The sequence below is a fragment of the Typha latifolia genome, chromosome 15, assembly GCF_019914945.1.
Source record: "Typha latifolia isolate L0001 chromosome 15, TyphaL0001v2, whole genome shotgun sequence".
NCBI lineage: Eukaryota > Viridiplantae > Streptophyta > Magnoliopsida > Poales > Typhaceae > Typha > Typha latifolia.
The window spans coordinates 6,499,776-6,601,585 of NC_133100.1; the positions used below are offsets into that span (position 1 = coordinate 6,499,776).

General features: G+C 35.1%; 7 protein-coding genes and 1 non-coding gene across 17 annotated transcripts; 2 read left to right on the forward strand and 6 right to left on the reverse strand.

Moving 5' to 3' along the window:
* Positions 1 to 2,494: 2,494 nt before the first annotated feature.
* On the reverse strand, positions 2,495 to 29,359 carry LOC140801677 (urease). Its single transcript, XM_073156903.1, has 19 exons — positions 29,268 to 29,359; positions 28,950 to 29,103; positions 27,315 to 27,388; positions 26,012 to 26,057; positions 24,212 to 24,317; positions 18,245 to 18,387; positions 12,341 to 12,451; positions 11,259 to 11,422; positions 10,776 to 11,154; positions 10,585 to 10,693; positions 9,661 to 9,800; positions 9,105 to 9,242; positions 8,945 to 9,036; positions 7,188 to 7,317; positions 6,952 to 7,110; positions 5,777 to 5,947; positions 3,573 to 3,707; positions 3,283 to 3,354; positions 2,495 to 3,018 (listed from the first exon to the last, which is right to left on the reverse strand). Exons 2-19 carry the CDS (start codon positions 29,073 to 29,075, stop codon positions 2,797 to 2,799), a joined length of 2,517 nt encoding a protein of 838 aa, XP_073013004.1. The 5' UTR covers positions 29,076 to 29,103; positions 29,268 to 29,359; the 3' UTR covers positions 2,495 to 2,796.
* Positions 29,360 to 32,362: 3,003 nt separating this feature from the next.
* LOC140802034 (probable aspartyl aminopeptidase) lies at positions 32,363 to 41,545 on the forward strand. Its single transcript, XM_073157443.1, has 11 exons — positions 32,363 to 32,524; positions 32,660 to 32,795; positions 32,927 to 33,005; positions 33,311 to 33,513; positions 33,783 to 33,852; positions 34,749 to 34,844; positions 35,008 to 35,163; positions 36,917 to 37,093; positions 37,581 to 37,655; positions 37,819 to 37,959; positions 41,217 to 41,545. The coding sequence occupies exons 1-11, from the start codon at positions 32,449 to 32,451 to the stop codon at positions 41,436 to 41,438; spliced, it is 1,431 nt and encodes a 476-aa protein (XP_073013544.1). The 5' UTR covers positions 32,363 to 32,448; the 3' UTR covers positions 41,439 to 41,545.
* Positions 41,546 to 42,567: 1,022 nt separating this feature from the next.
* Positions 42,568 to 48,532, reverse strand: LOC140802453 (sister chromatid cohesion 1 protein 2-like). 5 transcript variants are annotated; one of them, XM_073157997.1, is made up of 13 exons: positions 48,260 to 48,500; positions 46,800 to 47,145; positions 46,665 to 46,702; positions 46,393 to 46,436; positions 46,193 to 46,257; positions 45,741 to 46,114; positions 45,494 to 45,602; positions 44,854 to 44,990; positions 44,507 to 44,769; positions 44,350 to 44,386; positions 44,221 to 44,245; positions 44,005 to 44,137; positions 42,568 to 42,913 (listed from the first exon to the last, which is right to left on the reverse strand). In XM_073157997.1, the coding sequence occupies exons 1-13, from the start codon at positions 48,381 to 48,383 to the stop codon at positions 42,809 to 42,811; spliced, it is 1,800 nt and encodes a 599-aa protein (XP_073014098.1). In that variant the 5' UTR covers positions 48,384 to 48,500; the 3' UTR covers positions 42,568 to 42,808. The 5 variants fall into 5 exon arrangements, with proteins under 5 accessions (XP_073014098.1, XP_073014096.1, XP_073014094.1 ...); XM_073157995.1 differs by having other exon boundaries at positions 46,193 to 46,260; XM_073157993.1 differs by having other exon boundaries at positions 44,350 to 44,769; positions 46,193 to 46,260; positions 48,260 to 48,532.
* A 2,439-nt stretch (positions 48,533 to 50,971) lies between these two features.
* LOC140801699 (adenylate kinase 4-like) lies at positions 50,972 to 57,339 on the reverse strand. The gene is made up of 6 exons (XM_073156936.1): positions 57,202 to 57,339; positions 54,387 to 54,532; positions 54,157 to 54,276; positions 53,866 to 54,033; positions 52,269 to 52,358; positions 50,972 to 51,332 (listed from the first exon to the last, which is right to left on the reverse strand). The coding sequence occupies exons 1-6, from the start codon at positions 57,299 to 57,301 to the stop codon at positions 51,234 to 51,236; spliced, it is 723 nt and encodes a 240-aa protein (XP_073013037.1). The 5' UTR covers positions 57,302 to 57,339; the 3' UTR covers positions 50,972 to 51,233.
* On the reverse strand, positions 54,395 to 80,800 carry LOC140801698 (probable pre-mRNA-splicing factor ATP-dependent RNA helicase DEAH4). 5 transcript variants are annotated; one of them, XM_073156932.1, is made up of 17 exons: positions 80,454 to 80,800; positions 79,337 to 79,429; positions 79,125 to 79,229; positions 78,058 to 78,275; positions 77,394 to 77,446; positions 77,116 to 77,232; positions 74,762 to 74,853; positions 71,806 to 71,892; positions 63,885 to 64,099; positions 63,580 to 63,672; positions 63,129 to 63,252; positions 62,816 to 62,960; positions 62,394 to 62,463; positions 61,962 to 62,122; positions 60,998 to 61,173; positions 60,635 to 60,843; positions 54,395 to 54,532 (listed from the first exon to the last, which is right to left on the reverse strand). In XM_073156932.1, the coding sequence occupies exons 1-16, from the start codon at positions 80,651 to 80,653 to the stop codon at positions 60,690 to 60,692; spliced, it is 2,103 nt and encodes a 700-aa protein (XP_073013033.1). In that variant the 5' UTR covers positions 80,654 to 80,800; the 3' UTR covers positions 54,395 to 54,532; positions 60,635 to 60,689. The 5 variants fall into 5 exon arrangements, with proteins under 5 accessions (XP_073013033.1, XP_073013035.1, XP_073013034.1 ...); XM_073156934.1 differs by lacking the exon at positions 54,395 to 54,532 and adding an exon at positions 54,666 to 54,688; XM_073156933.1 differs by lacking the exon at positions 54,395 to 54,532 and adding an exon at positions 57,303 to 57,444.
* Positions 80,801 to 87,063: 6,263 nt separating this feature from the next.
* On the reverse strand, positions 87,064 to 90,489 carry LOC140801554 (transcription termination factor MTERF5, chloroplastic). Of its 2 annotated transcripts, none has more exons than XM_073156709.1 (4): positions 90,258 to 90,489; positions 88,937 to 88,989; positions 88,607 to 88,828; positions 87,064 to 88,510 (listed from the first exon to the last, which is right to left on the reverse strand). In XM_073156709.1, the coding sequence occupies exons 1-4, from the start codon at positions 90,359 to 90,361 to the stop codon at positions 87,441 to 87,443; spliced, it is 1,449 nt and encodes a 482-aa protein (XP_073012810.1). In that variant the 5' UTR covers positions 90,362 to 90,489; the 3' UTR covers positions 87,064 to 87,440. The 2 variants fall into 2 exon arrangements, with proteins under 2 accessions (XP_073012810.1, XP_073012809.1); XM_073156708.1 differs by having other exon boundaries at positions 88,607 to 88,834; positions 90,258 to 90,488.
* Positions 90,490 to 91,606: 1,117 nt separating this feature from the next.
* LOC140802438 (uncharacterized) lies at positions 91,607 to 96,795 on the forward strand. The gene is made up of 8 exons (XM_073157974.1): positions 91,607 to 91,975; positions 92,441 to 92,584; positions 92,676 to 92,791; positions 94,085 to 94,176; positions 94,377 to 94,398; positions 94,484 to 94,552; positions 96,071 to 96,139; positions 96,218 to 96,795. Exons 1-8 carry the CDS (start codon positions 91,762 to 91,764, stop codon positions 96,296 to 96,298), a joined length of 807 nt encoding a protein of 268 aa, XP_073014075.1. The 5' UTR covers positions 91,607 to 91,761; the 3' UTR covers positions 96,299 to 96,795.
* A 1,703-nt stretch (positions 96,796 to 98,498) lies between these two features.
* On the reverse strand, positions 98,499 to 98,622 carry LOC140802469 (U6atac minor spliceosomal RNA). Its single transcript, XR_012111657.1, has one exon. It is a non-coding gene; the product is annotated as a U6atac minor spliceosomal RNA (small nuclear RNA).
* Between the last annotated feature and the right edge of the window lie 3,188 nt (positions 98,623 to 101,810).

The window sequence follows — 101,810 nt, forward strand, 5'->3', positions numbered from 1 at the left end:
TTTTATGGAATTGGCTGAGGTGCCTTCATCTTATGTCTTGATGTTGCTGGCTCTCTTCACAGTAGACCCTAATTTTAGGGTGCCTCGCCTTCTTTTAAAGAATTTCTAATTACCTTAGAAAATATCAGGCAGTTCAGTATTTTCTAAATAAAAAATTTAAATATAAAATTAAAATTAAAATTTGGAGGAGCTATTATTATTATTATTATTATTATTGCAATTATGAGCCCATCTTATTATGGGGGGTAGCTATGTTATTTCAATCCGGAGGTTCTTTTTTATATCTCTACGATAAAATATTTTATAAGCAAAATAGATAATTGATCACAAAGTTCTAAAACACTAAATTTTGTTTTTATAGTTTTACTTATATTTTTTCATTTAAGGTTCAATTAATCGTAAAGACATATTATATGTTAAAGTTATAGCCTTTCAAATTGACGAATACGCTAAATAATTTTAAATATTTTCAATAACAAGATATTTAATTATTCAACGTCTTATGTGGAATGTGAAAAATATATAACAGCTCAATATTTTCTTTTCAATAAAACACTAATTTTATCAATATTTTACTTAGAAGATAAAATGTAAACTCATCTAAATTAAAATATTAATAAGTTTAGTATTTTACCGACGGCTACAATAGAATATATCAATTTTGCTATTAAATTTGGAATGTGGTCCACTTTGATAAATAAAGTCTAGGGCAAGACTTATTTTGTCTAACTCATGTGCCCTCTAAACTTTTACTAAATTATGGCAAAATAGATTAAATTATTTTATTTTATTAAATAAATATGTATAGGAAAAAAAAATATGACCCAGTTATACAAAATAAAAGTTCACACAATAATTTAAAAAAAAATAAAAAAATGCATGGTCACCTTTGACTTTGGACAAAAAAAAATTAACAATTATAAATTAGTCAATAATACAATAAGCTATAAATATAAAACAAATTTCAGGAGGTAATAAAATAATTTTTATTTAGATTATTGGAGTGGAAGGGAGTAAAATTCTATTTAACCCCTATTTCTTTTCAGACAAAGTTTTTCTTTTAAACAATGTTAAAAGAAAAACGGAAGAATCTTTCAAAAGAAAGAGGGTAAAATATAATAAATATAAATGGAGGGTGTTATTCGTAAATTCCTCCCAAGAAAATGCCTTCTCACGTAAGACACCCCGAATCTATTACAAATTACATACCCTAGAACTACCACATCTTATACATGCTAGAAAATAAAAATATATATAATGTGCAGGTTGTTTTTGAAAAAAAAATATAATGCGCAGGTTACTAATTTTCCTGGAGTCCAGTGTTATTTTTTATTTTTTACGATCATTGATATAGCTCATTTTATTTTATTTTTATGAATAGAGATTATGGTAGCTTGTAAGTTGCAACTTTATAAAATTGTTATTTTTGGTTTTATTTTTATAAAAAAAAATAATTTTCTATGATATGCAATATTCTAGAATTACTTAAGCTGGATGTATTTATTATAAAGATTATCCTTTGGCTTAAAGTGATTGGGATTACAAACTATAATTACTATTTTAATACCAATTAATCTGAGGTCTTGTTACTTAAGTTGAATTGTTCAAGACATTAATCAGGTCAACTCATACGACTAATTCTATCCACGTGAAAATAATATTTCCCTCTTTGACTAAGTTCAACAAGTTAACCACGTTAAAAGTCAAACAAGAGGTCGACAAAAATTGCAAGTTTACTGTAAGTAGACCGAGTCAAGTACTGCTAGACTCATCATGAAAAGGTCAAACTTATTATATGTTAGCGTTAAATGATCATTGGACCCAAAAGCTTAAGTTGATTGATAGAGAGACTAATTATGTCTGCACATATAGACAGATGATAGATAACAAAATATGTAATCGAGATAAAGAGGTTTGAACTTATTATAGATAGATAATAAATCAACAGTATATGTCGATAGAATAGTTGATAGATAGTTAAAATGACTCATATTGTATAAATATTTCCTGTTTTAAATCTTGACGATGCTGATAATTAAAACATCGTTAAGTTTCTGTTTACTAATAGAATATACCTGTCTTAGATAAATGGGGCTTATATTGTATGAGGCATCTAAGCTTAAATCTTAGTCGCTTCTCTTAAAAAAAATTTAGTGGGATATTATTAAGTTGTCACTTCTATTAAAAAAAAATTTAAGATAAAATTTCTACTTCTCTCGTTAAAAAAAAAAAAAAAATCAACAAAGCACATGCCTTCTAAAATTAAAATTATGCACATATATATATTCTATCAAAAAATATAAATCATAATTAACTACTATTGGAGGACTTTAATTTAGCTCATAAAACCTATTTTTAGGTTTTTAAAGAAATTAAATTATTTTTGGGACACTGTAAGACTATTGCCTCTGACATAGCAATTCATGATAAATCATCTATAAAATTCGTTTATTGTGATAGACATCAATGGCTTATTGGCCTTCACACACATGCCTTTGCCAACTTAGTCATGTATAAGAAGCATATTATTTACAAACTGAAGTTTACCAGTAATTAGTTTGATCATTGAAGATCACATTATTATTGCCCATAGGCTTCCATTCTTCATAGTACACATACATTAAGCACAGTTCCAAATGATTATCAAGCTTAACTTCCTCATCTCTAAAAGATAAGCAAGTATAACTTCCTAATATCCATGCATTGCATTCGACTAGTAGAGTGCTAACTGACTTGGTGCAGAGCTTCATAGAGCCAAAATCTCTGGTGTTTGAGCATGACAATGCCACAAGCATCCTAAAAGAGGAAGTAATTTCGGGACAATGGCACAGATGATGCTGGGAGGCATCTCAGAACTTCGCCATCAGCAGTCACTGTGTATGACTCGGGATCGACTTCTATCTTGGGGAGTGCGTCGTTCAGTTTCATGTCCAGCTTCGTGAGACTGCGAACATTACCGACAGCTTCCACCCTCTTTTTGAGCATGTACTCATTTGCAATGCCTGCCTCTTTTGCAGCCTGTCATTTATAGGAAAAATTTAGATCAGATCAGGAGTAATCTCATGCAAACAATCTTATTTCAGTCAGTGAGGAGTCCAATATGGAGGGATGCATCAATCATTTCAGAGGGGAAAAAATGAGCAAGACTTTATAGATAAACTAACTTGCTGTCATGGGGAATTAGTGCCATTTTATTGCTACTCTTTTTTGAGGACGAATCAACTGTTTAATATGACACGCTGCTAAACATAGGAAAAGAAACTTGAAGGAACTCTAACTTGCCTTGCTCACGAAAGCAATGGAGTTGGAGCTTACAGCCTTTCCAAATGCACCAAACATAGGCCTCATAATAACCTGGAAAAACAATCAGATATTTAGAGCATTTGGATATAAGTCACTAGTTGGAGTTAACAGCGGATTCAATGTGCCAATATATTCAGTTTGTCAGAATCAGAACAGAGAATGGCTGGAACAATTGTTATTCATGACACAGAAGATTCGTTGACATGATAATAGGGTAAGACTGTTCCTATATAAAAAAATCAAAAAAAATGAGAGATCATATGATGTACTGGTTCAGGTGTCGGGATGCTAGCATTTGGATCGCCCATATTGGCCCATGCAATAACACCACCTTTGATCACCATTTCTGGCTTTGCACCAAAAAAGGAAGGTTTCCAGATGACAAGATCAGCAAATTTCCCAGCCTGTCCAAACACAAAATAATCTGAGTGTCTTGCTCTTATGCAATTAGACATCAGCATTGAAGCTACCATGACAAAGCTGCACAGAGATCCACCATCGAAGAAAATTTTAAATAAAAAAAATTATGACTTCTTTCACCATTCATGAGCAAATATCAGTGTTACTCACATGAAAGAGTACAAAAATAATGCTGACATAGTTGTCTTTTTTTTTTTCTTAGTACAGCTCATGGAAACTTACAATATTCACAGGCTTGATAGATAATGGCAATTGGCATATACAATTCGCCCGGTTGCGAGATGGGCCCTTGGCAGCAGAGGTTGAAAAAGGAATCAATGAGACCAAAGGATTCATGGTAAGTTCCTTTAGATCTCAGGTATCCTGTGGTTCTTTTCTCGCAGCAATTGCAGAACAAAATCAATTATTAACTAGATAAGTTAGTTGAATGACTCGATAAGGACGTAAGTTTTTTATACTGTAGTTTGGAATAAACAAGTGTTTCCATGACTCTTTCACCCATCAGATCCCGTTTAAATACCAAGGATGTCTGTGTCGGTAGTAGCCCGGCTGCGTGCCGACCATTGTGTCGATGTGGAGCTATTCTTTAAATATTTTTCTATTTTTATCAATCATTATCAAATCAATTTTAGTCATTTTCTTAACAAACATGATATGATAGATGAAGCCTATTTCTTTTTAATTTTTTTCTTATTTTCATCGATCATCATCAATTAACTACTAGTAAAGGAGGATCTTCATGACTAGTTACTAGTCAAGTTAGATCATCTTCACGATCAATTGATCCCTTAGAGGGCTTAGATAAAATTGATGATGATGAGTCTAGAGATGATAATATGGATGGCGATGGTGATAATGACGAGACTCAGTATGATAGCAGAGATGATATAGATGAGACATGCATCCCTGCTACACAACTTTCTTAGATATTTTATTTTTACAGAGGAAAAAACTTTCACACATGTCACCAAAGATGAGGCCAGACCTAAATAACCACGAGGCAAAATTTATTAGAATCAAAAGAAAAAAAGAAGACCATCTAAAACTCAATATGATGAGGGAAGGACTTGAGTCTATAGGTAGTAAGACATTATGAGAGGTGTGCCCACAGGTGCTAGTGCTAGTTGTTTTTGTACATATTTACTATTCATATCATATCATAGGAGAATTATAAATTTTTTATTTATATGAAAACTATGTGAGACATTACAATGAGCAATACTATCAATATATGAGTTTTGAAGATTATCAATAGTATTTAATGTAATATTTTCGTGTTATTCTTGTGCTGGCAAATGAAGTCTTTAATCCTCCTTATCATTTTACGTTTAACTAGATATTAGTTTAATTATTAAATTATTATCAATTAATATTATGTGTTGGATGTTGTTATGTGTTCAATTATATATGGAGTATTCAATCATTAATATTAGTTTTAATGTATGTATTTAATCATATTATGTGTTGAATAATATATATATTTAAATGTTGCTTTATTTTTAATAAAATATGTCATTTACAAAAATAATCTAAAAATAAAATACTATAAAGTAGGTTTTAATACACATTTAAACTAAAAGCTAAATATTGACATGTCGAATATCCAAAAATATCTCTAAATATCCTAAAAAGTTTTTTTTAAATATTATAAATGCATGTTAGTGGCATGTAAGGGCGTGCCACTAGCACACAGGGAATAGGTTGAGGGTGTGCCGTGTCAATAATAGCACAGCATGGCACGTGCTATTGGCACGACCATTATTGAAAATAACAATTGACAACCATTATTCCAGCAATAAGGTTACGCTTATTTGGGATATTACTTGTAGGAACTTCGTATCATTCAGTCCCTTGTATTTCCATAACCACAGTTGACTAGTGGTGACAAACTTAATCCATTTCACTCTGAAAACAATATAAAGTTCAAAAGAATCCAGTTCAAGTGTGTAATATAAAATTGATGGTAGATTGCACCAGACTTGCATTATAGCTAGGACCTATATGTCACAAACCAAAACATTTGGTCCAACATATTTAACGGAAAAATCCATACCTCAATGGAACCAACATATTGGGAGAAGCCATTAGCTATGGCTGGATTTATTGTGTATTTTGCTATATATCTCTTGATGCGAAAATTGTCATTGTCAGTCCCACTAGGTTCAATTGATCTACCTCTCTGCATCCTCATCTTATGAGCAGTTTGCCATGTCCGAATAATCACCTGATGAAAATAGTATACTCACGAAAACATTAAGGACTCCAAACTTGGAATAGTGGCTGCAGCATCAGAAATTTCACTAATTGAAAATGCATGGGAAAAAAAGGCAGATGTAAGTTTACAGAAACATCAGTTATTTCATCTTGACACAGTAGGAAGAATTAAGAAAAGATCTACTAGGAATTATCAGAAAAAAGAATAAAAAGATGAAAGATCTCTTGTTGGAGTAGTATAACAAGTACCAACTTCTTGTGAGTGCTATTTTATGGTATTACCTCGATTTCATAGCCGAGTATCTCCCAAGGACCCTCAAAATGATCAAGGGTACAAGATGTTAGGATTTCCATGAATACATACATGTTAGAAAAAGCCTTGAATGCATTTTATATCTGTCTAAACTCTAAATAGAAAGGTTTATCAAATGCATTCATAAACTATCTTCGAGCAAAAACTCTGGATTACATCAGAAAGTTCTATTGACACTAATGATGGAATATGTTTCTATTTTCATTTGAATTTTCAAGTAATTCAATTTTTTATTCAAGGGACAAAGGATAAGTATTACTATCTCGTATCAGTTGAACTACTGGCAGAAGCTCAGCCCAACAATGATTGATTTGTAGGTTATTGTACCTCAAAAAAATTTCATTGCAGTACTGCAACATACCGACCTTTCTTCTCATGCTGCCATTAAGAATTTATTGCATGTATAATTGGCCATATACATAATATATAACACAAGCTGTCAGATTGCAATGACCTTCCGTACTTTTCTCAACTTGCAGCAGACAGACCTTTTATTCAAATTCTAATTTTAGATGCTTTGGTGCTCAAATGTACCCACTATGATCGAAGCCTTTTACTCTACAGGGAAATAAGAGAGTATACTATGTTTACCAACTTTGGATCTTTCCTATAGCAATTGATTACAAAGTCCCCATGCTAACTGGCATGTACATGTGATGTGCCAAAAAGAAGTAGAACAAATGAGAAGAAAGCCTGCAGACCTCTCCAATACGCCCCATAGCTTGAGAATCAGAAGATATGATACTGATTGCTCCCATATCATGCAAGATATCTTCAGCAGCAATTGTTTCTGCTCGGATTCTAGATTCAGCAAATGCTACATCCTCTGGAATGTCCTTATGAAGGTGATGACAAACTAGCTGCAGTAAGCAAAGCCCAACTTTAGAGCTACTTTTGCAAGTAACCTGTCAGGAGCAATAGGATAGCCAGTCTTTACCAGCATGTCGAGGTGCTCGTCCACAGTGTTTGAAGTAAAAGGCCGGGTAGGATTTGTCGAAGATGGCAAGACATTTTTCACACCACATACTTTAATGATGTCTGGAGCATGACCACCTCCTGCACCTTCACTGCTTGTCAAACAATAAGGATCATTGTAATGTTTAAAGTTTCACAGGAAGTGTGAAGGTCATCTAGTACATCCTAGTTAGGAATAATCAATCAACCACCTTGAACAAATTTCACAGGAACTGAGAGTTGTTCATCAAACCAGGCCAGCATGAAAGGACAGTTTAACACATTGCCAGAAATAGGGAACAAAAACTGCATGTGATCAGGTATGATATAGTTATTCTTCACTTTAGCTTCAGTCATTCACTCACAGTGGAAGAACTAAAGGCCAATTGGAGTGTGGGCATGAAAAACATATAGGTACATGATACACTTAGTTATGATCTTTTCTTATTACATTAGGTGTTTATTTTTATTAAACTAAGATTCCTACAAGTCGCGTTCGAACGCAGGAGAGGTCACATTCGAACGCAGGAGAGGTCGCGTTCGAACGCCCTTGCGAACGCTCGCAAATACAGAGAACGGATATTGTGTGTTCGAACACGGTCGGGTGAGTTCGAACACTTGCATCGCGTTCGCACATACAGAGAACGTCTTTTGGTGCGTTCGAATGCGATCGGGTGCGTTCGAACGCAATCGACGGGAAAGTTTTAGAATTAGGGTTTCATATTATTTTAGAACTTATTGGTTAGCCTCTATATATATGTGGATGACAACCAAATTGATTATGCTATTAGATTATTGAATTCTTGTCTCTCTATTATCTCTCTACTCTAATCTCCCTCCTCCCTCTTCATCATCCTTCTATCTCTACCGTTGGCAGGGTTTCTCCTAACTTCTAATCTCTCTCCACTGTCGAGCCACCCTTCTTCTTTGGGATCTCGACCACTTCTTTCCCTTCATCTATATCCATAAATCACATCCACAATCCACCTTCATCTCCATATCCATCCATAACCCTAACATTCACTCCACCCGTCACCACCACCATCACCCACATTATTCCGTATTTTTGCCCCTACTACAGTTCGAATCTGCAAAGGGCGTAAATACGAAAGTTGTAGATCAGGAAGTTACAGATCTAACCCAATTGGTTTCGTAATTTTCTGACTACAGGAAAATATCTGACGAATATTTTTCCACGGTTGCGCGGACTGATTCCTGTAATACATTCAGATCTTAAAAGAATAGTTGCGTAGCTTATCTTTGGTTCAAGAACTTATCAGTACATTAGATATCAAGATTGGAGGAAAAAAAAAGTAAAAGAACATGTAATCCCTAAGACACTACCCAAAGTAATAATAAACAAGTTAGAGATACCCAAGTAGGGAAAAGTTCAAGAGAGCAGTTGGGAGGAACTTAGGATAGAAAACAACCAACTCTTCCAGGTGGAGGAGAGATCACAAATGCCATTCATGTTAAGCATTCCTAGAAGTAAACTCTCTGAACTATGCTCAATCACAAGGGAAATTGTCCTGACAAATCATGCTAATGTTATGCCTTGGCACATGGAGCTTTTATGCCTTACTTGGAAGAATTTCCTTCAAAATAAAATCAGCACACTAGTACATAAGCAGTTGAATGATCAGTTCTTGCAACCAAGAAGGACCTCAACCATAATCTACTTCTATCAAAATAAAATCAGCACTCTAGTACATAAGCACTTAATTTCAACACATTTTTTACCTGTGATATGTATGTATTGTCCTATCTTTAAATGCTGCAATTGTATGTTCCACACATCCTGACTCATTTAAGGTGTCTGTGTGAATATTGACCTGCTCAGATTGAATTAGTATATAATAACTGTTGAACTTATGTAAAAGGAAAGAAAATGGTCAGTTACTTGGATATCAAAAGCTTCTGCAACAGATAAACAGTTATCTATTGCAGCAGGGGTGCTTCCCCAATCTTCATGCAGCTTCAAGCCCATTGCTCCTGCCTTAATAATCTCAACTAAGCCCTCCGACTTTGCACTATTGCCCTGCATAATTCATTAAGAATCAGAAGGTATAATAGCAGTGGATATGGTTAAAAGTTTTTGACCAGAGTTAACAACGGCAGCCTATTTGGACAAATCTTCTTAAACAATATCTAACATCGCCAAAACAACAATCATGGGCTCTATGGTTTTTTCCCCCATTAGTTTATCTTGGAAAATGCTTTTGCATGCTCCATGATGTTATCTTGGACAACTTTTTAAAAAGAGCAAATAAACGATTTCCAAGTCTAGTGTAATTGATGTTGTTACAGCAGATGATAGCCATGATATCGAATAAAAGGTTCACTATATAAGCAAACAAATTGTACTTTGACTATGCTTGGTAGACAAAAAGAAGTAACTAAATAAGATTAGCTTTTAGACTACCATTTGGTGCACATAGACAAATGGCAGATAATACCTTTCCAGTGAAGCCAAGATTGATTGGCATATCATCAGTTGATTGCAGCATTAGCTTCATGTGGAATGGTGCTGGAGTACAAGTTGTTGCACGAGTTCCATCTGCTGGTCCTGTCCCACCTCCCACTAATGTTGTGATACCTACGGATATAGGAATATAGTTCAAATATTTTAGTTCTCATTGATATAGTGACTATTTTGACAAAAAAACATAACCAAGCAAACATTTAAGATTCCCAAACTTCTTTTGCTGGAGAAGCAAAAGAGTGTAGAACAAAGATTAAACAACAATAAATTTTAGAAACATCATTACCATATGGTCCACTAATAGAGGTGGTTGCCTTCACAAAATCTCCTTAAAATATTTAGTATTGCAACTTGGCTCTTCGTACAACATTCAAAATGTTGATTAATATGAGCAGTTATTTTTCTCCTCAGAATATCAAATTCTGTATTTCTGTTAGTAGGATATTTTCAGTTTTAGTGGAAACATATTGAAGTCTATGGCCCTAGGCAGAACTGATAATGTAACAGAGGTGCTTCTCTTCTTCTTATTGATTATCAAATAATTCAATGGCTGTATCATGTATGCCTGTATCAACAAGACATGTATAGAAGCTTGCAAACTTAGATATTGCTATCCATTGGCTAAATGCCTGAACCTAGGAGTTGTCCTTCAGTAGTTTCACAATTTCGATAGATTTAGCTTGATTTGTTCTTATAGCTAGTAATATCAGGCAATCCAAAACGGAAATTAAAATTGGATTTCTGAAGCTAAATTGCAAAGACATTATAAATAGTTTAGTTTCTCCAGAAAAAGATCAGCTCTTTTGATTTGAACTTACATACTACTTTCAATGTATTGGTTAAATCGAGACTCCATCTATAATTAATTTCTAACGTTTACAAAGTAAAGAATCCTGACCACTTGAGATTGCTTCTTCTGCCAATTGAGGACATATGAAGTGGACATGGCAGTCTATACCCCCAGCAGTTACAATCATGCCTTCTGCAGCAATAACTTCAGTACTTGCCTATATTTAATACCACAGGTAGTTTTATATATTCACCAATTTTAGAAGAATCTATTATGTGGTGAATGGAAAAAGGGATTACCCCCACAATCATGTTTTCATGCACACCATCCATGACATCAGGGTTCCCTGACTTCCCGATAGCAACAATTACTCCTCCTTTAATACCAATATCTGCTTTATATATCCCTGTATAGTCAATGACAACAGCATTTGTGATAACAGTATCTAAGCAGGAAGAGGGTGGATAGCCTGTAGCCTGTCCCATTCCATCACGTAAAACTTTTCCACCTCCAAATACACATTCATCGCCGTGAATTACAAAATCCTTTTCAATTTCTGCATACAGACCAGTGTCACCAAGCCGTATTTTGTCACCAGATGTAGGCCCATACATATTTGCATATGCTTCCCTGGAGACCGTAAATTCGAGACCAGAATTATCTCCAATGACACCTTCCCTGCAGCAAAAGTTGTCGTATTTTATAGCTAATCCACAGTTGAAAGAATTTTGACTAATATATGTGCAAATAGAAAATTACAAATGCATAGGAAACATTAGAACCTGGCATGCGGCTGATCCTGATGGCCAAAACCATTTGCAATCACATTTTCCATCACCTTGTTTAACTGAGAAGCATCAACAGGACCATCTGCAATGCCATTTCCACCTCTGATAACTTTTTCACCACCAATAGTAACAAGTGTTACACATTTGGCATCTCCTGGCTGGAAGGTTGATATATGAGTTAACAAGAACTAATTTCAATTAGGTTCAATCAAAGTACTGGTGGGTATGATTGTCAGCTTTTCACACCCTTGAAATTCGACTAAGAGAAAGCTAATGATTTTCTATTGCAATGGAATATCTTGACTTTATGAGAGCAAGCGAAATAAACTTATACAGGCCATATATTTTGCAGGAATCCAGAATAAGAATAGCTACCATGTCTGTCATCTCAAGTTCTCAACTATTTGCAATTTAATTATTGAATTGAACAAAAGTCATATTCCATAATAGTCAGGCAGGAATCACAATTCTCTTTCACTAGAGAAGTATATACTATGTGATAAATGATAACAGAGAACAGAATAGTCTATACAGGATGTCTATAGAAAAGGAAAACAGGCTAAAAAGCTAAAAGCTCTCTTGTAGTTGCACTGACATACAGTATGTCTACAAGGGATGAAATAAGGCTATTATCACTAAAATATAAAGAAGTGAACATATGTCTTTAATATCGGGTCTGACAAAAATAGTCTTTTAGCTGTTTTACTAGGTTAGTATGCTGACAAAACATAAGTTTAACAATGACAGTAGATGAATCAGAAAATATGGACAGCTCTTACTGGATGAATGGTGATTCCAAGAGGGAAGTTGGTTAAATATGGAGGTATCAATTGAAAGGAAAACTATAAAAACTATGGACTACCAAGAAAAATGACTGCCCAAAGCATTATTCACTATTGCAGAAACTCCATATAGTCCCCTATTAATAATCATGTTGGAGATTAAAAAACATGTTGGTTTCTCTGAACTAAAGGAGAAAAACAGGTAATGAAAATATGCAATGTAGACATTCCAAAATTAAGATCAACAAATCATAAATCACAAACCAACAGAAACTAAATGTCTAGGATCATCACCTCAAATCGAATTGCTGTTCCAGCTGATATATTTAATCTCAAGCCATAGGCCCTTCTTCTATCAAATACCAAGTAAGGATTCACCTCTATGAAGTGATAGTGACTCCCAATCTGTAAGTTGAACAATGATTTCAGTGATAAAACATGATTATATCCAAAACGGAAAAAATAAGAACAAGAAATTAGATTAAAGTTCCAGCATCTTTCCCATGATAATTCTATTTTCTGTGTAAGAGAATCTGACATAAGTAATTAGGTTCTGTTAACTCACCAACTACTTGAAAAGATTAAGCTATTAGAGAATGGTGGTTTACATTTCTCAAAGAGGAATTTATCCATTTCTCCTCTTCCCCATAATAACCACTTTCTATGCAAGAGAATATGACATAACTAGCTGCACTTCAAATATCTCAAGAGGAATAGGATGGCAAGCCATGTGAGTGTTGTAAGACTCAACGATGGCCGTGCCAGTGGCATGGGGCATGCCGAGGCGTACCCTAGCACTGCAAATGAGAGCAAGAGAAATCGATACTATGGATAAGAGGCACAATAGAGCCAATGGTAGCAGCAACCTTGTCCACCCTACTCAACTGAACAAACATCATTGGAGCCTACAAGACTGAAAAGCGGGTAGGCATGTCTCCTCAACAACTAGCTGTACCATACAGACTCAACCCTCGGCAAAGTGCCAATATGAATCAAAGTCCCAGGCTCCGAGCCAAAGATGCAAAATCTAGGCATAGCGCATAGAAAAACTGGTAAAGATGACGACACTCTCTGAAAACCTCATAATCTGCTGGTTAGGATGTATTAGCAAATTGCAGAAAAATGAAAGTCTCCAGAACTTGCAGTTGGGATGTGTGTCCAAACGGACTACGAATGTTGAGTGCTCCTTGTCATGCTAATCTCATAGTAATTGTCACTGTGTGTGTTCACAACAAAAATCCAGCATATAACTATAGATCTATCACCTTGTTGAGCAGCTTGGCACTAAATAAAAGATGATATTCCTGGGCTCCGTTTGATTCAACGAAGCGAACTCAAAGATGGTGCCAAAGATTTGCTACATTAGTAAAAAGAATAATATCTGAGCGAAGAGCCGTGTTAATAGATGCAATCAAGTAGGCTCTAACACAACAATCATGAGTCTTCCCAGCTATGTACTCCGTGGGAATTTGTCCTTTCTCATCCAAAGCATCAGAAAGCACAAGACTAGATTTGTCGAGATGACAACTCAGATTATGATCATTGAATGCACTTTCTACCATGGTGGAGATATGGCCAGCCGGCAATAGTCAAAAGCAAAAATTCTACAGAGGGTGGGAGATTATCATGAGTTAGATTTGTAGTGGCCATAACAATACAAATTCAACAGCAAAAGAAAATTGCAACTGCGACAACGGTCGTTGCGTAGATTGCAACAAAAGATAGTCCAATTGCCGAAGATCAACGACAATGGTAACTGCCAAAGGTGATGCAGAACAATGGTATTAATAAAGAAAAGTAATGAACAAACCCACGAAATCCACCAACTGGCTGTTGGAATCCATCAACAAAAGAAAAAAAATCCAAATGTTCCATAAAAAGCAGGACAAAAGAGTCAAAAAACTAAAATGATCATAATGCAAAAAAGACTAAAATCTCCTCATGAAAATCTCTACCTCACAACTCATCATCTAACCAAAGCATCACAGGATGGGCTGCCCTCCTGTATTTACGTGAGTACATGTGCCTAAAGTAGTGTCCGCACTAACTCTCTCGAGGTGGGAGAAACTCGACTCCGTCAAATGGGGCTGAGGGCAACTCTAGTAGAACACCCAGAGGTCTGGATTTATCTGTTGAAGCTCCTCGCGTGATCCACGTACTATCATACTCTAGGAGATTTCTCCATCGGATTAAGAATCGATGAACTCCTCCATCAGCGTTAGATGTTATTCGTTCATCAAAAATAGCATCTATCTTTTCTTTTTGTATGAATGGAAGATGGGAAGTGGCAGGGTTTAAAACATGTATATCTGCTGAGGTGAAAGTACGACATTGATTGATTATTTTATCTACATCATGTTTGAGACTCGGCCAATAAAATTGGCATTCCACTTCTTCAATGGCCTTATCCTATCCAAATGATCTAAAACGCTACCAACGTGAATCTCTCAAACTAAAAAATCACGTACAAAGTTTAAAAATGATGTAGAATAATGGCATTAATAAAGAAGAATGAACAAACCCATGTAATCCACCAATGGGCTGTTGGAACTTGGAATCCACCAACAAAAGAAATAACATTATCAAAGACCTCCAAATATTCATTAACCCCAAATGATAATATAACAAGCTTTATATAGGCAAACCCTAAGAAGGATAAAAGTATGCCCATAATGGACTAAAATCTCCAAATATAAAAATATCTCCCTCATGACTTATCACCCAACCAAAGAGTCACTGGATGGGCTGCTCTTCTGCATCTGTGCGAGTACACGTGCCTAAACGAAGTGTCCGCACTAGAAAAATTGGCTTACGCATGAGTCTTAATTAAGGAAACTTCCAAACTAAGGAGTTCTTACCAAAGTAGATTCCAACTTTAGTTTCCACAGACTAGAACTCTTATTTGCATGAGAAGAGATTTTTTCGAAGAGTTTCCACGGACTAGAACTGCCGATGAGTTTCCAACGGCAGAAGTATTCACATAGGAAGTTGGAAATGATAAGGAGTTCAACGAAAGGACTCTTTACATGATAATTGATAATAAAAAAAAACAGATCTATGTAGGTACAAAAATTTTGCACATGAGGATCATGAGAATTATACAAGAACTTTTACTCGCTTAGGAGAGTTGTTCGATGAATAGATTTGCTAGATGAGAAGATCGGTTGGATGGAGCCCTAGGACTTTGATACCATGTTACGAGAGAGAAAAATATGTTTTATTTCTCATTAAGGAGAGATACATATCCACATGCACATCTAGTATGTTACCCCTCAAGGTAGTGTTACGATCGCCTCGTGGAAGATGGTTTACTATTCGAGTTGCTAATCTGGGCAGAACTCAATACGAAATTTTCAAAGGCAATAGGAATCGATCCAACCATTGAAACGATCTGAGATTCGGATATGTTATTCCTCTGAAAGTTAGGAATCCAACGCAATCAGAATCTTATTGATCAGGTTAGTAGATCAAAAGATATGAAGAAAATAATGACCAAAGGTCAGAAAGTGACGGGATGAACGTGGATGATGTGGTTAGGGTTACAGGGGATGATGATGGCTATAGTGGATGGATTAGTACCTTGAACAAGATGAGGTGGGAGAAGGGAGCTTCCCAGTATGACTGGTCGCTGGAGGGAGGGAGGAGAAGAGACGGAGGATTATCCTCAGTCATAGAAGGAAGCTCGGGTTAGATACCGAGGGAGAGGAAAGAGGAGGGAGAAGTTTGGCTCAAGCCTAAATGCAAAACAAGTTCAATATTTAATAATCCAAAGATGGTTGTTTTTCCACATATTTAGATGCTAGCCAATTGTAAAAACTAAAAAAAAAAAACTCTCTTGGAGCGCACGTGCGCACCCTTCACTCTTCAAACTCTCTTGGGGCAGCCGTGAGTATCTCGGCCGAATCCAAATCTGGTTTAAATTTTTCTCTATAAATCAAACCCTAAAACCTCTCTTTTTCTTTGATCACAGCTCCCCCTTCTTCCCTCTTTTCATATCCTTCTTATTTTTCTTACTGTCAGAGTTTTCGCTGTCGAATCGGAGCGCCGGAGCACTATCGGAGCGACCGAAGACCACTCTACGACTCATCGATCAGTCTTCTCCGATCCCTCAATTTTATTTAAAGTTTAATAAGGTAAAATGAAATTACCTAAATTGGGTTTTGCGGCTTCGTCGGCAAATCAGGCTGACTGGCGGCTTCAAGTCGCTGCTGCTCGTGCTCAAGAGCTCCAAGTCGTTGGCCTTGCGCCATGGTTGCCTTCTAGGAGGGCCCTCATGGCTCAAATCACCGTCGACCATGAGTTATGAGTGTTGATCATCGTCGGCAACTTCTCCTCCACCTCGTGTGGTTGCTATGGCCATGATCGTGGGGGGAGCTTAGAGTGTGGCCAGCAACCGCCGACAACGGTGGTCGCCGGTGGACTCTTTCTCTCTCTCTCTCTCTCTCTCTCTCTTCCTCGCATCGAGCTACTCGAGGAAGAAGGGTTGGGTGGGGCTCGGGTTAGACCGAGCCAACCCCTTCCCTTTTGTTTTTTTTAGTTGCGGGTTCGGGTTGGATTTTGAATCCAAGACCCGACTCGAACCAAATTAGCAAATGGTGGGCTGCGGGTTATTTCTTGGGCCTTGGCCTTGCCCGCAGCCCAGCCCAATCCAATGGGCTTAAATCAACCCATTTTAGTTGTTTATTTAGCTTTAAATCTTAGAAATCATGGTATTGCTTTATTTCAAATTTTATTGTTATTTATTATTAAAGGTGGTGATTTTTAACACATGGACTAAAGTTTAGAGATTTCAATTATCTTACCTGACTCGGGTGAGTGGGTTCACTCACATATTTATTCCTATTATTTTTAGTATCTTTTATCTGACCATATATTTCTTTATATGCAAATTTATTTAATGCATTTTTTTGTGTGCAATTTAATTATTTTTTTGTGCGCAAAATATATATATTTCAGTGCACCGCTATATTTCATGCAAAATTGCAAAATTTTAGTAGGAAAAAATATAATTGGTATTTTGGTATGACTTAGAAAATATTTTCGGTATAGATCTCTTACGACTTGTCATGGTGACTCAAGTCTAACTAAAAGTCCAGGAAATAATCATATTTCATATTACTACGGTGACTTTCTTAGGTGACTCTGGCGGGGTTAGGGAACAGTCCCAGAATAGATCGAAATACTTCCTGAGATGACTCCAATCTTTCTCAACAGTTTAGTAAAAAAGATAGGGTGCGTTTATCACATGGTGACACTTCCTGATAACCCTAATCGGATCAACTATGAGGAAAAGACCAAAGCGTTATCTCGAGGTGACTTTTAGTAGATATGGATCCATATGATATATACCTAATTAAGACAAATGATATTATTATTATCGAGAAAATTTTTGGTATGTTGAAACTGAGCATGTTACGAGTTATGACTTTCTATTATTATTATTGTTGCTATTATTGTTACTTCAAGAACATGCTTAGTAGAATTGCCCTTTTATATCGCTAAATTTGGATTTTATTTAACGCTATAAATTATAAATTTATTTGGCTTTTGAATGGATTTCACTCACTAAGCTATAGTTGTTGGCTCATGAATTTTCCTCTTCTAATATTTCAAGTAATGATCAGCGTGACAATTGAGCAAGATGCACCGGGACCTTACTTCCACTTAGAACCTATCTATTTACCTTTCCATTCCTTTGGTCTTATGTTTTACTATTTGTAAATTCAATTCATTTAGAGACATAGCGATGACATTTGTTATTTTCATTATGATTGGCTAAAATTATATAAATCAATTTTTTTTAATTTATTTGTCATTGTGTACTTAAAAACCCTAAACAAATTCTAATACGAAATAACTTAATCGAAGTGTGCTCGAACGCCCTTCGATCATGTTCAAATGGCCAAAAATCGTGCTCTGAATATGCGAACGCTATTTAGGCGTTCAAATGCCCAAAAACAGTGCTACGTGTATGCAAACGCGAATCAGACGTTCGGACGTCACATTTGAATGCAGCTGCTAGAAATCATTTTATTTTTTAAAAAACAAAGACAGAAATAATACAATTTGAAGCGGCTTAGTCATGTCTAATATGTATCTCAATCAAGAACCACAACACATAGCATAAGAATATATGCATACACAGGGAAAAACATATAAGCACTACATTCCTAAATAAAACAAGGAGAATAAGTTTACCTGTATAGGCCTATCTGCCTTGTTAACAACTTCCAATTTAACAGCCCTACGCCCCATATTAAGAATAATATCGCCATGTTGGTAGATTACCTCACCAGGAAAGATATCATCTTGATCTCCAGAAAACTTTTCAAGTGAAGGAACTAAAGAAGCACCAGCACTAATTAGTCAGGTATAAAAGAAAATGGTTTCTCAACATTTGCAGTTTATATCGTTCCCTTCATTTCACAAGAAAGATGGCAGCTTCAAACAGTGATGCTTCAGTTGAACTAGTGAAACAATTATCTATCAGTTATTGCTGTTTATGAAAAAGTGTGAAATGCTCAGAGTTATGTCTAATAATCATGTGAAAAGAGTTCCTTTTACATTCTTTGAAATGGTTACAATTTCATCAACATTCTAAACTCCTGCTGAGTTATTTCTTTCTGGCTAAGATTTGAGTAAAGAATTGGAAATTAGGAAAAGAAAAGGAGAAATAAGAGAAAGCATATTTAGGCTCCAAGACAATAAGAATCTGATAGAAACTATGTTTCTTTCTGCAGGGAAAACCATGAAAAGAGAATTAAAACAAATAAGTATATCATACTTATAATTAGAATCACAATTCTTTTTTTAAAATTAATATGGCCACCAAAGACCTAGACTTCAATGCTGATTTACAATATTACGGACAATTAGGCAAGGATTTAGATTGTCTATTAATCAATTCAAAGAAACTCAAAAAAGATAGTAAAAGGCAAATCAAGATGGTTTATAGGCCTATCTAGTCCAAAAGTTTTTTTAATCATGGATACAAGAATACAGCATCAGTCCTCTACATCACGAATAATTCATGAAGGTTGACAACTCGGCATATCAACAACATTAACAATTGTTACGACAAAAAATCCCAAAAATTGTTGGTTTAACATCATCAAAAATTAAAAAGAGGGTCAATATAGTCATCAAAAGAATAAAAGATATGTCAGAAAGCTAAAAAGAATTTTCTGCGGGTCCTCGAGTGACAGTGCCATTAAACATACATAGATGCTTTTAAAAAGATTATTAGGTTGAGGAAAGTTGGACTTCAGGGTAGTATGCTAACTATTAGAGTTATTAGAGTTATATTTTATTTAAATAGGGCTAAGGCTCCCTCTTTCACATTAAGCAATACATTTTCACTAAAATCCACTCTTACCTATCTCTCTTCTCCCTCAACCTATTCTAGGGTTAGGTCTTGTATTGTTTCCTAGTACCAAAGAAACCCAATCTTTAAGGACTCTTATCTTTTTTGGATCTCATCTACACCTTTCTCTGAACATCATCAAATGTTTTCTCTTTTTTTTTTCTTTCTCCTTCCTCGTCGCATTTTTCTCCTTCACCTGCAGCATCCCCTCTTGGCAGTCATCCTCCTCAAGGCCGGCTTCATCATTCCTTCTCGAGGTCGGCTTCATCCGTGACCGATCGAGCAATCACCACTAGGTTACTTTTAAGTGAAATACCATCTATTTCTGCAGCAGTTGTCTTCGCGCCAAACCAATAGTGATTTGGCTCCCATGTAGCCATCTTCATGTTGCTACTCCTCCCCTACAGCCATCTTCAAACCATTGTTTTCTTCCTACTGTAAGCCATCGTCTTCTTCCTACAGCCATCTTCACGCCACTGCTCCTCCCATGTGGCCATCTTTAAGCCACCGCCTTCTTCCTGTGGTCATCTTCACGTCGCTACTCCTCCCCGGAGGCCATCTTCAAGCCTCCATCCTCTTCCTGTTGTGGTCCACCCACTGCTCCTCGCACTGAAGACAAAGAAGCCATGAAGGCCATTTTGATCAAGACAAATCTCTTTGCTCACCCAAACAATTCTCTACTCATCAAATGTTCGAAAAAAAGTTTGTGTGAGAAAATTCCTAATCGCACTCATATTTGATAGATAGCTATCTCCTCCAATAGCAACTCATGTTTCGGTCGGTTGTGAGAGTGTCCTTAGGCACATCAATGACATCTCTGTAGGGTGTGCTTGCACTCCATAGTCATCTAAACACCACTATAGCCTCTATTGAGTCTGACATGCCCAAAACCATTCGGAGGTTTCTTTCTTTGAGTATGTTGAGTGGGTTCTATGTGACAGAGGTTTGTACCTATCTTATCTTGTAGATTGGCTGATAGTTTCGACCTCAGCTCTACACATTATCTTTAGCTCTGGCTGTCTAGACTCACCTCAATTGTCGATTCATTTTTAGCTCAGTCGCAACACTTAGAAAGCCAAATCGGGTCAGCTCTCTATCCAAGACTTCTATGCTCGTTTGACTGCTAAGCTTACATCATTGGAACCTACTCTCTGCCCCTCTGGCTTGGCAATTGCTTAGCATCACCGCGATGAGAATTATGTGATAGACTTCATAGCTGCTCTACGTCTAGAGTTTGGACATTTGACTTGCCATTTGTTGCATCACCCCGCTCTTCCGAGCATGGATAGTGTCATCGCTAAGCTATAGGTTGAGGAGCTTCGACAGCACCTCCTACCTTCTCAATAGATATCCTCTACACCATCTTTTACTGCCATAGAGAGTGTGCTTGGTATTGTTCCTACTCCTTTACCAGTCATGACTGATATTTCTATTACTTCTCGCATCACTCATGTGCCCAGACAAGACCATCACTCTTGCATCTTATGTGCACTCATTAAGGTCGTCCTGGTTATTTCACTACTCACTGCTATTGTCTTCATCTTGAGCTTGCTCCCTGCTCTGATGGGGGACGAAGCAAGGACAAGAGTCATCATTTGGATCCCTCGACTACTATCCCAAGCATCATCTCATTTGGTCATTTAACCAATCCCACTTTTGGCAATCCTCAACTCCAACAGATTCAACAACTCATTTACGAAGCCCTTAACTTCATTGGTGCTTCTACTTCTACCTCTGCCGTCTCTAGTATGACTAAACCCTGGATTTTTTATTTTAGCATCTTAGATTATTTGATTGGTGAGTCCTCTATTTTCACTAGTCCCACCCCTATCTCTCTTAGACTTTTTCATGTTCACATTGCTGATGTGTCTCTCACAATGGTCATATTAGCCCCATGGTGGATCCTACTAATTTTCTTACTTTACCTGATGTTTAGCTTATTTTCAGTCCTACCATGAGTCTTATTTTTGTTACTCAACATTTTGACTCTAGATACACTATCTTTCTCTTCTATTTCTTGTGTTGTGCAAGACTCATCTACAGGCCAGAGAATTGGGACTAGTAGTCTGATTCATGAGCTTTACTACTTAGACTAGCTTCACCTTCCGCCACCTAGTCTTAGTGCTTGTCCTATCACTCCTCTCTCTCCTTCAAACCTGTGGCATTGGCATCTATGTTATGTATTGAGTCAGCGTCTTAAGACCTTGTGCAGGTAAGTCTTAGTTTTCTCTATTATGTATGTTTTATTGATCATTTTTCTCATTTCACCTAAATTTACTTTGCGCATCAGTGTGTCAGATCTATTATGGTGTCTTTTTTATGACTCGTACTCAGTTGGGTCAATCTTTTAAGATTTGGTTTGATGGTGCTCGTGAATACTTTTCCTCTGAGTTTCATTCAATTCATGCTTTTGTTGGCATCTTACCTCAGCAATCATGCCCTTAAAACAAAAGGATTATTATCTTCTTCAAACTATTCATGCTCTTCTCTTTAAGGCTTCTATTTCTCGCTCTTATTGGACTAAGTTTCGTTTTACTGCTTCCTATCTTATCAATTGAACTCCGTCACTCATCTTTGCTGATGTCACCTTATATGAGCATATCTATGTTATCTATGGCACTTCACCATTTTATAAGTCATCTTTGTGTCTTTGGTTGTACTTATTTCGTTCTCTTTCCTCCAGGTAAAAGCAACAACTTGTCCCCTCTAGCGACTATGTTTTTTCGGGATATAGTCCTAAGTGTAAATGTTATCGTTGTTATAACACTTCTGCTTGTCGTCTTAGGATATTGCGCTATGTCACTTTTCTAGAAAAGATATCTTTCTTTACCTCCGATATCTTGTCTACTTGGATTTATCCTTTTTGGATCCCTCTACTCTTATCTTATCTTCCATCCCTCAGATGTCACTAGTCCAGCTCCTTCATTTGCCTCCTACAGGCCTAATACTTCTCTATCCATGGACACTTCTCTACTGCTAATACCTTCTGCCCCTCCAGACCACTCTCTTTCTGAGTCTCAAGCCCTTTCAAAGGAGTATTCCCCCTTCCATGACGACCTTGCAATACTTTTACACTTACATGTTGTGTCCCCTTACAATTGAGCCTTTGTCTCCTAGTAGTGTCCCTCCAAACGTTTTATCGTTTACTGTGATGGTTCCTGCACCCGTTCATCACTATCCAAAGCGTGAGTGACGGCTCCTGCACCCGCTCATCACTATCCAAAGCATGAGAATTGCCCTTCGGGTATGATTTTCTGATGTCTTCCGCTATATGTTCTCCTAAGTTTTATGCCTCCTTATAGCCATCCACTCCACTCTCAACTCAAATCCTATCGTGAGACTGCCTAGGTTTTAGAGTGGCAACAGGCCATGGCAGCTGAACTTTAGGTCATTTAGTAGATGCATGCTTGGGGATGTTATCTCTCGCCAGCCCAATATTGTGTCTATCAACTGTAAATTAATTTTCAAGGTCCAATATCGACCTGATAGATCCATTGCCACATACAAGGCTTGTCTAGTTGCTTGAGCTTTATTCATTAATATAGAATAGACTATGAGGAGACTTTTACTCTTGTTGCCTAAATGTCTTCTGTCTGTACTCTTCTTGTTGTTGCTTATGGTCGCTAATGGCTTCTAAATCAGATGGACATGAAGAATGTATTTCTTCATGGACTTCTTGATGAGAAAGTGCACATAGATACTCCACCTAGTTTTCCCAATCCTCTAGGTTATATCTGTCGATTGCGACAAGCCATCTACGAGCTCAAGCAGGCTTCTCTTGTCTAGTTTGATCGACTTCACACGTTCTCATAGACTACAAATTTTTAAAAGAGCATCTCTAAGCCATCCATATTTCTGCCATATTCAGCTTAGGGTCAGGTCCTCCTTTTTTCTATATGTTGAGATATGATTATTACTTGAGATGACTCGGTGATATTCACTCTTTAGCAGCATCTTCGATACTAATTTGAGAATCGGTCCTATTCGGTACTTTTAGGGTATTGAAATTGTTCAATCATCTCAAAGTCTTTTGCTGTCTTAGCAAAATATATTATAGACATTCTTAGTCGCGCCATTATCATCGACACTTGTCTCGCTGCACTACATTCTCTAAGAGTACCGAGCTGGTATTATTTCTCTATATAGCCTCAACACTAAGGAGCAAATTGTCAACTTCTTCATGAAGTCTCTTCCGCTTCTACACTTTAAGTATTTAGTTAGTAAACTCTCAATTAATGAATCCACCTTGGGTTTGAGGGGGAGCAGGTATTAGAGTTATTAAAATTATATTTTATTCATTTATTTTAGATACATTGTGCCTTTGTATAAATAGGGCTAAGGGCACTCTTTCATATTAAGCAATACTTTTTCATCAAAATCCACTCTTCTCTTTCTCTCTTCTCCAACCTATTCTAGGGTTAGGTCTTGTCTTGTTCCATAAACTTTTTATAAGTTGATAATTATTAAACTCTGCTTTTCCACAAAATAGAGGAATAAGTGAACTGGCAACGTTAAAACTAAACAAAGAAAAAGGAAGAAACTCTCAATAAACTGTGATACTGAGTGGATTGGACAACAACTAAGTATTTGATCAGCATGTATGATGTGTGCATGAATATTCATGCATAAACTCATCAATAACTTATAGCTGAATCCAGATTTAGAACTATAGCTTGTGCACAAATATTCCAATACAGAAATTTGAAGAATAATTTTCAGTTAACATTTACATCAAGGTTGTAAGTTGGAAAGAAATTAAGAGATTATATTGTGAATAAAATGGTGTGATAGAACATTACAACCTGGAAGAAAAGAACCACGTAATGCCAGTTCCAAATTTCCATCAACTCCCGCAATAGGATCATGTATGGTGATTAATTTTGTGCCATCCAAGAAGGTTCCTTCAACCTATGAAGAACAAACATGCTAACAGTTGAGATAATCAGATGTTATTAATCGAACCAAAAGAAGAAACATGTTTTTATATAAACTCTTTGGTTGAACCATATTAGAAATTTAAAATAGCCTACACATTTAAGTTCAGAACAATGAATGATAGATAAACATTTAAGATATTTAATATATTGATCATAGAACCTATTGAAATCTTGACTATCTCAAATATGGGGAAGGCTGTGTGCAGTTGGAAGGGATTTCTAAATTTTTTTTGCAGATTTGAGGACAATGGAGGAGAAGAACATTGTCATTGGGGAGAGACGAGAGGACCTCTTTTGGTAAGACAAGTAGAGAAGAAGAGAAGAAGAGAAGATGAAGGTGTGTTCTTTGGAAACTTTGGCAAGAGAATGGGACGGTTCTTGTCAAATTAATCTGACAGCATATATGAGATAGTCAAAATTTCACTTACCTCAATTTAACCTTTGTTGAGAGTCACGGGAGGATGCTTTCTGGGTATTGTAGATAAAATGTAGGGCTCAATTTGGATACGTCAAGCAGGTAGGGCTTGAATTATACTAAACAGGTAAATGTAGTTCTAATACAATTTTTTCCCGCATCTTTGGGTACTATAAAAGCAGTATAGTTCAAAATTCAAGAAAACTCCTGAAATTACAAATGCCAAGATAGGAATAACGCTTGATATTATTAGAAATGCCCAGAAAATATCATATTCGCGAAGCAGAAACATGAATGTACTCCTAATTAATGGGGAATGTGCTGAATTATTTGATTCGAGTTGGCATTGTAAATTCTTGATTTTCCTCTACTCTAATTTTGTATTACTTAACTATTGTAAAAGGAGTAGTATTTTTAAAGTATACACCAATCTAGTTATCTATCTATCTGCATATTGCATCTTTTATCATAACTTCACTTGGAACAACAGGAATCAACTCGCACTATATCATAATTCCTAAACTTGAATGACATCTAATATGCAAAATAGTAGGCCAGTTGCATATGTTTTGAAATTTATCGTTTGGATGGCCTATTGGATAAAATCTAAAATAGAGGCAGTCTCAAGAACGAGTTTTGAATGCCCACAAAAGAGCCCCTCTTCCTTCTCGCCCCTGTTCCACACCATTTTCATTTTTCATTCGTTTTTACCTTCTATATATCTCCATAATATTTCCCTCGTGGTTCATTTCATTGTTCATGAGCAAGGGGTGTAAACCAAGTGGGAGCCAAGCTAATTGGTCAACCTTTGGGATAAAAATGTTTAGTTTTCAACAAAGAAAAACAATTCAGAAGAAAGTATCTTTCAGAAGAATGTTTAACTGTGTTCATGTAATCTGTATGACACAAAAGAATCAGCCATATGTGCTGTTCAGGTTCTCACTCTTCTTGTTACAAATTTGAGCCTTTGAGGGAGCTTCAGCCTGAGAAGAAGCACTTGGGAATTCAATAATAAGGATAAAGAGGATAAAAAAGAATTTTATGATTTTATCTTTACTAATGTATTCAAAAGATCCAGTCAATAATTCAGCACTTTCTTACTTGACCGTCCATCATATATCAAGTTATCAACATACAATTGAACGAAGCAAAGAAGAAGTATAATGCATAACATTTGTAAATCTGAAATATTCATCTATAGGTTCATTCTAACAGAGATTTACTGAGCAAAATCTTGCCAAAGAACTAACCTGAACAGTATCTAAAAGGTGTGGAACAGCCGAAAGAACTTGTCTCCTAATAACCAGGAAACATCAGAATAATCAGGTTTAAATTTTGAAATGGTATTAGCTGAACATTATATAACCACTGAATTCCAGAATTAATAGTTAGTAAACAAAAACAAAGACAACTCAATATGAACTTTTTGTCACATATAGCATGCCTAGTTCTGTTAGTTTTGCAGATCTAAGGCATGGTGGGCTGTTGGACTTTGTACCTGTCTTTCCACACTATGGAAGCTCAGCTTAAGTCTTCTGAAATACCACTATATTGAGCTTTCAGTCTTTCACACTATGTGTAATGATTTGTCCAGGATCATATGTAACCATTTGGAATGTTTCACGAAAGCTGAAATCTTTCAAAGAAAGAGGATCATTTTTCTGATTGGAAGACAAAGACATTTTTCGAAATCGACACATTTCTCTTCAATTCATAAAGCTATTTTCTATCCAGTAGGCTCAGAAAGGATTGATAAACGGTCAACAGCTTTGCAGTCAACATAATGCTTATATAGTTATAATTCATTTCTTGTAAAACTAACGCTCTTTTAAATATCTATTTTCCAAGGCAACACTATCTTATCATCCGGATGTCTTTGTTTCAACAATAGTATTGAGTCGTCAGCAAGAGAATTTAGAATCCTACAGAGCAGTCATCTTGAAAAGGTTACCACAATTATTGTATAGTCTTGATTGGAATTCTTCCTTCCTCTTTGTGATGGATCAGGTGAAAAAACAGCAAAGAGAAGGAATGGTGAACTGATACTCTATCTGATAGTGACACTTTATAAGAAATTAGAACTACAATTTCTCCTGTAACCCCGCGTGTTTTCCTTCCAATAAAGACAACCAAAAGCAAAGATACAACATAAAATATTTTCTTAGGTTACAGGCAACATAAGTAAACCGACACAAGTGTGACAAAAGGTTTGAAAGAAATCAAGAATAACAATACAAGAAGAATAACACTAAAAAAATTTAACAAGTACCTGATATCTGTAAATAATAAAACTCCAAATAATGGGGAAGGACATGAACAAGAATAACATCTGTACAGACTAATAAGTAACCATGTCAAAAGTAAAAAAGAAAACTCCAAATAGAGAATCGCTGCTTCCTGAACCAAGCCCATAGATGATAGGGAAGAAAACTTTAATCAACCTCAAAATTTCAAATGCAACTATATCCCTAAGATTCAGAAACTCGTAAGAGATCCAAAATAACCATTTCAGCTGCTGACAAAAATCAAGAAGTGTATATCGAGGTTGCACACCTGCCCAGTAGTTGTTTTCCCATGTCCATCAAAACCGTAACACTTTTGTCTCCATCACGAACAAACTCCAAAATCTATGGAGAAAAAAAGATGAAGGACAAAAAGATTATGGGACTCCCAAGGTAAACTAAATGATTCATGACGAACGGATTGGCAGAAACACAAAAAGTGCACTAAATCATCATGAAACCAAATTACGGCCGGCCTTCATACTTGTTTTCAAATGGGTGGTGTCTCGCATGAAATGAACCTTTTGCGATTTAAAACATAATCATGAGAACTGAGAAGTACATCTACATATGGATAGATGAGCTACTTATCATTAATAAAAAACATGACAACAACAGAGTAAAGATAGATAAATAGGAAAAGGAAATATGAAGTGCTAGTGCATTTAAACATTTCATCTTTATAGCTATAATACTCCATCCATTTGAGTAGTTAAGATATTGTGAACTTCATATCAACATCTGTATATATCACACTATTATTTTAATTATAAAGAATGGTTCAAACTGGTAACAAACTGTTAGTACTTTTGTTGGCAATTCGTGTTCAAAATAAAGTTGCTTATGTAATTTGTGCCTAGTCTTTTTGTATCAGCAGTAGAACAAGATGTGTGAAGATTGGCGAAGAATTTCGAGTTCAAATTCTGCATTACAGGCCAGCGTCCGAACATAACTATTTGGTGTTCCATTCTTCCTCGAGCATCCCACAAAACTTGGGTTTGAACAGTCTCATTACGACTTCTCTAGAACGTTAAAGTGTTGAGGACCATTCAAATGTTCTCAGATCATTTTTCCAGAACATCGAAATCTCAAAGGTGTTTTGAATTATTCCAGTTCGGAATTTCCAGTACTCCCAAGTTTAGTTGGGCGTTCAAATGGCCTTAAGTTCATTTGAACGCATGCACTGATTATGGTATTCTTCAAGGCCAACTTTTATTGAGTTTTGGGGTGACTTAGGAGTTTGCACGAGCACTATATAAGTCAACTCTTCACGAACATTGATTGACAGATCAAAACGACAGTTTTGGGGTACTCCATGATGGAGGTGCTGATTTGATCATTGAAGGTTCCATGAACGAGTTCTATTCATTTGTGATTGTTGCTGTCTTGAGAGTCATTAAGATAGAAGATACAATCTCGAGGGCTATAGAGGTTGAAAACCAAGCAAAGAAAGCATTACATTGAGGAAGGAGTCAGCAAATTCATTTTACAGACTTAATTGTGGGTATCAATGGATTGTCTATTAGTTTTGTAACTGCAGCATTTATGTTAGTGTTTGGCTTGATCCTTTGATAGGATCTGTAGTTTTTATCCCGGATGTACAAGGAGATTTTCCCATAAAAATCCCCGTGGTTTTCCATTTTCTAAAGGTTTTAAAATTTTCAATTAGTATCAGAACTTATTGAAATTTTTAAAACCCTTGGAAAACGGAAAACCGAAAGAAATCACGAGATACCAAACTGGAAAATAATCACTAAAAACAATCACAAACCATGGAAATGGATTGTGAAATCATGCAGCATCTCAAGAATATTTCTCAAATTCCTTACCAATACAATCAAACAGTTACCATACTAAATGATCACCATCATAGACCAAACAGGTGGAGAATAGACAATAAGAGTACCTGAGTTGCTATAAGAGCTATTGCCTCGGTATAATTCAAGCGCAAACCGCGAGCCAGGCGCTTCTGCGCAAGAAACCCAGCATTGTGCAATGCCAACTTCTCGACCTCTCTAGGCGCCAACTTCATCTTTCAGATTGATGTTATGATCACTTTCCTGCTCAAAAACGATGGTCAAATAACAACCCAATATCCTAACTACTTTGTTGCACAGATCAACAAAGCTTGCTACAAAGATGAATTTAGATAGCATTCAAACTGTTTGTAAGAATGACTGACCCAGTTAGCAGGAAAGGAAAGGAGAGGAAGAGGTATGCTCACCGCCGCTGACGGAAGCCGGAAAGTCACCGCCGCTTTGTACTTGTGCCGGACGGGAGCGCAAGAAAAGTCGTCGACTTTTCGGATGGTTTCCATGGATGATGGATGGGAAAATATTAATACCTTGGATTCTCTCATGACGCAAGCATTACATCGCACTTCCACGTGGCAAGTACTAGAATTCTCGATAACGGCTTCCTTTCAAGGTTAAACTTTTAATTATGTGATTCTCTAAACCCACAAAGGAGTTTTTGTCCAAAATAACTATGTTTTAATTTATTTTTACGGAAAGATATTACTCCTCAAACTTATTATCAAACACTATAACCCTAATAAAATACTAATTAGTTTAGCATTTTATTTCTAAATAAAAATATTAATCAGTTAAATATTTTTGTCTGATTTTAAAATGTTAAATTAATCAACATTTTATGTATATAAATTTATTTAATTTAATCTTTCAGTAGTCAAGGAAAAAAATTATGCACCGATAAAAATACTGAACTGATCAACTTTTTTTTAAATAATAATTAGTTTAATATTTTTATTAGGATTAAAGTAAATTAGTCTTATTTAGTAAATAAATTTGATAAATAGTCTATTTCGATTAAAAAAAAGGGATTTAGCTTGGTCAAAAGAGTCGAAACGGTGAGCACGTTAAACCAGTGGCAACAGAGTGCTACCGAGATTTAAACAAAAAGCACTCGTATATATATATGTTAGCTCTTTAATTGTTGAACATAATTACATTAGTTTTCTTAAAAGGTATATTAATATATGTGAGTTAAATTAAGTATAGCTGCAAAATGACATTAATATTCTGAATAAGGTTTTTAAGATTAAAATTAAAATACAAGGGAAATAAATTTTAAGGTCAAATTGGTTTGATTTTAACTTACTTTAGTGAATTTTAAACTTAAGCGTTGAATCTCTTTGGTGTAAATCAAGTTTCAACCATTAATTAATCATTAATTAGGATCAGTAAGACTTAATTACTCTCGTAAGAATATAGTCTGATTTTATGATGAAAAATATTGGTGCCAACCGTCGAATGTCAGGAAATTAAATGCTTAAATTTAAAGTATATGGAATTTAAATTAAAATCAAATTAGGATAAATTATAATTTATCTTTTATACTTTTAGTTTTTAAATGCAAAATATTCTATTTTCTATGAGCTTTTGTAAGTTTAATAATTTCCCTAAAATTTGTATATTATGAATTTTAGTTAGCTAAATATAATGATACTTACTAGAAGAATGACTTTTTCAAAGCACAAAAGTATATCAATATTAATTCCTTGAGTTGACTTAAGAAAAAAATTTATATTTAATATAAATTATATAAAAAATATTCATAATTTTTTATAGAGTATTTGATCCAACTTGATCACCTCACAAATTTATTTGTCAATAAACTTATTATCTATAAGAGTTTTTTAAACACGTTAGTTATCAATTTCATTTTCATTGACTCCTTACAAAAAATGCTAAACTTATTAATATTTACGAAATAAGTAAATTATTGCGTATAATCTAAAATATAAAACATTGATATTATTAGTATTTATTTCCTAGAATTAGTATATCTTTCCCTAAGAATTATATACAAATATAAAGATATATGAGGAGAATGAAAACGGTGAAAATATTTGATTTCATTATTTATATCTGAATTTAATATATTTTTTCTTAATTTTATCCAATTGTAACGATGATAAATATATCTACTAATAGATAAATATAAATCAAGGAATAATTTTCCCATCGTTTATATACATTTTAATTTCTAAATCGTCTTATTGTATTACCATCCAACCACATGGGTTAAGTCGATTCAAGTTAGTTAGTTAGTTTTATCTTCTTATTTGAATTTTAAATAAATTGAATAATTCACATATGTATTCGATTCGCTAGGAAATTTTACTTTTATAAATAGGAGTGGACATGTGTTGATAATAAACATGGAATGAATATAATTTTAGCCAAATATTCTTTTATCATCTTTATTTTTTACCTTAGCCGTTAAATCACATTTATCTTCTAGGAGTAGATCATAGCCGTAGAAGGATTCCAACCTTCTAAATCCTAGCCACCTTCTTCCTCCAGTATTTCCGCCACCCTTCGACAACAGCTACAACGTTGGTTATTTACCGCTCTGCTCTATCTGATCTTGCTTCACTATTTTAACCATACTCCACTATTTTAACAATAACTTTCCATTCAAATCTCTGATTGACAACATTCTAAAGCCATTAGATCCGAAACTTTCAAGATTATTATCCCTTAAAATTTTAAGAACATCCCATGAACGGATCGTTCCAGATCTGGTCCATAACATATTGATTAATATTTTTATGTTAGCATGTTTACAATAGATCTCTTTTACTATTTGTTAGCACACGTCATACTATTATTACATGAGAATGAAAGCTAAATTTCGAAATGATATGAGCCGATAATTCTTAGTAGGTAGGAGTCGCAAAAATTAACTCGAACTAATAATTCAACTTTTGAACAAGTTTGTGGTAATCTAATCGAGTTCGGATCGTAAATGAGTCAATCCCTATCTCGATTATTAAACGGATCGTATTAGTATTTATTACCTCATTCTGTTTAATTTATTTATAACTCGCTCCGACAATTCATTTATGATACGATAATTCGTTTATGACTCAAGTAACACATTTATAACATGAAAATTTATATATATAATCTAAAAAATTATTTATAATTTGAATAACTTATATAAATTGTGATAATTTGTGTCATTCGATAACCCTTATAACCCGTTTAATAAACATGTTATGTTTCTATTAGAAATTCCATCCCATTTAATAAACAAATCATATTTATACTTGTATTATTAGGATCCAACTTGAAACTAATTTGACTTGAATCCGACTAATCCGAGTCGATTGACTACCGGGGTCGATTTGGGCTAGCTAATCGGATGGTCAATTGTGCGCATTAGATATGAATCACAATTTTGCCATCGATATTTGTATGAATCACAATTTTGCCCCAGACAATTCTAGCAAATCGCGTGCGTAACACGTGCAAACATCACGATCTAAAGAGAACCGGATGCAAAGTCGCCAAGGTATTAAATCTTAGAATTAGATTACATCGTCAGTAGTTCTTTCTAACGAGAGAGAGAGAGAGAGAGAGAGAGAGAGAGCAACTATGGCGGCCGTCGATCCCGTCGTCCTCGATCTTGTCGACTTCCTTAACGCCTGCCCCACGGCTTTCCACGCCGTTGGTAATTCTCAAACTCCGATAAAAAAAGATCTTTTTAGAAGGCATTCTGTTCGACAAAATGCCTTGAAGAAACCAAAAGGGAGTTATATAGTTCTATCATATGTTTTCCGCTGCTAAAAGGATGATAATTTTGTAGCGGAGACGAAGAGTCGCTTGAAGCAAGCTGGGTTCGAGCAGGTTTCTGAGAGGGAGGACTGGATGTTGGAAGTCGGGCACAAATACTTCTTCACCAGAAACCACTCGACTATCATAGCGTTTGCCATCGGGAAGAAGTGGGTTCATCATTTAAGTAAAAAGAAATTATTTTGGGGAAAATTTGTTCTTTTGTTTGGATTCTGCCGTTAAAGATGCGATCTTATGTTTCTCGGTGTGTAAAAGAAAGTTTGGTTCTCTTGGATTTTAGATATGTTGCTGGGAATGGATTCCATATCGTCGGAGCACACACCGATAGTCCGTGCCTCAAAGTCAAGCCTGTGTCCAAGGTAAACTTTTGATTTTGGCGAACACCATTGTTTGGAAAGTTGAAAATATAGATTGACCTGATTTGAATCACAGTTTTTTTTTTTTACTTTTTTTAAACTGATGAACAATATCAATTGAGTTGGAAATTTTTTACACTCTAAAGACAGAAAGATATGAGTTTGAATATGGAGGAGGGGAAAGAGTAGAGAAGGGTTGACGGTGGAAGAAATTATTGGAATTGGTGGGGGTCCTGGGGGAAAGATATCAAAGAAGGAAACTCGGTTTGTGGATTAAGTTTCTAATTAATGAAAACTCACTTCATCAGGTTACAAAGGGAGGATATCTTGAGGTCGGCGTCCAGACATATGGGGGTGGTTTGTGGCACACCTGGTTTGATCGGGACTTAACACTAGCAGGGAGAGTGATTGTAAGAGAAAATAAGGAGGGATCAGTCTCCTACTCACATAGGCTTGTAAGGATTCAGGAGCCTATAATGAGGATCCCGACTTTGGCTATTCATCTGGACAGGTAAGTATCATCCTTTGAGTGTATAAGGTTGGAAAACCAGGTTGGCGACTTTGTGTTATGTCGTTTCTTGCTATTTCGTACCTTTTCTTTCCTGTCTACTGTTGTAAGATTTAGTATATACTTTAATAAGTATTAAAGAAGAAGAAAAGTTGCATAAGCTTTAAATGCAGTAAAAGAATGAATGAAAGACTATCTTCTTCTGTGGGATGTTATTCATTGTCTGATTAGTAGTTTCTACTTTTACGTCATTTTCCTTATATAATTTATAGGGGCGTCACAGAAGGGTTCAAGGTTAACACTCACAATCATCTTCTCCCTGTGCTAGCAACATCGGTTAAGGTGATCTAAATGCATTCTTGTTTGAATTTCTCTTGACAAATACTGAATTTTATTTGCAAACATCCATCTGTATGCTCTAATATTTCACAGAAATGTTGTTCACAAGGAATATGATGGTTATCTCTACTTTTTTCTGTTAAATTTACTTCTTTTGGATGACACCTTGTTGAAAGATGCTTGTTTATCTATGATATATTTATCATCTGAATCAAGGCTGAGATGACATGCAGGAAATTTATTGCCTCATCTATTGTTGCAAAATGCTCTCAAATATCAATCTTTCACCACTATTAATGCAGCCAAAATACTAGTCAGACTAAAGTTTTTTTGTGTGTGTGGAAAGTTGTAATTCTCAAGTATGTCATTGTTGTTGTTGATAATATTCCCTAGGAAGAAACTGGGCAATCATTATGTCATTGTTGATACTGGCAGTAGCATTATATGATAAAAATTGCTATCCTGTTCATTAATACAATAAAGAGAATAGTGAGCTTGAAGATTTTGGACAAGACTAGTGAGATTAAATTTCTTCTTGATGATTAAAGCAAATATGAATAGTGTACTACTGAGTACCGATACTGATAATTATGAACTTACAATTTGATAAGTTTATGCTGTAAGAATTTTAGTATTTCACAATATTTTCCTGCTCTGGTAATAAGCCTGTATTTTAAAGACCTCATTGTTGCCAAAACTGAAATTAGACATTATGTGTTCTGAGAATAGTAAAAGCCGAATCGTATATTTTAGCATATTTATACTGTTTTCTTGCCCTTCTGAGGTGTTTCGGTGAATATTATAGAAGTTTGTTGCAAATTGTTCCTGAAATTCTGGAAGACTTGAGTGGTATCGTTTGCTTTCATAGCAATTACTGATTCTATTGGCCATGTTTGAAGGGCGAGATTCAGAAACTAGTAGGAGAAAATGGCCCTGCTGAATCCAGTGAGAAAAAGAATGTCAAGGACATGAAACATCATTCAGTGTTATTGCAGGTATCTCACAAAAGTTTCAGCTTTGTTTTCTTTGTCCTTTACTTGTTAAGCATAATTACTTTCATATCTTGAAAATACTGTTATGAAGCTATTGGTGAAATTGTTTTTTTTTTAATTGAGGAAACAAAAATCCATAATGTGCATCAATTCTGCCTTGCAACAGTTGATTTCAGAACAGGCGTGCTGTGAACCTGATGAAATATGCGATTTTGAGCTGCAAGTTTGTGATACTCAACCAAGCATTGTAGGAGGTGCTATGAAAGAGTTTATATTCTCAGGAAGGCTTGACAACCTTTGCATGTCATTTTGCTCTCTAAAGGTCTGTATTCTTCTGCATTTGAACAGCTAAAAGTAGAGAAAACCCGGTTGATCTGTAGAATCCATAATGGGTTCTAATGTGTATGATTCAAATGTCAAATTAGGAATTGCATTTTGCAGAGCTTCATGATATGTTTATTTAAGAATACTTTTAGACTGTTGAGGCTTTGTTTTACCCTCAAATTCTACAGGATAATTGATAACATTGTCTCCGATGTTCTGCTGTGGATCAGTTTTGTCATATTCTTTTTTAATTGTTTTAAGTAAAGTTATCTTTTCTTCACAAAAGTTCGATATGCATCCTTATATATCTTTAATGCATGTTTTTGTTCTCTCACCTGTGCTTTCTATACAAGATACATCCATTATGGCACTGATGCCTTTTGGTAAGACCGTAAGACACTTCTTTTTCAAATACCTTTTTAGTGTTAGCACTATTTTGTTGCTAGATATGTTCTTGCTATGAAATGAGTTAGCATTTAAGGTTTTATTGTTACAATGTTATAAATGGAAGTGTATCAACATGTGTATCAGATTGCGGCTTTGTAATTTTGTCAGCATGTGCTATCAGAATTTACAATTTTGGAGTCATAGACTCTGGTTCATATCTCAAAATTTCCATTTCACATGACATAATTCTTCATGACTTAGCTTGAAGTTTTATATTGTGAAAAGCTTGAAAAACTTGTATATCAAAATAAGTTGCTTCAAATGGTGAATATATCTTTGAAACTTTGGAAGTACAACATCTCTCAAAGTAATATAATAATATTTAGGCAGCTTCACATCTATCTTGTCAAGAAAAGCATGCAAGCAGATCCTTTCATAATTAAGGGTTTTAAGTCATTGATCGCTATTTTACATCATCCTCTTCCAATGAGAAAAGGCTGTTGCACTTGACAGTGTATAATCAATGTTCTCGCACTGTTTGGATAACTGCAGGAAAGAAGATAGTAGAGGGAAGATGTAGATTAGCAGGTTCGCACCTTTTCTTTGGAAAAGTATGGAATTAGAATGCACAATTAGTAGGAGGGAGTCAACATATTTTTCTTACAAAAAGTAACTAATAAGAAAAAAATCTTGAGAATTGAAGAGATATATGTATAGAATCTGGTGGATAAACAAAGAAATGGGGTCGACACAATCCTCTTTATGAATGTAAAAGTGTATTAAAGAGGTAAATTGAATAAAATGTAGAAAAATGCAATATAATGTGTTAAGTTTTAAAGAGATACACACTGCAAATAGACATAGATTTAAAAAGTGACTGTGTTAGAGTTGGTGTGAGTAAATCGCCCTTATGCACATGCATTATGCCGTCCTTATATATGGTTGGACAGCATGTGAGCCGCATGTGGACAAGCTAGGTGCCTATGCATATATGCCCTCATATGGAACTCTTGAATTCAGGATGAAACTCTTGGATTTTATTACTTTGTGAAGAAAGAGCATCTAGGATTTGCATAGAGAAAATAAATCTTGCACAACATAGAGTATTTATTTTTCAGACATCATGAGTCTTAAGAGTTTTGGATTAGGTTTTACACTTTTATTCTTCACTAGTCAAAGGCATCAGTGCACCAAGCACCGGTAAGACAAACCTGCTTATAAATGCTTACAGTGCCAATGATATTGGCATTGACATTTGCCTTGGAGGTCTCTTAACTAGTTATTGTATACCTTCTCGATATCTTAATCTTCTAATAAAGTTTATCACTTACAAGCAGCAGTTTTATCTCCGTCTTTTCTTTCAGGCACTGATAGACTCAAGCTGTTCAGAAAGTTCTCTTGATGATGAATCTGGTGTGAGGATGGTGGCATTATTTGATCATGAGGAGGTGGGATCTAACTCAGCACAAGGAGCTGGTTCTCCTGCCATGTTGGATGCCCTGTCAAGAATAACCACATTCTTCAGCCCTTCAGATTCCAAGGTAGCCTTATTTGTCTACATTTGACCAAATACCTTTAGATATTACTTAGAGTTAGGCCTGTTCATTTGATATTGTCTTGTATCCCTTTGTTTCCGGCATCTCACTGTTTCAGGCTCCTCGAGAACTCGGCACATTTTAGTTTTAAGTATTGATAGGCTTAACAAAGCTTAACAAACAACTGTGTGACAACCAACGAACCTAATGGACAAAGAAAAACACATCTGTATCATCAATCAAGGTGAAACTCAGAATTTAGTACGACATCATGTCAGGTAGAATTTTGGGTACTTTTCTTTGGTCGCATTAGATGGCCTACATGATATTAAATTGTTAATGACTTGTTCAGTTGTTTGTGAGTTTTTCAGTAAAATGGAAGGTATTATATGATAGTCTAATATTTCCTTTGATGGTTTTGAAAGATGTTCACTGAGGTTGCAGAAATTTTATAGTTATATAACAGTTAATATTGACACAAGCTGCTTTTCAGTTGCTTGAAAGGACAATTCAGAGAAGCTTCCTGGTGTCTGCTGATATGGCACATGCTTTACATCCCAATTACATGGTATGGTTTGCTTCTTTGGTTCATAAATATATGGTGTATGAATTTGAAGTTTAGAGTTTAAATATTTTAATCATCACATTTGCCTGAAAGTGTATTCATGGGTCCTATAGTATTGCATCTGAACATTAGCCAAGACTTTTTATTCATCTAATTGTCTTTGTAGGATAAACATGAGGAGAATCATCAACCCAAACTGCATGGAGGCCTTGTCATTAAGCACAATGCAAATCAGCGTTATGCCACAAATGCTGTAACTTCATTTATATTTCGGGAGATTGCGGAGAAGCACGAATTACCTATTCAGGTCACTTTTCAAACTTGATTTTAATGGAGCCATCATCTCTTTTATTTGTGCTTGTGATGCAGGACTCTATTTCATGCTTCTCAATAAATAGTTGGCAAGTTGTAGATTAGAACTGACAGAATTATCACATATCTTATCCATCTTATCCTCACTGCTATCAATTGCAATCTCCATGCCAGCTCTCTAACTTTCCAACTAACCAGCTTTATTTGGATATATAATGAATTACCTTTACCAGTTCTTTTGCATGTTGGAACTCAAAGCAAGGTCCGAGTATCTGTAATCCGGATTGGGACTGGCCGTCTAAAAAAATGATACATATCGATAGTATCGATCATCCGTATCGGTTTATATTTTAAAATATAGAAAAATTCTAACTTTTTTAAAATTCATGTATAAATCTAAAAATTTAAAAATATATATTATTTTCTTATTTTTTATCTCTCTTTCTACCACTCACACTCTCTCCTCATACAAATAAAAAAAATTCTTATTCTCTTCCTCACTCTCTCTTATCAAACTCTCTCCCACTCTCTCTTATTAATTTTCTCTCCCACTACCTCTCTCTCTCTCCCACTATCACTCCCTCTCCCTCTCCTTTACCAACTCCCCTCTCTCTCACGACTCCCTTCTCTCTCTCTCTGATTCTCTCTCCTCTCTCTCCCACTAACTCTCCCTCTCCCTCTCCCTCACCAACTCCTCTCTCTCGGTCTCTCCCTCTTCAATTTTCTCTAGCGATGCTTCTCCGACGAGGTATTTTCTCTTTTTTCTCTCACTTCCTTTGACGAGCTCTCTCTCTCTCTCTCTCTCTCTCTCTCTTTGTCTTGATTTTAGGCGGCTTCGGTTGATACGATCGATCTCGACCCAAAACAATCAAAGCCCATAGCCAATCCCTATTCGTTTTAGCCAATCCAACGTGGGATCAACTAAAACTTGGAACCATGATTGGGACTGGCCGCCTAGAAAAATGATGCATATCAACTGTATTAGGGGGATTGGTTAGTCATTTCAGTATAGGACTTCTTATAAATAATTTAAAAATTATTATAAAATGTTGAAAAATACTAAAAATATAGAATAAGAGTAAATAAAACAAAAAATGACACCCATGTGTTTGAACATTAAGAGGAACAAAAATAATTATCTTTTACTCTCTCTCTCTTAGGAATTACTTCACTTCACGAACACCTCTATCAGTCTCTCTATTAACATTTCCCTCTCTATATGGTGGTTTTTTTTAATCTTTTCTAGATTCTAACTCCTCGATCTCTTCTCCCTTCTCTCTCTAGTAGGTTTTCTTTCCTAACTCCCTGTCCATCTCTCCTTCCTTCTCTCTACTCTATAATCTCTCTCTCCCAAACAAATTGATGCTTCTCTAACGCAAATCCGACCTCTGTTGACGTTTGGTGAAATCCTTTGATGTAGATCCAACTCTATCGGCCTCTGGCAATCTCGGGTATTCATTTTTTTGCCTTTCCTCTCTCTCTCTCTCTCTCTCTCTCTCTCTCTCTCTCTCTCTCTCTCTCTCCCTCTCCGATAAGCTCCTCACCCTCTTCTCTTTCTTTAGTGCACTCCTTCACTCTTCTCCCTCTTTCTCTGTTTAACTTAAAAGCAAGTGTTCGATCTAGATCAGGCATTGACTGATCCTGTTGATACCCTACCAAAACTTATTACTAGTCAATGGTCTGGTTTCGAGGTGAGACTGGATAGGCTATGGCAGATCCATATCAGGATTGGCCGACTTGAGTTCGACGCCCGATAGGTCTCCTGCTCAATTAAATGCAAAAAAAAAAAAAATCCACCCATTTGCGTCTTGTCCACTTAGCCAATTGAAAATATTTCAAACTCAAAATTGATGGGGAGTGTTAGAAACTTAGAATATAGGAACAAAGAATGCTGCACTCTAATAGTTTAAACTTTTAGAGTAACCTCAGTCAGTTAAAATGGTATCAAAGTAATTTTCCTTGAGGCGTAGAGTGGAGGAGCCGCACATCTTGTTATCTATCATCTACGCACGCGCAATATATAGGGGACATGTGAGAGGGCATGTTAGACATGATATACAGTGTTGTTCATCTATCTAATAGCTTATACTTATCGTCAACTGATTATCCAATAAGTATGCTTGATCTGATAGTAAACACTTCTTTCCTTTTAACAACAAATAGTACAGTTGAAAACTTGAAATGACAATTTTCATCATGGACTGTTGTACCAGTCGGCACCGTCTCATGTCTCAAATACATGTGCTAGTGAATTATAGGCACCGATATAGGAGTTTCCTAGTGCTCTCTTGTGCCAACCCCAACACTGATAACAACCCATGTTACCCTATGCGATAATGTGTCGTACTGACACAGTCATCACTCAATCAGATTGCTAATTAGCACTCCCATGCCACTAGCACGACAGGCCTTGATTCTCGTATTCTAAATTTTAGATACTTGTGCTGTTTATTTCATTCTGTCTTCCTTTGTGATATCCTATCCCTGATTATAAGCAATTGGCTTTTAGGGATGACTGATGAGCTATGTCCTGTTTTTTGTACCTGTCAAATAACAAAATCATATGGAGTTAATGACACTTAGTATGGCATTACTATTCTACCAAAACCATGATATGATTGTTCCTTATGCGATTTCTCTCTTGTCAGATTCCTTTCTCCTTATGGCATTCCTGTCTTCTCTCTGCACTTGTCTATGAAATGCATCTGTTATTACCCACTTCACCTATAAGTTATCTAGTTGTTCTAGATGCATCTGCTATATTTTGAGAATGTGCACACTTAGCAACTGCCGGGAACATGTCACTGATCCATAATTTTAACCATGTATTGCTAATTTATTGTTGTCTCCAGAAGAATAATCTATCTCAATTAATTTTTTTTGTTCCAAATAACCCTAATGTAGAAAGAATGTCAGTAGTATATATAAATTATGTAAATTTGATCTTAGATTATTATTATTTTTTTTCAAGAGAAAGTTTAATGGTGTCCCAATTTGAAATGGTGCGGCTCAAATTCTAACTTGAGATTTCTCATACAAGATGAGTCTCTTTAACCATTTGAGAATTGTCTCATTGTCTAGATTATTATTTTTATTCTGTGCAAATGAATAAAAAGCATTAATTCTTATTATAAGAATCATGTTCAACTTACTGAATGCATGTCTGCATATAATCCTTTTGCACTCTTACATATTTTGCTTGCATTCTCAAATAAAGTTTATTGACGCTCCTCTTGCAATACATACTTTCAGGATTTTGTGGTTCGCAATGACATGCCCTGTGGTTCAACCATTGGTCCCATACTGGCTAGTGGTACTGGTATCCGTACTGTCGATGTTGGTGCACCGCAATTATCCATGCATAGCATAAGAGAAATGTGTGCTGTTGATGATGCCAAACATTCCTACGAGCACTTCAAAGCTTACTTCTATGAATTTACAGAATTGAACGCCAAACTTAAAGTCGATTACTAGAATTGCTTAAGGTATAGTCACCTGTTATCTTGTAACACATTACATAGTTTGACACTGATGCAACTGAAAGAGAATAAGACACACAGAAAACCAACCTATTTGATCCACAGTTGCTTTCTTTATACTTCTAATTATTGATAAACTATGGAGATGAGATGGAGAGTAAACATGATCAAATTACTTTAATTTCTTATATATCAGGCATGACTCGGTGGCATTGTTTTACAAAAGACCTTTAGTTGCCTCCCACCTCGACATCAGCCTTATAATCTTTTATCATGGTCTAGTGGGTGACCGGGATATCTCAATTCTGTCTGGATTAGTCACTGTTTTATATTGCTTGTTCATGCACTAAGCTTGTACTTGGTTTGATCGTTAATTTGTTATCTTGAGCTCTTTCTTTTCTTTTTTCTTTTTGGTCACAAGACTACATACCACTATCTATCTAGCATTAATAGTCCAGATGACTTTACCAGCTTATAATCTTCAAAAATATTGGTTGATTATAGAAGAAATCAAGCTCCCACTTTTAGATTCTCTTCGAATTTTGTGGTTTTTTTTTTGTGGAGAAGATATCCTTTTATGTGGTATTTTTTTTTTCTGAGAGAAGTGAAGACCTAATAATGTCCAAGTTAAATTGGTACCATTGAGATTTGAATCTGGTACGTTCATCCTACATTAAATATTTGAGTGCCATCCTATTGGCATCCTTTTATGTGCTATTTGCTTACTGTATCCTCTATTTCATTCTTTGCATAATCTCCACCAAATTATTACATAATTGTACAGGTTGCACAAAATGTTATACAGCTGATTGAACAAAGTTGGTCACTGGTTGGCTTTGTACCTGGAACTGTACAAGCTTGCATTTTTTGAGAGCTTCTTTCACTTGTGTATAATAAACCCAGCAGATTGAGAATGCTAATGCAGAAGGAGAAAACAAATACCAGGAGAAAAACCAAACAGCTATTAACACAATTATCCAGAAGGAGACAATAGAACACAGTACACAATCTATGTTACTGGAAACATGAAGTGAAATATTGACGCTGGACATCCTGATTCATCCAAAGATAGAAAGTAACATACTGCCATTGTTGCGAAAAACAGTTAAATAGAGGAAGAAATATGAGCAAGAAAACTTCACTAGTTAAACTGGTAAAATATCTTCCAACATTTTGGGATCAATATATACACCTCCTCTCGAGCAAGTTTACATAGGCGAGGGCTAAAAGAGATTCCTTCTGTTTTTATACTACAAAATCCCCAACCCCACCAACTGAAGAAAGAGGAAGAAACAGATGGTGCTATTTTCTGTTCCTGGTCAAAATTCTGTATCTAGTCAGCTAGTTAGGCAAGAACTATTCCTGTTATCGCGTTTTTGTAAACTGGGACTCTAGTCGAGTTGCTGATATAGTAATGTCATCATAAGGCAAGTCCTGCTGGACGTCGATGAAATCATAGCCCTTCAGAACCTATAAAAGAAAAGAAAAGGAGGTTTATTGAAACAGAAATTACATTTAACCATATTACTCATGCAGCAATAACAGCAACACTAAGAACGGATGGATGTTGTATGGAAAAAGGAAGGATACCAGCCTTACCTATAAAGACAACAATTTATTGCTGACAATAAAAAGAAGGAAAAAAGAGTTCAATTGTGCAGCATCACTTTAGATATAGATTTGCTGAAATTAAAAAGAGTGCCTGCTGATCGAGAAGGTGGCCTCTGCATCAGGTGATGCTATTTCATTATATAAAACCACAACGGCCTTCTGCTTACTTAATTGCCAAGGAGTTGCACATGGTGCTTCCTCTACTAACTAGGATGGGTTAGGGCCCTTGAAATGATAAATTAGGGTTAAACCAGAAAATAGAATTAGTTAGCTGATTTGCACCAAGGTAGCAAAATATGACGAAAAAGGTGGCCTCTCCAAAGGGGTAAAATGACTTTGGGAAGACTGATGACAGAATGGAGGGTGATGGAGAAGGTGGCACACTACAATGGAAACCTCGACATAAACTTGGGACGAAGAAGAGTAAAGAAGATCAAATCGTTGATTGAATGGGAGGAGAAGAGATGAGAAGAGGAGGAGAAGTGGATTTTACAGGATGAGAATGTTGTTTATGTTGGTTATGATTTGGAGATAGTAAGTAGTGCGTGGCTAATAGTTCTGACTCCTTATTGTCAATTCAATAAAATTAGACAAAATAATGCTAATTGGAAAATGAAGTGCAGTAAGTTGCAAAAAAGCCCATATAAGATGTCTTCATGCATGAAAAATGACATACCAACTTTTACCATAAGATTCCATCACAAAATCCACCTTACAATTTTGATCAATATAAACCTTATTAAATAAATCATATTCCTTCAAAATAAGAGTAGAAACATATAAAAAAAACATCTCACTTGCCTAGGATTTGCTTCTGCAATTGGACTATATTTTTCCCATCTCAATTTTCCTTAAATTGTATAAAACAGTTTAACATGAATTGAATCACAAGCTCAATGGGCAACTTGAACTACAGTAGTGAAGAATCATTGTGAAGAGAACATACATACCAGAGTCTCAAAAAAGAATCTAGCACATATTCCTTTTGGTTTCCCTTCTAGAATTTGTGACAAACTCAAAAATCTGTTTTGATCTTCATCTTTAAAATTGAGAAATCTGTTTTGCAGATATTGTGCCACAGCCCTGAACAATTAGATATAACAAGTGTGGTCATGATTTAGAAAAACAAGAATAGAAATTCAGTTGGACCTGGTTCTTTCCCCTACCTAGTTCTGACTGGCCATTCACTACCTGCAAAACAACATGTATAAATGAAAATACTGCAGACCCGATCCATTCACTATTCCATCACACCAAAACAGACCAAAGTTCTACAAGAACACACAAAACAATACCTTGATCAACAACGATGCCTTCATGAGAGACAAGATCCTGTACGCAGTATTTACCAAAATTTGCAGTGATATTATGGTTTACAACAACAGCAAGGAGATTGCATCTAAAACTGACAAGGTGCAATGAAGGGGAAAAAAAACTAAACAAGACTCTTACTATATCCAGAAAATTTAAAGCAGCATCTGATGCCTCCATGGAAGTTGCTTCATGCAACTTATTAGCTTTGTCTATTAAATAAGTTTCTGGCGCCGAAGCTTCTGCAACCTTTTCCTGGAACGACTCATTTAAGTCAGCAGATTTATCTAGACCACTATTTTGTTGCACATTGTCTGATCGAACACCACGACTTAAAAATATCTCAGCAGCTGAATAATCAGAAACGATATTTCTGAAGAGAGCTTGTAGGTCTGAAGACATACCTGCAGGAAAGTAGAACTATCAATCAGACAGAAGATCAAAAGGAAATAATAAACATACTTAGAAAAGGTAAGATGTTAACTTACAGGTAATTAGAGGGTCCATTAGAGTTTGCTTAATATAAGTAATTCTTTTCTCCTTCCAAGCATCAAGAGAAGTATGAGGTGCTTTCCTCCTTTTCAAAACTAGATTACTTGCATCATGTATTCCCTGCCTCAGGGTCCTGCAATAATTCAGGATAGGTGTCTCCATATAAAAGCCTTCACAAGAAGGAACGGAGAGCAATTTTTCACATATATTTGCATGCCCAATATAATGAACCTTGTGAAGGCCGGGCAGAGTTAGCGTGCACCTCTGGTGGTCAGATGTTTTCTCTGATACAATTTGTTTTCGTACAGTGCACTACTATTACCTTTTATAGACATATCCAAAAGAAAATATGTTTGTAACATGCTTAAGAAAGGATCAGCGACACCATCTTTAACTTGCACTTATTATTTTTTCTAAAAAAAACTTGCACTTATGTTAAACATTTCCTAAAAGTAAGGACCAAGTGAAGTATTACCTAAAATTATTTAATAATAGTTAATAATCCCATTAAAATTGGCTGACAATGAATCACCCTAATCGAAGAGCAACCACAAATTCATGAGTGCAAAAATGCATCTTATTCTCAAAAAATAAATAATAATGATCAACTAGTTGATTGAAAATGGTTTTACTTACTCATTTGATAACACTATGCTCTCATCATACAAGTTCTTTCTTTTCCTCAATCTCAGAGGAGGCTCTCTCTTAGCTGGTGTTGTGACTACAAAATTAGGTGAAACAAGCTCTGGACAAACAAAAAAAAAAGCTGTCAAAATCTAACAAAGGAATACTCTCCAGATATACATAAGGGCATGATTTACATGATGATACCTCTAACATGCATGCATTAACTTCTAAAAAAAGTACATTTATGAGATACTACCTGAATCACTTGCTGGATGAGATTTATCAAGAGTCTTGGTTGGAGTTGTCGCCTCTGAAATTTCCACAAGAAGGGTTCCAGACTTTTGATCATTTGATGATAGTTCTTTATGCAAACTTACAGTTCCTGACTGCTCTTTTTGTTCAAATTCTTTTTCTGTAACTCCTGGAAACGGTGTCTTGTTCAACTTCTCCAGATGCACCAGATTTGCTGATTCTCCGTCTACTGTCTCCTGAGCACCAATACTTTCATGGGCTCCATGTACATCTAAATTCTGGAATTTTGCACGAAGCTTCTCCCTTTTTACGACTAATCTGTTAGTGTATGGCTCACTTATCTCAAGGTCAATATCCATCGCATCAGATAGGAAAGTGCTGTTTCACAAACATATTGTTAGCCGAGGAATATTTTCTAGATTTTGTCATGAAAAATGCAATAATTCTTTGACATACTTATCTACTGGTGTAAAACAAACAGAATTGAACTCAGCATGAGCAAATCGTTCCCAATGGTAATACTGCTGCCATATATAAAATAAAACCAATGCTTCAGTCATGTGCACAACTATAAAAATCAACTCTATTTAGTAGGCAGTCAACCACTGATAGCTAGTATTAATGGATGAATGATGAGCGGGGAAATAAATGATCACCTCATTAGAGAGGAAAGTGTGATCCCGCTCATCTACCCAGCTATCTGTTGCAGGAAAAACATTTCAAGAAAGAGTTTATAGAATAATAGAATAACTTTCGGCAACAGAAAAAAAATTGGTGTCTTGTATTTATGAAAGTGGACCTCCTATAATTGTGGGCAATTTATTTAGAAATATTGCTTGTGGGTCTTCATAGTTAGAAACAAATTAGAGCACAATGTGGAATAATTGCTGGACGACCATGATAAAGAAAGAAACTTCAGGAATCATACCTTGAAGTGCTGCATGTTCATAGGGTTCAGCTGTATCTCTGGACAAAACCAGGAATATGAATAACTATCTGAAGACAATAGACAGTTAATTTGATCAATGCAAACAACATTTAACTACAGTTTGCTGGTACATACAGTTCATCTGGAATCTCTAGGTCAAAAGAATCAAGCTCAAATGTTCTCGGTACTTCAATAGTTACATGATCAGTTTGTGCACGCATTGCCTCAATCAGTGCTAGGGGAGTTACTTCTCTTGGCAAAGAATCCTTCTGCGGGGCATGCTTAACCTTGTAATGTGATCTTCTAGTTGTTCCCTTTGACACAGTTCGCCGTCTCGGCACAAATGATCTTCCTATATAAGCTAAAGCCTCATTACAGTCATTGTAAAGGAAATCAACTTTCTTTGAGAATATCCGGACGATTCCAAGTAGGAGTTGAGCCATAATTCTATACGAAATTTGGATTTCAGGCATGATCTTATCTGCCCCGAATGAGAACAAGAACCAAACCAGAATCAGTGAGTGGAATTGGAAGTTAATAAGAATGGCAAATTACTAAAAATATCATACTAGCATATGGAAAAATAGAGAAATGTGACATGAAAAGTTAGTGGGCCCTAAAGAATGACCAAGCAGGAAGAGGTCAAGGAGCACAAAGATAAATATCGAGTTTTTTTCGCAAAGTACCTACAGGGGAAAATATTTCCCAAAATACAGTATTTTTCAAACTATTTTCCCAAACTAATACAATTTTTGTTAGCTTAGGGCCACAATTTATAAATTTTTATATAGAAAATTTGAAATTAAAATTTGGTGATTTTGAGCACACCCTATTGCCAATAAGTCTTTGTCAAATCTTCACGATGACGTGTTTTATGACCAAAATAGATGACCCAGCGCAAAATTATAATAATCTAAACTTTTTCTTTATATTTTGCCAATATCTTTCTTGTCTAAGGTTTGATTAAACTCCGATCATAATCATTACATCCGTTTCTCTTTCATTTTCGCAACGACATATCATATGTCCAACACGGCCTTTTGTTTGGAAAGTTATGCTCTTCCAAAAGAGTGATTTATAAATCGCTTCTTGAGAAAGTGTATTATATAGAAAATAATGGTTTGATAAATCCAATAAGAATCATTGTCTGATACACTGATTTTTCGCGTGGTGTTAGTACTGTATTTTGGGAAATATTTTTCCCCGCGGCGATACTTTGGGAAAAAAACTCGATAAAAATCTACTCTATATTGAAGTAATGTTAAAATGCTTCTAAACCTACCAGTCCTACAGTACTATATAATAATAACAACATCTCTCTCATAACCTAATCAACTACTCAACCCTGTCACGGAAAAGGAGAGAAAAGGTTAAGGAAAACAGAGCGAGAAAAGAAAAAACCAACTTTTTTTGCACTATCGTAGATAGTTTAAAAAAGAAAGAAAAAACACAACTTTACAGAACTCCACACTGAAATTCCTCACAGGAAGTACCAAAAATTGGTGGGAATCGCTACTAAAAACAACAGATAAGGAGAGGAAGATGGCGTTGGAGGAAGACCAACAAGAGGGAAACCGAAGAAAAGGGAGATTTACCTATGGATGAGGAGATATCGGTGTCGGCAATTTGTTCCTTCTTGAGCTTTTTGAAGCAGTAAGCAGCGACCCAGATGGTGCCCAAAGGCCCGTTCCTTGAGAGAAGCGAGTGTGAGTAGAACATTGCTCTTCTCTCTCTCTCTCTCTCTAAACTCTTTTGTGTGTAAACTCTCTATAACTAGAAACATATAAAGAAGAGGAGAGAGGAGAGGTAGGCTTTCCAAGGAAGGCAGGCAGGGAAGAACGGGCAAGACGAGGAGGGCGAGCACACACAAAAGAAGACGATTATTACCAAATTACCCTTAAACTTCAGTTTTGCACTTTCCACCCCAGGCCATGTAGTATTTTAAATAAAGGGCATATTATAGTTTACATTTAAGCAGCTAACCCCCTCTATCCCTGTTATTCTCAAAATTAGATTATATTATATGCGAGTAATTAGGTCTTTCCACTTCCTTCTTAACGGCTGGCTAATAATTAGAACTCGATTGATTCGGACCAAATTAAGTTGATCGATATACTTATTATATTGTTTATTTTCAAATAAAGTCTTCATAATTATATCTAAACCTCCGTTGACCATAGTCCATTTAAAATAGACCCTCTTATTTATTTTGATATTATGACTTGTTTAACTATGTAAAACCTAATAAATATTTTTTCTGTTTCACTATAAAAACTATTTTACCTTAAAAATTAAAAATTAAAAATTAAATAATTATTTAATATTTTTATTCACGCCATTATCAATTCTGCGTCCATCTATGAGAAGATTCGATTTCATTTTTTTCTATTTATAAGTGAATTTTGATACGAGAACGAACGAATAAACTAGTTTCACTATCATATCCGACAAAACTCAGGTACCCTAATAAATGGTAGAATCAACCCTAATAAATGCAATTACTACCCTTTTAATTGGTGGATTCTATGTCCATTGCATTTGTTGAATTTGTGAATTTAGAGCTCAATTTGTATTTTTTTTAATTTTTTTTTTACTGGAGGGCTATTTTGTTAATTTTCAAGCTGGCGGTGTCATTTTGGGAAGTGAACGTCTCAACGGTCATTTAGGGGTGACCGGGGAAGCCTGCGAGTGCCACGTCATAACAACAAGGGATTAAAAATAAGGGGAAGAAGAGGGAGGGAGACCGACAGGGGAAGTACAGTCGAACCTTTCCGTTTTTAGTTGTTATTCCATTTACGAGTTTTTGACCAAATTGGTCATCCTCGTAGATAAATTTACGGGTATAATGCGTTTTACCCCCTTTACTTTGGCATAAAATCAATTTAGCGCTCTATATTTTGCTTTTATAGGGAAATTTTGCATTTAAGCCTGCCTTTCATCTATTTACAATTTACACCCTATATTTTTACTTTTTACGGATTGAGCATTTTATTTATGTTAAATATGTGCGAAAAATACTTTGATATTAATTTCACTGACTGAACTTAACTAAACTATTAGGTTAACTTAACTATGCAAAATATTACTAAAAGAGTTAAATACATTTTAATCCTTTTTACTTATGCTCAAAATTAGTTTACCTTAAAAAAATCTCAAACTAGTCCCTTTACTTACGACTAAACTAAAATTAATAATTTTTCTGTCAAAATTAACGGAGGTTGTTCAAATGACTAAAATAGATGAGTTTTTTTATCTAATTTTTTTAACTCCATATTTATCTTGCTCCTAGATGTGATATAACTATTAAACTTTATAAAAAAAAACTAAGTTTAATAAAACTTACTACTTAGTTAGCACAATCTAGAAAGTAAGAAGAAAACATGTGAGTATTTTTTAAGAGAAAAAAATACTTATATAAGAGGGAAAGAGCAATTTGTCCATAAAAAATAAAAAATAGAGAGAATTTAGGTCCTCCTTTCTACTACTAATGGTCTCACTTTAGTCATTATTATAGTGTTTTGGTTTGAGACTTTTTAATGTACATTAGATAAATTGTTTGTCCAAGTAAGTACACGAGAGTACCCTTACTAAAATATCGTTACCCAATCCAAAATCCTTAACCCAAAAAACCAGATCTAACTTAAAAATACCCTTATTAAAATATCTTACCCAAAAAAAATATTTACTTAAACTACGAGACTAGAGGATAAATGATGTTGGATAAGAATTTACTTTAAATTTTAGTCGAACCAAAATTGCTCTCTATTATTGCTTTGACACTTGAGGTTGGAGGAGAAGATAAAATTCATTGCGGACTTAAAGTTTGTAAGCCCACAATTATTTTAATTTCTTTCAAAAAAATAAGAAACTATCATTCAAAAATATATATACATTTTTATAATAACTAACTTCAAAGCCATGACCCAAGAGCATTTTCGGTCGGTTTTGCCTACATATCCTCATTTTCTTCTCAAAAATAATATATTTTTTTCACATTTTCATATCACATTAAAATTAACAATTACACTATTAATTAGCCTAGTTCACAATCAACCCCCCCAAAGAACTGCCGCAGTCATTTCCTTCAAATATTTTTGAAGACAGAATCATTTCTCCAATAAGTTTAAAAGACAAATCTAATTCACAGAATAATCATTTATTGCCACTGAAGATGTATACAAGATTTGGGCAAAGAGCAAAGAGAAGAGTACAATCTCCCAGTAAATTATTTTGGTACTCCAGACATGCACTGCAGCAATCAAAGCCAAATTCTCAAAAGATATGCACTGCAGCAGAGACATAATATCTTGACAAATGTAGCAACTCATTGTAGAATCACAGGTTATGGTACACAAGTTTTTGTTTCATGTCAAATGTTCTTTATTTCGGAACCAAATTTGGTAAACACTGAGTTCAGCAGAGCTGATCCAAACAGTTTGGATGAAAATGGGAAAATCTGCAGGGATTCAAACCCTAGCAAACAATGCATCAGGTTACTCAGATTGATAAAACAAAGTAGGCTTTCAACTCAAAAGGTTTACATTTAAGTCAGAGTAAGAGATCGCCAGTTCATGATAGTGCCTTGTGAACTTCGGCAGTAACGTCTTTTGGGGGTTTCTCGGCATGAAGCTGCTCCACTAACCCCTTCTTGGAGTAGTAGGCAATGACCTGCAGTAGGCGAAAAATCCATGTCACGCTTCAATTACAAAGCCAATTTTTTTGTCATGATTTAAATAAAAATTATATTGCACATTACAAAATAAATGTTTCCATCATATGCAGTTATGCTATAGAAAGTTACTGGAGACGCGTTAAGCAATAAATTTTTAATGGTAAGTGCTACAACTCATCCATTATTTTACCCTAAATTAATGCAGCTCAGATTACTCTGAATTAAATTAGCTAGACCGACAAAAGATATGTGGATGAATATTTTGGAAAAAGAAAAGAAGAATACCGTGTCTTTGAAAATAATAATTTAGAAGCATGGCATAAATACTCCCTGCATGACTTTGGGACTAATATATGCTTCTTTTTACATGTCTAATATACTTTAAAATTTAAATATGAGATTAGGTAAGTTACAAAACTATTGAGCTAAGCAACGACTTCCAATTATAAATCACTGAACCAGACAACAATTTGTACTTAGAAGTCGCTGTCAAGTTCAACAGTTTTATAACTCACTTAGTGTTGTATTTAAATTTTTGAGATGAATTAGACATGTGATAAAAAAATTGATAGACTTAAAATAGTCAAAAACTCCTAAGATACATGAATACTAGCAGCATCATGTGTCAGTACCTGACTGGGATACGATGGGAATTCAAATTGTTTTAATTTGTTAGAAAAGACATTAAAAGATGAAAAAAGTTAAAGGAAACGAAAAGGTGAAAGCAATGCTGTATGTATAGTATAAAATGTCATAAGATATAAAATGTAAGTATTAGGAAGTTAAAACGTAATAAATACATATGAGAACTTTAGAAGAAATTTTTTTTCAGTTATTTATGTTAACAGAATAAAAATATCACACCAAAAAGGTGAATAATCATAGGTTTATTACTTTGAAAAAGGAAAGAATCATAGGTCATAGTGTCATACAGGTTGAGTTTGTCCGTGGAAAGCTTCAAGCCTTGATCTGAGCACTTCAGCTGTGTCATCTTTCCTTTGAATCAATTGTTCTCCAGTGACCTTCAAAGAGAAGGAAAAGAAAACACAGGAGCAATATAAGCATATCAAGATATATAAGACTCCACAACTGCAGATATGATAGGTGAAAATAAATGAAAATTCTCCATGCATGCAAAACACTTGAGCAATATATTTGACTAACTAAAGATGCAAACAGAAAATTGCATAATATGCAAAAGTGGGCTATGAACAGATTCTTACGCTCAACAGAACAATTACAAGGACTTGCAAATGATGCAGCACTTGCTGTGTCATAATAGGATGTCAACCAAGGATAATGCACCTAAAGAGAAACAGGTGGTGACAATAGGCGCATATTTAGTGGTAGAGATGATATTGCCAATAATCTGCTTATAAACTGTGAGATGATAAGTTCTGCGATTGGATAGGAAGAGATCTGATTCTCAGGGAAAACCAGCAACAGTGTAGTAATGTGGAAACTTGAAAGAGAAGAAATTGTCTGGAAAGGAACAAGGGGGTCTTATTTCTGTATTGGCAGGCTACAGAGATGACACATAAATGATGCTAAATCTTTTTCCTGGACAAAGTGCTGAAGATCCAGTTTATATAGAAAATGAAGATGTAGGAAATTAGAGTAGCTGAAGGGTGGTAGATGGATATTTTAAGTTTTTAGCTGTCATACTCTTTGCACTGCAATATATGGATGCAAAAGTTTTATAGTTTTGTGGTATTTCTGTTACATGTATTGGAGTATGATGCAAATATTACCTTTCTTTATGGATAGATGGTACAAAGAGCATGAACTACTTAGTTTTGAAAACATAAAGCAGCACTTAAATATGATGTCTATGTGACAAGTGACAAGTTTCAAGCATGCCACAAGTATGACCAAACGATGGAATCTGGATAAAATCGAAATGAGAAATTAATCATCCTCTAGTCCTGGTTTGGTTTGATGCTAAGCTTCGAACTCGATTAGTTAGTCTCATTTTTTAGTCTTAATTTTTTAAAGAGTAAACTTGATTAGACATGAAAAAAATTAAAAAGATGTTTAGTTACTGAACCAGTTTAAGGGTCTCTGAACCAGTTCAGGGAGAGGAGTCCATAAACTCAAAGCAAACAAGACCCTAAGTTCTATACACCTATATAAATGTAACAGTATAAAGTACATGCTAATATTGCATCCTTCATTAAAATTAGGGTAAACTCAAAGCAAACAAGACCCTAGGTTCTATACACCTATATAAACGTAACAGTATAAAGTACATGTTAATACATTGGATCCTTCATTAAAATAAGACATTAAACAAGTTATTCCCACCTGACTACTTTCTATATACTGAATGTCGCTATACTCTTCATGTTAGTTATTGAATATCTTAAGGCATTATAAAGTGAGAGCTCACACAAATAAATATAAAACTGGATCAGTACAAAGTGGAAATCAAATTCAAAGGATGCCATTTAGTATGGCAATTGAAGAACACCATTTGCAAAGGAATGTACACAACTCATGCTTAAATTGAGAAGACCAATATCAACTTACATCATCAACTCCTGGAACCTTTGGAGGTGCAAATTTTGAGTGGTATGTCCTACCACTGGAGGGATGAATCCAACGGCCAGTAATTCTTTCTTCCAATATGGCATCATCAATTGCAAAGTTGAGCACCTTGTCAATTTTGGTGCCCTGCTTTGCCAACATCTCATCAAGCTGCATCCAGAAATTGATTAAGCCTCTATAAGAAAGTTAATACTGAAAATTTATTGGACAACTAAATTACTAAGCAACAAAAAAAATACTATTATCTGCTTCACATGAAATTGAGGTTATGACCTTTTGTGCTTGGACAACAGTCCTAGGAAATCCATCAAGTATGAAACCCTTTCGACATGAAGGTTTTTTCATGGCTTCATCAATAATCCCAACAACCAAGTCATCAGAGACAAGCTCTCCCTGTAATAACAAATGAATTCAATGAACAAGCAACTATAAAGAACCATTCTTCCCTTTTCTTTTCTATTTATTCTTTTTCTTTCTTTTGTTCAATAGCCTCCATGAAGTACCTTGTCCATAGCTTCTTTAGCTTTAGTTCCTAGAGGAGTTTTAGCAGAAACAGCAGCTCTTAACATATCACCAGTGGCCAAATGGCATAAGCAGTATTCATCCTTAATGATAGGTGACTGGGTTCCCTTTCCAGATCCTGGTGGTCCTGCAAAATCAAGCAAGCAATGAAAGAATAGAATTTTACTGCTTTTTACCAGCTTGGATCATTGGATGATGCAGAGGCAATCTGTTGTTGTATTCTAATTTCTAGATAAAGGAGCTTAATATACAGGAGGGCTTGAGAAGGATTCTTTATTTCCATCTAGAAAAATACAAGAAAAATGAAAAACATCAGTCATTGTTTTATAATTCCTTGTAATCAAAGTAAGTAGTTCTCACAATCATTATAAACTATGCAACCATAAGCTGAAATATCTGGTTATAATTGTCAATTTGATAAAAGTAGAGTCAGATGCCACAAACTTATACTTCTTCACGAAGTTAATATCTTAGGCGAAATTCCAGAAACTATATTTTCAACCATGAACATGAAAAAAAGCAAGATGAGAGGAAATAAAAAGTAAAAATGAAACATTTGACACATGTGATACCAACAAAGCAATGACCATAGTTGTTCTTCGAAAATGATCTTGATTACGAACAAACAAGTCATGTGGACTAATATCTCTCCAAAGTAGATCAAGTTCTGTGACTCTGCAATACAAATGCAGTTAACAATTTAACATGTCAAAGAGTTATCCTATTTCTCACAAAGAAGCTTCTTAGAGTATGGTTTGAAGTTTTAAATAGGTTCCCATAAAAATTTCTGTCATTAAATTGACATATATGTCCAGTTCCAAGTTCCAACTTTTATCAATATTTGATAGTTAAACAAAATGGTGAGACAAGAGGATCTGAATCATTGTAGTGAGAATAGACAGAGTATGTAGAGTCTCTCCTTAAATTCTGAAGTTTATAATTATTGGCCTGCAGTACAAATTGGCACATGAGAAAAACTAGGAAGAAATATTGAATAGAAGTGTAAAACAGGCTAGTTGGCCCACAAGACACTCAAGCTCAAAATGAACCGAGATCGAGCTCATTAAGCAAAAAATTAGCCCTTATGTATGATGTACCACGTATATTATATATCTTAGTTGTCAATGTGACCTATTATAGTCACTATTACACGTGATCAACTGGCCCGACCTATCCTATCCCGGTCCAAAATTGCATAAAATGGCTGAACCCGGTTTAGGCCCAGCCAGACCTAAGCCCAAAATAGTAATGGGCGATACAGGCTAGACCTTTGGCCCCTGGCCTGGCTCGTTATGCCCGCTTGCTTCCTATGGTTGTTTAATCTCACATCGAAAGTTTGGTGCAGTGAAGACTACTATATAAGTATTTTTCTATGAAAGATTGTAAAAATATTTGATAAGCCTGACCTATTACGCTTGGCCCATTAGTAATACTACCAATGCCTATTACGTTCGGCCCAAGCCCGATATATAAACAGGCTAATGGGTGGTAACATGCTAGAATATTCTAGCCTGGTCAGGCTTGAGTGATAAGTGGGCGGGTTGGCGAACAAAGGTCCAAGCTCGGTTGGCTTGAAAAGCCCAGTCTGAACCTACTCCACAAAGATCACCTCTAGTCATTGTGGCTAATCGAGCACTTACCAATCTGAGGGCTCGGGTTCAAATCCAAGCATTTAGTCCCATATCGATTGTTGAGCAAAGCTAGAAAGCATTTGCTCCTATTTCTACACCGAACAATTTCAGCTTTTTGAAAGTCAGTCAGCTCAACAAGTCAAACTCAAGCTGGCTCAGTATTAGACCGAGTCGAACTCAAGGCCGACCTTAGCCAGCTTGGTTCGAGCTTGAGCTGTGTTAATCATATTTTCAAGCTGAGTCAAGCCCAACTCAGATCGCTCAAGCTCGAGTCATTTACTCCCCTAAAAGTTAAGATATCTATTTCTTTATTTAATAGCTATGGTTTGCCCAGTTGGCAACACATTGACAAAGTAAAGAAATAATCATTTATCCAAATGAGTCCTGTTCCAAATTGTATTCATATACTTTATTCAATTGCTGATCCACCTACCTAAATTAACTTACCACCAACAGTATATTTTATTCTTATACAACAATATAATGCATGTTTCTTTGATTAAGAACAATATTACAGATCATGTCTCTCCCCTTTGACCAGTTTGAATTGACTACTTTCCAAAATCAAGCTTAATTACTACTTCATCTGATCTGTATTGCATCTATTCTATTTAACTATTATTTCATAAGCCTAAGATAATTAACCCAGAAACTTTAGAATATTTCAGGAGGACTATCAATCTATCATTGTTCACTGATACATAATGTTGCCGGGTTGAAGTATAATTTCGACTTACTCTGATATAATAAATAATCACCATACGGTTGCTCGTTTTCGTTATTTGACATTGAGATGGACGCGTAAGGCATAGATGGAACCCCAATTTTTGTGAAAAAAAAATAAAAAATCTTTTTCTCTGAAGCACACCAAATTTTGAAAAAAGAAAAGGAAAGATATAACTAAATCTTACTCTTCCTTCGGCATTAACAAAACTGAACAATTTCGAGGGTGAAGAAAAATCTTTTAGAACTCAAGAAAGAAAGAGAAACATACGCTAAAATTTCAAAATGGAACTCCAGAGCCAATTTATCAGTCAAAACACCTGCGATCTCAACGGAAAGCGAAACAAAACTACCAGGAAATGAAATAAAACGGTCAAAAGACTAATTATTTTGGAAATTAAGGAAAAGGGTTTAGAGAACAGGGGAGCATATGAATGGATACCGATAAGGATGAGGCGCTTGTCGGGCTTGGACGAGCACTTCATGCGGCGGAGCAGTTCCGCCGTCAGATCCGCCGTCGTGACGTCCTCGAGATTCACCATTCCTGCGCCGCTGCTCCCCTCTCTCTCTCTCCACACCAGTTAAGGAAGAAGCTGAGACCTTTCTCTCTGCACGCCAAGGACGAAGAGAGAGAGAGAGAGAGGGGGAGGGGGTTTAAGATTGACGGTAGGTTGCTCCGCAGGAACTGAATGTGGTTGTCAAACCATGGTGACGGTCAAAGTAGAGTTTTTGACAAAACTAGCCCTCTTACAATTTAAAACTGAGTTTGCTTTACTAGTGAAATGCTCAACTTCCAGATATTTTATCTAACGAGAGGAAATGCTAATTATATCTCAACGCTTCTTTTTACGTATAAGACGCTACTCATCAGCGTTTTATGTGGGGTAAAAAAATAATAATAATAAAATAAAATAAGGCAGACTTAGTTGAGTGTTTCATTTGAAAATTTTGAAATAAAACTACTGATAAATTTGAGGTGTATATATATACAAAACGCTGATAGATTAACATTATATTTTGTCAACTTAAAAACGTTAATCTTATCAGCATTTTATTGACAACTATAGTAAAACAGACTCCTTTTCGTATTAAGTTTGTAAGATTATCTGTTTCAATTAAAAAAAAGGTTTGAGACAGGTCAGTTTGTGAAAAATTCATCAAAGCTCAACATTTCAAGGCAAATTTGGACGAGATTTTAAATATTTTAAGTCGGCCAAATTTTATTTTTTATCACACATCTAATACATTTAGAAATTGAAGTACGAAACTAATTACTCTCAAATTTGAAGATGGTAGAGACAGTTTGGTTTATCTTACAATTTATTCACGGCGAAAAATATTGGAGCTAATGAAACACCATTACTTGAGACGACGATTTTACCGATACTTAAATACTTAAGATTGAAATACAAAGAGGCAAATTAACCAAAAGAATATTTGATTAATTTTGTAGTCAAAGCAGCTGGCCTAAAGCTGTAGACACATATCAAGAGAGGCCAAAGAGTTCAACTCCACCATTGAAAACAGATGCTTAATCCCACACAGTTTCAAATTGTCAAAAAATATGGCTACTATCAAATTAATATGGTCGCAGTTATAGACTTTTGACTATGCATAAAACTTCAGAGGAAAAATGGCAGTTTTTATTTTTGCCTATTTCACAGACTTCCATCAAATAATGAACTTTTACTATCAAAATGCAGCCTCACATAAAGAGTTTAGTTTAGGGCAAGAAAGAAAGAAAGAGAAAAGGCTTCTATTAGGGACTAAAGTAGGGGTTTAAATGGATCGGATAATACATCACATCCATTCCGGATACAAATTGGATATTAAATAGATAACAAAATTTAAAATCATATATTTACTAAATAGATATGAATAATTTTCAGATCCAGATGAATCCTAAATGAATATGAATACAAAATGGATACGGATCAAATCTTAAATGGCTATGAATACAAACTGAACCGAACCGGATCCAGAAATGAAACAAAAAAATTCAGTAGTCTAAGGAATTAAACATATCTGTTCACATCTATGTAATGCTATAAATCAGTACATTTTGTTATCTATTAAACAAAATATGCCAAATCAAACATCTCTTTTGTGAAGCTCATAACATACTTCACCAGTATCTACCAGATTACTGAAAAATTTAGCATTATGGATCTGATAATGAAACAGACACAAAGTCACATGATTGAGAATTATGGATCTGATAATAAAACCCCAATACTCAAACAAATATATGGAGATTACTGAATTTTTCAGTAGTGGAACGACAGCAAAGCTCAAGCAATACAAATTTATAACTGCCACTAATTTCAAGCTCAGGCAATCCTCAGCAGAACACCACCAAGCGAAATTCACATACTACCTCATAAAGCAGACATAAAGAACATGATTTCAATAGCATAAACCATAAGGAATACTAGAAATCATAATTATATAGAACCAATTCCAAAAATATAAACCTCATCAGGTTTTAAGATTAATAGATCACTAATGCAGCACAACCTGAAAGATAAACAGCTGTCTTTGAAAAAAGATGTCTTTCAAAATAAGCAGATGTATAACATAAACACCAAATACATGCAACTGGGTTAATTAGGTGTCGTCCAGAGTGTAACTAGGAATAGTATTCTTGACCCAAAGCAAATGCCAGATTTGCAGCTATATTGTCCCCATGGTGGACTACTCACCACTCAGAATAGAGATGGGGTGCCATCTGACACAGGCAGCAACTGCCGGGTGAAGAAAGAGGTTGGAGGCAGAAGTCCATCGGAGACAGCAACTGACAAGTGAATAGGAAGAAGGCAGAGTCTGGCTAGTAAAGACTGAAGTGGTTAAACTATCGAAGAATGAGGGGGTGACGAGGTAGGGTTTCATGGTGGCTATGAGATGAAGAGTAGAGACAAAGAGGTCGCGAGGGAGTGACTGTGAGAGTCATGTATGAGTTAATGGGTAAGGTTTATTATTTACTATACGAGTAAACGGGCATTCGCTATCTGTATCCATATCTGAAAAACCCCTATTCAACTCGTATACGTATCCGTATCGGATTTGTTTTGCAAAAACTACCCATATCCATATCTGGGTAAGTGAAAATATATCTGGCCCAGGTTGGATCGGAGTTGGTCTGACCCATTACCCTAGACTAACATCATGAAGAAGTATGAGCTGAATCAACCACTTAATTTAGGCAATATACACAAATCACTAGCAAGAAAAGAAAGAGAAATATGCTATCTTTGCAGAAAGATGATTCAAATTCCAATCTTATTAAATTCATCCACTCAAAAACATTATACAAAAAGCAGCTTATTTGCTGCTCAGGCAGGTTCAACGATGATCCAAAAGGCATGCTTTTGATTGCTAGACATTTGTTAATTATAAATTGTCAGCCAACAGGGAGACCCTAATATTCACAAGCATTTTTTCTGTTTATAAGAGATGGTGCACAGTCTTTTCTACTGTAACATGAAATAAGGAAGTTTGTGCCACTGGCACATGGTCTGCCATCTGCAACTCCAATGGTTTTGGTAACTATGAGCAATTCCAATAATTTCAGTAATTCTGCTCATCTTTGCCTAACCCATTAGGTAGTTGATCAGACAAGGATGATACATGAAATGAGCCTATGACTATCTGCAGAATACCAAACTGTCATTAAAACCTTTTGGCATCAATCAATTAAGAATTGAAAGTATGCCTAAGAAAATTCTCTGCATCCTTTGAGTAAACAAGAATTACTTCGATTAGTAGTACTTCATAACTAACCATTTGTAACTTACTTTTTGGAGAATCACTCACTTTACAAGGAAACAAGATGAGAATTGAATTTTAAATTCTTGCAAAAAAATAAAAATAAATACCTTACTGGTGGACAATATCCAGAAGTTCAATGTTTTCTCTTTACAGGATAAACTGCTACCTCTTTGCTTTTCTTGCGAGGTAGCGATCACGCGCTGCCTGAATTTTACTATCCAAATTGCTGGCTTGGTTTGAATCTGCTTCCTTCTTGGGTGAGCAGCTTGTTTTTTCCTCAATAGGTTCACATCCAACAGAACTGCCAGAACCACCACTGTGAAATTCAACTGTTCATTATATCTCAAGTAACAAATCTAGCAAGTAAAATAAGCAAATTACAGTGTTGAAACTAACTAATAATCAAACAACCAAGATAATTCATGCATAAACATATATCTTCAGTTCCACAACTTATTTATGAATATTACCTCAGTTTGTTTGTGTCTAATTTCTCTAGCTTCTTTAATATGGGTAGGACCCATGCCATTTCAACTGAACAGACATTTCTCATGAAAGGGCGAGACGTATTTATTAGTTCATGGTATAAAACATAGTCTGGTAACTGGCCATTTTCATCAGATTCCAACACAGAAGAAGGATGCACCTGTAAGACAAGCGTGATGAGGTACAGAATTAATGTAATTTTATGGATGCACGACGGGTGATGCAAGTAGAACTTGAAATATGCCCATGAAAACTCTATCAGAATGTCGATTTGTTGCCCCTATTGGTTTCAACTTTTATGTTTTAAAACCAAAAGAGTACCAGCTCAGGATTACATAGAGCAAGAGGCATAATCTGCTTAAATAATTTCCCCATTTCTGCTGCATTAGCTTCTGAGTTTTCTTTTCCTTATTGTTTCTGTGAGGTGGGGTGGCAATTCTTTTTGTGTGTGTTGCTTGCTCTTGATAAATAAACTTACAACCCTATCATGAACAGTCTCTCCCTTATAGTATTCTCGATTTAAATTCTAGAGACTGTTTCTCATTCCTAAACTACAGGTTCCATTGTAAGTCCAATAAAAAAATGCACAAGACAAAAGTTGCAATAAGAAAATATGGATCCTTCATATTACAATAACAACAAGCTGTGAATGCCAACTATTTGATGTCCGTGATATTGATCTTTTTCCTCCATTCAGTTCTATTTTAAATGTTAGATACTTTCGGATCCATTTTCATAGTTTATCTTGAAAAAGTTATATGCTGCCTATCAAGCTACCTAATGCAACAATCCTCCTTTATCCAGGCCAGGTACCAGCTGTTGAAAGATATCGATGTAAGAGGCCACAATTTGGTGGTACTTATAAAGATTAACTGATCCATGTTCTGAATTACTTGCTCCTTATATGAGATAAAATATAAGCAACTCCAGTAAAAAAGGTAAGGAAACCTGCACTAGCTGTGATCTGTAACCAACAGTACGGTAGCCATTATGATGCAGCATTCTTTCAGCCAGTTGATAACCATAGCCAATGCATAAAGCTTTCCTCAACTTTTTGTAGTCATGGTCACTCTTTTTCTGTCTTAAGCTTGACAGTACATCCGATGGACCTGAATATGGAAAATTTAGAAATATTAACTTTTGAGAAGAAAAAGGTGCTAGTAGTATTATGAGAGCTGTGATAATTGAACAGTAAAACCATAGTTAGAAATCTTGATGTGAATCCGAAATATAAAGTGAAATGATGGTTGTTTGTGAATCAAAGAACAATTTGCAAGGTGAACTGATTATGGTTATCCCCAACATAATAGGTGTGTTAGAGACTCCTACTGGACATGATTTCTTCTAAAAATGTGGAGATATGAATGAATTGAAACTGACCTTTGGCTATCTTTTGTATAATCTGAGATAATTGCTTCCTAACGTTCTTGCTGAAAATCATGCTACGTGCCTACAGAACATCAAAGCAATCTGTTGAATGACATCTCATAATTGGGCAAAACATAGTCATCAATTCTGAAGCAGCAAATATCTTCAGATTCAGAATCAGGTTAGAAAGTGAAAAGCCAGTTCTATTTTCCTTTTACCATCATAGCTAGCAACTTGCATGACACAGTATCAATAATATTATCTTATGCTAGCTAAACATCTAAAAGCATTAAACTGTAATAGTTGTTATAATGACTAGACAAATATAGGCTATTGTCAGAGATGACTATGGGCAACAAATTGTTCTATTGAAATAAGAAGGCTTTTCTCTATTTAAATTTTCCATGAAAATGAAGGCTTCTTTGCTGTGGCACCTGCAAGTAATTATCAGAGCACCACCTAGGATCATAATCAGCTTGGTCCCAACTTTCATATATCTGAAGCAACTGAATATGATCCCCCCAGCCAGAGCCATCAGGAAGTTTTGATTGTCGTTTCCTCTTAGTCTCCTTGTTCTTACTGCATATAGCAGAAACAGCATTAGTGACGTAGTATGGAACATCTTCGGTGTTGAATATAATACATCATAAAAGAATCATTAGCTCGGGTTAGAGGAGACTCTCTGAATGACAGGTTAGGCATGAATGCTTAAGACTGAAAAAGAAATATTAGTGATCTAGGTAGTACCTCCTAGATGGATGCACTGTAATTTCTGCTGATAAAGTAGCTGCAACAGTCAGTGCCTGGGCCAAACATCCCAGCTCATTTGCCTCAATTAAAGTCCTCGAAAGAGATGGCTCCAAAGGAAGCTCTGCACAACAAGAGGTATGTAGGATAAACAAATGAACCTGACAGGATGCCACATATACACCATATATATATTTCTTCATTCCAGCACCAACAAGCCTAAGAATTTGGAATTCCTCTCAGGATATTTGTTCTTTAACATTTTCACCCCTCACAGACTTGTCATATATTTATGCTTGTTAAACACAAGATAGAAGAAAATTAAACAACAAGAAGCCATGAAACCCAACTATTCCAGGTCAATTCTATGGATTCTTATCCTCCATTCAGCTATGTTTAATGTAAAATTCTTTCTTATATTGTATACTATCATTTTAAGCAAAATACTGACCAGCCATAGTTCGCCCAACCACTGTTATTTTCCCATTTTCATCAATTGCATCAATGAGGTATAACTGCCTCAAAGCATCTTCTAGTGATTCACCTGCAGGAAAGAAGAAAAAAATTTATCAAAAGGTATAAGATCAAGACAAAATATATCTTGTTAAATTTGTTTTTACATTAATAACATGACTTATTACATAGCTGTCTAAAGCTTTCTTTTAAAAAGCCCTAGTATCTAGTGAAATTATTGAAACAAATGATCTATAGTGTAAAAATAAAAAAATAAAACAAAGTGAATGGGTCTTCTCTTACGTGATGGTGGATCAAGAAAATCAAACTTTAAGATATCAATGTCAGGAAGATTTAGAGATTTCAGGTATAGAACACTTCCAGCAAGAGATGACCGCTGAATTTCAGGGATGGATGCATCAAGAAACTCCTCATTATAGACAGAAGCGGGGTATAACCTGTAACATCTGCCAGGACGAGTTCTCCCAGCTCGACCAGCACGCTGATCAGCTTGCACTCTGCAACAGATTTAAACATCAGACTCTAGAAACAATTTTAAGGCAGTTATTGTCTTAATACTCTTCACAGCTCGCATTAACATTGGCATTGTCCTACTATATTCTTGCTCATCCAAAGAAGAAATTATTTAAAAACAAAAAGAAGGGATAAAAAGGAAACGTCAGCAAATGTCCAAACAATTAATGATTAAATTTTTAAGCACCAACACTTAGTCTACAAAAGAAAGCATCAGAGGAAATCACAATGCATATATAGTAAGTTTTAATTAAATCAAAACCAAATTAGAAGAACCACCACAAAGGCTTGGAGAATGAGGTACTCAAACTGCTAACTTAGACAATAGGACCTACATAGGGCTGTCAAAATAAAGCAGCTCGGGCATGGCTCGAGCTCGGCTTGAATTGAGCTCAGCAGAGCCTAAAGCTGAGCCTGAGTCAAACCCGGCTCCCTCATGCTCAGCTTGATAAGCTCGGCTAATATTTTTTATTAACATATACTCATAGCCATTAGATTTTTGATCCAACGGTTCACATCTCTCCCTAGTATTACTAAATCTCACTCAAACCCTAACACTCTGGTATCTCAATCTCCACAGTCCTCTTCTAAGCAGCCTCCTCCTCCAAGCCTCCTCCATTGAGTTCTTGGTACCTATTCCACTTTAATTCTACATTAATTGCCATTGTAATCTATCCACCTTTATCAATCACTTCTTTGCAATGTCTTAACTCTAAACAGGGACAACTATTACTTACTTTGCAAGCTCACTACCCAATTCTCATGCACCGCTCTGCAACCTCTTTGACCCCACCTCCCACTGCCTTGGTAATGCAACTCAAAATTGCGAATAAATGTTAGAGAACATGTGATCAAATGAATGAAAGCTAATTGAATTCAGTAATACAGATAGCAAAACAGGTAAATGATCATAAAGTCTTCTATTAACATATAAACAAGATTAAATCCAGTTCAGCTTAAACTTAAAAAGCCAGCAAATCTGAAATTTATGACAAGATATGGCAAAAGAGAGCAATAGATTCACTATTAGACTTAGGTTAACCAAGAGCGAGCTATTGATAGGTTTAGGTTTGAGTCTCACCCGATGTGAAAAATAGTGTATAGCCTTAAGCCTTGCCTTCGAATTCAACTCCAAGTACCAATAGTTAGAAATCCCTTAAGACAACAGTAAATACATGGAAATGAATCTAACCCAATGTGAAAAATAGTGTATAGCCTTAAGCCTTGCCTCCGAATTCAACTTCGAGCACCGATAGCTGGAAATCCCTCAAGACAACAGTAAATGCATGGAAATGGAGTAGAGTGATAAGGTAGATTAACAAGAAACTCACGAGAGTTATGTGAGATTTATAGAGATGACATAAAAGGTGGAAACCCACAAAGACTGGGGGAGGGAGTAGAGTAGAATAAAGAATGGAGAGGTTTATGTGAAGAAGACAAGCGTGTGATAACCTTCCAAAGATGATCCACCACTAGGGGCTGCATAAGGTTTATAAAGAGAGAGAGACCAGAGGTTTTTTTTGGGAGGTCCAAAGATTAAGAAGTTTCGGGGTTAGATTAGAAAGTTAAGGAGTTATGTTAGGAAGTCCAAAGGTTCTTTTTTTTAAGAAGTCCAAAGATTGAGAAGTTGAGTTATGTTGGGAAGTCCAGAGGTTAAGAAGAAATCTGGAGCTTTCTAGAGGATTCTCAAACAAAATGGTGTGGACATCCCCCGCACATTAGGCTAATATAAGAGATAATCACACTCACACCTCTAAATTATTACTCTTTTTTATTTTCACTCCCTCACTCTTTTTTCCTACAAAAAGACTCTCTTAAACTCTTTGAAATCATCAAAGTGGTCCTTCTGTTAGTCATCTGTTAGAAATTTGATTAGAATTATAACACATGCATGTCATGTGCCTACTCTTACCTTCATTAATGGCACAATTGACCTTATTTTAGAGAGAACGAAATAATCCATGCATTTTTAGAGGGGCAAAAAAGGCATTTTGCCCTTTCCTTTAACGTCATTTAATGTTTGATGATGTTCAAGCGGTCGCTTTGTAGGGAAAAAAAAGTGGGGGTGAAAGTGAAAAAGAGTAATAGTTTAGGGGGTGAAAGTGTAATTATCCACTAATATTATAATTGTTCAAATAAAGCAACTAATAATCTAATTGGAAGTTAATGTCACGTCACTTGGAGTCTTTAGTGAAGATGCAGCTCTACTCTCTCTCTCTCTCTCTCTACCTTATCGACGGCTCCGCCAACATCAAGATGAGCGCTCCCGTCCACAACACTGACCAATTCGATGATAAGTACCCAAGGACGTGTGCCTAATTGAAGAGCTTTATGAGACCAGCAAAGAGGAGAGATTCACTTCTGGGGAGGAGTTTGTGTCTCATAAAAGTCTATACAAGTTTTCAGATAAAGTTGCAATCCAAATAGCTAAATTTCTAATTATCATCAAACAGAGTCGAATCCATGGAAGCTATGTCGAGTGACCCAAGTGGAGAATGCAAAGATCATCCTCGACATGATCCCCATCTTTTGCAGCACCATCATCCTCTCTTGCACAACTCCAGACCTTCTCAATTCAGCAAGCTCATATAAGGCTTGAGCTCGGTGCAGCTTGGCTCAACTTGAGCTAAGCCAAGCCTAAATAAAAACTTATTTAATGTCTCATGGGTGATCATAACAAAAATTGGAATTCCATTCTTTCGATAGTTCATTTTACATATAACAACTCCATTAATAGGTCTATAGGCATGAGTCCATTTGAAGTTATCCATAGTTTTATAGCTTGTAGGCATTTATACCTTCTCCCCCATGTCATCTCAGTCGAGTCTCTGAATTTGCATAAACATTCCATATTATGTCCATTCATTATATCAAAAGATTAACAAGCGAATCAAAACTAAAAATCTTCAATATAAACTATAGGTCCATTTGCATAGACGATTTAAGGAATTTCATGTTAGAGACTATGCCATGGTTCATGTCAGACTCGAGCAATTTCCATCGGGAACCACAAGGAAATTGCAAGCTTATAGTGTTGGACCTTTATAGATATTAAAATGTGTAGGACCTAATGCTTATGTTATGGATATTCCATCTGATTATGCCATTAGTTCCACTTCTAATATTAAATATTTAGTTGCTTATAAACCTCCCACAACCATCTCTGAGGATCCTTATGATACAGATATTTCCATCCTTCCAAATATACTTGCTTTTATGTAATGATCCCCTTTATAGGTTCGATCGTCACAGGATATTGGCGTGGTTAGGGCTCTCTATTGATCGAGAGGGTGGCCACGTGTGTAGGTGGAAATGGTGGTGGCAGTGCTAGGTGATGGTGGCGGTGGTGATGCTCGTTGATGGTGGCAAACTAGGATTGGTGGTGAAGATTAATTAGCAGCTACTCCTAATGCATGAAAATAATCACATTCATCAATGATTCAATTGGATGCACACCGCATATCTTATAGGCGGCTATCCTAAGCAGATTGATCACCTAACATGTTCAATCCCAATTAATTATCCAATAAACTTAAGTTCTTTTTACAAATTTAGAAATGCAAATAAGAAAGATAACTAGGCCTAATGCCCTTGTGACCCATATGACCCTGGTGGGTGCGCTTAATCAAGTCAGATGTTGGGTTGGATTTAGTCCGTTATACTTCACCACACTTCTGTACACCTTGGCTTCAAGTTGTAAAGTCAAGAAAACACTGCAGTCAACCCACCATTCCACTTAATCAGCACTTGTCATTGGTTGACCTTGGACTCGAACTTGTCGCTTAGCCAAGTCCTTGAGCGGGCTCGGCATCTCTTCATCTACATTTGTCTCAGATACCTGGTCTGACACCTCCTCATTAGGTCCAATAGAAGCCCGCGATGCTGACACGTGAAAGACAAGATGCACTCTTGAGTCCATGGGTAGGTCTAGCTTGTATGCGACTGAACCAAGTTGCACTAGCACTCGAAAGGGTCCAAAGCAAAGATCTCAACCAAATACTGCTCTAAGCACATGTTGACTTATTCGATTTGGCTATATTTGTGGGTGGTAGGCCAAACCCAATTTGAGCTCCGTCCCCTACAGACGAGCCAGCTTGGATCAGAACCCACTAATGAAGATGGGTCCCGGCCTAACACTATGGTCCGAGGAACTCCATGAACTGCACCACATCACGCATAAAGATCTCGACCACAGTATGAGCCATATAGGGACTGTGGATCCTAGTTTCAGCCGATCCTGATCCCGGGCTTGACTGGTTTCGACCGGATCAGCCGATCTCGCTAGAGATGGGTATGGGTAAGAGAGAAAGAGAGGGGAAGAGAGAGAGGAAAGAGATAGGGGTTGCAACAATAAGGGGGAGAGGGAAAAAGAGAGAAGAGAAGGGAGAGAGTCGTGAAAAAAAAATAAAAAGCAATGCTGGAGGGAGAGAGGTGGAGTCGGTGAGAGAGGGAGAGGATGAGTAAGATAGTTTATGGAAAAGAGTTTGATAAGAGAGAGTTAGTAGGAGAGAGTTTGATAAAAAAGAATTAGTGAGAGAAGGTAAGATTTTTTCACTTGTGTGAGAGGGAGAGAGAGTGTAAGTGGTAGAAAAAAGGGAGAAATTGATATTGAGAAAATCATGTTTATTCCCTTTTTCATGGCCACATATCTTTACGGCTAAGGAAAATTTTTAGTTTTTAGATTTTATATTTGAATTATTTATATTTATATCTTATTATTTTTCTAAAAAATTTAGAATTTTTTTGTATTTTAAAATTATTTCAAAATATAGGCCAATACAGACGGCCGATCCCAATCCCGATTCCAATACTTGGAACCTCGATAGGGATGCTCGAGTGCGCTGAAATGAGCATACCTTGTTAGTCGATCAACCACAACCATGAAAACTAACTTATTGTGGACTGTTGGTAAGCTATCGATGAAGTCCATCGACAAGTTCTCTGACACTCATTTTGGAATGGGCAGCAACTACAGAAAACCCACGAGCTTGGTTGCATCGGTCTTGACGTATTGGCAAGTGTCATCGATACACCTTGTTAGAGTCTTTTCTTATTGCATTAATTGTTTATTTTTGTTAAAATAAAATTTATGTATATCGCGTTCGAACTCGGAAGAGGTCGCGTTCAAACTCCCTTGCGAACGTTTGCATTAGGTTCACAAATACAAAGGACGCGAAATGCGCGTTCGAACGCGCATTCGAACGCCCGCATCGTGTTCGCACATACAGAGAACGTCTTTTGCGCGTTCGAACGCTATCGAGCGCATTCGAACACAATCGGCGGGAATCCTCTAGAATTAGGGTTACTTATTGTTATTAGAACTTGTTGGCTGGCCTCTATAAAGGTGTGGATGGCGGTCAAATTCAAAATGTGATTGGATTATTGATTTCTTGCCTCCTATCTTCTCTCTATTCTCTCCATCCTCCCTCTTCACCAACCTACCACCTCTACCGTTGGCAAGGTCTCTCCTAACTTCTAATCTCCCTCGTTTGTCAAGTATTCCCTCTTCTTTGGGATCTCGACCACTTCTTCCCCTTCGTCTATATCCCTTAACCACATCCACCATCCACCTTCATCTCCATTATCATCCATAACCCTAACATCCACTCCACCCGTCAGCACCACCATCACCCGCGTTATTTCGTGTTTTCGGCTCAGTTGCAGTTTGAATCTGCGAAGGGCATAAATACGAAAATTGTAGATCAAGGAGTTACGGATCTAATCCAATTGGTTTCGTAATTTTTTGACTACAGGAGAATATTTGGTAAATATTTTTTTACGGTTGCACGGACTAATTCCTGTAATAAATCCAGATCTTGAAGGAATCGTTTCGTAACCTATCTTTTAGTATCGTAACCCATCAGTCACACGCCTTGACGAAGGCCTTAATGCCCATCTTCAGTCCTATCCAGTAGCAATTAAGTCTGATTCTTTTGTAGGTCTAAAATATGCCTTCATGGCCGGCAGTGGGAGAGTCATGGAAGAACCAGATTAGATCTAATCACAAGCTTGAGTCCGCTGGATTTGGGATCCAGCCTTGGTGCAATACTAGTCTGTCGCAAGCCTTGTAGGCGGGGTTGGCCTCACCTTGTGCTACCTAGTCCAACACCTTTTGAGGTTGGGATTGGTTTGTGTGACAACCCGCACTCAATCTAAGAGTGGATGGAAAGGTTGGACTCGTCATGGCGATCACTTCGACGAACTTGGTTTGGCGCGATAGAGTTTCGACTACCCCGTTCTCGTTGCCCTTCTTATAGACTAGGTCGTAATCGTAGCTAGAAAGCTTAGCAAGCCACTTTAACTGTGCTAGTGTGTGGATGCATTGCCCGAGAAGGTAAAGCAAGCTATGCTAGTTGGTTTGCACCGTAAACCGCCAACCAAGGAGGTAAGGTCTCCATTTGCTAACCGTGAGGACCACAGTTAGCATCTCCTGCTCGTATGTGCTCAATTGACGTTTTCCCTTAGATAGGGCCTTGCTTAAATAAGCAATGGATTGCCCATCTTGCACCAAGACCGCACCCAAGCCTGTGCCCAATGTGTCACTTGACCACAAAGGTCTTGGTGAAGTCAGGTAGGGCAAGAACCAGTGCACTCGTCATCGCCTTCTTCAGTTCCACAAATGCCATCTCGGTCTTCTCCGACCATCCAAAACTATTCTTACACAACAGGGAAGTCAGTGGTGCAACAATGCGTCCATAGCCTTGGATAAATCAATGGGTAGTAACCCCACTCTATCTTAAGATTCTTCTTTAGTCTCTTCTACTTCCTCTCTAAACTTCTCTCCTTCTTCAATCTCTACTTTACATTGATTATTATTACTGTCTAGAAGATTCTAGCAGTGAAAGAGAATCTTTGGGTGTCCAAATGTGAAGAGAAAGACGTGGTTTCAAGGCAAAAGCCATATTTTAGGTTTGTCTACTATTAACATACCGATTTGCAAATTGAGAAAGTTACTGTCTTATCTGAGTGGTTTTCTCTCCTTCCATCTAATAGTGATCATTTTAATCGATTAATTTATTATCAGTTATTGTTTACTATATTTTATTTTAGTTACTTGTTTGGATTGATTGTTCTTCAAAATATTACATTCATATTAGATTTGCATTAAAGATGCTTAAGCTTCTCCATCATGGATGCACACAGTTTATACTGGAAGATGGAAGTCCAGCTCAGGGTTCATTCTGGAAGATGGATTAACCTATAAAAATAAATAAGATTCCATCTAAGGAGAAAAATATTGCAGGACAATTCATCTCTTTTTCGTTTTTATCTTCTTTGTCATCCCCGATTTATTACTTTCTAGTCTCACTTTGAACCCTTTGTATCTTATTCTTTTATCATTTCTCTGATGTCAAAGATATTTGATTACATCAGAATCGTACCAGTCCCAAAGATATTATAAGCACCATACTCAATCATCAAATGTCAAATATTATCTATCCCAACAAATATGACGTGGAATGGTCACAAAATTTGCTCTGAGGACCAAAATTTTATGCTTCTCAGTTCTCACAAGGTGTTCATAAGTTTCCTCCTGTCCAGGATACAATTAAGAAAATACTAGAGCAATGTTACATTGATTAGTCTCTATGCATAAAATTATTAACATAAATATATAAACAAAGTGACAATGAAAGCAATATAGAATATTACTCTACAAACATATGAACCGATGTCAAATTTGACGTACTTGCTAATTTGCACAACATCAAGGGAATACATTCCAGTGGATGGATTGTACTGCCGTTGCTTCACATATCCAGAATCAATCACATACCTAGCACAAATAGAAAAGAGAAACAGCTGAGAAAATTTAAACAATAATAATATAATAAAGAGTAATATTGTGTGGCAGAAGTTTGATTTAATTTAACAGCAGCAAATTGTTCCTTCTAAGGATTCATACAAAATTACTAACAGTTACTAGTTTTTCACTTCAGGCAAGTGAAAATTCAAAATGCATAAAGAACCCAAGGAAATGGCGAAGCTCTAGTCAATTAAACAGCACTCCACAAATGTAAGAACAATAAAGAGTTTGCTCATATTAAGATTGTGTTTATAAAACTTGATGTTTCAAGATAATGAAGATTGAGACAAAGTCCATAATTAGGGGGCAGCTGGCAGCTAGGGAAGAAGAAAATTATGAGGGAATATACAAATTTAATGTATATGATACGAACCGGGTCAGATCAGATCGTACCATGAGGATATTAGGCTCGATAAATTGAGCTTATTTATCTCTTAATTGATTCATGTTTATGTAAGACCTTATGGCAAGTCTGGTTAAGTCGTATAAGCCATTAAGATAAGTTCAATTAAGTCATGTAAGCTACTAAAATAAGTTTAATTAAGTCATGTAAGCTTATAAGACAAATCTTAGTTCAAGTCGTTTAAGCTTTTACGACTAAGTCCGAGTAAGACGCATTGTACCTGACCTCTATATATAAAAAAGCTGGACTTTAAGAATCAGAACATCTAATTATTCAAGCATTAAGAATTAATTGAATTTAGGTATTTTTTTATTATCGCATTTATCGTCTTTATTTTCGTAGGAATAGATCATAATCGTAGAACCCTTCCAAGCACTTAAATTTTAGCCACCACCTTCCTCCAGCAACTAACTACTATACGACCGTCCACCACCACAGTTGGCCGCCTACCACCATTCGACGACCGTCGCAACGTCGGATATTTACTGTTTTGCTCCATTCTGACATTGCTCTATTATTTTAATAATATCTTTTTATTCAAATATTTGATTGACGTAAAACTAAAGTCATTAGAACCCTAACTCACAAGGCTGACACCGTCTAATTTTTTATGATTTATTACGTCCATATCGGTCCAGATCTGGTTCGTAACATAACCAATTGTTACGGAACAATGTCAAGGCCTGAAACGAGTCATTGATGGCAGTTTAGTTCTCCTTCGAGTTCTCCTTCAATTCAGCCGAAAGTTCTTTGAATAACGCCTTCGCCCATGTTGGTGGCTCGTCATTGGCGATTGTTGATTGTGCCGAGAAAACCTCCACAGGGATGGAGACGAGTTCTTGGTCTTCCATGGTTGGGATCTCTCCTGGGTTAGCTTTGGATGACCCATTCACCATTGTCCGAGGAACATCGACTCTGATACAAATTGTTACAAACCAGATCTGGTTTGTAACAGTATAGTAAATATAGGTCAGGACTTCCGAGTTCTAAAAACTCGATTCCACATTAGACCAATACTTTCTGTATAAAATCCCATAAGGCACTTATGTGATACAACTCAACATGTTTAGGTACTCTATATCAAGGATGAATGTGTCACAGGCACAAACCGTGCTAACCATCGATCGGCACGACACTGCAAGTGCCGCAGCAATTATCAGTTGTGCAGCAAAAGAGGGACAAAAAAAGATAAGGGATTACTCACCTTCACGCTTCAACGCTCGCCGTCGCTGCTCGTCGCTCATCGCTCGTCGAATCACCGTCGCCACTTGCTGCCACCTCGAGCTGGCGCCGCTAGCAGGTGCAAGCAAAGGAAGGTCGGGCGGCAGTGACGGCGAGCAGCGATCGGCAACAGCAAGCTCGACGATAAGGTTGATGGCGAGCGGAGAAATCGCTAGAAAGGTGTAGCACCCCTCGCCAGGTGTCATCGGTATGCCGTCGGCACGGCCATCGTTGCTCTATATACCCTATTGCCAAGATCCTTTTAATGGACAATGGTTAAGTTCGATCTACGAATGACAATTAACCAGTGAAGAAAAGGTACAATTCTAAATTCCCAGGATAAAGATGATTTGCTCATAACATTTAAAATTGGTTATATGGATCCTTCTTCTCCATTCATCTTTATTTAGTGGAACAACTTGTGTCAAATTAAACACTATCATACATTTTCTTACTAATTTGTCCCTATGTTGGTTTTGGCCTTCCCGTCCATCCCTCTTGAGGAACCTCCTATTTGAATGAAGTCACAACATCTTTACCGACGAATATGTGAAAATGAAATTGTTCAAAAAGCCTTGCAATACTTAATGTCAGAAATATTGTTCATAAAATCTAAAGTAAGATTAGGTAGGTTTTGGCAAAAGCAAACTTAATAGTTGTTAGAATGTAAAATATAAAAATCATCATTCTCTAACAGTTCAAACTTTAAGAGTAATTTGTGAGTTAACATAGTATCAAAACAGAGATCCTATATTCAAATCTTGATAGACCCAATGACCTATCTATAGTTTAAAATATAAAAATCTTCATATGTTTAAGTTAAATCCGCTTCTTTGACCTATTAGAATATTTTTAAGCCTAGGGAGACTACCAGAATATAAAAATGTTAAAACTACCATTCTCTAACAGCTTAAGCTTTTCAAGTAGTTAATAAATTAACACTATTAGGCCAATAAAATTTAATAAAGGCATAGTCATACTTTTATAGTCAATTTCTTTTTTTATTTTGCTTAGCTTTTCAAACAAACAGGTCTTAAGCAGATAAAGATTTATAAGTGTACTGTAAAGGAAGCAAGATTTTGACGATTCATATCACATGATTACATGAAAGAAAAAAACATATAAAAGACGTAACATATGTAAAGATAAAAGGGAAAAAAACAAAATGTTTGGAAAATTCAAAGTCAATTATAATTGCATATACTTGCTCCTTACACGACACCATCAACGGTCAGAGAAGTTTCAGCTATATTTGTGGCAACAATGAATCTCCTACAGTCTGGTGGTGCTTGAGAAAATACTCGCACCTATTTGAAAGAGAAAAGGCATGAGGCTACAGCCATAACATTATAAGATTATTCTACAAAAACAAAGACAAGCACCACAATTTACCAACTAATGCAATGAAAGTATGAAACAACATGCAATAGTTTAAATACTTTAACAGTTAATTTGATTAAACAAGAATTCATGTTCAAGATGACTAATAAAGAGAGAGAACAAACTATAGTACACCAAAAGGCAGCAATATCCTTAAATTACTACCAATGACATATGTGGGAAGACCAAATATTAATTGTGCAATTATACTGATATAATTTGCATTGCACATAGAAAAACTCTTCAAAATCTAGTCTATGTTCAGGACAGGCCAAAAGAGGGCTAATCTCCTACAACACTGGACAAATGCAACAGATTCTTAGAGTACCAGCAAGACAAACTGATGCTGCAAACATATAGTAAAACAACAAAACGGATCAGGTCTGTTTGAGATGCAAAGTAGGACAGTTGTGCCTTCCCAAACTGAACATTATTAAAGAGGTAACACCCGCATAACTAGTGATAATTATGCAATGGAAGTCTACGATGTTAAGATTAATATGCTAACAAACATGAATTATCTAACTTCATAATCCACTGGGTGAAATAGAACTAAATCACACATCAACTTGTTATCCATATTGACTCATTGAAGTACTTGTATTGATCAAAGAAACATATAAGATATAAACATATGATGAAAGTTAATGCTCATAATGTGAGCTATCAAATAGCAAATGAACTTTTCCTCACTTTCATAGCCATTAATAGATCTGAATCATAGATGCTCATAAAGATTTTATACAACTTGAACTTCTAAGTGCCTTAAGGATTATCTCTCATGAAATGAAAATACGAAACTATTTTATAGTAGATATTATGTTGAGTTATGTTTCTCTTACTATTAACTACACACAATAGTAAGTGTTTTTCTTCATAGAAGAGCAGAAAAGCTCTTACTTTACAGCATATACACAGTTAATCAACCCATTATTAGGGATTTACTCACAATAGCCTCACGTCCACTCTATACAGTGCTTGCTAGAGAGAATTAGGGGCAAGGAGGGTCAAGTTGCACAGCAATACTTCAAAGACACATAGATACAGGTGGATATGGTTGATACAGTGGTTTAAGACCTTTAAAATTAGATAGGCTATTCGACTTAGTAAGACACACTACTCACTAGTGACTGAAATGAAATGTTTATGTTAATCTGTCATCAATATATAAAAGAAACCAATGGTAGCTTCTAGTGACCTTTAAAATCAGATAATAATATTGACATGGGTAGCAGCAAAGTCTCAAAAATTTCTGCATCAGAGTACAATAATAGTTCAAAAGAATGATGTGAAACTTACTGTTCACTATAATAAGCATTGATGTTAAAAAGGGTTGTTTGGTTCAAGGAAGGCCGAGCCAGCATTGTTTGGTCCAAGGAAAGTCGTGCTAGTCGGTATGGCACGAGTCACGCGAGGTGCAAAACAAATTTTATTGATTTGAAATAAGTTCTATTGATCTAAAATGGATTCAATAGAGTGGTAAACCTAAAATATTCTATAGGGCCATTGTTTTTACATTTAATTAGATATTAGTTTTCATTATTAAACAATTATTAACTAATGATTGTATTCAATCATATTATGCAAAATTCTAAGTATCGGAATCAAGATCAAGATTGGTCATTCGAAAAAATAATACGTATCGGTAGTATTGACCATCCGTATCACCTATATTTTAAAATATATATTAAAATATAGAAAAATTCTAAAATTTTAGGAAAATAATAATAAGATAAATATATAAATTAATCATATATGAAATCTAAAAAATAAAAAATAAAAAATAAATATTATTTTCTCAATCTCTCTCTCCCCCTTTGTACCACTTACACTCTCTTTATTCCTCTCACACAAATAAAAAAAAATTCTACCCTCTCCCACTAACTCTCTCTTATTAACTCCTAGAAGAAAAATCTCACGACTCCCTAACTCCCTATTTCTCCCTCTCCGACTCCCTCCTCTCTCTCTCTCTCTCTTATTAAATTTCTCCCTAGTTATTAGTTTATTACTACTTCCCTTATAATAAGAAGTAACAAAGGGAAGGAACATGGCAGCTAAGGAGATGACAAGATCATCATATATAATTGCCATCGTGAGGTGCAAAATTGGAACTAGAATAAGTAGAGGTTCAAAGACCAAATAAGTGTGCTTAGCATGCACACTACAAATAATATGAGGAGTGTAATTACCTGCATCTCAGGTGGCAAAGAACCATGCAGTGGAAGGACTAGGGCATCCATACAAGAACCTTCCTCAAGATTTTGAACTCTTTCCTCCAATTTTGACACCATTTTGTCAATGTCATCCTGAAAGTAATGGTGACTTTTCGCTTTGAAACAAATAAGCTCGCAAAAAGTGGCTAAATGCCATTAAACAGTACAAGAAAAAGAGACAAACAAATTAGCCTCTATAGCATGATAACCTCAGTTATAAAGGATAAAGAATTTGCAACTTAAAAATTACCAACCTGTCCTGTCATAAATATTAAAATATCCCCTGCTGGTTCTTTTACATGGATGTCTGTTAAGAATGATACGACTAGTCAATGGGAAAGAAGAAAGTCTGAAGGCTTCAAATCATAAATAACCAACAATATTTCAATATTTTACCAAATGTTGAGCAACAACAAGTATATCTTAACATATGTTTTGCGGGCATACCCCAACACACACACACACGACAAAGAGAGTAGAAATATTCCCCCTAAGTTGCCGAGACAGGCTTAGATTCAATGTTGTCTATTCCAGTATGCTCTCAATATTCCTTCTATAAAAATCATGCATAATCGTGCACAGCGGAAGTATCTCACAAGTCATCTCTCTCCATACTTCACTTATAATAGGTATACTTGGTAAAGTTGATAATTGGTAAAATACTCGGCCAACCTTTTCTACATCAGTGTTAAATAACAACCTAATATGAACAGTTCAAGTAGCACGAATATGCAGGTAACCAGTAACTGTTTAAGTATCTACAATGATACGATAGATAGTCTTATAGGTACTCAAAACTAACTTTGGCATCATTTTACAACTTCAGCCAAACATTAGAACCATTAGTGCCAACAATATCTGGCCAGTGTCAATCCTATTAAGGGGATAAATTACAAAAATATTAAGTTCGTATCATACCAAGAGCAGTTTTGAGAGAAGATTCAAGAAAATTTGTAGGGCGTTCTCTGCTGTACAACTTTTGCACAGGAAATAAGGTCCCTGGTATATTCAGTATAGGGCATCCTGAGAAGAATTTTGACACCTTCACACCATCCAAGGTTGCAGAAGTAATGAGAACTTTTAAATTTGTAGCACGTGTCTTAATCAAACGTTTCATGAGACCCAAGAGTATATCACTGCCACAAAAAGACACGTAGAAACACACCAGCACCAATTAATAGATATATATATATATATTTGCAGATAGCAAATATAATACAAAGTACAAACTAACAGCTAAAATTATAGATAATGATAACTAACAAATATTCCAATCTACAATGTCTCTTTTGCACATAAAGCATGACTTAATTGATAAACTTGAAAGGCAAATGGCAATCTTCCACATATACAATGGTCTAATTGCAAGTAAAGGCTCTGTCTGCAAAAAAGTTGACATCAGTTTGCAGTTTGGTGCTGAAACACTTTCTAATAGAAGGTCCGCAAACATGGAAAAAAACTTAATTTAATAACTCAACTATGCTAGCTAAGTAAGCCAATTGAAACTATTGCAACCATCCTGAAGGAAAACAGTAGCAGAAGACTGACTTACTCTACCAGCTGGAGAGAACAAGGGGAAAATAACTACTTATCAGACTCTAAACAAGAGTTGCTTAATTAAGGTCAGAACTGCTTCACAGCTTCACTAGTTACTACAGAAAGTAGCTTATCACAACTTTTGCAGCTACTTGAGTTTGTTTGTTTGGTTTATTTCAGAGATTAACAAAAAGAATATTGGAGAAAAAATGTTTCAGGTTCGACTCATGAGATTATCAGGAAAAAAAATAAAGTACATAATTCAAGCGTTGGAAAAGGATAACCATATTTTTTTTCAGTTGCAATAACTATTCATAGTGAGAATATTTTAAAATTGAAAAAACTATAAACATCCTCTAGAATTTCAGATTCTGTCACCATGGACTAATCAAAGCTAAGCTTTATGCATCTACTATGGGTAGCCACAACCAAAAGGTGAATTTCCATACGTGTTGAGACTACGTTCATGAGCTTCATCCAAGATAATAACCGAATATTGATTCAATTCTGGATTTGATAGGCTCTCACGAAGAAGACAACCATCAGTCAGATACCTGAGGATTTCATGACACATAAGTTGCTTCAGAAATGTGATGCTACACATATTGTTAAATTATGATAAAATAAAAGTCTTACCAGAGACATAGAAATGAATGCTTACTTAATGCAAGTTTTATCTGAAGTTCGGTCTTCAAACCGAATGGCATAACCCACTTCCTCTCCGAGTGTAACACCAAGTTCATGTGCAACCCTCCTATGAACAAAGCGAAATGCTCAAGCAAACTCTATACATTTACAAACGTGATAAATTTAACATATCCGACAGCAAGTAAACCTATAAATTCATCTGCATAGTGTGTAATAGTCCATTGAATCAATTGTCCTTAAGTCAAGAAGACAGCAACAATACTTTCAGTGGATAATTTTCTTTTCCAAAAAAGTTTAAATTGCTTTTTATAACAGAACTGTTTTACTTTGTCAGTATTTTGCTTGTTAGCAGTTGTACTGATTCTAGGCGGTCTACTATCTGAATATCCGTAGCTCACATTTTATTTGTTCTACCATTTCAGTGCTTCATATTTCCACTAGCATATTTCAGCATGAGTTAATGTCAGTAAGGCTCACAATATGGAGGACAAGTACACACATACACATAAAGGACGAATATGGGGGAAAACAGTGAATGTAACCTTGGGTGGTGGACTGATATGGAATCCATCCAGCCTAAGCTTGTCATCCTTCTAGTGTTGCACTGGTATCTTCTTTTCATGAATATTTTCCAAACAATAGCCCACCAGTGCTCAAGTATTGGTTTCCAAGTATGCACTTAAATACTGCAACATCACAAACTTAGATCTCGACAGGCTAAAAGCAAAGCTCTTCCTGATAGGTCATAGGTTGCAGAACATTCTTCCTGCCACTAAAGAGGTTGCAACGTTTCACAAAAGGTAGTAAAGTTCTAGAAAGGCTAGGCAATTGGATATGTCAGATTAACCGTTTCCAAAGAGGCTTTTCGCAAGCTAACGATCCAATAGACTTCGTGCGTAACAAACATAACTAAAATCTCAACTTATTTTCTGCACCACAAAAATCAAAATGCTGCTTTGAAACCTGAAAGTATGACATTGTGGAAGCTCAGGTACTCCATATAAAATCTAAGCATTTCAAAACACAATCTTTATTATCTACTTCTTCATCGTCCTCCTACTACTCTTCAAATATCAAACAAATTTCTCAGTAGAATCAAAATTGAAAACTTTCATCAGATGAGGTTTCACCTCGAAACAGAGACGGCGGCGACTCTTCGAGGCTGGGTGACGGCGATGATACCGGAACGGGTATAGCCTCTCCGGTGCAAGATTTGGGACAGCTGTGTGCTCTTCCCGGAGCCCGTCTCCCCAATGATGACGACCACCGGATTCGCCTCCACCGTCTCCGCTATCTTATCCTCGAATTCTAAGACGGGGAGAGTCGCCATGGGAGGAGAAAGACGAGATGGTTGGATTCAAGTAGAGACTAGGGTTTTAAATTTCTTTTTTCCCGGTGAAGAATGTCGAGAGGCTATTATCGCCGACTCGCAACGCTTTCTCCTTTTGCCTTTTTTTTTAACCTTTTTATTTCTTCCTTTTTTCTCCTGTCACTAGTCTTATATAAGTTTATTACATTACGGCTCCCTGTGACACTCAAAATTCTCATTTGTATTTTATTTAAGTCTTTATATATGGGCAAAAGATAAATTAGTTAATTATGTGTTAAGATTACGATTTTTAAATATTTTATCTAGATATTTAGGAGACTAGAGAGAAGACTAAGCTTTTAAATACCTCTAAGTAGATAAAGTCACAAGTGAGATTTTGATTTCCCCCAAAATCAACAAAATTAGTTAGTAATTATCTGTTTAATAATAAAGTAGTGGATAAGTATTAATCTTGTTTATTTACCGTACGGTCTCTTGAATCTAACTTCACATATCACTTCTATTTAGACCAAATTTTTAATAAAACATGATATATTGCTCCATATCTGTAACAACCCAAACCCAAAAAATAAAAAAATAAAAATAAATAAAATAATAATAATAATAAATTGGGCACGACACGATCGGCCACACTGTGGCCGGCCTCGTGCCCATACAAGCTGCATGCGCAGCTTGCGTGGTGGGGGCGCCACGCGCCCGCTGCCGCTACCGCACCCAACGGCCGCGGCCACCGGCGCGGCGTGTGCCCGGCGCGCCGCAACCCCCCCTCCACCGCCTCCTCTCTCTCTCTCTCTCTCTCTCTCTCGCCCGAGCTCGGGCTCGTCGGAGCCGAGTTGTCGGCGAGAGGCCGGCCGGTGCCCTCCCTGCCGGCCCGAGTCCTCAAGCTCCTCCCTCACCTCCTCTCTTTCTTCTTTTCCTCTTCTCTTCTTCTTTTCTTCTTCTTCTTTCTTCTTATTTCTTATTTCTTATTTCTTCTTCCTTTCTCCTTTCTTTCTTTCCCTCAGCTGCCCTTCTCTCTTCTTCTTCTTCTTCTTCTTCTTCTTCTTCTTCTTCTTCTTCTTCTGCTGCTGCTTTCTTTCTTTTTCTTCTTCCTCCTTTCTACTCTGGGCTCGGCCCAGCACTAGTGACATTGTTTTATTATCTACTTTATTTTATATTTATTTATTTATTTAATTAGGTATTACTTCCTTAATTAATGTAGATAAATTATTTAGACATTAATTATTTTAATAATAATATATATTCTTCAACATGATGATTATTAATTATAATTAGTATAATTTATGATTAACTAGGTTATAAAATATTATGCATAAATATAAATAATACTTATTTTGATGTAACTATGTATTTATATTTCTATTAGATTAATAAATAGTGTTGTAAATTATAATTATTAGATTTATGTAGTGATATTCATAATATATGCAATTTCTATAATCTTAACAATTTATTATATACTATTATGTGTAGAATAAGATACTAGTCTTATTAATTAATTAATTATTTTACATAATTAAGTAAATACTATATAACTTCTAATTAATCAAAATAGACTAAGAAATATAAATTTATTATAAATAGATCTTATCTATACTTATATCCCATTTATAATTGTTTAGCTTTTACATTATAATTATATATTTAGAATATTAAATAAAAAGAAACGAACCTTTTTCCGTATATTATAACTAGCATTTTATAATAATAGTATGTCATAATATTTGAATAGTACCTATAATGTGAATCTAGTTATGTGCTAAGTAAAAGAAGTGTTTTTAAACTAAATAAATATTTATATTCTATTTGAACTAATTTTAATTGGATAAACGACTAACTAATATTACTTTAATATTTTCAGATCTCAAACCCCCTTATTTGAGACCCCGAGGATCTCACCAGCGTCGAGTGGCGGTTGATTGATGGACCCGAGGGATACGTGTGTTGAGTCTTCTGATAAGATGTAAGTAGTCTTATCCCCTAGACGCCTTTCTCAAATTAGGTTATAGTATATATGATGTACATGCATGTCTTGACCTCCAGCATGATTATATGATTTTATCTAGATATGATTACAGTCAAGCATATTTTATCATGCATTTGATTATGCTGATCTAGGATATGAGTACATTGGTGATATATATAAAGATGATTAGAGATGATTCTATTGTTATGATTATATACCGAGTTGATCTGTAGCATAAGTATGCATGTAATAGATTAGTATGAGTATGCATGTGTTGACGATATAGTCGGAGACTACATTGCATCATTTTCTCTTGATTCCTATTCCACCTAAATTCCTATTATGCATTGACTTGCTATCATACTGAATATATACATATGATCTGTCATTTAGAAGGAAAACATGAAATGTGATTGATAGGATAGTTGATAGAAAGCGTGAGGATACTCGAGTGGGCGTGAGGGTTAGGACGCGCTTGGTGGATGATTGATCGTTCGATATAGTCGTGATCCTGTTGGCCTTACGTCTAAGGTCATTAGTTTGTGTGCGCAGCAGACATTCGGACACATGCCGTTCGCTAGGGCATATGTGGCGAGTTATCCTCACGAGGTTTTTATCAACTATGTGGGTGCCCGGTCTAGATGGATGTTGATACCCTTAGCGGATGACAAGGTATGATTATATTTGAGATAATCCTTGCGGATGGCAGACTATGCTATGAGCCTTCAAGCATGATGTTGAGACCGGGTACCGGGTATTGACTGTGCACAGTGGTCTAGTATGATGATATTATACCGAGATGTCAGTGATGATTGATGATTGTGATGTTGAGAAATGCATATGATTTCATTATTATTTGGTTACCTGATTATCGAGTGATCAATATGCATTATATATGGTTGTATTTGATATCATAGCATGGTCATGGTCGGCATGCATCATGTGTCATATTTGAGAGAGAGAGTTATGATGATGATATGACATGGAGATTTATTTATACATTGTCGAGGATTATATATTCTATCAGTTATGACATGACATGTTATCTATTTTTCATTTATGTATTATTGAGGAACATTCATATACTCATTCATGACATGATGCTCTTTCTGATTCATATTATTCAGTACATGATTTACTCTCTGTTTGACATCACTGATTCGAGTTAAGATTTATTCACTAAGCCTTTTGCTCATGACTCTCTTTATTTCTTTTCTAACCCCCTCAGATATGTGGTATGTGATAGCGACTTGAAATATCTTGAGAAGATATTTTAGAGCGATGATGAAGTGAACTATAGATGCGAGACGGGGTATAGATGATAGTTTATATAGGAATTGAGTTGTACCGGTATTTGATATTTATACTCTGTTGTATTAGACGATAAATTGTATAATACATGTCGAATTATAGTGTACTCTTATATTAGTCGTTTTAGTTGTATCTTGATGGTTTGTTGTAGTCTGTGTGGGTCCCCAGATTATGTAATGGTTTAATGTATATTATTATGGACAGGTTTATTTGGTTAATAATATGATTTAATTGGTGATGGGTTATGTGATCATGGATATGCTAGCAGGTAGTATTTGATAATATTATTATTGTATGTGTACAAGAGAGTATCTGTGCGTGACGGGCCCCGCCCGTCCTGTCGCGTGCGCCGCGCGTGCCGTGTGGGCGCGTGGGCGTGCATGTGTCCGTGCCGGGCGGGGGCGTTACAATATCACTTCCATCTTAATAACTATTATTAAGCCCTTTCTTGAGAAATTTTGCTTAAAAAATTAATTAACTAATTAGATGGATAAACATGCCCTTAATTTTTTTTTTCTTCCCCTCAAGGATAACAGATAAAGAGAGGGTTATGCATTACCAAATTTGAAGAATATTAATGCAAGTTTTACATAGATAAAATATTTTGCAGATAATAGAGACTTCAGTTTTGCACTCCCGATTCTTTCGGCTTGCCCAAAAGGAGGCTCAATAGCTCAAATTTGCCCATACATGGAAGTTTTATAATCCAATATAGACTCCCGTTAACTTGTAGAATAAAGTTGGAATAAATATAAGACATAAGTAATATAATTTTTAACACCAGGAGAAGCAGAGAGAGAGAGAGATAACTTTTAACACCAGAACAAGGAGAGAGATAACAAGGAGAGAGATAATTTTTAACACGGGAAGAAGAAGAGAGAGATAATACTAGTATAAGTTATTATAAAATTTAGCTCAATACTGGTATAAGATATAACAATTATATTTGATATGATATACAAGTTGATATTAAAATAATAAATATATATCAGGAATTGGTGATGTTTAAACCCAATTATAAAAACACCCTTAGTTATATACTATATAGCAAATAATATGAGGCCTTTCTACTACAGACTTCCTGCATTGTGCGGGTTATAACCTCGCACTCAGGTATGCAAGGTATTATTCTATAATATTATGTGGGGTTATAACCTTGCACTCCTATTATTGTGCGGGTTATAACCTCACACTAGCATAGTCATTATATTTAATCGTGCATATTTTATTATAAAAATAATATTTTAAATATTATTATATTTTATAGTTAAAAATAATAAAATTTTATTTTACATGGAACATATATTTATTAATAATCTTTGCAAAATGAGATTATTAATAATATTAAAATATTTACACTTTCATATGTTTTATTTTAGCTTAAAATATGAGATTATTAATAATACTATATTAAATTTTCCCAAATTTATAATTTTATTTTTTTTTTAAATTTAATTTGGTTAATACGTGATTTAAGTAGTAAGTATATTATTTTATATATGAGTCAATATTTAATTCAATAAAATAGTAGTTTATTAATAATTATATTTTTAATAGAAATGATTCTATCAATTATTTTAACAATAATATAATTTAAAAAATTACTATATCAATATTTATATATAATTAAAAAATAAATGTGCAATGCAATACAATGATAGAAAATAGATATATAATATAATGTAATCTTAGTTATACTATGAAGATAAATATGCAATGCTTAGAATGCAAAACTATAATGCTAGAGAGATAAGTATATAATATAATGCAATGCTAAGAAGATAAATATGCAATACTTGAATTCAATTTGACCATATTTTAATTTTCTAAAATATTAGTTTATTAATATTTATCCTTTTTTACAATTAATCATACATATGTTATAGTCAAATTTTTATTATTATTATAAATATTTATAAAATTATAATGATTATATTTTATAGTATTATAAATATAATAAATATTTAATAATAGTTTAAAATATTTTAAATCTTATTTTATTTTATAATATTTAAAATATTACCATATTTTGTAATAAAATAATAAAAAAATTTATTTACATGGAACATATATTTTGAATAATCATTCCAAAATGAAATTATTAATTATATTAAACTATTTACACTTTTATATTTTTATTTTAGATTAAATCATGAGATTACTAATAATATTATATCTTTTTCCAAAATTTCTTATTTTATTATTTTTTAAAAAGGTTAATATAGTTCACTCATAGTAAATATACTATTTATCATGATTTAATATTTAACTTGATAAAATATTAGTTTGGTTAATATTATATTTTTGATGTTATTAATACATAGAAAATTATTTTAATAAGAAGATAATTTATAAAAAAAAGTATTATATCAAGTAAATACTATATCATTAAGAATTTTATAATATTTCTATTTATATTTAAGTATATAAAATAAAAAATAATATTTAATAATAATACCTTTAAAAACGTGCTTAATTTAATGAAATATTAAATTATTAATATTTTATGCTGTTTAAATTAAATTTTATTTATTTAGTATAAAATAAAAGAATATGATAAGAGATAGAGAGTAGAGAGGGTTATAAATTATAATAAAATGTTAATAAGATATTTGAATGAGAGAAGAGATGAGAGAAGAGATGAGTAATGAATTATGATAAAATGTTTGAAAGAGATAATATATGAGTGATAAATTATAATAAAATATTTTAAGAGAGGTTGTAATCAAATCAAGGGTAATTGATAATTGGGTTAGTATGTGGTATAAAATATAATTTTGATAAATAATATTTTTATTATAATGTTTAGCGGTTATTTCGAAATAAGTGGTTGGAACAAGTGATTGTATTATGGAATAAGGACTTTTGTTATTCTTGAAATGAACGAGGGTCCTTAGTGAGTAGGTATGCTGTCTTTCCTGTCCAGGATCACATATAAGCATTTACTTAATCCAAATATATAACATTATTTGTTTTTCCTATCCTGCCTGATTATTGAGTACATCAGCAGACTACAGAACCTGGCAATGCACTTAAATGAAAATATAGCTCTTGAAATGCTTATAAATTCAGGATCTCAGCTACCAAGTGATGACCCGGTAATGCCAATATTTTGTGAGAAATTTATACAATATTTCCCTCAATCACTAGAATTTTTTCAGCAAACTTGAATACAGTACAGTTTCTGTGATCTAATAGTGTGCATGCATCTCCACATCTAAATGCTGCAGATGCAGTTCATGGCCAGTATATTACATAAAATATGGAAAAGTCATCTATGATCTCAAGCTAACAACAAGTAAACATCCCCAGTAGGGTTGAAGATTTACAACCTACTCTGGTGCGAGAAGTAGTTCCTCCTGATCTTCATCATTGCACCTCCATTGAGAACTCTTTCATATGTTGATTTTAGATGCAGTATGTAGTATATTACAATCTGATAACTGATTCTACTATCACCGAGAAAGTCTCCGAACTTTGATGTCAGCATTTGATAGGACACATTCACATTTAACATTTACCCATCTTCCTCTCAAGTATGTCCTCAAACTTACTGTCTGAGACAGACAGAACCTGGTTCAAGATGAGGCTCACTCCGCATTCTCTCACTCTATTGTATCTAGGTTTTATCCTCGCCTCTAAGCTGTAGCCAAAATAATGAGGGAATTTGACTAGCTCAGATTTTGGATATTCCATAGTCAAGAAGAAGTTCCATTTTGGTATCAAGTTATCTGCCAAGCTGAAAGTATAAAGAGCTCCATATCTATGAACCATGGTACCAACATCCTTGATGCTGTAACCCCTCTCAAGAAAAAACTCAGTAACCGGCTTCAGGCTTGCTTCAATACTTAGACCAAACGTCTGTGGACACTTTTGAATAAGAGCAGTAACATTGATTCCCATGGACTCAAAGTATTCAGCTGTAGGCCTGAGATTATCATCTACGCTATAACTTATGATATGTGGACAGCGGGTTAAAATCTTCCCAATGTTCTTTTCTGGAACACCCAGCTCAGAGAGGTAATCTGTAGATGCCTTGACCTTCTGTCTACTGTAAGTGAGCAATGCAGGAAACCGGTATATTACCTTTGCCCACTGGCTCTTATCCACACCCATGTTCTCTAAATAAGTCATCATAGGTTTTAGATTGTCAGAGAAGCTGATGCCACATAATTGCGGCCTTTTATTAAGGATAGTTGGAATATCAGATGGCGGCACCCCCAGTTCAAGGAGAAGCTCCACCACTGGTTTGATTTTGCGATCTAAATTGTAGTAAGCAAAGGACGGGAATCTGCGGGCTATACCCTTGATCTGGTCAAGGTCCATGCCAAGGTCCATTAGGTAGAGAACTTGCTCAGGTAGGAGACCTTCAGAGTTTCGTTGACTGACTCGAGCAATGGCTCTTTCTTTCTTGGAGATTGGGCTGGTTACAACAATAGGAGGAGGAGCAGCTCTTTCAGTTCCTGGAGGGTTTGGAAAGTTCTCCACCACATCTGCTAAAAGGTCTCCATGTTCTTCAAGAAGGGCTTCTAGATATGGAGCAAGTGCACTTCTGATTTCAAGAGTGGTAAGCTCTCTTCCTGTAAAAGGAAAGCATGAGCATGTTAGCAGGGGCTTTGATAATGTTGACACCAAGATGCTAAATAAATAAATAATGCATATGTTTGAAATCGAACCTACTAGATATCGAGATTTATGCTTTATATGGAGCTTTGAGATGAGGTAGTCAATAAAGCTATCTGATTTGTTAATAGTCCTTGAGGCCACTGCATTACTCAAACCCTGTTTTCGCAAGAACAATGATAGTACAGCTTTAGCCTCCTCTCTCTCTGCTGCCAACATGCATGAAGGGATTGTTGTAAAGTTGCGAGAATTAGCAGCTCCAGGCTCATCTGTAACTGCATCTGCATATGGTTATATGAGATTTCTGAAGAGGGAAGAAAACAACTCAATACTGACAAATAGCAAAGTAGATAAATACGAGAAAGAGATTCAGGCAATCTTACATGTTCTTGCTTTGCACACAAAAATTTGATGGGAAATTTTATTTAGGTAAAGCCTGATATTAGTACAAAGAAAAACACATGTTAGAACCAATCAAACCTATACATGCAACAAAATTATATAACATCAGCACATCAATTGTGAAATTCTTCGTAGAAGATTCAGTTACTGTCTTAGCTGAATAACTAAAACTGCTATAAATCATGAGCTTTAATGATTTCATATTTTGGCCATATACCATATTTTCAACTTGCTAATCTGTTGGTAGCATAAACAAAACAAGAACAGAAAACCATAAAATAAAGCATATTATATATTGCAGCTATCACTGCTGCCAATGAGGGTCCTCATCCGCATCATAAGAGTAATGCCAACAAAAAGGACACAACATTAGCCTGAAGCTGCAAATGCTTTGGCACACTCAGGAAATATAGCTGGTCATCTAACACTGGAGAGAACCTAGTAGAAAATCCGAGATCAATAACCTGTCTCACGGATCACTTTGTTGGTTTATAGATTTTATTTCATCTCGCTGGATGAGAAAGTGGACACCCAAAAAGGGGAAAAGAAATCAAGAAACAAATAGAAAAGAACAAAAAATTATGATGGAACAATTCCAAAGGTCAAAAAAATAAGAAAATTATCATAACAAAGATATCACATTACCACCTCCACGGTGAGAGATTGACAATTTAGTGAGCCATGGCACATCTATACAAATTGTCCTCCTAAATCCTTGATGCCAACCAATGCATAGGACATCATATTCATTGAAAAGGTGCATGTCCCTATAATATGGACAATCAACCAATAACAAGAACCCAAATGGTTGATAAAGAAAGGAAAATTTGTGAGTTTAAGTGGAACATTGTAAGTAAAAAAAGAGGTGGAGCATTGTTGATTAAATTGATTCATTCCTCTAATAGTTAAACAAATTATTGACTCTTGGAGAGTAGGATTGGTGCCTCCAAAGTACTTTTGGTATATTCTAGCCTCCCTGTTCTTGGTAACACATTCGGAAAGAGCAACTTGACTTACCTCCAACATAATCAACGACTTCAAAATGGAACCTTTTGATTCTTTAGCAAGTATATGATCACTAAGATCGAGCTTTCAGCCAACAAAGTTAAATGGGGCATTAATAAAACAATAATTATTTCTTTTCTTCAATCCTGATTTTGAAAATGGGACACCCAAACAAAACTCAAACCACTCCAAGACCGGTGAAAAGTTTAGTTTTTTATTCCAAATTTCCCAGGAATTATGCTACGAAAGTCAGAAGTAGAAGCGAAGGAGGAGAGGAGATTGGACACGGCGACGAACCTGGAGATGGCGACGGATCTCGGAGGGACGAAGAGCCAATTCAGGGAATCCGGAGGAGGGATTCGAGCTCCGGCTAAAGGAGCGGAAGCAGGTCGAGCGCTCATGGGTGGAGAACGGGGGAGTTGGCTTTGAGTAGGTCTAAGTGTGTGAAGAAGCTAGTGGTGTTATCACTGCTCTCCTTTTTGGGGGGAGAGTATCTCGGTATCCTATCAGGATTCGTGGAGGAAGAGCGTTAGATTGCTCCGAGTTATCTAGCCAGGTGATATTTTTGTTCCATAAAAAAAAAAAAAAACGTTAAACATATTTTCAACTTCTCTTCGGGTAACTTACAGCAAAAAGATTTTTAATTTTTTTAATTGGCATAAATAGTCCCTTTCATTTATAGAATTATAAATTTAGATTTTTTTTATTGATTTAGACTAATTTATTTTTTTAATCTTAATACACATATTTTTTGAAATTAAAATTTAGTTTTTTGCATAAACGATACGTATAAATTACATAAGTTATGCGTGATATTTTTAAAATCTCGATGCACACATTGTTAAATATTACGGTATATATTTTATATAGGCGATACGTATATATTACATAGGTGATGCGTGATATTTTTTTTTGAAATTAGAACATATTTTTTATATAGGCGATGCGTATAAATTACATAGTTAGAATGTGACAATATTTTTTGCTGCAAATTGCCACTTCCTCTACTTATATACATTTTTTTATACTAAATCAGTCAAAAACTCAAAATAAGAGATTAAGTGTTAAACTATTCATCTAACTTAACATAATCTACTCAAATTACTAAAATACCCCTTTATGTCAGATTAAGTATAATTATGACAGATTACTCTCTCCTATCAATTTGTCTATTAAATAAGGGGTATCAAATTAGATAGCAAGTATATGGACTAGTAATTTTTATTTTGTCGCAGTGGAGTTCTATCGATCTTTGATCTTCTCATAGTTGATTTGATGTTTAGTGAATTTTTTACCATAGCATCGTGTATGTACGATTTGAACACTGTGACTCGTGTTTCTTAAGAGAATTTGATCCAAGTAATTATCTAAGAAGACTTAGTACGTTTATGATCTATTAATAAAAAGAGCTAAAGATAAATTGATACGTTAATAGGCGATGTTATTATCCTTCCTAATAAATTCTTATAAATATAAAATTCCATATGCTAAGAGTAAATTGAACGGCGTGTGGGTCGGACGAAATAATACCTTGTAAAGAGAATAATAATCTAAATGATAATTATCATTAAAAGAACATAGATATGGTCCATATGGAGGATCAATATGCAAATATTATAAGAAAAAGAGGAGTTTTCGCTGAATGTAGGGGTTGATGTGTAAAATGGAAACGGCACCTTGAGTCCTGACCTCTGCTCTGGTTCGATTTCCTTTCCTTTCTCCGGCTTCTACCAGTAGACGAATAATTCAATTACCATTTCTTCTAAACCCTAACCCTAACCTTAACCCCTCGACCATTTCCATGGCGATTTGCCTCAGGCGAGCTCTCGCTACGAGGGGCCTTCTCTTCCTCCGAGCTCCTCGCAACTTCAGCACCCGCACCTTCTCGCCCTTCTCCCACCTCGTTTCCCATGGATGCGGAAGAGGAGAGCTTTACTCCATCGGAAGTGGTAATTGCTTAAGCAATGACTTCTTCTTTTTGAATCGAAGGGGTTTCGCCAAAGGAAAGAAGTCGAGTAAGTCGATCCCTCTTCTTTTACTTCTGTTCGATTCCTTAGTTGCTCCTTTGGAATTAAAAGATGGTGCCCTGCTACCACAAAAAGTTTACTATTTTGAACTCTTCTATAACGAAAACCATGTGGCGTGAAATAGTGCGCAAATGATGGAGAGTTTAGTATCACATCATGCAGAAGAACCTCCGTGGCATGTCAATTGCCTTGGGTTGGTTCTGTGTTAAGAACTCAAAGTCACCTTTTGGATTGAGATGGTGCTTTTAATTAGTATAAAGTTAATTCTTTCATAGTGCATTTAAGTCAGGGAATTGATTTAGGCTGCTGTAAACGTTTCACTTTCTGTCAGACAAGCTGCATAAGTATTTTTTGTCATAAATCCTTAATGTTTCACGAAGCACCAAGCACTTATATTTTTACTCTTGAACTTGTGGGATTTTTTTCTTATGTTCTTAAGTTGCATTTTGATAGAGAATGAGGATGAAGGAGATACAGTTCAAGTTGTTCCGGATATAGGACCTACTGTCAAGTCAGGTGCTCTTTCGCAGATGGAAGCGGCAATTGTTGCTTTATCACGAGAATTGAGTAAGCTAAGAACTGGAAGGGCATCTGCAGGTATTATTCTTAACAAGTATCAATAACTTTCTTAGTTGATTTTAGCTTTGTGACCTTGATGATTTTATACATGACTTTGCTACTTCTGTAGGTATGCTTGATCATATCATTGTAGAGACAGGGGGTGTAAAGGTTCCCATGAACCGTGTTGCTGTAGTTTCTGTTTTAGATGCACAGACTCTCTCAGTGACGCCTTATGATCCTGATGTGAGTGAATTAGGAAGCTCAATCAATTCCTATGAATGCAAGTTGGAATCTTTTGCTTTATGTTTGTGTTTTGCATGTAGTCATCATTTGAACTAATTCTTCTTCTTAGTTGTTACTGCATATTGACTAATGACTAATGAGTAATTAATTTCCTTGAAAACTGTTACTCTATGGAGAACAGATAAGAATACCAGCACTTCTTTTAGAAGATAAAAGATTGCAGATCATTAAATCAGGACATAGGATGTCATTTCATACCTGCTAGAGTAACAATCTAGTAATCCAGTTGATAGGAGTATTTCTAAAGTAACTATCTGACATAACTGGAAGAGGTCTTGTTATTAAAAACTATGAGATTGCTATTTTTTTAGTCATCCCATTGCTTTCTTGCAATAGATGCAGTTTGCATTTCATTATTTCCTAGTCCATTCAGTCTACAATATCCACTATAGTGTAGCAACTGAACAGATCCATAATTATGGTCCTCATGTCATGCTTTGGACCTTGGTTGAGTCCTCTCCATTATCTTTGGCTCAGCATGAAAGAGAGCAAGGCACCATGTATGGCCAATCATGAGCCAGGTTGACCAAAGAAATGAAAGGCAATTGTTAAAGAAAGATGAAGTTCTCCTGCGACAACGGTTTAGGTTCATATCTTCATGTAGCCTATTTATAGAAAGGTGAAGTTCTCCTGCGGCAACGGTTTAGGTTGATGAAGCTTGTTCCTCCAGCACATGGGTTTGATTGCATCTTACTCTCTTTAACAATTGCCTTTCATTTCTTTGGCCAACCTGGCTCATGATTGGCCATACATGGTGCCTTGCTCTCTTTCATGCTGAGCCAAAGATGCTTACACAGGGCATCATGTAATTTCTCTTTTGATGCTTGCATCTATTCATTCTAGTTAAGAGCATCAATCCTGCATTATTTATAAATTATAACTCACAGACTTGGAGGTCTAGAGCTTTGTATTTTGTCGAGGATATGAAAGTTCAGCATATCATCAAGATGGCAAAGGGGAAGTCACCTCTGAAGCTTAGTTGAATGCTATCAATTAGAAACCTTATGGTACAGTAGTGGAATGGGATTTAGTAAGTATTCTTTTCCAATAAAGACATGCAACTCATGGTATTTTCTGGTTGAAGCTATCAAGAACATCTTTTCTACTTGCACCCATTTTTCTGATTGATTATTGTAGATATTCTGTTGGTTATTTGGGAAAATATAGCTTCTTCATGAATTTTCCAGTTAAAGTATTCTTAAACAATAGTTCTTTCTTTATTTTGTCCGCCAGTCATTGAAAGCGGTAGAGCATGCAATCATTGCATCCCCCTTGGGTTTAAATCCAACTCCAGATGGCCAACGAATCCTTGCAGCTATCCCTCCGTATGTTCCTCAATTTTTTTTTTTTTCTATGAAGCATATTAGCCTCCTTTTCAAGAGCCAATGCTGCATTTCATTCATTGCTTATTTTTTGTTATTTTCCTGTAAAAAAAGAATCTTTGGTCATTCTTTTTTTTTATCATTATAATTGTAACTTTTTATTAAATGTATTTCTGACCTGACTTTCACACCGCAATTCACAGGCTAACTAAGGAGAACATGCAGGTGAGACTTTATTGAGAAAGAAATGTTTTTACCTTTTCTTTTGCTCTTATCTGCCATTGTTCTTATTTGGCGTCAGTTCTTTTAGGCACTCTGTAAGATAGTTGCTAAATCTGCTGAAGATGTCAAACAGAGTATTAGAAGGGCACGTCAAAAGGTACTGTATAAGATGAATCTCTTGAATATCTTTCTTCTTTAGTTTTTCCAGAAAAGTTTTTTCTTATTAGAGATGTATCCGACTATAAGATTCAGATCACCAGCTCTGATCCTTACAAAGTTGTATTTATAGCCTTGTTGGTTTAATTTAAATGCTCTGATACACTTTTAGTTGTCAAATTCATGTTGACTTGATTGTTATTACTTATTGTTATTGAGAGTGTCTTAAAATGATATCAATGAACTTAGCAACAGGTGCAACACAAGTGGAATTTTTTTTTACCCAACCAGGAACTCTGAATGTCTGTTCCAAGATGAGTTTGGAGTAACATTGTTCTATTTTATCCCATAAATAGTTTCAGCCTGGGGTCTTTTTAGCTTTAGATATGAAAGTTTAATATTTTCTTTTTGTGTAAGAAAACATATCTTGGTGGTGTTTATTTTGTCTTATTGAGTTATCATACTCCCTTCTGACAAGGGTTTAAAAGCTCTCTTATGTACCATTATCTCCAGTCCTTTATATTACATCCTTAAATCAATGGCTTGGATTGACCAGTCAGGATTTCTATTCCATTAAAAAGTAACTGTGGTACCTTGATACATTAGTCTCCAATGATCCCAGATATAAATGGACTTGGCTTGTACAAACTACAAAGCTTTGATAAAATTTAAGGAATAAATTATCGAGTAGCCAGTAAGAGCCAAGCTTTATCTACTGCAGTCAAGAGTTTTTGTTTGTTTCTCTCTTTTCACTGGATGCAGCTTAAGTTATCTTGTGGTAATTATGCCACTCATCCAACATTGAAGTAGTAATAGTAGGCGCTAAAGGTTTATTGCATCATGAAATGTCAATTGAGATTCTAGCTGTCACCGGAAGAACCACCTAGACTGAACTCATATCTAAGTCCATGTTGATATTATTCTTTTGATGACTTCTATGTTCTTTTAAGTTTTAATTATTAGTCTATTTTTGCGATTGAACTTCATTTGGCTCTTTGGCTACCTTCGAGATGAAGAACAATTCCCTAATCAAAAGTAGTAATTTTCTTCCTTATCTAGACTATTCCAATTTTTAGAAGATCTTCTGAAGGGATTGTGGCATAGCCGAAGAAGAAAATGAAAGTTTGTGGTCAACATCGCAAAAGGCCTGTCCAATTTAATACCCTCAGGGGTGTGTTGATTGCTCTGGGTGAAGAAATCTAGGAATTAAGATGTTATTCCACAAGTAGGAAACCTCTGGACATCAGATAGCTCTTTGTTTTATGTTCCGTAACTACAATCAAGAAATCAGATTTTTCTTTGGTTGGAAATATGGCACCTATTTTTAGAGGGATGGTCAGGTTGACGGTGGTAATAAAATTCTGAGCCATTTTATCTTATTGTGGTCTAGATCACATCAAACTACTAGAATGCTTGATTCAGATCTCCCTTAATTTTGGCTTTTGAATGTAAGCTACATCAATTCTGAGCACGATGGTGTCCCACTTTTCCTTAAAAATCTGATGTGTCTACTTTACAGGCACTGGATTCGATAAAGAAAGCTGCTTCAAGTATTTCCAAAGATGATGTGAAGAGACTTGAAAAGGAAGTGGGTAACTGAATCAAAACCTTCTTCATAGATTGTCTCTCTATATATCATTTAAAATACCTTACTCATCTTCTCCAGATTGATGATATGACTAAGCGGTTTGTCAAGTCAGCAGATGACATGTGCAAGGCTAAGGAGAAGGAAATCGCTGGAAGCTGAGCTGTTTCTCTTATGTTAAAAAGTTACCTCATTGCATTCTTTTCCCCGGGATATATCATGGCAAGCTAGCAGTTTCCCCTTGGTTCAAGAGAGGGGTCTATATCATTTTAATAGGACTACATGGAAGTTTTGAGCTCTGTAGGCTGTAGCAGAACATTTTCCTCTTGTTGCAATTTTGATCTGCAACTCCAGGGCTTTCCTTTTGACAAAAAAGTGGGAGAAGAAATCCTCCAGGCCTGTGATGAGTATAAATCACTATCTACTGATAATGTTTTTGTGGAATAAGTCACCAGATGGAAACATGTTATAGCAGTGTGTTTGATGGATTAAAAGGTTTCTCATGCTTTACCACAATTAGTTAAAAAACCTTAGCCAAGCTATTAGATGGTGTGCCTGTTGATGTACTGCTACCTAATTATAGCTGCATATCTGTTTATGTTTTAAACTTTTACATTGTTATAAAACTTTCTGCAAAGTAAGTTCCTATGTTCCAGAAAGGTTGTATTTTTAAGAACTTTTTTTTATTTATTTTTGATGTTTGATTTGAAAATATATTCTCTACCTTTGATATTTAGTTGTAAAAAATATTCTCTACTTTTAATGTTTGATTATAAAAAATAAATTAAAATATTTATCAAAAACAGATTTACTTATGTTTTTTTTATTTTTTTATATTTAAAAGAGTTATTCCATTGAATTGAGCTACTTCATTGAACTCAATTTGTACAGAGATTTATAACACACCAAAATGGGAAGCCCGTCTGATTATTATTCTCCTTGCCGATGTATCCAACTGAACTGTGGATTCTAGTCATTTTAAATCATGTCCTACACTGCATTAAATTTTATCATTGTCAAGTATTTGCAAAAACAATCATGTTGGATACAAACGTATTTAAGCCCAACCCTAACTGGGGTTTTTGACCATACTAAGTCTCTCACGTTTCTTTACGCATCTTCTAGGTCACTTCAAAACTTAAATATAAATCTAGGCCTCATATCTGACTTAGTAAAATCGCTGAATCGGATAGTGACTTTAAAATATAAGTCACTTAATTAGAAAGTAATTTATAAAGAAATTAATTTGTTGTATAAATTGCTAAGTAAAGCCACTGAAAGAGAGAAAAACGGTTGAAAGACGTCGACTTCTATATAAGCCGCTAAATTGGAAAACGGCTTATACAAATTACTGAACCGGATAATGACTTTCTTTAAGTAAATTAGATTTAGTAGGGAAAGCAAATTATGTGTAAGTTGCGGACATGATAAGCGATTTAATAAGAAAAATCGTTGTCTTATTTAACGGTTTTGTTGAGCTAGATCTAATATGGCAAAACTCACATAGATTTATATTTAAGTTTTGAAATGAATTAGATGCATAAAAAATATGCAAGAGACTTAATATGATAAAAAACATAGCATAATAGTATGTTTGGTTGACAGAAAGTAGGGAAAGAAAGTGACAACTTTTCTGAAAGTCCATCACTTTATAGCGTTTATATTAATAAAAATAGAGTGAGAAGTAACTCACTTTTCTAAAATTATGCAACTTCCCTCGTTTCACTTTCTATTTTAAAAAGAGAGAGATGCAATTACTACACTTTTATATATTGCATACTATTATTAATTACAATAATTACTACACTTCTAACAAACAATCTTAAATTATTAGTGTTAGTGTTCCATAAGACAATGACAATTCTTATCAACCAAACACACCCTAAATCTATTTAATATACTTATAGCTCAATTCAAGCTAAACTTGGCAAATATTCAAATAGACAATAAAAATTTTCAAACCAACAAACATCAACACGCACAAATACTAAAGCACATTAAATTATTGCTATAAATGTAAAATTTAATACATATAATAATAATAATAATAATAATAATAATAATATGTTGGGTCGGATCGACTCATTAAAGGATTTATTTAAAGATTCTATTTTCCTACCACTTTTGTGCAAAAGATATTTAAATAGTTAGCATTTTGACATGCTAATTCTAATGCTCAAATTCTAGAGGAACTTGGATCAGTTAACTCTATCACAAGCATTTCATACATATCACTAGTTCTGGGAGGAAAAAAAAATTCGGCATCTCTTACATTTATTCTTTACAGTATGCATTTTCTATTCCAAACATTAAAATCCCAAATAATAATTTGGTAGTTAAAAAAAGATATCCACAGAATATTTTAAAAAATTGGTTAGATCCGCCGAAGCGGGTAGCCTTAACCGTATGTGTGAACAAGAAAGCCCGAAGGCTTGTTCCCGTCCCTGTCAGGGGAGATGCCAACCGTCTCTCCTTTCAACGAACACGGTTCAACCATGCCAAGGCGTATATATATGGTAGAATATTTGTTTCTAACTTTCGATGTGGGACTAAAGTTAGTTGATTTCTCTTTGCCTTGGAATTTTGTGCAAAACACCCTGGCGGAAGTCCATATTTGAGCCGGAGTATGGGGCCCATAGGAGCACTCCAGCACAGCCGACAAAGACAGGACTTCAGTAGAGAGATGATAAGGATGAATATGATATTGACATGACATATAAGTATAATTTATTGGACATTTTGGATTTTTATGCGAAATTCCATTTTTTATTTTTAATATTTTGACTCTCTTTATTATGTAAAATTTTAAGATAATATTTATATTAGTAAATTGGTCAGTTTTTTTTTGTTAAAAAATATCAAGTGATATTAGGTCTTTTAGGGATCAATTTACTCTTATTTTATAAGAGAGAGAAATTGAGAATAATATAGTTATTTAATTATTATTTTTATTAACATCTTTAGTAGGTTGTGAAGTTTTTTTAGGAAAAAAAATAAAAAGAAATTAAGAGTAATAACCATATTATTCTTCACAATAAATGTCGAACCTTTTAATTATATGATGAATATGTTGCAGAGCTATAATAAATATTCGATGAATTGCTGACGTCTTTGCCAAATAATCAATCCTTGTCTTCTTCTTCGATATCTTTGCAAGATGTTTAATTTTTGTCGTGAAGAATAAATATAGTTATTGAATAGATATTAAATAATTGAGGAGTTTAAAATATCATAAAAAATAAATAAAAATGTCTGTGTGTCAAAAATAAGCTATAGTATAAATATAATTAACTTTTTTATATAATTAAGTTGAACAATTAAATCAATTATTCTCTCCATATAGAGAAGCCAAGTTGGCCAACTTTAGTCGCATCGCATTCCACAAAATTAATCTGAGTAAAATCCATTAAAATGTTAAAGCATTCCCTATAAAAAAATAAAAATAAAATAGTAGAAAAGCAGGGTCCAAAATGAAAAATCTATTAAATGTTAAAGCATTCCCCATAAAGAAAGATGCTTCTTTGTCAGCTCTTGCCTGCAATTTATTCTTCCACCAAACTTGCCTGCACTTTTTTTGGAGTCCTCCCCACACCTCACAAACATCCAAGCAAAGCCAGCCATCAATCCCTGCTTGCATTGGGATGCAAACAAAGACTTGAAGGGGAAACAGCTAGGAGAACTCCAAAGGACAAGTTTTTTTGTTGTTGTTGTTGTGAGTTTTTGACCAATCTATCCCTCTTTTGTACTTCATTTACCTAAATAAACTACTCTTCAAACTATATAATAAAATAGGTGATAAGTTCTACGTTTTATCTTTAAATATAAAACGCTGAATAGTTGAGCATTTTAGAAGAGTTACAGTCCTTTCTTTTTGTGATTCTGAGCATATTTAGCTTTGCAGAATTACTATATCATTCCAACTTATGAGACTCTTTTATATCTTCATAACGATATATTTTATAATCGAGCACAAAGTTACGATATTATGAACTTTTTCTTTATTTCTTTATCTTTAATGTTCCTATTTAATATTTTTAATAATAAAATACTTAACTTTTCAGCATTCTATATGTATCCTTTTTTTTTTTTTTAGTAAAACGCTGAAACATTCAACATTTTTTCTTTCAATAAAAATGCTGATCAGATCAGCATTTTATTTTGGGCTAGATTGGGACACATAAAACACTTAATAGTTTATGGCTACAGTGAAATAGATCTTTTTAGTATTAAGTTTAGGGTATAAGTCATTTTAGTAAAAAAATATTTGAAAACCGGTTTAGTTTAGTTTGGTAAAAACTTTTTTTTAAAGTGTACCCAAGTGGTTGAGGTTATAAAATTATTTATCCCAAATTAAATTTTTTTATAAAAAGAAACTGTATTAACCTAAAAACATGGGCCAAAAAAAAAAAACCCTTACTTATTGAATTTGATACCTGGGATATTTCTATTCAGTATAGCTAAAAGATGAGGAATAGATAGTGCCCAGACTATAGAAAAAACTTAAAACTTTCTTAATTTGGCTAACTAATTAGCTGCCCAATTAGTCTCCCTATAACAATGAGGCTATCAATAAATAATAAGAGGAGAAAAGCTAGAAAATGTTTGAGAAAAAGTCATTTTTAGATCATAAGGTTATAATAGAGGCCACAAATTTAAATCAGTCATTTTCATATTAGGATTTCTCTAGCTATGAGTAAAAGAATTGAACTAATCAGCGGTTATTTATAATTTTCAAGTATACATCGATGAATTCAATTAAATTTGTCTTAATTTTTTTTTTGTTGCCACACATAAAACATTAATCAAATCAACATTTTAAATGTCAGAGCAACACACTGAACTGGTTAGCATTTCTTCTTCTTAGATAAAACACTGACAAATTTAATATTTTACTGGCATTTTCTGCGAAACAGACCATCTTTGTTTCTAAGTTGATTGGCCGTCTATTTCGGTAAAAAAAAGTGGAAATTTGTATATAACATACCATTTTATAACATAATTATGGTTTATATTTTTACTATTTATAAATCGAGTCTATAACTAAAATATCCTTAGTATGACTTGTTTGAATGTATTTTCATAATTTTTTAGTATAGTTAACTTAACTCAAAGATTTAATTAAATCTAACTACTTGATTTAACGACATGGTGTTTTCCGATTTATAAATAATAAAAATATAAAGTGTAAACCATACTTTTATTAAAAGACAGGGTATTATATATGCAAATTTACCGATAAAAAAAGAGGTTAGATTAGGGCTAGTTTGGTCAAAAACTCTCCATCAAAACTTAAACTTTGCCATGTTTCCCAAGGCAATGACTGCAACAACAACCTGAAGGCTAAGCTTATAAGAATATCATGTGGGCCTTCTGGTCTTCCATCCCTTATTATTATTATTATTATTATTATTATTATTATTATTATTATTATTATTATTATTAATGCTGATTAAATAATTTTTATTGCAATAAGTACATGCACATGAAGATGAGAGCAGTGAATTGGCACCAAGCTCATGGTACTACTTATCAAACAATGGGTATTGGAAAAATAAATATTCTCTATATTTTAATAAATTTTTTTTCTTCTATAATATTCTAGAGAGAAAAAAATAATTGTATTTTAACTATTTTGTAAATAAAGCTCTTTTATTATTATTATTATTATTTTGTA

What these genes read in the sequence shown, in the direction of transcription:
- LOC140801677 (XM_073156903.1), bottom strand. Translation starts at nt 29,075, where the DNA reads ATGAAGTTGGCGCCTAGAGAGGTCGAGAAGTTGGCATTGCACAATGCT. An exon ending in ACCTTTTAGATACTGTTCAG is followed by an intron (nt 24,318 to 26,011) that starts GTTAGTTCTTTG and finishes TGTTCTTCATAG; the next exon opens with GTTGAAGGAACCTTCTTGGA. An exon ending in CAGAAGCTTTTGATATCCAA is followed by an intron (nt 9,037 to 9,104) that starts GTAACTGACCAT and finishes CAATCTGAGCAG; the next exon opens with GTCAATATTCACACAGACAC.
- LOC140802034 (XM_073157443.1), top strand. Translation starts at nt 32,449, where the DNA reads ATGGCGGCCGTCGATCCCGTCGTCCTCGATCTTGTCGACTTCCTTAAC. An exon ending in TGTCATTTTGCTCTCTAAAG is followed by an intron (nt 35,164 to 36,916) that starts GTCTGTATTCTT and finishes CTTTTCTTTCAG; the next exon opens with GCACTGATAGACTCAAGCTG. An exon ending in CTTTACATCCCAATTACATG is followed by an intron (nt 37,656 to 37,818) that starts GTATGGTTTGCT and finishes TTGTCTTTGTAG; the next exon opens with GATAAACATGAGGAGAATCA.
- LOC140802453 (XM_073157993.1), bottom strand. Translation starts at nt 48,383, where the DNA reads ATGTTCTACTCACACTCGCTTCTCTCAAGGAACGGGCCTTTGGGCACC. An exon ending in TGAACATGCAGCACTTCAAG is followed by an intron (nt 46,437 to 46,664) that starts GTATGATTCCTG and finishes TTCCTGCAACAG; the next exon opens with ATAGCTGGGTAGATGAGCGG. An exon ending in AATGGACCCTCTAATTACCT is followed by an intron (nt 44,770 to 44,853) that starts GTAAGTTAACAT and finishes ACTTTCCTGCAG; the next exon opens with GTATGTCTTCAGACCTACAA.
- LOC140801699 (XM_073156936.1), bottom strand. Translation starts at nt 57,301, where the DNA reads ATGGTGAATCTCGAGGACGTCACGACGGCGGATCTGACGGCGGAACTG. An exon ending in CTGTTGTCCAAGCACAAAAG is followed by an intron (nt 54,034 to 54,156) that starts GTCATAACCTCA and finishes TTCTGGATGCAG; the next exon opens with CTTGATGAGATGTTGGCAAA. An exon ending in AGGTTCCAGGAGTTGATGAT is followed by an intron (nt 52,359 to 53,865) that starts GTAAGTTGATAT and finishes TTCTCTTTGAAG; the next exon opens with GTCACTGGAGAACAATTGAT.
- LOC140801698 (XM_073156932.1), bottom strand. Translation starts at nt 80,653, where the DNA reads ATGGCGACTCTCCCCGTCTTAGAATTCGAGGATAAGATAGCGGAGACG. An exon ending in CTTTGCCACCTGAGATGCAG is followed by an intron (nt 74,854 to 77,115) that starts GTAATTACACTC and finishes TCTTTCAAATAG; the next exon opens with GTGCGAGTATTTTCTCAAGC. An exon ending in TTTTCTTGATCCACCATCAC is followed by an intron (nt 63,673 to 63,884) that starts GTAAGAGAAGAC and finishes TCTTTCCTGCAG; the next exon opens with GTGAATCACTAGAAGATGCT.
- LOC140801554 (XM_073156708.1), bottom strand. Translation starts at nt 90,361, where the DNA reads ATGAGCGCTCGACCTGCTTCCGCTCCTTTAGCCGGAGCTCGAATCCCT. An exon ending in TGTGTGCAAAGCAAGAACAT is followed by an intron (nt 88,835 to 88,936) that starts GTAAGATTGCCT and finishes AACCATATGCAG; the next exon opens with ATGCAGTTACAGATGAGCCT. An exon ending in TAAATCTCGATATCTAGTAG is followed by an intron (nt 88,511 to 88,606) that starts GTTCGATTTCAA and finishes TTCCTTTTACAG; the next exon opens with GAAGAGAGCTTACCACTCTT.
- LOC140802438 (XM_073157974.1), top strand. Translation starts at nt 91,762, where the DNA reads ATGGCGATTTGCCTCAGGCGAGCTCTCGCTACGAGGGGCCTTCTCTTC. An exon ending in AACTGGAAGGGCATCTGCAG is followed by an intron (nt 92,585 to 92,675) that starts GTATTATTCTTA and finishes CTACTTCTGTAG; the next exon opens with GTATGCTTGATCATATCATT. An exon ending in ATCCTTGCAGCTATCCCTCC is followed by an intron (nt 94,177 to 94,376) that starts GTATGTTCCTCA and finishes CGCAATTCACAG; the next exon opens with GCTAACTAAGGAGAACATGC.